Here is a 138,734-nt window from a genome sequence, read left to right as displayed (position 1 = left end):
GCGCCGCAGCCGTCTTCCTGCGCAAGTGTGGGAGGACACGAAGCGGCGCAGGCTGCCTCCGCCCAGCTGCCAGCGAGGGCCCCAAAATAAAGCAGGGCAGGGCCGGGCAGGGAGGGGGCCTCCGGGCAGAGGGCAGAGGTCACAGGGCAGTGGCCTACGGCGTGGGGAGGGAGCACAGAGGATGTGGCGCTCGGGCAGGGAGGTGCCAAGGCCCCGGGGTAGGAAGGGCTGGCCCCGGAAGGCTGGCACGTGGCTGGATCGAGGGCACGCATGGGGGAGGTGAGGCGTTGGCACGTAGGCCAAGGTGTCCTGTGGCAGAGTGGCCCAGGTGTTAGGGAAGTTCCCCCTCTAGACTTGAGGCGCGCCCCTCTCTCCAGGACCTGTGTCCGCCTGTCCCCCGCCCCTTGGCCTTGACACAAGCCATGCTGACGGCTCAGTCCTTGGGTGAGGTTCCTGCTGCCCCCCAAGAACGGGAGGGGTGCCCCAACGCGGTGACTCCACCCCCGCGCCCAGGCGAGGAACCCCGGGTCTGAGGGGCCGTGGCGGGCGGCGGGTCGCCCTGGCCCGCGCCCACGTGGGTCGAGTTTCAGCCACGAGGCCGCTGCGCTGTGCGCGGAGCCCCGGCGGCGTTGAGATTCCTCCCGGGCAGGAGTAACGAGAACAGGATGCGCGAGGAATGCAGCGAGCCCCTTCGAGCGGCCGGATCGCATCCTCGTGTGTCTTTTGATGTGAAACAGATTTTTAAAAGGCAATTGGAGCAGCTAATGACACCCAGAGCCCGAGGAGCCCCGGGTGGAAGTGGGGGGCTGCGCGGGGGGAGGGGCGGCTGACATCGGTCCAAACAGCTAATCAGGCCCAAAGAAAGAGGTGAGCTGATTAGCCTGGAAATTGCCCAAGAATTCTTCAAAGCGGCGGCCAGCCATGCGGGCTCAAGCGGCTCCTCTCTATGCACATAACTTAGCATAATTTTATTAGGCAGCTCATCACCCCCAGAGTTTCAGAATCAGGCAGAATATGGGGGGAGGGCCGGGCCGCACACATGGGGGCACTTTGCTCCCAGACGGCTGGAGGGGGCGGGGGCAGCGCCCTGCCTCTCCCCGGGCCCTGTGGCATTCAGGGACACGGGGTGGGGCAGGACCGCGCTGAGTGGGGGGACCGTCCCCTCGCTTCTCTGGGCGTGGGTTTCTTGTCTGAGTTCCCCCTCGAGGGGGCCAGGCGCGTTATGGGTGCAGAGATGCCTTTTTAATCTTTTAGTTTATTCTTGGTGGTCCTGGGCCTTGAACTCAGGGCCTGGGCGCTGTCCCTGAGCTCTTTTGCTCAAGGCTAGGGCTCTAGTGCTTGAGCTACGGCACCACTGCCGGTTTCCTGGGGATTCACCAGAGAGAAGAGCCTCACACTTAACTGCCCGGGTTGGTTGGGCGCGGGGGTGGAGTCACCGCGTTGGGGCACCCCTCCCGTTCTTGGGGAGCAGCAGGAACCTCACCCAAGGGCTGAGCCGTCAGCATGGCTTGTGTCAAGGCCAAGGGGCGGGGGACAGGCAGACACAGGTCCTGGAGAGAGGGGCGCGCCTCAAGTCTAGAGGGGGAACTTCCCTAACACCAGGTCTGGGGGCGCCGGGCAGCTGGTGGACGCGGGGGCTGGGGCTGGTCCTTGGGGCAAGCACTGCCCATCCCCGTCGCCTGGTGCAGGGTCCCCTCTCCCTGGGCGGCCTCGGGGTGTCCCGAGTGCAGTGGCGCAGCCTGCGGCCTCCCAGATCGGAAGGGCTGCGCTGCTAAGCGTGGCAGTGGGCATTGCCGGTGGGGGTGCGGCGGGCATTGCCGGGGGGGTGCGGCGGGCATTGCTCCGGGGGACATTGCTCCGGGGGTGCGGCGGGCATTGCCGCGGGGGGGTGCGGCGGGCATTGCCGCGGGGGGTGCGGCGGGCATTGCCGCGGGGGGGTGCGGCGGGCATTGCCCCGGGGGGTGCGGCGGGCATTGCCCCTGGGGGTGCGGCGGGCATTGCCCCGGGGGGCGGCGGGCATTGCCCCGGCGGGGGCATTGCCCTGGGGGTGTGTGGCGGGCATTGCCACTGGGGGGGTGCTCAGCTCCCAAGTCTGTCCTTGACATACCTGGCGGCCGGCCCCCAATGGCAAGAAGTGAACGCCCCGATTGCACCCCGTGCAGGAGACCCCAGGCCACGGATTCCCCTGGCCGGGACCCCACGGCATGGCCCCTAGCTCGCCGGGAGGACAAGGCGCTGCTTTTCCCGCGCCCCAGGCTGTGGCTGTGGCAGGTTGGATGCGGGGGGGGGGGGGGGAAGCTTTTGAAGTTCTCAAGGGAATGTCCTGGGACCGGCGAGGCAGCTTCGGGGGGCTCGTGGGCAGCCGGGGTGCTCTGCTGGGCCCCTCCCCCATAGGCACCGCCCTGCTGTCCCCAGACACCCTGGTGGGCCCTCTGGAGGGGGGATTTGGCCGGAGCCTGCGTTGTCCAGTTGAAATCATGTCTGTGCGCATGCGCCCCCCCTCCGTGGCACCCCCCCCCCCGATGAGAGGTGGGGACTCCTCCCCCTGTACTGTGACAGCTGCAGCAGAGTCAGGCCACGCAGGGTGGGCGCCCACAGGCTGCGGCTTGTGCCTGGATCTCGGGTGGGCGCGGTGGCAGCACCCAGGGACTGGGTGGCAGAGGGACCGTCGGCCCGGGAAGGTGCGATTCCTCCCGGAGTGTGCAGGTTTCCTGGATCAAGGGCAAATGGTGCTTTGTGGTGAAAGCAGTACTTCCAAGGGCGTCTCCAGCGAGTCTTCCCTGGGGACGGTCACCTCTGGGGCCGGTGGCTTTCTCTGTGAAGAACGGCCCTGAGTTCCACGTTAGCCCTGCTCCCGAGCCGGGGGTGAGGGGTGGGGGGGCGGCTCTGGGACGACCAGGATGCTCTCTTGGAGGCCAGACCCTGGGCTCAGTGTGCTTTTCTTTCTCCTGCCTGGTGCTGGTCCTGGGGCTTGAACTCAGGGCCTGGGTGCTGTCCTTTAGCTGCTTCACTCCAGGCTGGAGCTCTACCACTTGAGCCACAACTCCACTTCCGGCTTGTGCATTGGAGAGGAAAGTCTCATGGACTTTCCTGGCCTGCCTAGTTTTGAACCTCCATTCTCAGCCTCCTGAGCTGCTCCCAGGCCTGGCTTGTTCAGCTTTGCAAACCTTCCTGGAGGCCCTCTTGCATCTCATTGGTTAGTCCCGGCATCCACGCCCACCGCCTAAGCCAATCACCGGCACGGGGCAACAGCTGAAGGCCAGTCCGCATTGGGCCGGTGCTGGATGGGATGGGAGGGGGGCAGGTCCTTGAGAGCTGCCCGGCGGACAGGACACCCCGACAGGACACCCCGCTCCCACCATCAGAGCTCCCGCGGGCTCAAGGCACCTTGTCCGGCCCGGAAGGCATTCTGGAAAGTCGGTTTCTGTGGCCACAGCGGCGCCATCTGCCGCCCAGCCGGGTGGCCCGGCCCAGGCCGAGCCATGAAACTCGCCACAAAGACGACCTCCGGTGCCACTCGCCATACACAAACCAGGCCGTGGGGGAATTGAGAAAACACGGCCTCGTCCTGCACCAGGGCCCGCGGCGCCGGCCCCGCATCTGAGTGACAGGGCCAGCTTGGCGGGGCGGTGCTGCGTGGGGCTCGGCGCCCCCTTGGCTTGCCGTCGGGGGGAGGGGGGGCTGGCAGTGGCGTGGGGGTGCGGGCGGCGGCCGGCCGCTCCCACTCTCCCGTAACCGGGCCCGGCCCCTCTCCTCCAGAGCTGCTAACTAAAATGGAAGGTGCTGAAAGAAATACTGCCACTGGAATCGCGCTCCCGAGAACGCGGAGGGGCCGTGGAGGGCGTTCGTGTCTCGGGGAGGAACAAAGCTCCTTCTCGAAGCACACACGCGGCCATCCGCGTTCCTGCGCAGGCACTGAGGGCGCTTAGCACAGTGTAAATCACATTTTACAGGCCACAGATTGCAAGTATGGAGTTCATTAAATGTGTGAAATTTGACATTTGCTTCAGGGCGTGGCTCGGGGCCCTCGTAATGAATCACAAATTGTGTGGGGCGTTGCGATCGCGGTCCGGGTGCCAGCTCCGTCCCCGGCGCGGCCGCACGAACAGGCGACGTGTCGCAGGCCCGCTTCTCCCGGCCCCGGCCCGGGGCGGATGGGGCCCCACCAGCGCCTCGCACCACGGGGTCCATTGCTGAGCCGCAAGCCATTAATGCAGTGGCCATTTTCTGGCCACCGTCTGTGCCTGGCTGGACATGGGTCCCCGAGGATTTAGTGGCAGGCCGGTTAATACGTGGCCTATGGGAGCGTGAAGTATGGGAGGAAGACAGGTGTGTGTGTGTGTGTGTGTGTGTGTGTGTCAGCGCTAGGGGCTGGGGGAGGGTGGTAACTCAGGGCCTGGCACGCTCAGCTGTTTTGTTCATGGCTGGTTTTCTACCACACAAGCCATGCCTCCAGCCTGGCTTTTTGCTAACTGGAAAATGAAGTCTCTCAGGCCCAACCAGAGATCATCTGACCTCAGACTCCCGAGTAAGCTAAGATTACAGGCATCACTACCAGAGCCCAGCAGGTCTAGAATTCTTAATTCAGCCAACAGTGCAGGAGGAGGTAGCAGGTAAAATCGCCATGTTCTGAGGCTCAGGTGATAGGAGTGTCAGGGATGGTCTTTCTGGAGAGACAGGAGAGGTGGGTGGATTTCAGATAGGCTAAGAGTTGGGGATGTGTCGCAGAGGGAGAAGAGGTGTAAGGGAAGACTCCCATCCTGTCTTCAGTCAGGTGATACTCAAATATCTAATAACCAGATGCACCGTAAGGATGAGGGACAAGACTTGGAACTTGTACCGTGGCATGAGGTTCATGGTTGCAGGTGACAGAAGCTCAGTCCATTGAGGTTGTGTTGGGTCCTATGCCTAGAAAGTACATAGTAGAGATGGCTTCAGGCATGGCTAGATCCAGGGCACGAATGCGCTCACGTATCCGCCCCACCCTCCTGGCTGTTTTACTTCGTGTTTGCTCCTTTCTCAGGTGGAACCTCTGCCCGGGACCCGCACTCTCATCCCACCAGTTTTCCAGTCGTGCCTTTTTCTAGACAGTTCCAACACGAGATCTGTGTTTGGATCCCATTACCCTTGATCCCACCTCCAGCTGTGGTTTGGAGAGTGTGGTGCCCGCTGGCCACGTCCGGGCCTCAGAGACCGAGGTGGACATGAGCTCTGCCTCCACCTGCAGGGGGGAGCGGACGTGGGGACGGCCTGGGAGGAGGGCCGAGGTGCCCCTGACCCGAGGCTGCGGGACAGACGTGGAGTCTGGGAGCCCGGGCCCAGGGGTGCAGGGGGGCTTCCGCGGACGGTTCCAGAGCCCCGGCCACGCCAAGGGAGAGGGCAGAGCAGGGCCGGGGACCCGGCGGGAGCCTCTGCCCACGTGGCCTTCGTGACAGCTCACCCCACGATCAGACACAGGGGCTCCCCCAAACTCGGTCCCACCTCAAGAAAGGGGGGGAGGGAGCGGCCAGCAGACGGGCTTTAGGCACAGCGGAATCCGGGGACGTAGAGACGATGAGTTAAAAAGCAAGCAGTTCCTTCTCCATCTCCAGCTTGGCTTTCTCTGTGCTGACTCTTCCCCTTCTGGTGGCAAGATGGCCCTGCTTGCCTTCTGACGGCATGGGCCCAGCCGACAGAGACAGAGACACACACACACAGACATAGAGACAGACAGACAGACAGACAGAGGCAGAGAGACAGGCGCTCTGCAGGCCTCCGTGGCAGGCAGTTTGGCACGATGGTGTGGTGGTGATACTCGTTTCGGCAGTGGGTAGGGAGTTCTGGAAGGTTCCAGCGCACGGAAGCAGGGCTGTGGTGGGCGATCCACAGCGGCTGCGCAGGGGGGACTCAGGCCCAGCAGGAGCACAGGGGTGGGGGGGGGTCGGCTGGGCTGGGTGGGAGGCAGGGAGGCCGGGGGCTGGAGGTCAGGCGTCTGCCTGGGGTGGAGGCGTGGGAGGGGGAGCCGGGTCCGGGGGAGGGGGACCCCTCTCCTCCTCCAGGAGCATTTGGGGGTCACTTGTGGACGCGTGGGCCTCGCCCGGCCCGGGAGGGCGGTCCTGGGATCGCCACGCCACTTTCCACAAAGCCTTCCAGATGTCGCCTTTGTGGGCTCCCTTTATTTATTTATTTACTTTAAGTGGCAACAACAAAGGAAACTTAAGAAAACAACAGCGAAGCAGAACAGAAGCCGGGAAGGCGGCGGCTCTGGGGAGAGGCCGGGCCGGGAGCCCTGCGCCCAGGTGACCCCGCTTCCTGGCCGCCGTCGGGGGCTCCCGGCCTCCGCTTCGCCAGGCCAGTGGCTTCTGCTGACGGAAGCGTCCCCGCCGCCCCGCCCCGCCCCGCCGGCGCCCCGAGCCCCTGCCTGGCTGCAGTGTGGCCCTCGTCCCCCCACCCCGGCCTCTGTACCCGCTCTGGGGTGAGGGTTAAGGACTGTCTGCAATGGCAGCCACCATGGAGAGGGATAGGGTGCCCCCCCCCCCCCCAGCTCGAGGGTCTGGGAGGCCTCCTGGGTATAGCACAGGATATTTAGTTCAATTTGAGTTTCAGATAAATAGCCAATGTTGGGGTTGTTGTTTTTTTGCCAGTCCTGGGCTTGAACTCAGGGCCTGAGCGCTGTCCCCGGCTTCTTTTTGCTCAAGGCTAGCTGTCCCTGGCTTCCTTTTGCTCAAGGCTAGCACTCGGCCACTTGAGCCACAGCGCCACTTCTGGCATTTCTGTGTATGTGGTGCTGAGGAATCGAACCCAGGGCTTCGTGCACGCTAGGCAAGCGCTCTACCACTGGGCCACGTTCCCAGCCCCAACCTCTTTTTATTTTTTTTCAGCGTGTGTCTCAGTGCATTGGGGCAGGCTCACACTACAAATAATTGGCAGATTATCCAATCCAGTGCGGCTGAAGTGAGAAAGAAATGTTTCCACGTGGGCAGCTCTGGAGGTCTCGCGGGCTTCAGGTGCAGCGGGATCCAGGGGCTCTGACACTGAGCCGCAGGTACCATCCCCCTCTCCCCCTCCCCCCACGCCCACGTCCACGCGGACGGGCCTCCTCCCACGTGCGCTGGGCAGAGATGGCAAGCGGAGGGACGCCTTCAGGCCTCAGGGAGGAGAGAGAACGCATGCGCGCGGGCTCCTCCCCATCCCGCACGAGATCCCGCGCGCTCTCACGGCTGCCTCCCATTGGCCGGCTGCTCTGGATGCCAATTGGCCAGACGGGGGTCACCCGCCAACCCCAACACGGTACGCAGAGTTCATTTCCCCTCCAGCCCACAGCCGAGGGCCGGGAAGGCCTGAGCCCAAGAGGAAGTTTCCCCCAAGGAGAGGGAAAGGCCGGGACCAGACGAACGCCGTCGAAAGAGGCAGCGGCAGGCATCCCCCACTCAGAGCCAGGATTGGGGTGCAGTGGGAGAGGGACCCCGTTGTCGGTCTCTCCTCAGCGCTGGGGAGCTGGAGGGCGTGCTGCCTCGCTCTGCAGTTTCCATTTCGTGTTGTAATTCACTTTGTCCTGAAAGTTGATTACAGTGCTGCTTGCCTGTGACTGAGTCAGCCCCGCAGAAGAGCCGCCTGGAGAGGCCGAGACAGACAGACAGACAGACAGGGGGAGGGAGGAGCAGGCAGGCAGACAGAGCCACGGCGTGGCGCCCCCGGCCTGGCTGCAGCTCGCAGACACCGAGGCGGCCCGGCTGCGTTAGGGGAAAGGTTTGGGACCTGTGCCCGGCGCTGGAAACCGAGGCACGGGCATTAGAATGGACGTGAGGGGCTTGGTAGGAACCCGGCTTTCCTCCGGCCCTCCACCCTGCACCGCCCGCGTCCCAGGCCCCGCGGCCCCGGCCCTGAGTGGAAATGTCCACCCGCCGCGGACACTGGTGCGCAGCGCGCCTGCGCGCTCCCCAAACCCCCACCACCCAGCTACCAGGACGCCGAGACCTGAGGATCCTGGTTCAAAGCCAGCCCAGGCAGGACACAGGAGGCTTTCCAATGAACCGCGAAAGACGCTGGACGTGGAGCTGTCGCCTGCAGCACAAAAGCTCAGGGCCGGGGCCCCGAGCATACCCCAAAACCCTCCACTTACAACTACGGGCGGCGCCCCTCTGCCGGGCGTCCACTGGGCTGCCGTCCGTCCATCCCGCCGCCACCGCCTTTCCTCACGCCGCCCGCTCCTGCTGCGCCCCACGGGGCCCGAGCGTGGCCCCTGAAGGGCGAGTCCTCCCCCTCCCCCCGACCCTCCCCTCACCCCCCCCCGGCTCCCAGGCCCGCCGGCCGCTCTGTTGACCTTGGAAGGCCCGGCCTCCTTTGTGACACTCTCCCATTGTTGCCGGGCGCCCGAAATACTTTTATTCATGGAAAAACAGGGATGGCTCCACAAAGCAATATTTTGACAAGCGCAGAGGAGCCGGCCGAGCGCCCGGCACATCCGCAGGAAGCGCAGCTCCTTACCCGCGGGGCCACGGGCCTCACGCGAGCCGGCCCCGCGGGGCACCGGCCCGGCCCGGCCTCGGGGGGCTGCTCCCGCGCGCACCCCTCGGTGCGTCGATAAAGGCGCGCCGGGCGCCCAGGGGCCCCCTGGCATCCGCCGGGCACGGGGGAGGCGGGGAGACTGGTGGGCTCTCCGTCACCCTGCGCAGGCTGGGGGGGGGCCGCGCTCCCCCATCCCCAGCGCCAGGCTCTCAGCACGGGCCTGGTGCAACGTTTTTAATCCTCACAGTGGCCGCACACGTGTGTGCATGTATGTGTGCATATGGGGGTATCTGTATATGTGTGTGCATGTGTGTGTATGGGGTATGTGTGTATGTAGGGGTATGTGTGCATATGGGGGTATCTATATGTGTGTGCATGTGTGTGTATGGTGTACGTGTGCGTATGGGGGTATGTGTATATGGGGGTGTGTGTATGGGTGTGTGTGTGTGTACCAGGTGTGAACTCAAGGCTTCACACTCTTCTTGCTTGACGGTTTCACCCAAGCCTAGCGCTCTTCCGCTCCATCGCGCCGCTTCCGGTTTCCTGGCAGTTCATTGGAGAGCAGAGTCCCCCGGCCTTTCCTGCCCCGGCTGGCTTTGAACCGTGGTCCTCAGATCTCAGCCTGTGGGGATGGCAGGCGGGAGGCGGGTGCCGGGCAGCGCGTTTGGTTCTTGGATCAGCAGAGCCGTTCCAGTCGCGGAGATGCGCCGGTGCTTCCCTCCGCCGCCGCGGGCTCGAGGTTTCGGGCGCCGCCGCCGTCTGTTTTCTTCTCGCTGGAGAGAGGGAGCAGCCACGCGGCCGCAGAGCCGCCCGCGGCCGCCGCTCCTCCCCCTCCCCCTCCCCCCTCCACGTCAGCGCCCGTCTAGGAACGGCCGCGGCGGAGGGAAGCTCGCTGTCAGCAGCCCGAGCTGGCAGCCGCGGCCGGCCGGGTCACATTGCAGCCGGGGACCCGGGACGCTGCGCTTCCCGCTGGCAGCCGGGCGGGGAGGGGCGCGCGGGCCGCGGGGCGGGACAAAGCCGGGCCCGGAGCCGGCAGGGGGATGCGGGAGCTCTCTGCCCGGCACCCCGCCAGCGGGGCGGGGGTCCCCGGCACAGGCCCAGCGCTCTCCCCAGGACGTGAAGCTCTGCGGCCGGGGGAGCCCCCCCCATCCCATCCCCGCCCCTGGCCAGCCCCAGCGGGGTCCCCAGCCCCCTTGGCCCCCGTGGAGCGGGCCGTGGCCTGCCAGTCCCTCTCTCAGCAGACAAGGACCCTGCCCTGCCCGCCCGTTCCCACTCGGCCGCTTCCTGTGGGGTGGCCTCGGGCCCGTGCCTCGGTTTCTCCACCTGCACAGTGCAGATGATGGCCGCCTCCATCGCCGGGTTTCTGTGCGGCCCGGGGGAGCCGGTCGGTGGGGGAGACTCGAGGACCCCGCTGCTGATGTCACACGGGCCCCGAGTTAGACAGACGGGGCTTGTTTTCCTCGTCTAGCGGCGAGATGAGTCATGACCAAGCAAACCGAGCCGATGAGACAATCCCCTCCTCGGTTATTCACTCGACAAACATCGCCGGGCCCAGCCGTAGGCCGGGCACCGGTCCAGGCGTGGAGCACACTCCAGGGGTACGGCAGCACCCCATCCTGGGGTGCCGGGATGGCAAGGGGAGGACGAGGGGTCCCGGCACGGTTCCCGGCGTGGTGGTCGGGACTGGAGACGGGGCCACAGGTCAGAGCAGAGGCGCCTGCTGCCCGAGACACGCAGCCAGCCACGGGGCAGGGGGGGGCGGGAGGGGGGCGGGAGGGGGGCCCGGGCGGGAGGCGGCGGGGGGAGCGCTCCGTGGCGTGGCCTCTCCAGTGCGGGCCGTGGCCGGGACCCCAGGACGATGATGGGGTGGAGAGCGTGGCCGAGGCCTGGAAGCCCCCGCGGCCCCCCGCGGCGTTCTTGTCCCGCGTGGGTGTGCCAGGCGGCAGCCCCTGTAGCCACCTTTACGGGCACTTAGTGTGCACCAGGTGCTGCACTTGGGGAGCAAACCAGCCCCATGTGAAAGCGTGAGAAAGCGGCCTCCTGAGGGAGCGCACCCCCACATCATCGCGGAGGCGGCAGGGCGCCCCACACGGGGGGAGGAGGAGGGAAGCCAGGAAGGCACGGCCAATCGGCTTCCACGTGCCTCAAGGTCATTGGAGGTCGCTGCTGCCTACAGCAGTTCACCCCTCACCTGAGTCAGCCAGGCCTTTTGCGTTCGGTTCTTTTTCAGGTCGGGTCTCATGCTTTTGCACGAGCCTCGGACCCTGGTCCTCCTAGATCAGCCTCAACCAGCTGGGACTATAGGCCTGCACCGCCCTGCTCGGCCTAGGTCCGTCCTTTAGGCCTCAATGAGGTGACTGGGGCCAGAGCAGGGGGCGGTGGCCCAGACAGGTGTCCACGGCCCTGCAGGTGAGCATGGCCCTCGGGACAGAGGGCCCTGGGTTGCCATGGAGACGCCCTAGAGGGCGGGTGGGGGCTGTGGTGGGGCGGTCGCTCGGCGTGCGAGGCAGGTGCATTGAAGAGAGAAGACACAACAGCGAGGGCAGGGACCTCGCAGCCGCCACAGGCGCGGCTTCTCTGCTCGCCAAGACGCCACAGGGTCCTTCTCTGCGCCTACCCCGGCCCCCCTGCCCCCCTTCCCGTCCCCCCCATCCCCACCACTCAGTCACAGCCAGGCCTGCAGCCTCCCTCTGTGAGACAGCGCTTGGGAGTGGCCGGAGCAGGTGGGTTCTAGACACCCGCGGCCGGGGTTCGAGTCCCCGCTCTGCCACTTACCGGCTGCGCAGTCTTGGGCACGCTGCCATTTCCTCACGCAGTCATTGAAGCCGTCGCTCGGCAGGGGCTCAGCGCCTGGGGGTGATCAGCCGAGTCTGCTTGCGTGCACCTGAGTCCGTCCTACTCGTTAGGCTTGGGACTGCGCCCCCAACTTGGGTCTGCGTGTGGGCCACACGGATGGGGGACAGACAGGGCCGGCGGGCACGGGGACGCTGTCTGGGGGCAGTGGCTGCGTAAAGCGGGGGGCAGGTAGGTGCTCCGAGCTGCCCTGCTTGTGCAAGGAGCCTGCAGGTGGGTGGAGGGGGCTGGGCACAAACACCTGTTGTCCTGTGTCTCACGATCCCCGAACCACTTAGCCCTCCTAGACACTGCGTGTGCGCGTGCGTGTGTGCATGCGTGCGTGCGTGCATGTGTGCGCGCGCGCTAGTCCTGGGCTTTGAACTCAGGACCTGGGTGCTGTCCCTGAGCTCTTTCGCTCAAGGCTGGCGCTCTACTGCTTGAGCCACAGCTCCACAGCTGGCCTCCTGGGCGGTTCATTGGAGATCAGAGTGTCAGGGACTTTCCTGCCCTGGCTGGCTTTGAACCGCAGCCCCCGGCCCTCGGCCTCCTGGGCAGCTGGGATGAGCGCGCGAGCCGCCAGGCCTGGCTCACCTTGTGTTGACTTGGATTGCACCTCGCGCCCGCCTTTTCCTCACATGCTAGCGAGCTCCCCTCCAGCTGAGAGCGTCTATTTTTGGGAGTTTTCGTGGATAATTTAGTGGGCGGAAGCTCCTCGCCCACCCCCTTCGGAGCAGCCCTTCAATAAGGAGGGAGCTCCCCCGAAGTGGAAAGCAGTGGGTGGTTCGGTTCAAAAGGACAAAATATTTCTTGCCCTGGCAATGGGAAAGGAAAGAAATGGTCTGAGGAACAGCTCAGCGCAGCCCGGCGCTGCGCTCACGAGGGCAGGCGGGGTGACTCAGCGCAGCCCGGCCGGCTACACTCATGGGCTTTAAGAGGGAAAAACACTTCACCGTGACACTGCGCCCCATAAAAATGTGGCTCCGGCCCACGCTGCCGCGATCCAGAAGGCGCCCCGGGCTCCGCAGGCCCCGGGCACCTGTGGCGTGGGGGCCTCGCTGCCCAGCCCTGAGGCCGGGGGGGGGGGGGGGCAAGGACCCGGGCTCTGCTGCGAGGGTTGGGTTCAGTTCAGGGCCAGTTGTGTGAACCTGAGCTCAGTCTGCTCATCCATCACATGGGACGCACACGCACGCACACGCACACGCACACGCACGCCGCCACCGCGCTGCTGGGGAATCGAACCGGGGCCTTGTGCATGCTAGGCAAGTGCCCTACCCCAGTGCTGCTACCCGGCCCGGGCCAGGGCCCCCACGGAAGGGCTGTCTGTGCCCCGGGCCTGGCTCGGGGAGGCCCGTCTGCTCCTGACTCATGCCCGGACCGTGGGAAGGTGGGAGGGTTTCTTTTTTAAAGATATATATTTTTAGCATTTATGCTATGTCTCATTGTTCTTAACACTTTAATTAAATGAGCTCGTTTAATCCTCTCACCTGGGTCCCCGTTTTATGGACGGGGGAAGAGGAGACAGGGCAGAGCCATATGCTGTTGGGCCCGCCCAGGGCGTGAGGTCGGTCCTTCAGGTTGGCCTAGCCAGTGTTGCTCCGGAGAACTTTCCAGAGTGTTTGCTTGTTGTTGGTTTGTTTCTGCTGTTGGTAGCTAGCTGCCACCTGCGGCTTTTTGAGCCCTGGAAATGTGGCTTGGGTAATCGAAGAGCCTGACTGACGTTTTAATTGCTTGTAATTGATTTTCACTTGAACGGCCGTGTGGGAGCAACGGCAGCCGCGTTGTCCAGCTGAGGAGCAGCTCCTCCTCCCAGCTTTGGTGTATGGGTTTGCAAGGGGAGCGATGAGCAGGAATTTAGAGGCGACTGCAGCCCAGGGCCCCTGTGCCTGGAGCTGCTGAGGTCGGAGCTGCTGCTGAGAGCGTGACTGCGTGCGGTAGCCATCTTCCGAAGTCATCCGTTAGTGTCAAAAGGAAGGTGGACCTCCCTCCTCCCTAGGGTGATCAACGGTGCCAACTTGCCCTGGACTTCTTTGGCTTGAAAACTGAACGTCTGACGCTGGGTACAGTGACTCTCACCTCTGAGGCTAGCTGCCTGAGAGGCAGAGGTGGGGAGTCTCACAGTTGGAGGCCAGCTCAAGTTAAGATTCCCATCTCAACCCACAAGTCAGGCATGGTGGTTCTTGTCTATAATCCCAGCTCTGCAGGACATAGAGGTAGCAGGATCATGGTCTGAAGCCCACAATGGGCAAGAAATAAATAAATGAAGCAAAACCAAAAAATGGCTGGAGTTGTGGCTTCTGTGGTAGAACTCCTGCCTTCCAAGGCCCTGAGTTCAAACCCCAGTGCCTGCAAAAAAAAACAAACAAAAACCAACCTCCCCTCCCAAGCCCTGAAAGTCTTGAAGGCAGGGAAGCGCTGAGGCCGGGGCACGGCGGGCCGCTTGTAGTGGGAGAGGAGGTGGGGGGGAGTGGGAGGGCTCCTTGGGGCAGAAGCCCCCTGCAGCCCTCCAGGCGGTACCTGGGACATGCCACGCACCCCAGAGGCAAGCTCCCCGCCCGCCCGGTGTCTCCCCTCCCTCTTGGGAAGCAGGGAGAAGATCTGTGTAGGATTCAGCAGGGCCATTCCTTCACCTGGGGCGGGGGCGGGGGGGGCGTCCTCATCTTGAGCTCCTTGGCGGAGACTAGGCTGCTCTTTGGGGTTCAAGGCCTCTCCCTGAGGTGGGGCGAGTCCTGGGTGGGGGTAGGCGGGGCTTTCTCAGGCCCTGGGCCCTCCCGGGAGCGGCGTGGCGAGGCCATTGCGGGGCGAGGCGTGGGAAAGCAGTCCCACGCGGCGAGCGGCGGCCTCTCGGTGCCTCTTGAAGTTCAAGTCCCGCTGTGGGAGAGCGCGGGGCGGGGGTGACTCACTGGCTTTTGGTTGCTCCCCAAGGTTATTTTATCGGGGTTCACCCTAGCATCTGAGGTGGTCACGTTCAAGGCTGGCTTTTTATCAGTGTGTCCGGGAGCTCGGTGCCCCACGGGGTGAGGACGGGGAGCCCCTGGGGCCCCTGCCAGCTGCAGCCCGTGCCTGCTGGCCGCCGATGGGTACCGCAAGGGGCGCCCCACAGATCGGGGAGGCTGTGGGGTCCGGGGCATCCCTTGCCTTTATTGCCCTGTTTCTGGGGAGCACGCATAAACACAGGGTTGCCTGGTGCCTGCCTCTCTCCGGCCATCTCACTACTGCTGGAACCTCTGAGCGGCTCTGGAAACCTCTGGAAACCTCTGGAAACCTCGGGCTTTCTAAATGAATCTAAAAATAAACCCTGCCGAAAAAAAAAAAAAAAGCTCCGACTTGGAGAGTTGACACAGGGCTCTTATTTACTTCTTCTCCTTCCTCCTCCTCTTCCTCCTCCCCCTCCTCCTCCCCCTCGCTGGACGCGGCATCTGGGCAGCAGCCGGGCCTGGGCAGCGCCCGGTGCCCGCCGACCCCAGCTGGGGTGGGGGGTGGGGGGCGCACCCCGGGCCGCTCTCCCCCAGGGGTGTCTGCTTGAGACATGGGGGGCTCCGGGGCCTGCTGGGCGAGCGCCCGCCGGGCCCCCCTCGGGCCGGCCGCCCCGGGCTCCCTCGCTCGGGCTCCCGCGCTCCCTCTGTGGCTGTGAACAATCGGGGACTTGTGCTGGCGGCGGAGCCCCGGCCTGGCGGCCGCGGAGGTGACGTCATGGGCTCCGGAGCGAGGAGTTTGCAGGAAAGCCCTTGGTTTGGGAGATGGCGGGGATCCAGCGGTTTCCATGGCGCTGGATAAACAGGAGGAAACAGTGAGGGAATCCCGATATTTTACTGCATTGAAAGCCTATAAACACGGCGCGCGGGGAAGGAAGTCGCGCTGCCTCTGGAGTAAGCGGATCGCGGAGCCACCGAGCCGCCGCCGCCGCGCCGGGAGGGAGGGAGGCGCAGCCCGGGCCGCTCCAGCTGCCGCCGCCCGGGGGGCCCGCCCCGCGCCCCGCCAGCCCGCGCCGCCAGATGCAGACCCACGCCGCGCTCCCGCCCGGCCCCTGCCAAGCCCTGCGCGCCATGGGGGCTGCGGACCCAGGTAAGCAGCGCGCGGCGGCGGCGCCCACCCTCCCCGCCCTCCCCGGCCCGCCTCCGCCCCCGCCACGGGGCGGGCCGCGGTGGACGGCTTTGCGCGGGACGCCCCGGGGTTCCCTCCGTGGGATCGGGGACCCCCCACCCCGGGGAGCCTGGCTGCTGATCGCTGGCTGCTTACGCTTCCCTGCGCTCGCTCGCTCGCCGGCTGGCCGGGGCAGCGGGGACCGTGTGGCCGCGCCGTCATCGCCATCACCGTCATCGCCGCCACCACCATCACCACCCTCGCACTAACTCGGTTTTCTTTTAAGAGAACGCGCCGGGCATCTCCCTGTGTGGTTGCCAAAGTAAGGAAAAGGTGGCGTTGGAGTGCAGACCCGCGCACCGGGTCCCCGCGGGGATTTTCTTGCTCTTCTGTTCCATGTGTCTGATGGATCAAAGTCTCCGCCCTCCACCTCCCCGGTGCGCCCCGCTCTGTCCTGGCTTCTCTCCCCCCCGCCCCTGGGGCTGGTTCTAGGATGTCGGCCGAGAGGGAGGGTGGGCTTCGTGCACCAACTCCGTGCGGATGGCCATGGCCCGCACTCGGGCGGCCGGGCTGAACTGGGAAGCCCGGGGGCTTTGAGCGCACAGGCGGCGCGAGTCCGCGAGCCCCGGGGCTGAGCCTGCGGCGGGAAGGGCGCAAGGGTTAAGTGAAATCGGCTCGTGGAGGAGGGCTTAGCCTGCTGTCATAAACTGGGGTTTTGAATGTAGGTTTTGTGCGCTCGCTGCGTGGCTGATTACAGTTCTGGGGGCTGGGAATTGGGGGGGGGGCAGTGACAACTTCAGTAAAGAAAGCCGAGGGGCTCTTGGGGAGCCGGGCTGCGGGGAGGCGAGGCGAGGTGAGCAGGGCGTGTGTTTTGCCCACTGGAAGCTCAGTGGCATATTTTTAGCTGAGTTGCACTTTTTGAAAGCAAGATCCTGCCAACGCTTTTTTCTTTTTCCTGAATGTTTTAAAATTGGTACCAGTTTATCCTGCCCAGTGCCAGAGGTCAGGCCGCAGAGGTGTGACGACATGGTGACAAGGAGCAAAGAATCTTTCTAATATCGTGTCGTCTGCAAAAGCCAGGGCTTCAGACGGGCGACACGCAAATGAAGCAGACGGGCGACACACAAATTAAGGCTGTGGGATCGTTTTTTAGTGTCATAAAAACTGAAACCCAAGCCAGGCGCGATGGCTCATGCCTGTAATCCTAGCTACTCACGAGGCTCAGAGCTGAGGACCAATGTTCAAAGCCAGCCAGAGGAAGGAAAGTCTCCAGTGAAGCACCCCCAGAAAAAGGCTTGAGCTGTGGCTCAAGTGGCTCAAGGCGCTAGCCTTGAGCACAAAAGCTTAGGGGCAGCGCTCAGGCCCTGAGTTCAAGCCTCAAGATGGGCGCAAAAAACCAAAAGAAGCCCGAAACTCCATGATGCTGCGATGGGGAGGAGAGACCAAGCCGAGCTTGCGCTCAGTGGCGCTGGGCGAAGGCAGCTTGCCGCGGACAGGCGAGGGTCTCGTGTGCTCATGCGCTCTAACCCACGCCCCGTGCTTTCCGGACACCAGTGACCAGCTGGTGCAGATTGAGGGCCTGGGACAATGCAGGAGGTTTGGCATACAAGTCCATGGCCGCCTTCTGCAGCCCGTGTTTGGGTATGGGGGGGATCTGGAGCCTATGCACACGAGTGTGGGTTCCACTGTGGGAGACAAGGGCCCCAGATTGTTCCAGCAAACCACACTTAGCATGCCAAGGCAACTGGGCACAGAGAATACAATTCCAGTCATCAGAAACAGCTGCCTTCCAACAGGCCGAGCCAAACACATCAGCTCTGCCCTGGGGAAGGGGTGGGGTCCCAAGAGAGAAAGATCGAGGGTCCTTTAGCTCAGGTGTCACTGGATCTAAGAGCCCCCCAGCCCCCCCGGGCTCCGTGCAGGGTGCAGCGCAGGATAGAAATGTTTGCATGGTGAGAAAATTCCCAACTTGCCGTGCGGCTTTGGAGAAGTGAAATCCTGCACGAGGTGTGCGCGGTGTTATCTAAGTGGAGATGATGGAAAGTATTTCAGGAATAAACAAACCCACGGGCTTTGCTCACACCCAGCCCCAAGTTCCCTAACTTCCGTTTGGATTGGGATTTCTCCTTGGCCACATCCCAACTGTGTGATCTCGGGCCAGTCACTTAACCTCTCGGTGCCTCCATTTCCTCCTCTCCACCACGGAGCCCGGGCTGCCCTCTCAGGTGGCTGTGAGGTTCTGTGAGCCCCTCAGAGGTCTTCTTCCTCCTTGATGCAATTCCTGTGACATTCAGCATGCAAAATAATCCGTGGCTGGGCACTGGTGGCTCACGCCTGTAATCTCAGCTACTTAAGAGGCTGAGATCTGAGGATGGTGGTAGTTCGAAGCCAGCCTGGGCAGACACATTTGAGAGAGAGTCTTATCTCCAATTAACCAACAGAAAGTCAGACGTGGAGGCGTGGCTCAAGTGGTAGAGCACAGCGTTGGGTGGAAAAGCCAAGGGAGAGAGCATGAGGCCCTGAGTTCAAGCCCTAGTACTGGCGCCCAAACCACCCCACCCCCACCCTCATGTTGAATAGACTCTGGGCTCCACGGTGAGACTTTTTTAACGGACACAGTGCTTTCTACAGCCCAAGGTTCTCTTTGACCGGAGCCTCGGAACAACAGATTAGGAGAAGCTCATGCCCCGCGCTGAGATCTCCGTGTGATCTCCTCATCTCAAAACGGGGCTGGGTTGTCGCAAGCGCGCCTGAAATCATGCCCAGAAAACGCTTAGCTCTGGGCTTTGCCTGCGGGCTTTCTGGGCTTTGCGGGCGGGATTGTCTGACAGCGAGGACCACGACTCCAGCCTGGCCCAGAATCACCCGGCAGACGCCAAGCCCACCTCGGGCCCCGGGTCTCCGTCCCGGATGGCAGAGCCAGCGTGCGCCTTGTGCAGATTCAGCCTTCCTCTTCCTGCCCGCTGTTTCCAGTGAGGACTGCCACCAGTACCCCCGTTTGTGGGGGAGGAAAGGGGGTGCGGGGGGGGGGCTGGCCAGTGTTACCTAGTGGTGGAGCCTTCTAGGTGCTTGGCTTCTTTTGATTTCGTTTCCCCATTTCCTGGAGTTTGTGCTGATAAATATTGTTTTATATGATAAGAGGCAGAGAGGCCCGCGCCTTTGCCTTCCTCCCCAGGGCCCTCGTTCGGTGTCACCCGCGTGCGAATGCCTGGAGTCCTGTGTGATTAATGCGTCAGGTCCCCGTGTGTTTTCGATCTGGCTTCCACATGTCTTTTGATTGTTGACTAACACGATTCTAATTTCTAAATGCCACGTGGCAGATGAGGTACCTAAGTGTGTGTGTGGGGGGGGTGGTGGTGGCAGACCCCATGTTGGTTAGAGATGGGGAAACTGAGGCAGGCAGGAAGCCTTGGTGGGACTTGCCTCAGAGAAATGAAAGCACAGTTTCTTCTGGCTTGGGGGGAAGGCCAGTCCTGCGCCAAGGCTGAGATCATCTTCGCTGTTCCCCGCCAACAGCGCCCCCTGCAGGACACCCTTCCTCCGGCCAGAGGGCAGGGGGAGTCAGGCCTAGGGAGAGCGCTCCTTCCCGGGGTGGTGAGCCCTGGAGGGCAGGGGCCAGACCTCCTGTCGGGCGCTGGGGGCCGTTTCTGCTACCCCGGGGCAGGCCGCTGGAGCGCCAAGTCAGAGTCTGCAATTCTGTCCCGGGCTGGTTGGCTGTGTGACCTTGTACGAGTCACTTCACTCCTGGGTGACTCAGTTTCCCCGCAGGTCTAGAGAGGAGCTGTAAGGCGGAGGAGCCCAGCTCCACTGACTGTCCGGAATGCTGGGACAGGACGGGGAGCCGGGCCGTCTCGGCCCACATGGGGCTCGTGCGCCCTCCAGGGGGGCCCCGGCGGGCTAGGGAGGAGCCACGCTGCCTTGGCTGGGTGGAATGCGAGAGGCGCGGCACGGGGGGGGGGGCGTGCAGGGCGTCACGGTGAGCGGGCGTCACGGTGAGCGGCGGCGGCTGCAAGACCACGAGCCGGGCAGAGAGAAGCAGCGGCTCCGCGGGGCGGAAGTGTGAGGCGGAGGCGTGGCAGGGCCGCTCCCCTCCCGCCCGCCCCCCCCTTCCCTCTGCGGGCGCTCACTCCTCATCTCAGCCCCCCCCTCCCCCGCCGATCCCAGCCGGAGAGATCTCATTCCCACCGAGGTCCTGTTTGCAGACGCGCTGGGGGAGGGCTGAGCGTGTCCTTCCTGTGGGGCGGAGGTCACAGTTCACAGCCTGAGGGGGGCGCGGGCAGCCAGGGGGCGGGAGCAGCAGCCGCCCCCCCCCCCCAGCCCAGAGCATGGCTCCTCAAACTGTGTGCCCTGGGGCACTGGGGTCCCCGAGGAGAATCCTCCCTCCCTCCCCCCCACCCCCGCCTTTGAAGCACGTGACTCTGTGGACACAGGACACCCGCACCCCGGCCTTCCGCAGGGCTCCACCTAGATTTTCCATGTCGCTCCCCTTTCACCCTCGGCTTTCCGCGTCCACTGGAAGTCCTTCAGCTGGGGCAGATCGGCCCTCTGCTACGACCCACGGTGTGACTCAGCCACGAGTGTCAGTCGTGTGTGTGTGTGTGCATGTGTGTGTATGTATGTGTGTGTGTGAGAGACACAATACCAGTGGGGTAGCATGGGCCGCTCAAACAACCCAAGCCTGCCTCAGTTTCCTTAACTGAAATGTAGGATAACAAACACCATCATGTATACGTGGGGCACTCGGGGTCTAACTCAGGCTATCAGCAGTGCTTGGAGGAAACCGAGTGGCAGCTCATGAGCTGCCCTCTCCACTGTTATTTGTTATCCCTCCACCCACCCATCCGCTCACCCAAGCAGGCAGCCTTTCACCTGCCCCTCCGCCCTCCCTCCTTCAGTTCCCCCTCCCCCACCGGTCGGCCATTCATCTGCACATCCATTCCCTGGGAGCCGTGGATGAGGGCGGCTCGCGGCCTCCGCTCGCCGGCCTCCCCTCCGCCTGGCCACCTCGCGGGCTCGTGGGTTGCAGGCCTCTGGTTGGCCTGCGTCCCCTCGGTCACTTCTTCGCTCAGCAGTGGGACACTTGTCTCTAGTGTCAAGATCCTGTTAGGATCACGGTCCAAGGCCTGGAGCGGGGGTTCGATGGTCCGCCCTTTGCCCAACATGCATCGGCTCCGAGTTCGGGGGGTGGGGTAGGGAGAGGAAGGTGGAAAGGACAGGACAGGACAGGACAGGACGGGAAAGGTGCTTCTTAAAAGAACACCCAGGTGCTCTGGGCAGAGGAGGAAGGACCCACCGTGAGCCGGCACCGTCCACCCGCGTGTACTGGATTCGAAGCGTTCCGCCGTTAGGGACTGAGAGGGCCGGGATGGGGGTGGGGTGGGCTGTTGTCACTGGCTTCCTCCTGCCTCTCAGAGGAGGGGACGGGGTCCCCTGCTTCTTGCTGGCGTGGACCTTGGCCTTGCTCCTAGTGACCCCGCTGCCAGTGTCCCCGCTGGGGCCTTCAGTTCCCACTGCTCTGGGATTTACCAGCTGCCCCCAAAGTGCTCGTGAATCTGCAGTGGGCCGCATGGAGGAAACAGAGCAGAGCTCGCTTCCCGGGGCGGCCCGGCCTGGCGTGGGGCGCAGGCCCGGGCGCTGCCCTGGAGCCGCGGCTCTCCTGGCTGTCACCCGGGGAGCCCTTGGCAAGCTCTTGGTGGAACATGGATACCTGTCGCACCCCGAAGACTGTTGAGATCCCAAGTCACCGGTTGGTGTGGAGGGGCCCAGGTGGTTGAGCTGTGTGGCCCGGGTACAGAGCTCTGTGCGAATGCAGGGGGGAACCCCACCACAGAGGGGCCCCTCACTCCCACGTCACCCCCAGGTCACCCCGAGTGCTGAGCTGAAGCCCGGCCGCATGCTTGCCAGGCACGCCCATCGAGCCACACCCGCAGCCCCGCCGGAAGCTGTGTCCCCTCCTGACTAGGCAGGCGGGCAGGCGTCACCCCCACCCCTGTCCCGGGGCTGCTGACCCTCAGCACCTGCTGCCCTTTAGAGGGCTCTGCAATCGGAAAAATAACCTTCAGACACCTGCTGGAGGGGGGCCCGGGTGAGCAGGGGGGACCCCAACTTCCATCTCCTGTCTAGTCGTGTTTCCCAACTCCCAAAGCGTGAGGAGACCCGGGCAGGTGTGTTAGGTTGCTCACCGTGGCGTGGGTTTGGATGCCCGCTCACCCCAGAAGCCTGGTTTAGAGGTGCTTTGCTGAGCCCCGAGCCCAATTTGCAGGAGGACGGCGGCCGAGGAGCCCCACATTTCTGCTCTGCCCCCCAACGCCAGAGCTTCTGGCCTCCACCCAGGACGGAGGCCTCCCCAGCCTTTTCCAGCCCCTGGTGGGCTCTGCCCTGGTACCCCCTGCCCACAACCCCGGGAGCACCGTAGCTGGCTGGCGCGGGCTGGGCGCGGGGTCCTCGGTCCCTGGCTGAGGGTGGGTGGCCTGGAAGGTCACCCGGGAGCACTCGGGAGCACGTGGCTCGTTCCCACGCCCGGGAGACGGAGTTGAGGGTCAGGGATGCTAGGCCACAGGTGTGGGCACACAGGAGCGCCCGGAAACTGGGCAGAGGAGGGCACTCCCGAGGAAGGCAGGGCGGGACCCCTGTCTAATCCAGACCCGGGGTGCGCCAGGGGAGGTGGGCGGCTAAGAGCCGGGCCTTGCGCAGGCCTGCGGCCTCCTCCCCCCGCCCGCCCTGCCCGCGCCCGGTGCGCCCCGCCCGCCCGCCCTCCCGCCCGCCTCCGGCCCGGCCGCGGCCCCGCCTCCCCGCCCCCCTCCGCGGGCAGCAACAGGTGGCTGGGGAGCCGGAAGCGCGCGCCGCCGCCGCCGCTCCGCTCCGGGCGCGTCCGGGACCCACTGCGCCCCGCGTGCGCCCCCGCGAAGAACGCGGCCCCCCGCGCGGCGCGGCACGGGGACGCGATCGAGCCCCGGACGCCCCCTCCCGGGCCCCCAGACTCCTCACTCGGCGCCATGGACGCCCCGGGGCTGCAGCCTGACCCCGATGGCGGCGGCGGCGGGGGCGCCTCGGGCCTCGAGCCGGGGGGAGACCCCCAGGGCGAGCTGGACTTCTCCATCCTCTTCGACTACGACTACTTGCCCAGCGAAGGTCGGTGCGGGCGCCCCCGCCTGGCGCCCCAGCCCGGGTGGGGACAGGGCCTGGGGCCCTCGTGGGCGATCGGTTCCTGATGGGTTCCTGGGCACCCCTCCGCGGGGCCTGGAGGGCTAGGCTGGGGGAGGGCGGGGGGCGGGCCTGGGGGAGAGGGAAAGGCAGAGCAGAGGAGCCAGCTTCGGGGCCACTGCCCCCTCCACGGGGTCTGGGGGGGCTCTGCCCAGGGGAGGAGGGGGAAGGGCAGGGAGACACAGGTGCCCCCCCCCAGGACACGGGTCCCATCTCCCCTTCGGGGTGGAGTTTCCAGTCACCTGTGGCCTCCCAGGTTGAGGGGCTGGCAGGTGCCCAGGCTGGGGGCCGGGTGTGCCCAGAGTGGGCTGGCGACGCCATGGGCATGATTTATCTGACTGCGCGGGGAGCAGGCGAGGGCAGGCGGGGAGGGGCGTCAGCTTGGGGGAGCCCGGGCCTCCTGGTCCTGCGGGGAGAGGCCTCTGCCCTCCTGCCGGGGCCTGGGGTGACAGTGACAGGCCCACGGGCCACCGGGCCTGCGGGAGCCAGCCGGCTGGCTAGAGGGGACCCGGTGTTGAAACCGAAGGAGGCGGCCGCTCTCCTGGGCGAGGGTGGTTTGTTTCTGGCGTTGCGAGCCAGTTTCCCCCGTGGGCCGCCGCGTTGAGGACCCACCCAAGGCACCTGTCAGGGCTGCTTTGTAAGTGAGGTGCCCCAGTCACAACGTGGGGGGCGCTGGCTGGCTGGGGAGGGCGTGCACTGCTGACCCAGCTTCTCCAGTCTGCCTCTGGGGTCCCGGGACTTCCCCAGGCGGGGCGGGGCTCAACCCAAGGGGGGGGAGGAGGAGGGAGAGATGGGGGAGGAGGAGGGTCGCAGGAAGTCCTGCACACAGCCCCACTGGATTGTTCTGGTTAGCAGGTTGTCTTGGGGGAAAAAAAACAACAAAAAACAGAAAAGCAAAACAAAAACCCAACCAGACTTCTTGATTTGGACCACCCAGCCCGGGGTTCGGCTCTGGGCAGCCTCCCCGGCTCTGGGCAGCCTCCCCGGCCCTGGCCCCCCCGGTGTTAGGAACCCCGTCTCCGGATGGGTGTCCCGGCTGACGGTTTTCGGGGAGGGGCTGGCTTTGACTTTGGGCATCACCTTCGCTGGCATTCCCGGGAGATGGCAATTAGTAACAATTCTGTGTTTTGGCTGGAGATGGAAATAATTAGCCAACAAAGGAGCCCGGTGTTTGAGAGCTGCAATCTGTAGTTACATCCTCTGCTTTGAAAAGATACAATTAGGAATCTGTAAATCATCCTGCCGGCTAATGTCAGGGCTGTTTCTCTCAGGCAAGATTAAAGTCCTGGTTTGCAGAGGATTAACACACCCTTCCCAATTCACAATCAGCTTTTTTTTTTTTTTTTGAGGGGTGGGGTGGAGGACGAGGATTTGCTTGCGGGGGGGAGGGGATAGTTTCCAAGCCCAATCTGGTGGGAGGTAACTTTTTCTGGTTGTTTTTGGCAAGTGGAGCTCTGTGACCATCAGGTGGTATCTTAATGACCAGTCATGGTGGAAGCCCAGAGCTCTTTCTTTTTTAAATAAACTTTATTTCTGGAACAGTTTCAGATTTATAGAAACATTGTAAAGATAACAGAGTTATCATGCACACAGCCCCTGATTTTTCCTTGTTTGTAATGTCTCACCTTAGTGAGGTACATTTCTTCTCCCCTCCCCCGAATAGTTATTTATTGTCAAAGTGATGTACAGAGGGGTTACAGTTTCATACGCAAGGCAGTGGGTACATTCCTTGTTACCTCCTCCCTCATTTAGTGAGGTCCATTTCTTATCCCTAATGAACCGGTGGTATTTTGTTAGCTGGAGTCCATACCTTTTCAGATTTAGAATGTTCTTGATTTTCTGTGACACTGGCAGTTCTGCTTAGATAGAAAGTGCTCCTCTGTTTTTTGTCGGTTTTCCTCTTTGGGGGAAGCATCTCCCTCTGTAGCTCGGGCTGGCTTTGAGCTACCCGTCCGTCCTTCTGTCTCTGCCATGCCGGGACAGGCGTGCCTCTAGACGTGCACCTGGCCACAATTTGTGCGCGTCGTATTTTCTCACGTTACAGTGGAGCCACGGGTCTACCGCAAAGGTAAAGTGCCCTTGTCCCGTGCTGCTAAGGGCGCATCACGATCAGATGTTTTTAAACACTATTATTACCTGGGAAACTTTGGGTACGTCCTGTGACTGGTCACCGCCGGTCACTAGGGTCCATGCGTGTGTCACGTGTTGGGCTGCTGCGGGTGTTGCCTTTGTCAGGCTTCTTGGTCCTATGTTTCGGAAGGAGGCGATCGTGTGAGCCCCCCCCCCCCCCGTGGGGAATGGAGAACGGTGCTCCCCGGTCTCCTGGCAAAGCGATGCCCCTTGGTGGAGACACTGGTAGCACAGGAGACTTAGGCCCTGGGGATCGCGAGCACAGGGTGGGCTTTGAGAGGCTCCGTGCCACCCTGGGCCCGGCGGTCACCCCTCTCTGCTCCCGTGTGAGCGAGCCCCTGAGGGCCAGCACCCCCCTTTGTTTTGCTTTTGGGCTTGGTACGGGATCACAGCCCTTAGTGACGTGTGTGTGTGGCATTAGCTTTATTCCTGGCATGAGCTTGGCAAAGTCACAGAAAGGAAACGGTGGTCGTGGGACAGATGGCCCGGTCAGAGCAGGCCCAGGGGCTTAGGGGAGTCCGGAGGTTGGCTTTTTTCCTGGTAGTGCCCCCCGATTCTGCCTCCACGGAGGAGGGCATGGGGGTGTTCTCGGGAACGCAGAGCAGGCAGACGGCTCCGATACCCCTCGGGCCCCCATTGGCTGAGGCGGGAGGGACACGGTGGAGAGGAGGGAATCTGGACGAGCTGGCCTCGAGCGAGCCTTTCTACCCTCCGCACCTCTGCTCCGGGAACACTGTCCATCTCACAGCAAGGGACAAGGGCCGTCCTTTGTCACTGGAAGTTTACTGAGCCCTCACTTTTTAAAAAGACAGAGGCAATGAGTTAAGATTCGTCCAACTCTTGTTACCAATCTTCTTAGATCCGGGGGGGGGGAGCGGGGGGTCCCACCGAGGTAAGGCCCAGCTCTGCCTCTCCCCCGCCCCCCAGCAACCTCTGGGCCTGCCTGCGTCTGCTCCTGCACCATGAGACACGAGGGGGCAGGCAGGGGGCCTGAGCGCTGGTTCGGGACCGAGGTGCCTGTCTTCCATTATGTTCAGGATGCGCCCGTCCTCCCCGTGCCCTGGGAACTTTATTAGGAACAGGAGCTGAGCGACATCAAAGGCTTTTCAGCATGGATGCAAGAGAAGACCTCATTATGCTTAGGCCTGTTCCCTACTGGCTGGAGTCGCGGACTTCCGGTGTCAGATCTAATTTTCCTTAGGCCTGTTCCACGTTGGCTGTTGAGATCCGCGGCGTTCAGCCTGTTCCCTGCCGGCTGGGGTCGCAGACCTCCGGTGCAGGCGGCCCTTGCTGCTGTGCCCGGCTGCCCGTGCTGGTGACATTGCCTTGCTAGAGTCCACGAGGGTTTCTAAGCAGGATTCACATGGGAGCGTGGCCTGTCCCGAGTGTGTGTGTGTGTGTGTGCGTGTGTGTGTGTGTGTGTAGTAGGTTTTAGCTCTCTTTCCCTTTCTGTGCAGAGAACAACTTCCTGTCGCCAGGCCACTTTCTGAGGCCGGGGTGCACAGCCCTTGGGCCCCGGTTGTTCTCAGCTGTACCTGGGCCGCTGGATCCTTTATACTTTCCGTTTCTACCACCGTCCGTTTGGGTAAACTGCGTCTCTCTAAAAAGTGGCCCAGTTCATCTCCCTAGGTTTTCCCATTTCCTTCCCTAGAGACGGGCAGGGTGCTGGGGTCCCCTTCGCTCGTCCGGAGGGGGCTGCGGGGTCCTGGTGGCCCTGGGTCCACCCTGGCTGCCATGGGCCAGGCCAGCGGGCCGTTTGGCAATGGGGTGCCCTCGTTGCCTGCTTGCATTGCGTGGATTCTTGCTTCTCCCGCAGTGACCCCTTGGGAGAGGAAGGGGGGTCCTGGGGCTCCCTTGTGCTCCCCCAGCAGGGCCCCCGCGCACTGGGTGGGGGCAGACGTGGACTGTGAGCTCGCGGTCGGGCCGCTCTCCCGCCGTTCCCGCGCCTGGCTCACCCCTGAGGCAGCAGGTGCCTCGTGATTGCCGCCCAAGGCCCCGCCGTGTGTTCCTGTGAGCCACAAGCCGTGGCGGGCACGGCCCCTGGAGGAGCTGGTGAAAGTCACAGGTGATGCGTGTATGCACACACGCGTGCACGCACGTGTACATGCAATGTGCGCATTGTCACATGCACACACACACAATGTATGCGCAGGTACACAAGCACCCATAAGCTCGCCTAAGTCCACACTCAAATGCTCACCGATGCATGCCTGTGTGCACACACACTCACACGTAAGCACACGTGCGTCTGCAATAGGCACGCACTGCAGGGGAGAGCACCTGCCCCCCTCACACCCACGCAGAGGGCACAGGTTCACGCCCGCCCCTCCCTCCCGGCCTTCGGAGAGGAGCTGCAGATCCTTTGGGGGTTCACTTCCCAACGTCACCCGCCCTTCAGCCCGCGGACCCCCGTTCCAGGCCCGCTTGCAGGGGCGGCTCGGCCTCCGTCCCCCCCCCCCCCCAGCGCACGCCCGCTGGCTCCGTGCCCGGCCCCGGGGGTGCAGAGCCCCCCCCCCCCAGCCCCGCCCCACGTGGGCCCAGCCTCGTCAACGAACGGGGCGGATGGGGTGCCCCGCACAGCGGCTGGCTTGCTGGATGCCTACTAAAAATAGGGTGCGGTAGCAGGCAGATAAGAGCAGAGTCACTGTCGCTGGGGTTGACGGAGGGCCAGGCCTTGCTGAGCCCCCAAGGGGGGGTGGCCCGGCCTGCTGTCGGCATCTGGGGGCCACAGCCTGAGGGGGCCCCCGAGCCGCAGGGCCCCTGCCAGCGGCCGCCGCGGGGTCTGCCACGCCGTCTGTGGGAGCCACGTGGCCCCCGCCCCCCGGGCCACCGGCGTGATGATCGCCAGCCGTGGCTCCCCGCAGGATGGAGGAGGGATGGCGGACTTCCTCTTCCTCCTCGGCCCGGGGGCGGGCGGGCACCGTGCCCCGCCAGCCCCTCCTGATCGCCCGGCGCCCCACGAGCGCGGATTTCCTCATCCGGGGAGTGGGCTGGCGGTGCCCCGGCTTCGTGAGGGCCCAGCGACGCCCGCGGTTCTCACACAGCAGCAGGGGCTTTAGGCCCACAGCCCCCCCCCCCGCCCCCCGTTTCCGGGTTCCCCTGAAGCTCTTCTGCTTCGGTCATGGGGCCCATTTGGTGTCTGGAAGGTTCCCCCTCCCCACGGCCTTCCCACAGCTTGGCCCCGGCCAGGAAGAGGCAACCCTCCCCACCCCACAGGAAGTCACCCCCCCCCCCCCCGCTGGTGCAGCCTTAGCACGGGGGTTTTGCTGAGCACTTCTAAATGGAGTCTGGTATGAAGGCAAGACCTTGACCCCAAAGCAAGGGGGGCTGCGGGGGACCGGAACGTTCCTCCTGTCTCCCCGAGAATGTCACAGTGGAGAGAACGGCTTAGGGACCCAGCCTCAGCAGAATGTTCCCGTGAAGCAGTCTCCTTCCACCTCTCCACCCCCAGTGTAGACTCCCCAGCTCAGCCCCCCCCCCGTACTTAAAATTCCATTCCTGATGTCACCATGGTCTATTAGTTATTTAGTAGGCAGCACTCAAAGATTAAGTACCTCATTGAAGACTCTGGAGAGAAATCAAATCAGGGTTGGTTCCACGAGCCCTATCTCAGATGCTCAAACCACTTATGTGTGTGACAGAGACCTCCCTCCCCCAGTGGTCTAGAACCTTCCCCCCTTGGCTGGGATCACAGGTATGTGCAATTGCATCCCGCTATTGATTGAAATGAGGTCTCATCACTGTGTTCTCCTGGCTGGCCTCAAGCCTTGCTCCTCCATCTCTCTGCCTCCCAAGTACCGGGGATTTCGGAGCACTGTCACTTTGCTCCCCCAGATATTATGGTCAAGCTAGTGCTTGAGTCTACAAACGCAGAACGAACTCAAGTCTGCAGAGAACAATCGTTCACTATCAAATGTCCGATGTTTGACTTTTCTCCTAAGTGCCTGTTGACAGTTGATTCGTTTGACCCGACATCTAAACAGGAACCCTTGTAGTCACTGGCCGACGGAACCCCCGCATCCTTCCATGAAAATCCTCTCCTGTCAGTTTCCTGGCTATGCTTCTGTTGAAGCAACACGTTCACCCCTCTTGGCTGGGCGGTCACCCACGCGTGGGCTGGGCCAGGTGCAGCCCTGGGCCTCGGGCCTTTCGTGTTTCTTGTTGCTGTTGTTTATTTCTCCCTTCTGCAAAGGAAATCGGGGCGAGGCCGCCTGCCAGCCAGCGCGTGGGGACAGTCCCTTTCCCTGAGCTGCCACTGCGACCCGCCCTGCTTTCTAATCTGAGGATTTGGGAAAGAGCCTTGTTTTTCCTTCTCCTTTTTTTCCCCCTTCAGCTGGGCCTGTTTTAGTTAATAAAACGCATGTCTCTGAGCCGGGCCCGCCCTCCCGCGTGAATTTTAATGGAGCCATGCCTGGCTGAGCTTTCTGGGGGGCAGGAAGGTGACCCACGAGCCCCTGGATTCGCAAAGGTTCTTATGGGAACAGACCTGCTTGGAAATACCTGTCAGGGGGGCTTAAAGTGTGGGGGGCTGTTCACCACAGTCATCCTCAGAGATGGGCTGCAGCCCCCCCCCCCCCACCAGCCAGGTCGCCTCTGCCTCGTGAGGGGCTCGTGACAGACCGGGCGGGCGGGGCTGCCGCCTCCGGAGACCTCCGAGCCCGCCAGGGAGCAGGGGGTCCATTTCCCACCGGAGTCCCTGGCCCCGGTTACCAGGGCCCCCTGTCTCCGAGGGGAAGTTCCACTTGGGCTGAGGGAAGAAAAAAAAATCAGCATTTCAGGTTTTGCCCTTAGAGTGGGGGGGGGAGGGGCAGTGAGGGGCACAGCTGCTCCGCTGCCCGCACCCCTGCCCACACCCCCACACCCCTTCCGGCCTGCCCGCGGCCACGCCAGCGGAGAGGGCCCCCCGCTTCCAGCCCGGGGCGCACGCGGCAAACGGGATCTGAGCTCTTCTATTTCGGTGACTTCTCCTGACCAGATTGTTCCTTCTCCTTTTGCCGAGGAAGCTCTCTGAGCCCTGCGCTCTGCTTGCCCGTCCAGACAGACAGACAGACAGACAGATGATAGACACACTGACCTTGGAGCCGCACCCTTGACCTCGAGTGGCTGACTCCCTTCTTTTCAAAAGGGAGGAGTCCAGCTAGGCAGCTGGTTAAGGAACTGGGGAGCATCCAGGAAAGGCAGCCCCCTCCCCCTCCCCCCTCCCCTCCCCCCTCCACAGTAGAAAAGGACCTCGGGGAGGGCGGGGCGCCGCAGAGGGGGGCGTGGGCATCCTGTGCGCGGGCGCGGGCGGGATCGGGGCCAGTCAGGCCTGGTGGGACTGAGGTAAACTGAGGCGGTGGGCGCAGGGCTGCCGGGCTGGGGCGGGGCCCTTCCTCATCTGGAGCGCGTGCGCGGGCGAAAGGCGGGGCGCAGCCTGTCGGTGCTCGCGGGTGTCACTGCCCACGGGTGCCCGGCGATGTGAATCCCAGTTCCTATTTCTGTGACATTGGGGGGGGTCATTCTTGCCCCAGCCTCAGTTTCCCCGTCTGTAGCCCAGAGGGATAGACGGCACCTGGCTCTTGGGTTGTTGCGGGCTGGCACCCGTGCTTGAACCTTAGCTTTGTTGTTTGAGGCTGGTGCTCTGTCGCTTGATCCATAGCTCTACTTCTGGGGTGCGCGTGCGTGCGTGTGTGTGCGTGTGTCTGTGTGCGCGCACACGCTGGTGAATTGAAGATCAGGGTCTCACAGACGTTTCTGCCCAGGCTGGCTTTGAACCTCGATCGTCGGGTCCCGGCCTCCTGAGTCGCTAGGCTTGCCCTCGTGAGCCCCAGGCCCCAGGGAGGCAGTGCCCCAGCGGCCCGGGGTGTTCTCCAGGCTGCCGCGGAGGACGCGGCCACCGCCCGCCCCCGTAGTCCCCATCCTGTCCCCCCCCCCCCCCCCCGCAGCCTGACAGGGACCCGCTGCCCAGTGCTCCCCTCGGCTGTGCGGCGGAGGCAGCAGACGGGCTGGCAGGTGTCCCCTCTCTTCTGGTGGCTTTCCGGCCCTGATGGCGGGGGGGGGGGATTTCTGGGTTTGGGGGGGCCGGTCCTCGGGCGCCGGGCCGTGGCTCCCCGCGCGGCCCTGGCGACAGACCCCGGCGTTTGAGCCCCGGGAGGGGATGGCGGGCTCCGTGGCCGCCGTTGGGCTGAGGACATCCTGCGCCCAGCTGGCATCCTGCCCACGCCCCCCCCATCGGTGCCACCTTCCCGCCCCCGGGCCCCACCCCCGGTCCCCAGGCCAGGCGCCCCGCCGGGGCTCCCAGGCCGCCTTTCTATTTTGGTCATTCTATTCTGCTTCCTGAAAATTCTGCCCGCCCGGCCGGGCAGAGGCCGCCGCTCCCGCTCTCGCTGCCCTCAGAAGCACCAGCTGGCGGGTGGGTTGGCATGGCGGGGTCCCCCCCCCCCCGGGCCCGGCCGAGCCTCCATGGGGAGCAGCAGGCCCCCGAGGCAGCGGATGGGAGGCCCTGGCCCAGTGTGACTTCAGTGGCAGCCCTTGATTCAATCTTGGGGCAAGGAGGAAGGCTTGAGAACATTCTAGAAGGAAGGCATGGGCCACCACCTGTGAGTGCAAGTGGGTGGAGTGAGGAGCCGGGCTGCCACGGCAGGGGTGCGGCCGGGGCCCCAGCACCGTCCAGCCCGGCCCAGCCGAGGACCTGGAGCCGCAGCGCCCCCTCCCCCATGCGTCCCCCTGGCCGTCCTCTGGGGTCCCGGGGTCCCCAGGGACGGCTGGCTGGTGGCGTCTTTAACAGCTTGCTGTGCGAGCCTTCATGTTCCCCGTCGGGCACCCGCGCAGGCTGAGGGGCAGGCAGAACATTCCAGAGCGCCGTGGGCCGCGTCGCCTGCGAGCGCCAGTTCCAGTCCATGCCACGGAAGAAGAAACCCGCGCGCGGGCGGGACGGGAGGGAGCCCTGGCCCCGCACCTCGCTCGAGTCTGGTCGTTTTCATCGTCGCTGCGGTTCTCACCCCCACCGTCTGTTTATGGGGTGACGGGGATTTTCCATTCGTGTTGGCAAGCGGGGTAAAGTTTCCTTCAAAAGAAAACAAGGACGAACGTGAGTGGCTTCAACCAGCCATGTGCAGGGCAGGGGACGGGGCGGGGGGGGGGGACGCAGGGGCTTGGGGAATCTTCCTGAGAAAGTTGGGTGGCTCTGGGGCCTGGTGACGTCAGCCTGTGCCGTGGGGGGACCTGGGTGGGCGCCATTGGGGACCCCCTTCCCAGATTCTGCACTAGCAAGGAATCTTTGCTCCTTAAAGAAATGATTTCATAGCTCGCCACGCGCTTGTGCAATTGGTGTCACGAGTGCCGAGGACGGAGAAGGCCCGGGCTCTGACCTTGCCCGCCGGGCTCTGGACCTTGCCCGCCGGGCTCTGGACCTTGCCCGCCGGGCTCTGGACCTTGCCCGCCGGGCTCTCTGGGTCTTCCCCGCCGGGCTCTGGGCCTTGCCCGCCGGGCTCTGGGCCTTGCCCGCCGGGCTCTGGGTCTTCCCCGCCGGGCTCTCTGGGTCTCTCCCAGCCCGCGGGGAGCCCTCCGGAGGGTGATGGTTTCCCAGTGGCGGGGCGCTGTCTGGCCGGCGGGCACGGCCCAGCACAGGCTCAGCTGTGGGTTCGACGTGGATCTTCCCCTGGATTCCACAGCGGCCCTCTGTCCCCTGCCAGGAAGGTATGTGGGGGCGCCCGCGGGTGCCAGCCCCAGGTTCAAGTCCCAGCGCCCTGGCTGCTCGTCACAGGGCTTCCAGAAGTATCTTTTTGTCTTCCAGGAGAGGGTGGCGTAGTCCCCCCCGCCTCCCCAAGTAAAATCCCCATCACACACCATAGTTCCTCTTCCTAGATGAAGCTGCTGTTCTGGAAGGTTCTGGAAAGAACCAGTGCCGGGCCGTGGGAGCTGACTCCTCAGTGCCTCCTCCCTGTGCCCCCGTGCGGCGTCCGGCCTTCCAGTGACAAGGACACCAGGCTCCCCCCCCACCCCCTGCAGCTGCCGGGCGGGGAGGGCGCGGGGCGTGGGATTTCCACGGGCGTCCGTGGGCGCATCGGGAGCTGGCGCCTCTCCGCCGCTGCCGCGGCGGCTGCCATCTCGGAGGGCGCGTGTGGGCGGGCCACGCGGGCCCGCCGTGTGTTCGGAGGGGCTGCGCGGCGTTTGCTTGTGGGCTAGGAGCACGGCGGCCAGAAGCTGCTACCTCCACGATCACATCGTTAAGATGACGGGAACTACAGCGACCAGGGCCCTGAGCCGGGGGGGGGGGGGGGGGGCAGGAAGTCTCTAGAAGCAGGTGGCGGCCGAGCTGGGCTTGTGGGCCTTAGCGGCTTTCGGCTGGGGGGAGATGGGGCGGTGGGCGGAGCTGGGGAGCAGAGGGAGCCGCGGGCACAAAGGTCCTGGGGCAGGAAGGAGCCGGGCGCTCGCTCTACACTGCCGTTTGGGGAGAGATGGAGGGGGCTCTCACTGGAACGGGGGGGGGGATCTAGACACTGGGTTAATGGCCTTGGGCCCCATCTACAGGGTCAGGGCCCCCGTGGCTCACGCCTGTCATCGTAACTCCATAGGAGGCTGAGATCTGAGGATCCGGGTTCAAAGGCAGCCAGGGCAGGACAGTTCACGAGACTCTCATCCCCTGTGAACCCCGAAGGGCTGGGAGTGAACTTGTGGCTCACGGGGCAGAGCACCAGGCCTTGAAGCTCAGGGACCGCGCCCTGGCCCCGAGTTCGAGTTCCAGCACGGGCTTGGGCACGCGCACAGGGACGGAGAGCAGCAAGATGGGGTGTCCGCGGGGGGACTCCGCAGGGGCAACAGAGGCCGGGAGCAGGTTCCCCCGTCACAGGGGGCGTAGGCCCCCCGGCATTGGGCTGGGGTTGCGGTCGTGAGCCTCTGCCCATCTCTGGGTCTTGGTGCTACGGGGGACTCGGCAGCCATGACCTGCTCCGGAAGGGGCACTGGGGGCGCAGCTCGGGGGGCGTGGCACAGAAGGGCTTGTCCTGAGGAGCCAGCACCCCCCCACACACACACTTGGGGTGCGGGGATCTGCCGCATGGGTGGCCCTGGGCATTGGCACGGGGGCTGCGAGCCAGCGGGGGCCGTGGCTTCGGCCGTGGGTGAAACGCATCTGGGCGTGGGGCGAGGGGGTGCGCAGCGGCCCCCCGACTCCCCCTTTTGTCTCGGAGGAATCCGTTTCTCCCTGGCCACGGCCTGGGGTCCAGCTCGGGGTGCACCGTGGCGGGATTAGAAGGAGCCAGGCCCCCCGTGACCCTCGCACCCTGGGGGGGGCCCGTCCCGCGTGGAGCCCTAAAAGCCCCCTCCGCTTGTCGTTCCAGAGGAGCCGAGCGCGCCCACGGCGGCCAGCCCGCTCTCCGGACTCGCCGGCGCCGACCTGGACTATGGCCTCAAGCCATACGCGCCCCCGGCCAGCGTGCCCGGCGGGGAGCCCGAGCGGGGGGGGCCCCCCCGACTTTCTGAGCCCGGCCGAGCCAGCGGGGGCGTCGGGCCGGAGCCCGCGGATCGAGATCACGCCGTCCCACGAGCTGATCCAGGCCGGGGGGGGCCCCGCGGGCCGGCGGGAGAGACGCGGCCCCGGGCCGGCCGCCGGAGCAGACCCCCCCGATCCCGGCCGCCCCCCGCTTCACGCTGCCCGTGCCCGGCTTCGAGGGCTACCGCGAGCCGCTTTGCTTGAGCCCGGCCAGCAGCGGCTCCTCCGCCAGCTTCCTGTCCGACACCTTCTCCCCCTACACCTCGCCCTGCGTGTCGCCCAACAACGGCGGGGGCGGCCGACGAGCTGTGCCCCCCGTTTCAAAGCATCCCCGCTCGTTATTCCTCTAGAACCTCGCCAATAATGTCGCCCAGGACGGGCCTCGCCGACGACAGCTGCCCGGGCCGCCACTCGCCGCTGCCCCGACCCGCCTCGCGCTCCTCGTCCCCGGGCGCCAAGCGCCGGCTCCCCTGCGCCCCGGCCCCGGGGGCCCCGCCCGCCGCCTCGCCCCAGCGCCCGCCCAGCCCCGCGCCCCGGGCCCCCGCCGGCCTCATGGACGCCCTGGGCGGCCTGGCCGCCGACTCGCCGCCCTGCGGCACGCCCTCCAAGATGTGGAAGATCGGCCCCGACCCCGCCAAGGCCGGCCCGCCCCGCCACCTCTACCCCGCGGACTTCCTGGGCCCCTGTGAGCCCGAGGACAGGAGGAGCTCCCCCGAGTCCATCCTGCTCGTGCCCCCCACCTGGCCCAAGCAGCTGGTGCCCGCCATTCCCATCTGCAGGTGAGTCACCCGGCCCGGGGCTGGGCGGGGAGAGGCTTCCCCCCCGGGGGAGCATGGTGGCGCATGCCTGTAATCCCTGCTGCTTGCGCGAGACGATCAAGGTTGGAGGCCAGCCGGGGCGGCAACTTAGTGAGACACCACCTCCCCCCCCCCACCCTGCCCCATCTCAACCACCCAGCCAGGCACGGCAGTGCACACCTGCCATCTGGGCTGTCTGGCTCTTGGATCTGGAGATGAGAGCCTCAAGGACTTTCCTGCCCAGGCTGGTTTTGAACTGCAATCCTCAGATCTCAGCTTCCTGAGTGGCTGGGATGACAGGCGTAGCTCCCGGTGCCCAGCAAGGCTTTCATTCTTCCCGATGGGCTGGGACACGGCCAAGGAGTCACTGGGCTTTAGTTTGCCAGCGTTGAGCTTAGCACGAGCGATAGAACCATTGGCCACACACAGCGGCTTAGAGGATCTCCAGGTGGCCGCCGAGGCGGAGCTCGAGGGTCTCTGGACCCGCGATGGTCGTGAGCGGAGGGCGGCTGGCAAGGCAGTCAGTGGAAGGCAGGCATGCGGTGTTCTTGCAGGGCGAGGTTGTCATTGAAAGCCGGGTTCTGGCACTGATGGAGTGGGGAGCAGCTTCCCACCCCTGCCCCTCCCCTGGGTCCTGTCTCGATTGGAGGAGCAGGACTGGCTTCTTCATAACTGCTCCATCACAGGTGCTTAACCAAGTCTTTGTAAGCACTTAATGACATCTGGCTGAGAACGTCACCCCAAGAAAGATTTGCTTGAGGGCTGGGGATATAGCCTAGTGCAAGAGTGCCTGCCTCGGATACACGAGGCCCTAGGTTTGATTCCCAGCACCACATATACAGAAAATGGCAGAAGCGGCGCTGTGGCTCAAGTGGCAGAGTGCTAGCCTTGAGCAAAAAGAAGCCAGGGACAGTGCTCAGACCCTGAGTCCAAGGCCCAGGACTGGCCAAAAAAAAAAAAAAAAAAAGAAAGATTTGCTTGAGGTACACATGTATGCATAGAATACACACTATATTACAGGAAACGTGGCACTTTCGTTTTCCTCTTATTTGTGTGTGTGTGTGTGAGCGCGCACGCTAGTCCCGGGGCTCGAACCGAGGGCCTCACACCCTTGCTTAGCGTTTTCACTCACGGCTGCGGCTCGGCCCTGTGAGTCCCACCGCCATCGTTTTGTTGGTAGCTAGTTGGAGATGAGAGTGTCGCGGACTTTCCTGCCGCGGTCGTCCTCAGATCTCTAGAGTCGCTGGGACTACAGGCGTGAGCACTGGCACCCGGCTCAGGTTTCCTTGAAAGGGAGGGACGGGGCACAGCTTGTCACCATTCCCAGAGTGTCCACAGAGGCTCGCCACACGCCAGAACTAGCCCGGAGCGGAATCAGCTTCCTGGGCCTGTATTTGTTAGCACGGAAGAGGAAGCAAAGACCCCCCGGGGGGGGGGCGGGGACTGTGACTTGGGGGAGAGTACTTGCCTTGCGTGCATGAGGCCCGGGTTCAATTCCTCGGTGCGGCATAAACAGAAACCAAAAGGGATTTGGAGAAAGAGTGTGCACGAAAGGTAAGTCAAGACAGTACGCGCTGGTTCGACGCATTTCATTGTGGATCCAAAATGAAACCAAATGTGATTCAAAAGCAAAAAGAGGGTCGAGGGGACGGCTCAGCACCCAGCGTTTCCTCCGACACCGCGGGCCACCGCGTCCAGAGAAGGGGCCACTGGGGCTGGATCCGCGCCCGGGGGCTGGATCTGCACCCGCCACTCACCCCCCCGTCTCCCCCCCAGCATCCCGGTGACGGCCTCCCTGCCGCCGCTCGAGTGGCCGCTGGCCAGCCAGGCGGGCTCCTACGAGCTGCGGATCGAGGTGCAGCCCAAGCCCCACCACCGCGCCCACTACGAGACCGAGGGCAGCCGCGGGGCCGTGAAGGCCCCCACCGGGGGCCACCCCGTCGTTCAGGTATGGACTGGGGTCCTCGGGGGGCCCGGCCCCGGGCCCGCCCTCTCCCCCCCCGCCGGGGCACTGGGAGTGTGCTGGGCTTCCTGGAGAGCTCCCGATGGACCCCACGCGCGGCGAAGCCCCCCAAGAACGGCCGTGTGTGCCGCGTGCGCGTGATCCGCTCTCCTCTCCTCTCCGCTCCCCGTGTTTGCGCCACGCGGTGCCCGGCGCGCGGAGCTCAGACTCCGAGTGCTTCTGTCCGTTCCCCCCACCCGTGTCCCTTGTGTCTGTGGATTCTATCTAACTTGAACCCCAACTAAGCAGATGGGGGTACTTAAAAAATAGGGCAGAAACCCTGAGGATCTGGCCTGGGTGACGGGGCGTCGGCCCCCCACCCCCACCCTGCTCAGCCGACTTAAGCCATGTCACCTGTTTCGGTTGTTGGCACGTGGAGTTGTTTCCTAATAGGGGCTTGGTCCCCAGATCACGATGTCCGGCGACACCCCCAGATTCCAGAGCACCTCCAAATGCCTTAACTGGAAACTGAATCACGTGAGCAGAGCCACGTGCACCTGCTCAGCAGCGGCCCGTGCCCGGCGCTGGGTTCCGTCCCCCCGGGACCCGTGGCTGGGGCAGGGCGGGAGGGAGACGGGGTTCTGCCTGGCTGGCGATGTGAGCCGCACCCCTCGGGCGGCCCCAGGTGGGGGGCTCCTTCGCCCCCTGCGAGGGGCCCGGGCCTCGCGGGCAGCGGTTTGTGCAGATCGGGGCTGTGCTGGCCTCCTGGGGACACGCGTTGCACCTTGGGGTGGGGGGGAGGAATGAAGTGGGGGGCTGGTGGACACCAGCGGGGCCTGGCTCGGGTGGCTGGGGGTCGGCGGGTCATTTGTCGCTGGGTTTGAGGTCGTTGCCAAGATGCTGCCTTGTGCCCGGCGCACCCGCCATGGCCGCCCCGGGGTGTCTGGGGGGAGAGAAACCACGCGGCACCCCAGTAATCCAGTAACAGGAAAACGCAGTACTGGGCTGGGGGAAGACCTAGTGGAAAGAGCCGCGGCGGCCTGGGACACGGAGTGGCTGCAGCGTGGGTGGCCTCCCCTCCCGTCCCCCCGGCTCTTGCTTGGGGATTTGAGGGTTCAGAGGAGGCCTGACTCGGCCTCCCATGGGAAGATGGTGGGGAGGAAGGGCTGGGGCATCGGGGTGCCCATGGGAGGAGCCGCCCGCGGCCTCGGACCCCCTCCCCGTCCTCCCCTCCCTCTGCCTCCCTCCCTGCCCCCAGCCTCGACCCCACTTGCCGTCCTCCCCCCCCCCCCCCCGTCAGAACGTCGCAGTCTACGCCAGGCACCAGTGGCTCCGACTGCCGTCCTCGCTCCTCGGAGGCTGAGATCCGAGGGCCATGGTTCGAAGCCAGCCTAGGGAAAGAAAGTCCCTAAGACGCTGATCTCCCATGAACAAACCCAGAGCCGCTGCTCGGGCGGTAGAATGTTAGCTTTAAGCAAAAGAAGCCTCAGTCGGGAGCAGGGCTCAGGCCCGGAGTTCAAACCCCAGGCCCAGCAGCACAAGGGAAGAAAACGGCCGCAGCTTAATTCAACCCCAGACGGAATCCAGCCTGAGCCTAAGCGCCCAAGCGCTGCGCACGCGCGGGCCGCGGGTGGCCTGGGGGGCTGCGGGGTCCCCGGCGTCTGCCGCACCCAGGGCGGGGCTGGGGGAGACACGGAGCACCCAGGGCGGGGCTGGGGGGGGGCACGGGGCTGCGCTGGCGGGAGCCGCATGTGTGCTGGGCCGGGGGTGGTAGGGCACGCCTGTAATCCCAGCGGTCTGGAGGCTGAGGCGGGAGGATGCCGGGTCCCAGGCCCGGGATACGGGGTGCAGAATGAGACCCGGTCTCCAACCAAAGAGGAGAGACGAGCCTCAGGGCCATGCTCCCTGCAGACGGCATCCGAGCCCGGGAAGCTTCCAGAATGTTGGAGAAAGGGCTCCTGAGTCCCCTCTCTGTCTTGCGGCTGGTGGGTCAGATGGCCTTGGAGGGCCCAGGCTGTGCCCTTAAGTCTGTGAAGAGGGTGGCGGGGCTCCTGGGGCCCCCCGTGTGCGGCGCCCTCCGGCCCGGGGGTGCGGGGCGGATGCCGTCGGTGCTGAGCCGCGGCTCTGGAGGGAAGTGACGCCGCGGGGTTATTCAGCTGTGGTCGCAGGCCACTTCTGTGGCTCCCCGAGTTCGTCATGAAACCAGAGGGCGGGGAGCCTGGCTCAAGGGCTAGAGCGCCTGCCTGGCAAGCCCCAGGCCCGAGTTCAACCTCCATGCAGCAAACACACCGCTCTTATCGGCCGGTGTGGGTGGGCTCGGGCCTGTAACCCTCCCTCTGAGGATTGGGGTTCAAAGCCAGCCCAGGCAGGAACGTCTGGCTCCTTAGCTCCAGTGAACCAGTCACCACAGGGCTGGAAGTGGCGGCGTGGCCCGAGTGGTGGATAGAGCGCCAGCCTTGAGCGGGAGAAAGCTAAGGGGGCACCCAGGCTCTGCGTTCAAGCCCCAGTACCAGCACCAAGCAAACAGATCACGACAAGCATAAAAACCAACCCCATTGTTAGGAGAAAGCTGCGCGCTCCAGCCTGGCGCATGCGCGCTCCAGCCTGGCGCATGCGCGCTCCAGCCTGGCGCATGCGCTGTTGGGGCGCCCGCCCCACAGTCTCCACCGGTCCCTGTCTGCCCCGGCAGCAGTGACTCCCGTGACATGAGATGTGGGCCCTGGGCAGGCTGGGCACATAGGGCACTGGGGCAGGTGAGCAAGCTGCTGCCCCCCAACTTTCCCACGTGCCAACCGTGGCCTGTGGCGGAGGTGAGACCCTCCCGGGACTCTCCGGGGCCCGGGGCCTAGAGCCTTCTCCATCCTGTCCGCAGATAGACGTGCGGCCAGGCCGGCCTTGCCACCTGCGGTTTTGGAGCTGTCTTCTGCTGGAGGCAGACAGAGAGCAATCAGGCCTGCGTTCTCCTGTGTGGCTAAAAAAAAAATAAAAAAGCAGCTGGAGGGGGTGGAGGCGCCTGCTGGGTGGCCAGGGGCTGTTTGGAGGAGAACTTCCCAGAGGGGTGCTGTCTGGGGAGAGTTTGATCGTGGGGCAGAGAGAAGCAGCAGGTGCAAAGGCCCTGAGGCCGGAGCTTGCTTGAAGGTCTGTTGGTCTCTGGAGCCAACTGGGTTTCCCTGCAGAGTTCAGTGCTGACGGCGAGTGTGGTTTTTAGGTTTCCTGGGGAGCTTTGCCATGACCCTAGACCAGGAAACTGAGATGGAGCCCGGTTTGTCCACACAGCTCTGCTCTGCTCCCTGACAGCCCAGGCCTGAGAGCCCTGGGAGCCCGGGCCTGAAGGGAGCCCGGCCCTGGTTCTGCTGCTCTGGGCTGGCCGGGTCGGGAGCTGGAAGCGGGGCGCATGCGCGGGCCAGAAGCTGGAAGCGGAGCGCATGCGCGGGCCGGGAGCTGGCAGCGGGGCGCATGCGCGGGCCGGGAGCTGGCAGCGGAGCGCATGCGCGCTGCCTCCCAGCCGCGGGGTCTGGTGTCTGATGGTTCAGCCGGGCTGCACCCCGGTGGGAGGATGATGGATGACTGGGCGTCGCCATGGCCGCCACACCCCACGCCATAACGCACGCGCGCACACACATGCGCACGCGCACACACCGCTGCCCTGGGCCTGCAGGAAGCCAGGCTGGGGCACCGCCCCGCCAGTGGGCAGGGGGACGGGAGCCCTGTGATGCACACCTGTTCTGGGGGGTGTGTGTGTGTGTTGGGGTGACCCTGTTGAGGGATACGAGAGTCAGGGACGCAGGCAGAGTCCCGCGCGCACCCCGCCCCGCCGCAGACAGTGGGCGCCGGGGCGCCTGCCGGGCCGGCTCCGTCCACGGCCTTGGCCTTCGGTGCACCGCGTCGCCAAGCCTGGCCCTCAGGTTTCCTTCTAGAAACGTCTGCGAGATCGCCGAGGCCAGCCGAGGCCCAGGACGGGGCTGGGGAGGCGCTGGGCGTTTGTGGGCGTGCCTGGCTGGCCCGGCCGGGGTGGGCAGGGTGGGGCGGGCTGGGTGGGCCGCCCCCCTCCCCCCCGCCCCCTCTCTGTGCCCGTCCTCTGCCCGCCGGGCCCCGCGGGCCCCCGATCGCCGCCCCGGGGAAAGCTGTCACGCCGCCAGGCCTGGCACCTTCAACCAGGAAAAACAACTCGGAAACCAGACAGACGGTAAGCAGCGGTTTTATTTCTAGCAAGTTCCATCGTCACCCCCCAGGAGTCAGACGCCGTCCCGTCCCCCCCCCCCCCCCCAGCGACAGTGGCAGACACCAGGGCTCTGGGAGCCGCAGCTGTTGAAGGCCAGGGCGGAGCTGGGGGCCACGGGCCGTGCGTCTTTCGTGCCGCACTGAGCAGAGAACCCCCAGAGACAGCTGCTCAGATCCCCCGGAACGTCTTCTCCCAGGCTGCCCGGTGCAGAGAGGCCGCTGCAGTGACCTCGGGGCCCCCGATGGCTGCTGGGGCTCCAGCCGGCACACCTGCCTCGCAAGCAGTGGGATTTGAATAAGGAAGGGGAGACGGGGCCCCATTGGGGAAACCTCCCTCAGCCCTGCCGTGGCTCCGGGGCCAAGTGCGGGGCGCTCATCAGCCAGGGAGGTGGAGAGGTCAGGATGGTCGCCCGGGCCCTGGCGCCGGGATCACCGGGGTCCCGTGACTCGGATGGGGAATGGCTGGAGGAGAGAGCGAGGGATCCGTCGCCCACACCCATGGCCTTGGGGGGCGTGGGCCTCCCGCGGCTGGGGTCTGCAGAGGGGAGGGGGCCGGCAGGGGTCCCCTTGGAGGTCCTCTCTAGGCCGCGCACACTCAGAGCAAGCCCCGCCATCCCTGTAGCCACGGGCCGCGTGCCGAGCCACGTCTCGTGGGCCGGTGCTGGTGCTCGGTCTTCCCTCCTAGCCAGTGTCGCGCTGTCACGGTGCCACTCTGGAAGGGCGGTGCAAAGGTCCTGGGGCAGAGGGTGTGGAACCCGCTGCGGGGGTGCGGACTGGGGGGTGAGGGGCGTGAGATGAGCCTGGGGGCAGATCGCGGATGTGGGGGGGACCCCGGTTTCCCCCCAGGCTGCCGTCTGCTGCGGCTGGAATGCGCCCCGCCCTTTGAGGCCAAGAATTGGATCTAAAATCCCAAAATAGAGCGGGGGAGGGGCCCGGCGGAGAGGTTGGGTGGGCCTCTGAGTGTGTGCGCGCGTGTGCGTGTGCAGGGTGCGTGTACGGTGGGGTGGGGCCTGGCCGGCTCAGTCCGGTCTAGGGTTTCAGGGCTGCCCTCTCAGGCGCCCTGCCCCCCCAGGTGCGGGTGGTGTGAAAGGCTTGTCTTTCCTCTCGTCCAGATGTGCCCAGATGTGGCGCCTTCCAAGGGACACTGAGCCCCAGCAGCTACGGTTTCGGGGGTGGCCTCCTCCACTTGCTGGTAGCCCCCCATTGACCCCTGGGGACCGTCCCTCCCCCTCCTCGCGTGATGGTCTGGGGGCACTGGGGTGCCGGGCCGATGCTTTGAGGGGCGCGCGCCCCCCTCCTGTCTGGTCCCCGAGGGCAGTGGAACCGGGTCTGTGTCTCGCTTTCCCTCGTGGCCCCCGTGAGGCTGCCAAGTGGCTGCCCTCTCAGCGCAGACTCCGGGCCATAAAGCTCATTTTTCCAGCCCCGCGCGTCTGCTCTTCGGGTCTCTGGCAGGGGGAGGCACGTTCCTGCCGCTGCCTTGCCTCGCGGGGGGGGGGGGGTTCCACAGACTGCCACCGAGGGGCACGCCCGGGAGCCGCGCTGGCCTCCTTCCTCCGGCTCATGGGGAATGAGTCAGCCGCGGGGGGACCCTGCACTCAGTCTCCCCATTTATTTAGTCAGCAAATATTTATTGAGTGTCTATGACATGCCAGGAACCATTCATGGTGCCGGCTTCCCCGTGCGGAGGGAGCGGGGTCCCCCCGGGGGACAGGAAACAGACCGTAAGAAAATAACACGAGGCTCCCGCTCGGCGCTGTTAGGACGAAAATGGCCGGGAAGCCGCCGGGAGCCGGGCGACTCAGAGCAGGCCCCACACCGAGGCCGAGACCGGGGAGCCGGAGGGAGAATGCTCACCGGCTGTGGGGGCCGCATGTGCAAAGGGCCTGGGGTAGGAAGAGCCCCTGGCCTGGGATTGGAACCAGGACCGGGCTGGACCCGGTGAGGCTGGTAACGCAGGCCCGGCCAGGGCCCCGCCCCTCTGCACGCCGCAGGGAGGGGTTTGCCTTGGGTTCTAAACGTACCCCAGGATCTTCCTCTAGCACGGTTCCTGCCCAGCACCAAGAGCACAGGAAAGGAACCCCGCTGCTCCCCATCGCCCAGCCCCCGGGGCCAGGAGGCGAGTGAGAAGTGGCGTTTAGTGAGCACCTAGGACACACCTAGCACACACATGGCCACACACGGTGCCCAGCGGTCAGGCCCCAGGCTGGGGCTGGGGACAGATCAACTCAGGCCCCCAGGGAGTCCCAGCCGCCCCCCTCGGTGCTGGGGAGCCCAGGAGAGGCCGGACGGGGCTCCAGTGGAGTCTGCAAGCGCCGCCCCCCCCATGCCCCTGTGCCCAGAGGTGGCTTCAGGGGCAGCTGTGGCCTGGGCCCCGCCGGCCGGGGCTCCTCCCTCTACGGGGCGTGGCCTTGGGGGGCCGTGGGAGCCCGGGGGGGCTCTAGTAATTGGAACCAAATCCAGCCTGCTCCAGGACCTGGAGAGCTAGCGTGTGTTTGTGTGTGCCATGCGTGTGCGTGTGTGCACGCGCCCGTGCGTTACCGCCGATGTGAGAGATGAAGGGTGACTCGGTTCCTAATTTAGAATCTCGAGGGAGACGGGTTCGGGTGATTCCCGGCGTCCCCCCTCCCCCCCCCCCCCCCCCCCCCCGTCTGTTCAAGACTGCCCATTGCCTGGAGTTTGCCTCCAGGCTAGGCCCATAGGCATCGCCATAGGCAGCGCGTCGCTGTGTTTCCCCCGGGGAGGATCCTCTGGGGGTCCCGCCGTGTGTGGCACTTCTTGAATCTCCTTAGGCGCCCACCATCTTCCAGAGCTGTTTATCCTGTCGGACCCTTTCTCAGTTGCCAGGACTGTGTGGCCCAACCTTGTTCTCCGGGTGCCCAGTTACCAAGGACATGCCACTTGCGGCTATGTCTCCATCCGTGCAATTCGAATCTCTTTGCTTTTTTTCCTGGCTACCTAATATTCCACATTAGAGAGTTTCCCTGCAGTCTGTCCACAGGCCCCCCTGCCGGTGAGACCTAGCGGCCTTTCCAGTGGCTGTCTCTCCTGTCCCGCGCCGTCTCCTCTTCTCTTCTCTCCTCTGGCCTGGCGCCGGTCAGACCTCAGCCAGGGCCCCGTGTGTCTTAGCGATTCCGTCCTGCCCCGCAGCTGCACGGCTACATGGACTCCAAGCCTCTGGGGCTGCAGATCTTCATCGGGACGGCGGACGAGCGCATCCTGAAGCCGCACGCCTTCTACCAGGTGCACCGGATCACGGGCAAGACCGTCACCACCACCAGCTACGAGAAGATCGTGGGCAACACCAAAGTCCTGGAGATCCCCCTGGAGCCCAAGAGCAACATGAGGGCCACGTAAGGCTGCGGCCCGAGGAGGGGTGGGGACGGCGGGGAAGGAGCCCGTCGCTGGCTCCGACCTGCCACTCACTGGGAGTGGTCACTCCTGACCCGCCCTCCCTCCCCCCCCCCCCCCCCCCCCGCATGCTTCCCTGGGCCTCAGACCTCAGCCTTTGAGCAGCCAGGATTACAGGCGGGCACTACGGGTGCGTGGCCTGTGTGGAGGGTCTCCTGAGAACGGGAGAACTTAGCACCGAGCACTTCCCTAGAGTAGTTCTCGCTGGGGAGTTTCTGAGGCTGCTGCGCAGGTGTGTGTGTTAATGGGCAGCACGGGGGGTGCACGGCCGGTCTCCCCGTGCCTGGCTGGCCACGCGGCAGGGGCAGTTTTGTGGGTGATCTCTGGGCTCAGGACGGGCGGTGGGTTACACGTGGGGCTCTCCCCGCGCCCGCAGCATCGACTGTGCCGGCATCCTGAAGCTGCGCAACGCCGACATCGAGCTGCGGAAGGGCGAGACGGACATCGGCAGGAAGAACACGCGTGTGAGGCTGGTGTTCCGCGTGCACATCCCCGAGGCCAGCGGCCGGATCGTCTCCCTGCAGACGGCGTCCAACCCCATCGAGTGCTGTGAGTGGGGCTAGGGGCGGGGCCTGGGGGCGGGGCTCTTCCCCATCGGTGCTGTGGGCGGGGCTCGCTCAGGGGCGGGGCCTGGGGGCCGGGGGCGGGGCCCTTCCCATCAGTGCTGTGGGCGGGGCTCGCTCGGGGGCGGGGGCCCTTCCCATCAGTGCTGGGGGCGGGGCTCGCTCAGGGGCGGGGCCCAGGGATCGGAGGCGGGGCCCAGGGATCAGGGGCGGGGCCCTTCCCCATCAGTGCTGGGGGCGGGGCTCGCTCAGGGGCGAGGCCGAGGGACCGGGCGCGCGGGGGCCCAGGGATCGGGGGCGGGGCCCTTCCCATCAGTGCTGTGGGCGGGGCTCGCTCGGGGGCGGGGCTCTTCCTCATCAGTGCTGGGGGCGGGGCTCGCTTGGGGGCGGGGCCCTTCCTCATCAGTGCTGGGGTAGGGGCTCGCTCGGGGGCGGGGCCCCGGGCACCCACAGGCCCGGGCTGGCTGTGAGCAGAGGGCCCCCGGGGTGTATCCTGGGTCTGGTTACTCGTGGGACGGTCCCATGGCCTTACAGGAAATCTTTAAACAGCATAGTAGGGCGAGCGGGAGCCCAGGGCTTTGTTTAGGAGAGTCGAAGAGCGTAAATATTCTAGGAAGGGTGGGCACGGGGGGGGGGGTGAGTTTGAGGTACACCCTGCCCCCTTTCTTTGTCCCTCCTTTCTCCTTGTCCTCGGAGGCACGGTGAGGTCACGGTGACGTTGAGGACGGGGCTCACCGGCAATGTAGAAATGGTTGTTAGCTGCGGAAGATGTTCGGTGGTTGTTGCTCTTGTCTTCAGTACCAGGGTTTGAACTCGGGGCCTCACACTTGCTCGTGTTGCTGGCTAGGCTGGCGCTCTACCACTGGAGCCATGCCTCCAACCTACTTTTTTGCTGGTTAATTTCAAGATGACATTTTAGACACTGGGCTGGCTTTGAACCACAGTTCTCCAGATCTCGGCCTCTTGAGTTGCTGGGGTCATAGGCAGGAGCCGTCAGCACCCTGGAGACCCTGGCCCTCCTGACCACAGCTGCCATTTGAAAAGACCTCACCCCGCCACCCCAAGTTTGGCCAGGTTTCAGGAGACAGTGCCCAGCTTCCTCGTGGCTCTTTCCAGGAGAATTTTGCTGTGGGGGTCTTTGCCTGCTTGTTCGTTGAGCTCTGTTTTGCTGTGAGCTTCGCTGTTGCACTGAGACACAACAGCCCTTCCTCTCGGTTGGGTTTTGGCGGCGTTCTTCTCTTCTTATTATACATTTTAGCCTGCCCAGCTGTCACAGAATGGGTTTCCTGCAGAGGCCGGGGAGGTGGTGGGAAGGAGAAGAGTAGGTGACTGGGAACAGGGGGGCAGTGGAGACGGGAGGGGGGACCGGGATGGGGGACTCTGCACCCACAGGGGCTGCGGCCTGTGCGCCCCCATGGGAATCAGGACTCGGGTCATTTTTAAAAAATGAGCCACAGTTTTGTTTGGTGGCACTGGAGTTTGAACTCAGGGCCTGTCACTGGTGCTGTTCCGCTCGGGCCACGCCCCCAGCCCTGTATGCATTGTTCTCCAGAGAGGAGCCACCGTTTTTGCCTCGGCTGGACTGGATGGCAGTCCACCTGTCCCCGCCTCCTGCTTAGCTGACAGGGACACCGTGACCAGGTTGATGGGTTGAGATGGGGTCTCACTCACTTCTTGCTCAGGCAGGCCCTGAACCGTGATCCTCCCACTATCTGTGGGGATTATAGGCATTTAATTTTTTCTTTAAGATGGCAGCTGGTCGGAAGCGTAGCCTAGTGGTAGAATATATACTCAGCCTGGGTTCATGCGTTAGCACGTGCATGTGTACACACACACGTGTAATCACACACTTGATGGTAATGGGGTAAAAATACGCTGTGGGTTAGACAGGACCTTCCGCGGCCTTCATTGATCAGAGGTGGTGTCCAGCAGGGAGGGGCGAGCTGTCTTTGGAGGGAAAGGCAGGCTGTTCCTGGTGATGGAGGGTGGGGAGCCCATAAGGCCTCCCCTTCTGGAAAAGGAGCCCCGTGGCCGCACGGGGCCGGGTGAGGGGCGGCGGACGCCCGATTCTCCCCTCCCCTGCCCTCTGCCTTCGTCAACGTGTCTGTTGTCAAGCTGAGGCTTCCTAGATCGCCCTGGCCACCTGCCCGCCCTCCAGCAGGGCTGCCAGGGCCCTAGAAAGCTTGAAGCAACCTCTTTTCCTTCTTTGTAAAAAAAAAAACCACCTAGCTGACTCACCTAATCTCGTTCTAACAGAGGAGGAAGCTGAGCTTTTCTTGGTAAAGAGCCCCGTTTCCCTTGTAGGAAGCAGTCTCCAACTTGCAAGTTTCTTCTAGGTCTGTGGTTTCCATGGCAACCCCATCTTTGCTGCCCCCCCCTCCCCACCCCATCTTCTGTTACTTTTTATTCCCTTGTTTGCTCCATTTCCCTAGACTAGTGCCTGGCAGTCCCATAAATATTTATTGACTAATCGACTTACTCTATAATCTGTAGGGAGCTATGCAATAAATATTTATTGACAATTTGAGAGTAACCCGTCTTGACCCGGTTTGTGTAAGCTAAACATTTGTCGATTGACTGCCTTCATGGCCGCTGTTGGGGAGGCGGTGCGGGCGGGCGGGAAGAGGGCGGAGGGGGACTCGCGGCCCACGGAGCTCCTTCGGGGGACTCAGCCGTTCACGTGTCGGTGCACAGAATGAGTTCTCACGACCCAGCCACAGAGGCTCGGAGCTCTGTGTCCCCCCAATCTGTTCCCCGGGCTGTCATGAGACGTCCAAGACTGGCCCTGCGTTCCGTGCCAGCCAGCTCGGACTGCACCTCCGAGTCACCCGTGCACACGCCCCCATGCCCACGCACACACGTGCACGCGTGTGTACTGATGTCCAGACACGCCGGCCCCGTTTGTCCGGGGTGCAGCCTGGGGGGTGGGGGCGCGGAGCCTGTTCTGGAGTTGCTGGTGAGTCTGGTGTGGGCCGGAGTTTGAGAACCGCTTGGCCTGGTGCCTCCCTCGCCATCCCTCAGCCCCGGGGCTTGAACTCAGGGCCTGGCTGCTGAGCTTTCCCCCTCCTCCTGCCTGGCACCCTATCACGCGAGCCGTGGCTCTCACGGAAGTGGAGATCCGAGTCTCGGGGACTTTCCTGCCTGGGCTGGCTTTGAACTGCCATCCTCAGTTCTCAGCCTCCTGAGTAGCTGGGATGGTAGGTGTGAGCCCCTCGGTGGTTGGCAGTAAGAAGATTCTGGTGCCTCCTGGAGGGGGTGAGGGACCAAAGGCAGCTGGGAGACAGAAAGGAGAGGTCCACAGGGAAGGGGGGGGTGCCCTGTCCTGAGAACCTTCCAGAACACATAACATTCCGTCCTTCCAGCGGGTCCCCTTGGGGTCTGCCCCGTAGGCCACCGCCCCTCCCCCGCCGTCCTGTGTTCGGGGTTCGGGGCTCTGCACCTCCCTAGCAGAGACTGGCTGTACGCTGTGCACATGCCGCCGGTGGCAGCGCGGCTCGCTTCCCGGGCCCGGGCCGCGGCGGTGCCTCAGCGGTTCCTTCCTGCGTGCGGCTGAGCTGTCCCCGGCTCCGGGCTGTGGAGGGGGCGGCCCTGAGCAGGTGGGTGGACACCTGCTCCCCTGGGGAGGAGGGGCAGGGCCTAGGCATGGGGGTGCTCTCCTGAGCCCAGCCACCCCAGGAAGGGAAAGGGGGCCCCTTGGGGGCCACGCGCGCAGGGCGGATGGCCCAGCCTCCGAGGCCTGTGTTTCGGGGCTCGTGGGCTCCGTTTTCCTTCTGTGGTGGGGTGTCTGTTCACATAACTTGCTCATTGTGTTGATTTGGGCCGCTGGTATTTTTTTTTACTGTTAATGTATAGCCCTGTGTGCACACACACGCACACACACACGCGCGTGTGCTGTGGCTTGAGCTCTTGCTTGGTTTTGTTTCTTGTCTTCACTTGAGGCTGGTGTTCTACCCCTTGAGGCACCGCTCCACCTGCTGCTTTTTTGCTGGTTAATTGGAGGCGGGAGTCTCTTGGTTTTCAGTGCTGGCTTTGCACGCCGGCCCTCAGCTCTCAGCCTCCTGAGTCACTAGGATGATGGGCGTGAGCGCGGGCGCCTGGCTCCTCTCCCTTTTTCTGTCTGAAGGCACCAGGAATATTCTGTCGGGTTTTCTTCTGAGAGCTTCTGGCTTTGGCTTGTGGAATGTGATTCCCCCCCCCCCCCCCGCCCCAGCTGGGGAGTCTCACTGGAGTTCTGCAAGCTAAGCCAGTAGCGCCCTGCACTTTCAAAGCAGAGAAAATACGATCACCCCTCCCCCAGCAGCTTTCCCATGTGCGGGGGGGGGGAGGGGGGCACACTGCCAGGGCCGCCACAGAGCTTAGGCAGGAGCTGGGCTGCACACATCTGCACACGTCCCAGCCAGGCTGCCAAGCCCCAGGCTGAGTTGGGAAACTTCCGGAATCCCATCACGCTTGCAGAGCTGGGCAGGACTGGGGGGGGCGGGAGTGGACCTGGCCCTCCCCCTGAATCAGCAGCCATAGGTGGTAGAAGTTACTTCAGACAGAGATTCTAGGCCCAGGAGGCCCTCCTGCGGCTGCACCCCCTCCCTGTTCCTCTGGGGGGGCGGGGCTTTGCCCCTGGGCTCTCGGGGATGACCTGCCCTGGGGCACTTCCCCAAGTCCTCAGGTCGCCTCCTCCGTGGGAACTCAGGAATGTGTGTGACAGGTCACCGGCAAAGACTGTGAAAAGGCCAGTGTCCGGCCTCTGTCTGGGTGACCTGGCCCCAGGGGGCGGGGCCTGGCCTTCTGCACGGATGTGGCATAGCTGTCGCTAGCAGGCCCTGCTGCTGTCAGCTAGGATGCCTGGGTTTGTGTCCCTCCTCCGCCTCCGGGACATCCGGGCATGTTTGGGGTGGGTGCTATTGGAGGTAGAGACCAGGCACACACCTCAAGAGCCCCGCTCCCCGGTGAAGAGCCGGTCCAGCCTCGGGTGGAGGGCCACAGCGGGGAGCCTGGCTGGAGAAGCAGAGGGGCGTGCGCAGGGCTTGTCAGCTCCCCTCCGGTTCTCCTGAGCAGAAGGGCGAGCAGGGGGCGAGCTCCCTGCAAGTCTGCAGGTGCTGGGGTGTGGGAAGGGGCCCGAGGTTCTGCATTTCCCCCCCACTTGATGCCTCTGCCCACACTCAGAGTGCAAACGTGGAGGAGGCTTAGAGGAAACCGGCCTGGACTTGTGGTTCTCTTTTCTATCCCTTTAAGTTTGCATTAAAACAACAACAGCAGCAAAGCCCAAACTCCATTTCCGTTCGGGGGAGCAGGGTGAGATGCAGACGCGCAGCAGCTGTCTGAGACGGTGAGGCTTTGCTCTTGCTGGGGGAGGCGAGGGGATGCCGCAGGATCTAGACACTGCCCAGTGATTCACCGCCAGGCCTCCACTCGGCCAGGCCCCGGCCCTGCCCAGCTGGCTGCGAGCCCTTGGCCGGCTGCTCCAGTAGCTGTGACTCAGGTTTTCCACCTGTAAAATGGGAAGGGAGGTGGCCAGCGCCTCCCATCCCCAGAGCCAGGGGCCCCAACTCCATCAAAGGCAGATCTTAGAAGCTGCCCCCCCCCCCACCTGCGCTTTCACTGCTACTAAATCCCTGCTAGTGGCAGCTCAATTAGGAAGTCATCACGGAGCTCCGGCGCTGAACTTGAAAGAAGGGATTAATAAGGCAGCCCATGTGGGAGGAATTACCAGCTTCTGCAGAGAGGCCGCTCCAGGTCCCGGAGCCCGGCAGCTCCTGGAAGCGGCCGGTGGGCCGGGCTCCGGGAGCAGAGCCCGAGCGGGGGGAAGCCTGGGGTGGGGTGGGTGGGGTGCGTGTGCATGCATCCTCCGGCTCTGCCAGGTGCAGCGTCCGGAAGCTCGCCGGCGCGGTCCCCGGGGTGCTCAGCAGACCCGAGCCCGCCCAGCAGGGAAGGGTTAAGTTTGGGTCTCGGGGGCCTCTCGCGGCTGCTGCCGGGCTCCCGGATGGGGCGGTCCGCAGGCCCTGGCACGGACGGGACTGGCGCCGGCCCAGCTCTCAGAGCTCCGGAGGAGCGCCAACTCGCAGAGCGGAGCGGGCCGGCTCGCCGCGTGCCGGCGGGCGGGGCGGGGCCGGAGAGGGGCGGGGCCGGAGAGGGGGCGGGGCTGAGCCGAGGGGGCGGGGCCTGGGGAGGGCATGGCCGGAACCATGGCCTGCATAAGCGGGGCTGAGAGGGGGTGTGGCTCGGGAGGGGGCGGGGCCCGGAGAGGCGGGGTTGAGCAGAGGAGGCGGGGCTTGGGGAGGGCATGGCCGGAACGGGCGTGGCCTGCACAGGCGGGGCCGAGAGGGGGTGTGGCTCGGGAGGGGGCGGGGCCCAGGAGAGTTGGGTGGTCCGCGGGGCGGGGCGGGCGCTGGTCGCGCACCTGCTGCTCACCGTCCAGGGAGGCCGCCGCCGTCAGTGTCTTCCTGAAGGGCCGGAGCGCCGGCCCTTGGGAGGGAGGCTGAGCCTGGCCACAGACCCGGCTCGTTGCGCTTCAGTTTTTCCTCCCAAAGTGCCAGCGACTTTACGGCTTCCTTCTGCATATTCCGCCTGGTGCTTACTTAGCAAAGGCCTCAGCCAGGCTTCCATCTTTCACTCATTGCAGGCGTGGGTGTATAGTCCTGGGGGGACGTAGCTGAACCACACGCACACGCACACGCGCACGCACTCCCCTCCCAGCCCGACCTAGGCTCTCCCACACAGACCCGCACAGAGGCCAGACTCCTGCTCCTGGGGCTGGCGGCCTAGCGGAGGGAGAGAAGCTAAAGCAGAGCACGCTCTGGGCAGTGAACCCAAAGGGGAAGAAGCAGCCAGGGAGGACAGATGCTCAAGACAGGGCCTGATCTGCGTGTGTGTGTAACAGTGAGAACCTTCTGGAATTCTGGTGGGTCATGGTGCAGAGCCCGTGGCTTCCAGACGGCCTTGAGGGCTACATGGATGGCGGGGCGAAGGCAGGGATCTTGCACCCCCGCCTTGGGATGACGGGGCCTGGAGGAGAGCGGAGCAGGCCGTGGCTCGGTGGGTGAGCTCAGGCCGCCCCGGTGGGCAGGGGGGTGACTCCTTTCTCTCTTGCCCTCAGCCCAGCGCTCTGCCCACGAGCTGCCCATGGTGGAGAGACAGGACATGGACAGCTGCCTGGTCTACGGGGGGCAGCAGATGATCCTCACGGGGCAGAACTTCACGGCCGAGTCCAAAGTCGTGTTCACGGAGAAGACCGCAGGTCAGTGCCGTCCGCCGTGTCCAGCTCGTTTGTCAACCGGGCTTCTGGAGTTACACATGGGCGCCTTCTCTTTCTCCAGCCCAGGGACAGAGCTGGGGTGCATTCTTGTCCCCACTCCTCTTCCTTACTCAGCAGCAACCCACCCACCGCCTGGCAGGTTCAGCGCCGGTGGGCGCGCTGTGCCGGGCTGGCGGAGGATTCCGGTCGTTTGCCTGGACGCTGAGCTGTCCTCAGCCCTAACTCCGCATGTTGTGGTTGTTATTCCTCCACACAGGCAAACTTCTAAAACTTTCCTGTGATCAAAAGAGAAGTTAGCCAGGCGTCGGCGGCTCACGCCTGTAATCCCGGCTATTCACGACATTCAGATCTGAGGAGGGCGGTTTGAAGCCAGCCAGAGCAGCAAAGTCTGGGAGACTCTTGTCTCCAGTGAACCACCAGAAAACCCCAAGTGGCGCTTGCAGGTCAAAGGGGTAGAGTGCTAGTCTTGAGCCCAAAAGCTCAGGGACAGCGCCCAGGTCCTGAGTTCAAGCCCCATAACTGACTGACCAAAAAGAAAAAAAAAAGAGGAGTCAAACAGCCTAATGATTAAGCACGCTCTGGTTCCGAATGCCCTGGGTTCAGATCCTGGCTGTGCGGTGTGTTTGACCTTTCTGTGTCTGCACTTCCTCACTATGGCGATCTCAGTGAGTTCACGTGTGGAGTGATTGTAAGAGCACAAAGAGCCTCGTGCACCCCGCTCTCTCATGCACTTCTGTTGGTTTGATTGTGGGACTGGCGATGGAGCCCCGCCCTCCTGGATGGAGCCCCGTCCCCGGAAGCGAGGCCAGTGCTCTGTGGCTTGCGCCACGCCCCCTGGCCCTTTCCCTTATCATTTTGGTTGCTTGGTTGGGCAGTTGTGTTTCGTGGATTTTTTTTTCCCCCCCAATGTCGGAGCTTGAATTCAGGACCTCACACTTTCGCTCAGCTTTTCTGCTCATGGCACTCTTCCACTTGAGCCACACCTCCATTTCTAGCTTTTTGCTTGTTCGTTGGAACAAAGAGTTTTGGAGACTTTCCTGCTTGGGCTGGCTTTGAACCCAGGTCCTCAGATTTCAGCCTTTTGAGTAGCTGGGCTTACAGGTGTGAGCCACTGGCTCCCTGCTGTATAGTTTGTCTTTGAGATGGCATTTGCTAACTTTCATTGGCCTGGCCTTGAACCTGTGATCCTCTTGTCTGTGCCTCCTGTTCAGCTGGGATCACAAGCCATACACACCTGGTGCCACTTGTGTTTTTATTACACGAGTGCTGAAATCAATCTTCTTATGCCTTTGGGATTTATTAGTCTTGTGAAGCCTAAGTCTCTATTTATACCTTTTTTGTTTACTTGGGTTTGCTCCTAGCAGTAGAATTCTAGTCATTTGGAGGACATTAAGAACGTTGGACCAAATTCTTTTCCAGAATCTGCAGCTGAAACTTCCACTATGGCTCATCCCATTCCAGAAAAGCCACGTTTGTGTTTTTGTCTGCGTTTCCCCCCTTAAGACAATGCTTGTGAAGTGCAGTATTTATCAGCACTTCACATTCCCCTGCCATGGAAAAGCGTTCCCAGGCCTTGGCTAGGGGCCAGGCAGTGAGGGCAGGCGCTGCTGCAACTTTCTGGAGCTTCGAGGCGGGAGCTGAGTGTCTAGGTCCGCCCTGGTCGTTCACGTTGCCCACTGAGATTTGCTGTGCAGGAGAAACTGTACGGGCGCCCAGGAGCTGGGCAGGCTGGGGGGCCACTTGCCAGATACCGAGGTGCGCCTGGGGCAGGGCTCTCTGAGCCCAGCGTCCTGGGGTTCAGGGCCGATGGTTCCTGCCCGGGGGAGGTGCAGAGACAGGCCGGCTTTTCACACGGGCAGGGCTTAGCGCATGAAAATGCCCACAGGTGTTCGTGCTGTTGCTGTGGAAGGGCAGAGTGAACCCCACGGAGCGGGGAGGAATAATAGCCGGCCCTGGGCCAGGGGGCGAGGGGTCTCGGTGCAGGGACCACGCGTGGAGGAGGGGCTTGAACGTGGTATCCACTAGGGCGAGGGGGGGAGGCGCACCCAGGGACCGGGGCCACCCTGTCCAGCTCCTCTGCTGCCTCCCCTCCCCCCTGCTCCCGTTGGGGGGAGGGTACGCTCGTTTTGCTCCGTTTTCTTTCTGAGCAAATAAACCTTTGCTAAAAACTTAAAAGGAAAAATAAGATAACCACAAGGCCGTCACCAAAAAGAAACCGCGGGCCGAGCCCTCTTCCTCGGAGCATTTGGCACCCCGGAACTGATCTGACCCCCCGGTAGCCGGCACAGAGCGGGTGAGGAGCTCGGGGAAGGTCACACAGCGTGAAGGTCACACGGGGCGCCCGTGAGTGGGCGGCAGAGGGTCACCCCACGCCCCCAAAGAAGCAGGGGCTCCCCTGCAGCGTGGGGCTGCCCGGAGCCCTCACCCCGGGGGGCCCCCCTTGGGTTTGTGGGGGGCTCGGCCTGCTCTTTTGACCCTGGGGGCTCCCTCCCGCCTTCCAGGGAACCCCCAGAGCTCGGCTTCGTTTTTTTCCAAAACGCGGCCGGGGCCCACGGAGTCGCCATGGAGACTTGGCGGCGGCCGGGGCTGCAGGCGGCCGGCACTGCCCGTTTTCCCAGCGAGCGAGCGGGGGAATCCCAGCTGCTCTTCCCATTAGCGGGGCGACACCCGCCCCGACAGCTAATCTTAGCCTCGGGGTTTGATCATCACCACCAGCTCGGCTACTCTTTTTATAGCAGCTGCTAAAACGGGCTTGGCACCCCTGCCCCGCAGCACCGCGACAGGCCTGGGAAGGTGGAAAAACCAGGAGGAGAGGGCAGCCCAAGTTAGAAAGGCGCCGTGTTTTGGAAAGTGGTGTCTTATTTATAGCAGCAGTAATAATCCTGATTCTGTTATTTTTATTCCTATTTTAAATTCCTGTGTTTTGGTTTTTTTTTTTTTCACTGCTCACAAGAACCTGGGTGATCCCGCCCTGGCCCAGCCTGACCGCTGCCTTTCCACCTCCTCCTGCTTGCTCGGCTGCAGTGGACATGCTTCGTTCTGTCCTCAAATATCCCAAGCTCCTCTCTGCCTCAGGATCTTTGCACTTGCTCTCCACTCTTGGGACATTTTCCCACCCCTTTCTTCACGGTGGCTACTGTCTTTGCTTCCTTCGGGTCTCTGCTTAGAGGTCTCTGTCCCTTAGGTCTCCTCACTCCGGGGGATTGCAGGTGTGCCCTTACCAGGGTTGTACGCAGGGACTCATGTTTGCTCAGCTTTCTTGCTCCCAGCTGACCCTCTACCGCTTGAGCCATGCCTCCAGTCCAGCCTTTTGCTGATTGATTGGAGATGGAGTCTCACAGACTTTTCTGATTGGGATGGTTTTGAACCGTGCTCCTCCAGGTCTCAGCCTCCTGCGTCACTAGGATTGCGCCTGCGGTGGATGGTACTTAGCACTCTTGCAGTCTTCTTGCCTGTCCGGTGACTCGCGCTGACTCGTCTCAGTGCAGAACACGCTTAGATCCTGGAGGGCACAGCTCAGGGTTTCCCAAGTCTCAGCTCCAAGCCTCTGACTCTAGTCTCGGCTTCTAGAACAGTCCCTGCACAGGGAGGGTGCTCGTGCATCCTGCTGGATGAAGGCAGCAGCCCTTTCTGCTGCCCCCCCAGCCTTAAGAGGTGGCACCGTGCTGCCCATTTCACAGACGGGGCCCCCGAGGTTCCGAGATGGAGCTGGGGCTCCCCAGCACCCCACCTCAGAGGCCCGAGCTAGACCCCCAAGGTGGCATGTGTCCTCCCCTGGGGCTCCTGTCTCTGATCGTGTCCCCAGGAAGCCCCGCAGGGCGACCCCGGCTTCCCTCGCGTGTCACTCGCCGTGAGGGCTACGAGGCCCTTGGTGTGTGGGGCAATGTGAGAAATGGCTGAGCGCGCCCGCAGGGCAGGGTTCGGGCTGGGAGGCCAGGCCGGGCCTCCCTCCGCCTGGCCGCCGGCCCCTGGCCCCCGGCAGAGTCCGGGGGTCCCAGCAACACAGTGCAAAACAGGAAAAATCTAAGGACACAGAAGAAAAGGGATGGGATGGGAGACACAGGGTTGCCACGGCGACGGGCGACTCCGCGCTCCCAGCCTGGGGGGGCAGTGATCCCGCGCATGACGGAGGCCTGTGGAATGTTTCAGCTGGTAAATCCTTCTTAATTCAGCCCCTCCGCCCTCCCTCCGCCCTCCCTCCGGCCCCCCTCCCGGCCCCCCCTCCCGGCGGCCGCGCATGACTCAGCCTTGACACCGAGCTTGTTTGAAGGGAAGCTGTGTTGTGTTGGACCCGGACTCGCTTGGCGGCGCCCCGATGGCAGAAGCGCCCATCACCTGTCACAGGGCAGATGGACGTTTTTTTTGTTTTGTTTTTTCCAAGAGGCCACGTGGGCGGCGGAATTCCCTTTCCCACTGACTCAGCCTGTCCTGCCGTGACTCACTCGCCTCTCTCCCCGAGGGCTGCCCGCGCAGCTCGGCCGGCTAAACAGAGAGCCAGGCCGGGCCTTGAAATGCTTCCGACAAACCTTGCTGCTGCCGCTTCTCCCCCTCCCCCCTCCCCTCCCCCTCTGCATGCCTTTGCATGGGGAGTATCCTTGGGGTGACCTCTCCTCCCCCCTCTCCCCTGAGTCCGGCTGCTGGGGCGGGCGGGCTGTGGGTTGGGGTCTCTGTGTGGGATTGTCAGATCCAGGCTGGCGGGGCCGTGACTAAGCACGAGCGACCTTTGACCTCCGTGACTCACACCTGCCACCCTGTCTTCTGCCCCTTGGCTCCCACCAGCTGAGGCCGGAAGGCAGTTCTGGAGCGCTAAGGGGGATGGACGCGCTGTGGTCAGCTGGCTGGCGTTTGGAGCTGCACCCCCAGACTCAATCTCCCCCCCCACTGAAATGGGGTCAATCCAAAGGTCAAGGCACTGGAAGTAGTAGGTGGTCAGGAAAGCAGCAGCCGCAGGGGCCTTTGTCCCCACCCAGGTGGCCTCCCGTCCGGCACGCGTCCCCCCTCCCAGCTGGGCACATTCCCCTCCATCCCTGCACCCCGGCACTGGTACCCCAATCCTGGTGTCCTGGCCCTCGGGGGGACTGGCTGTGGCTCCTCCCCCTCCATGCCACGTCCACATGGGGCCACTGAGGCACGCGGGTGGTGGACAGAGGTCCCGCAGCGACAGGGCTGCAAGATGGGTCCCCACACCCCTAGTTTTCTGGTGCCCAGAGCACGCGGTGGTCTGCAGTGTGGGGGTCACCCGTAAGTGAGGATGGGCGCAGAGGGGATTCCTGCGGGGCAGGGCAGGTTCGCAGCCGCAGTGGCCTCTACATAACGTGGCCGAGCAAAGAAGAGCCCATGGGGGGAGCTGCTGCCCTCGTTGTGGGGACCCCCCCACCCCCAGCTTGGTGCTGAGACCCCCAGCGCCTCCTCCCCAGCTCCCAGCCCATCTGGGCGGCACCACCAGTGCCAGCAGGCGAGGCCTGGGGCTGAGGGGGGTTTGCTGCACCTCCCCCCCCATGTCTGCTGGGCTTTTCCAGCCCCTGCTTCTGGGCGTGGGGACTTTTCCCTGCTAACTAGCAGCCACACAAAGCCAGCCCAGCTGAGTCTCCGAAGTGGAGCCAGGACGGAGCGGCGGGGCGGGGCGGGGCTGGGCTTCCTCAGGCAGCTGACACTTCCATTCCCTGGCTGCCTGACGCTCACTGGCGGCTCAGCCCCAATTCTCCCCAGTGCTGACGCCCGCTGGGGGCTCCTCCAAGCATGCAGCCCTACCTACGCCACCTGTGTGCTGGGTCCCTGCCTGGGGGTGGGGGTGGGGGGACTGTGATCTGAGTCACAGGGCCATCCACCCACCCACCCACCCACCCTCCATCCCCTACCTGCCCATTCATTCACCTCCTCACCCATCCATCCATCCACCAACCACCCATCCATCCATCCATCCACCAACCACCCACCCATCCACCCACCCATCCATCCATCCATCCATCCACCCACCAACCACCCATCCATCCACCCACCCACCCACCCTCCATCCCCTACCTGCCCATTCATTCACCTCCTCACCCACCCATCCACCCACCCATCCATCCATCCATCCATCCACCAACCACCCATCCATCCACCCACCACCCACCCTCCATCCCCTACCTGCCCATTCATTCACCTCCTCACCCATCCATCCACCCACCAACCACCCATCCACCCATCCATCCATCCATCCACCAACCACCCACCCATCCACCCACCCATCCATCCACCCACCCATCCACCCACCCATCCATCCATCCACCAACCACCCATCCATCCACCCACCCACCCACCCTCCATCCCTTACCTGCCCATTCATTCACCTCCTCACCCATCCATCCATCCACCAACCACCCATCCACCCATCCATCCATCCACCAACCACCATCCACCCATCCACCCCATCCATCCATCCATCCATCCACCCACCACCCACCCATCCACCAACCACCCATCCACCCACCCATCCATCCTCTCACTTCACCCATTCGTCCATCCCCTACTGCCCATTCATTCACCTCTTCACCCACCCATCCACCCATCCATCTATCCATCCTCCAACCACTTGTTTAGCCCCTCGTCCCTCCATTCTTCCACCCACCCCCCAGCTGTCTTCCCATCATAAAACCTGTCACATTGGTAGGGCGTACCCCTACCCCATTTTTTTTCCTTGCAGAATGTTACTAAGTCTCCTCTAGGCCCTGACCCTGGGCCCAAAGCTGTTGGCTCCTTTCTCTTCCCCTGTGACTAAGCCTTGGACGGGCCTTTGCATGCTGGCTTCCCGTGGCTGCTAATGTAGGCCGGGGCCGCTTGCCCACACATCTGCTGGAGGCCGTGCTGTGTGCAGTGGCACACGTGGCCCCCTCTGCAGCGGCCCCTGGGGAGCGCACCCTGCAGGCTGAGTCTCCCCATCCTCCTTCCTCCGTGGGGTCCCTGAAGGGCCTCTGGCCTGGGCTCCCAGGCCTCCTCGTGGGGCCTGTTGGAGGGGCGGGAGGTCAGGCAGGGGCTGAGCTCTGATGGTAGGGTTCACCTGGGCCAGTATGGAGCCCACGGGGGTGGCGTGCCGGCCCCGGCCCCCACGGTGCGGGGGATGGGCCCAGCTCTTGGGGGCTCTTGGCTCTTGGCTGGGAGAGCGCAGATGGCGGCGTGACACCGCGGACAGGAGGGCCAGATACTGATTCGCTTCCCCAGAGTGGACCACCAGGAGACCCCAAATCCCCACACACAGTGGTCGCAAAATTGCAGCGGCCCGCGAGGGAGAGCGGCGGAGGGGGTGACGGCTGCATTGTGTACACGAGCGGGCACGCGGAACCGAAGCCCCTTTAGACCAGTCATTGATGCTCACTGAAGTAATTGTGCGTATGCACGTGTATATGCACACCTATGTGTGTGTGTCCACGTGTGCTCTGAAGTACAGGGAGGTGGAGCTACCAACCCTGGCTGCACACGGAGTAAATGGCAACCCAGGACTTGAACCCGGACAGAGGGCACCTGCCAGCGTTTCTCTGGCAGTCCACCGCCCTGAGAAAGGGAGATGACTCAGAGGTGGGGAGGGCTGTGTCGCCCCTCCCGGGACGGGTGCAGTGGTGGGCTCAGGGTGTCGAGGGAGGAGAAAAGCCCAGGAAAAGGACCTTGAGTCACTTTCAGACCACACACTTCCTCAGAGACCGTCCCCGGCACGGTGGGCTGGTGAGCTGGCTCCCACGTGGTGGGGGAAATCGATATTGACGAGCCTGCTGGCAGCTTTCACTTCCTGCTGGGGACTTGTTAGCTAGGAGCTGGTGCTCCCTCCCCCCCTCCCTCCCGCTCCTTTCCCCCCTTCCCCTCCCTCCCTCCCTTCTTCATCTCCCCTCTTTTCCTTCTTTTTTGTTTTAAAGTTCAAATAACAGATTCTTGAGGATCCTCCTGTCTCAGCCTCCCAAGTGCTGGGACTACAGGTGTGTGTCACCACGCTCAGCTTGAGAAGACCCATTGTTGCAAGGGAAGACATTCAACTACTCCCTTACCTCCCTACCCAGCAGGCATTGCCTCTTTGTAAAGTCCCTCCAGCCTAGTCTTCAGGTTGATATGTTAATCATTGCAATCAGAAAATGGTTTAGTGCCTTGTTTAAAAAAAAAAACACGCTTCCTTCTTTCAATATGAACTACATGTTGGAATGTGCACAGAGTAACCATAAAGAATACAATGTTTAGGGGGTGGGGGAGCCTGGGCTCACGAGCTCCCTCCCTGGTCACTTCAGGAATTGCACCCCATAGAACTTAGAAGCCCAGCGTGGACTCTGGCCGAGTGCTCCCAGCCCAGTGCTCCAGCCGAGGCTCAAGGTGGGCAAGTCTGACCTGTCAGAGAAGGGGCAGGGCGCTCAGGTGGAGTGTTGGGGTGCCCTTGCAGGTGAGCACAGGGAAGCCCACGGGAGTCCTGGGGCCCAGAACCCTGTGTGACTTTAAATTCTGACTCGGCACTTCCCAGGGTGCTCATAAAACCACTTCCTGCTCCTCCAGACCGCGGCACCCCGCCCCCGCCCTGAAACGCCCGGGCGAAAGGTTTGTTTCAGCTGCAAGCGGCCCCCATGGCGGCGGTCAGCAAGAGAAAGCTGGGCCCCGGCCTGACAGCAAGCGAGCTCTGGCCCCGCAGGGTCCCGCTCCTGGGGTCCAGGCTGAGGAGGCTGGGCGGGACAGGGGGCCTCTGGCTGCCCCCCGCCCCCGGTCACGGGCCTCAGGAATACCTCCCCCACCTGTGCGCTCTGACAGGACACAGGGACCTGCAGGGAAGTCCCCTTCAGAACGGCCTCGGGTTGAACAAAGCCTGTAACCAAGTGTGTGTGTCACAATACTTTGTATTTTATTTTTTCCAAAAAGAAGAAATGGGCATTCAGATACAGAGGAAGAAGAGAATGATGGTAGAATTCTGAGCATTTTTTTTCCTCTTCCTCCTCCTCCTTCTTTTGGAAATACTTGGTTAGAACTCAGGACCTTGTTGTTTGCTAGGCAAGCACTCTACCCACTTGAGGCATTTTTCAGATAGGGTCGCATACGTAACCGGGATTACAAGTGTGCACCACCATGCCTGGCTTGTTTTAGGGATGAGCGTGGCTAACTCTCGAACTCTGATCCTCCTGGAGTGGGTTGTACAGTTTTCCTATCTTCAACATCTTTCCTTTGGGTAAAAGAAACATTTGAATATACATACATGTACACATAGCACACACACACACACACACATCTTACTGAAGTAATATAGCAGATCACGTTTGTAAGAGTCCTTTGTATTTGTTTGTTTTCCAGATGGGCAGCAAATCTGGGAGATGGAGGCCACCGTGGATAAAGACAAGAGCCAGCCTGTAAGCCCAGATGAAGACAGCCGAGTGTATCCACAAGTGTCCTCTAGCCAGCCAGCCTGCCTGCCCTCCCTCCCTCCCTCCCTCCCTCCTTCCTTCCTTCCTTCCTTCCTTCCTTCCTTCCTTCTCTTCCTCTCCCCCTGCTCCTCCCTCTTCTCCCATTCTTCCCCCCACCTCCATCCGCCCTCCCTTCAGAGTGTCCCTTGGTACGTGTATCATGCACAGGAAACACTGCTACAGCAGCAGAGTTAAACCCCCTTTCACCAGAATTCTGCCTCTAAGTATAGGGTACACCCCTGCCCTCCTGTGGGCTGGCTGGTGTGTTTAGGGTCTAGGTAGGAGTTGAGACATCACTGTAGTCAAGCTCACTGTTAACTGCTCCATTCCAGAACATGCTTTTTGTGGAGATCCCCGAGTACCGGAGCAAGCACATCCGCGTCCCTGTCAAGGTCAACTTCTATGTCATCAACGGGAAAAGAAAACGGAGCCAGCCCCAGCACTTCACCTACCACCCAGGTGAGGCCTGCCCTCCGGCGTGGACCGCTTCCCAGGCCGCCGACGCAACCTCTCGGAGCCTCAGTTTCCTGCCTGTCAGCGGCACCTTCTAAGAGCAACCCATGAGATGCATACACAGCCCTCCTCCCAGAGCACAGTCAGCCAGTGTCAGGCTGCTCTTGTAGCCATTGCTGGTAGACAGGAGAAGGCTGGTAATGGCTCAGGCCACCATGAGATTGGATCATACTCGGGGTCAAGGGTGAGCGTGCCCTTCAACCTGCAGGATCCAGGTTCACCTAGGAAGCGGGGTGTGGTTGCTGGCTGCCCAGTCCTGTGTCTGGACTATACTTAAGGGCTCCTTAACTTTCGCCTCCTACTATTTGGGGACAGAGGACCTGGCCCTGCAGGTGGCACTGTCCCCAGGGGAGGTGCTGATAGGGACAGTGTTGGAGGAAGAAGAGTCAAGCAGGGACGGGGACTGGAAACAGGCCCTCAGGTGCCAGAAGTGGGTCAGACTAAGCAGTGGTACTGATCACAACTGCTCAGGAAGCCTGCAGCCAAGGCTAGGGAGTGGCAGAGCCTCTGGGACCCCAGAAGCCAGGGATCCTCCACGCACGTGGGCAGCAGCTGTGAATGAAGAAGCCCGGCACGCTTCTCTCCACGCGCACGCGCAGCTTCTGTGCGATTAGGGCAGCCTTGTGCTTTTCTCTCCTGGCGCATATATGGCGTCTTTGGTGAGGCTGGTGCAGCTTACGTGCCCGCTTCTCCCGGTGCACACGCAACTTCTGTGAGTTTGGGGCAGCCACGTGTGTGCGCCTCTTTCTGCCTATGCTCAGCTTCAGGGAACGTGGGGCAGTCACGTGTGCTTCTCTCAGTGCGCCATGCGCAGCTTCCACTGTGGCACGCGCGCAGCCACGCGTGCTTCTCTCCCTGCGTATGCGCAGCTTCCGTGAACCTGGGGCAGCCACGTGTGCGCTTCTCTCCCTGCGCATGCGCAGCTTCGGACGAACGCGGGGCAGCCACGCGCGCTTCTCTCCCCGCGCATGCGCAGCTTCAGAGGCATGGGTGCAGCCACGTGTGCGTCTCTCCCTGCGCATGCGCAGCTTCAGAGGCATGTGCGCAGCCACGCGTGCTGCTCTCCCTGCGCATGCGCAGCTTCGCCGGACGAACTCGGGGCAGCCACGTGCTCTTCTCTCCCCGCAGTCCCTGCCATCAAGACGGAGCCCACGGACGAGTACGACCCCGCCCTGATGTGCAGCCCCGCGCACGGCGGCCTGGGGAGCCAGCCCTATTACCCACAGCACCCGATGCTGGCCGAGTCCCCGTCCTGCCTGGTGGCCACCATGGCTCCCTGCCAGCAATTCCGCTCCGGGCTGTCGTCCCCCGACGCCCGCTACCAGCAGCAGAACCCCGCGGCCGTGCTCTACCAGAGGAGCAAGAGCCTGAGCCCCGGCCTGCTGGGCTACCAGCAGCCGGCCCTGATGGCGGCGCCCCTGGCCCTGGCCGACGCCCACCGCTCCGTGCTGGTGCACGCGGGCGTCCAGGGCCAGGGCTCGGCCCTGCCGCCCCCGGGCCCGGCCGGCCAGCAGGCCTCGCCCGTCATCCACTATTCGCCCACCAACCAGCAGCTGCGCTGCGGGGCCCACCAGGAGTTCCAGCACATCATGTACTGCGAGAACTTCGCCTCCTCCGGGCCCGCCCGGCCCGGCCCGCCCCCCGGTGGCCAGGGCCCCAGGCTGAGCCCCGGCGCCTTCCCCACCGTCATCCAGCAGCAGAGTGCCCCCCCCAGCCAGAGGGCCGCCAAAAACGGACCCCCGGCCGGTGACCAAAAGGAAGTGTTACCCGCCGGAGTGACCATCAAACAGGAGCAGAACTTGGACCAAACCTACTTGGATGACGGTAAGAGGTCCCCGGCCTTCCCCGGAAGGCCACCCCTTTTCAGCCTCCTTAGTCTGAGGGCCCTGGGCAGGGCGGCCTGGCAACTGTGCAGGGGAGCGTCAACCCCCGGCAGGAGTTGGGGGAGTAGGGCAAGGGGTCAGGGTTTTAGGTGTACCCTCTCCTTTCGCTCACACCGGGGCAGTTCTGGTCACCGGGGGGTGTCCCTCAAGGTCACGAACTGAGTCTATTTAATTGCTCCCACTCTCTTTCCAGTGGCCAAATTTAGATCGAGGGCAGGAAAGCAGAAAGGAAGGAAAGCTAACCTCCTTGTTGCTGTAGAGAAACTTTCCCACTGTGTAGCTGTCCCTTGTACGTGAGGTAGGGGGAGAAGGAGAGCGGCGGCCATTGAAAAGGGAGTCTATGAGAGCAGCATGAATGGGGGCTTGGGGACCGGCTGTGGGTGCCCGTGTGCTGGCAAAACACAGGACACATTGATAGCAGGCAGCCCAGGGCTTCCGCTGTGGGGGGGCCAGCTGATGGGGTGGCCGGGCCAAGGAGAAGATGGAAGAAGGCTTTGTGTGCATCAGGACTGCCCCAGCTTGCTGGCAGAGGCCCTAGGTGGAGACACCTCTTGTCAGAGCAGCTGTCCATCTGGCATGGACTCAGATCTTAGGAGGGGCAGAATACGTGGCTGAGCTCACCTGAGCCATTGCAGCAAGGTTGCGTAGCTTAGGAATGTTAAAAACGAAAAAAAAAAAGCAAGCCCCGAATGGCTGACTTCCGCTCCATCTTGGGCCCTATAGGCACTGAGTAGCATCTAACACACAGGTAGGAAGGGCATTCCTTGTTTTTTTAAAAAAATGTCTGAGACCAGAGTGGTTTAGGGTTTGGAATTTGCACATAAGACTTTTCCATTGAGTATGTTTCATCCCCAAATAGGAAATCCAAAGTCTGAAACTTTCAAAAAAGATTGGGGCATTACTGGGGTTTGAACTGGGCTTCATGCTTGCTAGGCAGGTGCTCTACCACTGAACCACATCTCCATCCCTTTTCTGTGGTTAGTATCTTTGAGCTAAGGCCTCCCTTCCGGTGTGGGTTTTACACCTGTACCACTGGCCACCTCTTTACACTCCCTACCATAGCCGAGGGGACAGGCAAGTCACTACACCCAGCTTCTTTAAGGAGGGGGTCTCGAATCTCTCTGAGATTGGGTCTCTCAAACTTTTGCTCAAGCTGGCCTCAAAGCACTATCCTGTAGGAGTTCAGCCTGCTATGAGCTAGGATAACAGGCATGTGTCACGGTGTTCAGCTGTTGTTTGAGAAGGGGTCGTGTGAATTCTTCTGCCCAAGCTGGCCTTGAACCATGATCTGATCTTCCCAAACTCCACTTCCCGCCTAGCTGGGGTTACAGGTGTGAGGTATTCTCACCTAGCCGACATCTTGAAACGTTTGGAACATCTGAAAGGCTTAGAATTTGGGAATCTTTTCAAGTTTCTGGTTAGGGAATGCTTCATCTGACAAGCCCATTCTTTAGGAAAATGAACTCTCAGAACCCAGCCGAGAAGCAGGAAGTAAGCTGGAAGCTTCAGGACAGTTAGGTACTTATTTTTGGTTTTTTAATTTTAATGTTTGCTGGTCCTGGGGCTTAAACTGAGGGCCTGGATACTGCCCCTGAGCCTCTCGGTGCTCAAGGCTAGCACTCTACCCCTTGAGCCACAGCGCCACTTCCATCTTTCTCTGTGTGTGTAGTACTGAAGAATCGAACCCAGGGCTTCATGCATGCTAGGCAAGCACTCTACCACCAAGCTACATTTCCAGCCATTTGGATGCTTCTTAAGACTTACAGGTGCTACGCACTGCGTATTTCAGTGGCAGGAAAAATCCTCAGTGCTGTTGGCTTGTATTTTATGTGAAGTCTTGATGAGACAGGTTCTCTTAGGATGCTGTGACTTCTAGTACTTTCTGTGCCCTTTCTCTGTAAAACTCAACCATGAACATTCTTCGCGTTCATCCAGCAAAGGCCTCGGGGCCCCTCTCTACGGGTTCCTGCTGCCGCATGCCGGGCAGGCGAAGCTGAGGGGGCTTCTGGATTGGTACTTGTTGGGCTGAGCGAGTTCTCCCGCTCGCGTGGCCTGGGGGCCCACGCGTGGCTGTCCATCCTTGCGTGATTGATGGACATCAGAGCGGCTAAGTCTTGGTGCTTTGAGTCTTGGTGCTTCTGTTCAAAGGGTTTCTCAGCTTTGAGTAGTTACCTAGCGCAGGACGCCGGGCGGGCGTGGGTCCCGGGGCGAGGGCGGTAAAACGGGGCTCTCCCTGTGAGCTGGGGGTACTTAGGAATAGTGAGGAGCGAGCCAGGCAGGAGCTGGTGAGAAATGCGAGTCCCCCCGACCCCCTCCCCAGCCCTCCTTCCACGGAATGAGGAGGAGCAGGCGCTGCCTCGGGCAGGAGTGGCCGCAGCCCGGGTCTGTAGCCAGGCTGTCTGGTGCCCGAGAGGAAGCAGCCCCGTGGGGCTTCGTGAGGCGTCTTTTGGGGGCGCAGTGAGAGTCAGCTCTGAGGACGTCTGGAGAACAGGACTCGGTAAAGCTGCTCCCTCCGAGGGAGCGCGGCAGTGAGGTAGCCGTAACACCCAGCACCCCGCTTTGACCAAGGTCTCCGCACTTCTCAGAGCCCTTAGGGCGCGAGCGCACCCCAATAACCTCTCGCACCAGGGGGGATTGCGACTGGCTTCCTCAAGAGTGCATGCGGGGCACACTCCTCAGGGAGCTGCTCCCCAGCTGTTCATGGCCCCCTCCGGGCCCGGAGCCCCCAGCACGGGGCGGTAGCGACCGATCAGGGTTCGAAACCCAGCACTGCCCCAGCCTGCCTGGCGTGTTTGGCTTTGCCTGCCTGGGCCCGAGCGTGACGGGATCATTTCCACCTCCGGGGGCCCCCAGCAGGCCACCGCTGGCCGGGTGGAATTCAGGGCCACCGGGGGACCCCCCCCACGCCCCCCCATGGCGGCCACAGGAGAGGGCGTGGCCTCCCCGCGGCTCTGCGCCAGCTTCACGCTCCCTGCGCTGTCGGGACGAGCTGCTCTCCTGGCCCGGCTCACTCTCGGAGCCTCAGACCGCGGCGGCTGCTGGGGACACTGGCAAAGCAGCGTGGTGGCTTTCCAGGGTGTCCTGCACCCCTTCACTCCCCCGCCCCAGCCCGGTGCCTTTGCACACAGCTCAGAGACAGGGCAGAAGCCGAGCACCGTGGGCCTTTCTCCCCCTCCCATCCCCCCACCCATTCTGTGACTCCCCTCCCTTCTGTATCTTCTCCCTGCTCCCATCCCCCCCATTCTGTGACTCCCCTTCCCCTTCTGTACCTTCTCCCCCTCCCATCCCCCCCATTCTGTGACTCCCCTTCCCCTTCTGTACCTTCTCCCCTCCCATCCCCCCATTCTGTGACTCCCCCCTCCCTTCTGTACCTTCCCCCCCCACTCCCATCCCCCCACCCATTCTGTGACTCCCCCCTCCCTTCTGTACTTCTCCCCCTCCCATCCCCCCACCCATTCTGTGACTCCCCCCTCCCTTCTGTACCTTCTCCCCCTCCCATCCCCCCACCCATTCTGTGACTCCCCCCTCCTTCTGTACCTTCTCCCCCTCCCATCCCCCCCATTCTGTGACTCCCCTTCCCCTTCTGTACCTTCTCCCCTCCCATCCCCCCATTCTGTGACCCCCCCCTCCCTTCTGTACCTTCCCCCCCGCTCCCATCCCCCCACCCATTCTGTGACTCCCTTCCCTTCTGTACCTTCTCCCCCTCCCATCCCCCCCACCCATTCTGTGACTCCCCCCTCCCTTCTGTACCTTCTCCCCCTCCCATCCCCCCACCCATTCTGTGACTCCCCCCTCCCTTCTGTACCTTCTCCCCCTCCCATCCCCCCACCCATTCTGTGACTCCCCCTCCCTTCTCTACCTTCTCCCTGCTCCCATCCCCCCATTCTGTGACTCCCCCCTCCCTTCTGTACCTTCTCCCTCTCCCATCCCCCCACCCATTCTGTGACTCCCTCCCTTCTGTACCTTCTCCTTGCTCCCATCCCCCCCATTCTGTGACTCCCCTCCCCCTTCTGTACCTTCTCCCCGCTCCCATCCCCCCCATTCTGTGACTCCCCCCTCCCTTCTGTACCTTCTCCCTGCTCCCATCCCCCCCATTCTGTGACTCCCCTTCCCCTTCTGTACCTTCTCCCCTCCCATTCCCCCACCCATTCTGTGACTCTCCCCTCCCTTCTGTACCTTCTCCTTGCTCCCATTCCCCCCATTCTGTGACTCCCCTCCCCCTTCTGCCCCTTCTGTACCTTCTCCCTGCTCCCATCCCCCCATTCTGTGACTCCCCCCTCCTGTACCTTCTCCCCCTCCCATCCCCCCCATTCTGTGACTCCCCCCTCCCTTCTGTACCTTCTCCCCCTCCCATCCCCCCATTCTGTGACTCCCCCCTCCCTTCTGTACCTTCTCCCCCTCCCATCCCCCCCATTCTGTGACTCCCCCCTCCCTTCTGTACCTTCTCCCCGCTCCCATCCCCCCCATTCTGTGACTCCCCTCCCTCTGTACCTTCTCCCTGCTCCCATCCCCCCCATTCTGTGACTCCCCTCCCTTCTGTACCTTCTCCCTGCTCCCATCCCCCCCATTCTGTGACTCCCCTCCCCCTTCTGTACCTTCTCCCGTCCCAATGCCCCACATGGGGCCCAGGCAGAAGCTTCAAGCAGTAGCAGACCCCTCTCCTCCCGTGCCTAGTCCTCCCTCTCCCTCTGTCCGTGTTTCCCCTCAACTCCTCCCCCTCCCCCAGCCCCGTGAGCGGTGTGGCCTGGGACTTGGGGCTGCTTGGTGAGCCAGTGGACGAGGCCCTCGCGCTTCACATGTGATAATTTCACACGTGATCTCATGGCCAGTGTGTGTGTGTGTGTGTCACCTTTGCACACACGAGAAATGGAAGGAGCCAGGCTCCAGAGGCCTGAGGGAATGGGAGGTGGCGGAGGCCATGAGGTCTGGGGCTTGGGCAGTAGTGGGGTGCTCTCAGGTTGACTGTGTGAGAAGATGGCGCCGTGGGTCTGACTGACAGACGTAGGACAGACAGCAGGGAGGCCGACTGGAAGGAGATGGAAGTTAATCTGGCATCTTTAGAGCAGCAGAGATTCGTTGTACCCTTCCCTCACCTGTGGGATTTTATCTTTTTTGTTTCAATGTCAGTCCGTCATTGAATGGAAATTTCCAGAAGCCAACATTCCTAGTTTTCCCCCGACTTTCATTGCCGTGTGTTGTTAGAACGACTGGTCCTGTTTCATCACCAGTTGTTGCAGTTTCCCCCCAGCCCTAATTTCTGAGTTGGGCTTTATGATGGCTCGCGGGTGTTCAGGAGCATCCGGGTCGGCACCCCGGCGGGCTTGGGAGTCGGGCCCGGGTCAGGGGGACGCGCCGCCCTTCCGGGGACACACAGCGGGCGGCGCAGGAGGCGACGGAGCCAAGTGCACCCGGGATTTGCCCAGACTGACCGCTTCCTCCCCGCGAGCTGAAGCGGCGGCCGCCCCGTCAGCGCGCAGGCCCGAGGGACAGCCGGGGAGGGGCCCAGGCCACGACCCGGCCCGAGGCCCTGGGGTCCGTGAGCACCGTGGCACAGAGGGTCTTCGGGAATGTTAGCTGTGGCTGGCCTGCATTTCTGTGACGCTCCCTGCCTTGAGTTCCTGGAGGACAGGATCCACGCTTTGGGATTCTATTTGTGCGGGGGGAAGCCATGGGCTGGGTGGTCTTTGGAGGTGGGCTCCGTCCACAGGTTCGATCCCTGCCTCATGGGCAGACAGCTGCAGGGCTGAGGGTGTGCCTGGGGCTCTGGCCTCCTGAAGACGTTTGCCTGCGGGGGGGGGGGGGGAGAGAGAGAGAGAGGATGCCCACCACCCCGGAGCTGCTGAGAGCCCTGCGGTGGGGAGCTCTGGGGATTGGGGCCAGGGCTGGGGCCTGACAGTAGAGCCCCTGAGAAGGGGCTGAGGGTGTTAACTGAGGAAGCTCTGTCCCCAGCGGCTGGCCGCGCCTGAGCGTGTGTGTGTGTGTGTGTGTGTGTGCGTGCGTGCGTGCGAGTGGACAGTGGACAGGGGCGTGCCCTGCACGGGAGGAAGCGGGAGGGAAGTAGGGGTGCCGACGCGGCCCGTGACTGGCCGTGCTTTGTTTAGCAGCGCTGCGCTCTTCCGCCGGGCCGTGCAGCGCCCGCGGCCAGCCCGTGACAAAGCGGCTGCTGTGTGGTGAGCGTGCGGAGTCCGCAGGGGCCTGGCCCCGCGGCCCATGGAGGCCGGGCCTCGCGGGCTGGCGAGGGGGCAGGGCAAGGGGGTCTCGAGAAGCGGGCCAGGTGGGCCCTGGCCAAGCCCCGGGGGGCGTGCGCATGAGGAGGACCACGCCCGGCGTCAGGTCTGCAGGCTGGCCAGAGGTCCCGGAGCACCGCACCGGCAGCAGCGCGCCCTGTGTTCCTTTACCTCGCACCCGAGGGGCCCGTGCATGTGGCCGAGAGACACAGCACAGCACAGAAAGCCAGAGAGAGGTTGCCTCCCAGTCCTGCTCCGCCCTGAGATCCTGGCTCTGACTTTCTAGAACATTGTTTCCTAATCCTTTATTATCATTATTGACACGCTCCCCCACCCCCAAGGAGATGCCAGCACCATGAACGCCCCGTGTACCTGGCCTTGTGCAACGCAGAGTCTTATGTGATGTGTATCCCCAGGTAGTGTGTGTTAATAGGCAGTAAGCAGTGCTTCCCATTGCTCTGTCTGCCCCTTCCTGGAGCCAGATTTGCCCCATCCACTTGGGAATGGGCGTTCCGGGGTGTCTCTGTGTCTTTGTGTCCTCAAGAGCAGATGCAAGTACGGGTCCCTTATCTATAAAAGAAGAGAGGAAAACCCCACTCGGCAAAGCAAAAAGCCTCCCTTCCTCATGAAGAGTCATTCCCGCAGAACTGTGATGTGAGTGCATTTGGAGCGTGCTTGCTTCAAGTATAGTTGTGGACTCGCTTCTCCAACTGCTTTTTTAACACCAGTTTGTGTTGGCTTTTTACCCCTGCAGAAACAAAAAAAGAGGCGCCCTAGGCTGGAGAAATGATGAAACCATGCATTGGGCCCTTCCCCGCTGCTTTTCTGACACCTCTTTAAGTTTTTACTGACATGGGGTCTGGTCAAGGGGCGACTGTAAAGAAAGGGCCGGGCCTGTTTTGCCCATTGGGCCGGGGCCGCAGTCGGCCCGGACGGCCAGGGGCGGTGGTGTTGGGGGTGGGGGTGTCCCCCTCAGCCGCGAGGCCTGCCACTTCCCACGTTTCGGAATGGTATCTGTGTTCTCTTTAAACGTCCATGAGACCGCATTTCTGCCAGGCCGTCAGGGCCCCGGGCGCCCCGGTTCTTCTACCGTGAGCCGCGAGCCCCAGTGCGGTTCCATGGTGGTCGGCTGCGTGCCGTTTGGCCTGCAGTCCCGGGCGCTGTGCAGACCGGCGAAGCCTGTTCATCACGGGGAGCCGAGGGACGCGCGTGCCCAGGAGGTCCCCGAACCCCGCACGGAGCGGAGCGAGGCCCTGCCGCCTCAGCTGAGCCAGGGCTGCAGAGGACCGGGCCGTTCTTGCGCGTTTCTGGAAACTCACGGCGTCTTTTGAGTTTTCGGCTTTGGTGGATGCCTGGAAAAGAGTCCCGGATTCATTAAAGCCCCGCGGCCGCTCCCTTCCAGATGGGCGGCGGGGGGGGGGGGGGGGGGGGGAAGGTGGCTGGCTAGTGTTGGGGGGCTGCCTGGCCCGCCCACATGGGTCTTCATATTATTATGATTATTATTATGTTCCGATGCCAGTGTTTTCAGCCTGACCAGGGGCTTGCCCATCAACACAGATTGCTCGCTCTCCTTAGAAAGTCCGGGCACCTGCCGCCTCGGGCCCCATGTTCTGCTGCCATCTGGAGTCAAAGCCAAGGTGGGCCCGTAGTCAAGACCCCCCTCCAGACAGAGCGCGCGGGTCTGCCCCCCCCTCCAGACAGAGCACGCGGGTCTGCCCCCCCTCCAGACAGAGCACGAAGGTCTGCCCCCCCAGACAGAGCACGCGGGTCTGCCCCCCCCAGACAGAGCACGCGGGTCTGCCCCCCCTCCAGACAGAGCACGCGGGTCTGCCCCCCCTCCAGACAGAGCACGCGGGTCTGCCCCCCCTCCAGACAGAGCACGTGGTCTGCCCGGTGCCCCCCAGCCCTTTTGCCCTGTCATGGTAGATGGGCAGCCGCTTTGTCTTGTGTGCCCGTACTAGGGCTTGAACTCCCTGCTCAAGGCTGGCGCTCTACTACTTGAGCTACAGCTCTGCTTCTGGCTTTTTGGTGGTTGATTGGAGAGGACATTGGAGTCACACAGGCTTTTCTGCCCGGACTGGCTTTGAACCGTGCCCTTAGATCTCAGCCTCCGAGCGGCTGGGATTGTAGGCGTGAGCCTCTGGGTGTGTTCTCACTTAGCTGTCCTGTTTCCCTTTTGCTTGGCTGGCCTTGTCCTGGTAGGGAGGTGGGGCTGCCCGCGTCGGGGATTTGAAAATGCTTGCTCGTCCTCCCTGCCTTCCTCTTCTCCTCGTGGCTGCGGAGGGTTTTCTCACTGGGAACGATTTTAAACTTTAGCAAAAACATTACACCTGCGAAAGAAGATGGCAAAATGAACCGCCCTGCAAGTTGTTGAATAATGGGGAAGGGGGAAGGGAGACGGAGAGTAAGTGGCGGGGGCCAGTGTGAGGAAGGTGCTGCAGACCTGTGCGTGAAACACCACAGGGAAACCCGGTGAGCAGCGAGCGGGCGACAGGAACGGAACTCAGCTCCTGTCCGCAGGGGGGAGGCGAGCGGGCGGACCCGGCAGATGCGCCCCAGTACTTGCGTGCACACATGAAAGTGGAACAGCTCAGTGTGCTGGGGAGGGGGAGGGGTGGGGGAGGGGCTGAGCAAGGCACATTGTGTGCTCGGATGGACACGTCAAGTGAAACTCCTTGAGGCTAAAAATGTAAAGAGTGGGTGGGGACGGAAGGCGGAATCTCTGGAAACCTAGAGGGGCAGAGTGTTGCGCCCCCCCCCCCACCTCTTAACATTACCTGGGACGGGCTGGTGGCAGTCTAGTTCATCTCCACCACCACCCCCCCACCACGGGGCCAGCAAATCCTGCACATTGTGTCCATTCATGCCTCTCGGTCTGGGAAAGAAAGCACTCCGAAGCCCCCCCCCCGTGTCCCCCCCAAGTCCCGAGATCTCCTACAGCCACGCTTCCACCGGGCTCGCTGAATAGCAGGGAAGTTTTCCTGCTCTGCTTTTGTGATGTCGTGCTGCCTGGCTGCTCGGGTTCTCAGTCTGTTCAGGTTCCCCTTCTGGGTTAACTAGTCAAAGTACGACTCATTTTTCTAGTAGTACGGGGGTTTACCTCAGAGCCTCACCCTTGCCAGGCAGGCGCTCTGCTGTTTGAGCTAGGCCTCAGTTTCCACTCCTGCCCTGTCCCAGTGGGGTGTCTCATGATGATGGTGTGCTGGTGCCATCCTGGACTCGGTCCTCCTATCTGTGCTTCCCAAAGACTGCTGGGAGGAAAGCTTCACACTCCACACCCGGCTCTTACTCGCTGAGATGAAGCCTCCTCATCAACTTTTTGCCTGGGTTGGCCTCGAACTGTGATCCTCCAGTTTTCTACCTCCCAAATAGCTAGTATTACAGGCATGAGCCACCCACCCCACAGCAAGACTGTTAAATACGTGGAAATTACCCGAGAAGCCACACAGTGAAGGAAGGGATCTTGGAGTCTTTATTAGAGCAGGAGCGGTCTGCAGGCGGTCGCTTGTTACAAAGGCCTACAGCCCACAAGTACACTTCACACTGTCAGGAGACAGGCCGGAGAGGAAGAAAGAACAAAAACCATGCCACCCAGCCAGTCCAGCTCCAATGGAGAGCTGAAGTGGCGCACCATGGTGACTAGAGATCAGCCAGGAGACCGGACACAGGACGCGAACATGGAGACACGTGGCATGGCGTAACGGCGCCTGAGCTGGCCTGACCCTAAGTAGGGTCAGGTCAGGGGGCCGAGTCACAGGAAGCTCCCAGACCCCGGCCCTTGACTGACAGGTACAGTAACCTATAGGCCATGTGCCCACCCCTGTCTCTTGGGATTCATGAGCACCTATCACCTGGGGATGGGACTTCCCTTCCTCTAGGAATCCAGGCACGCCCATCAAGACAAGATGCCAGAGAGTACAACTCGCCTTGTGGCCAATGATGGCGCTGGCCAGCTCTGACCTCCATATTACAAAACTTGTTGTCACCGGCAGTGCCTCATCACGCACAGTCGGTCCCGTGAGGTTTCCCTGCGCCCGGCTTTTGCTGCTTGCCCCCAGGATGAGCTCGCACCCGCTCCGCTCTCCTCTGGGGTCCTGTATGGTGGGGGCCGCTTGGAAAGGTGTCATTGATTGTGGCGCAGCTGATGGCTTCGCAGGTGGCCATGTCCCTTGTTAGGAGTCAGGAGGCTGCCCGTGGTTTCTCTTTGGTGACATTAATGGCCGTTGGTGGGGAAATCCTGGCCCCATTGATTTACGGGTGCACTGACTGCAAACTGACAGGCCGCTCCTCCGGTGTCGTCGTCCGTTAGCTGGAAAACTTCAGTAAAGGGAGCCCTGCCCGCCCCCACAATGGCAGGATTCATATAGGGAACACAGGATGAATGCCCAATTCTTCCCTTTCATTTTCCATTTTTAAAAATAATGAGTTGGTTCATTGACATCCCCTGTGGTGATCAGTTTGGTTGTTTGTGAGGTTTAGATTTTTTTTTTGATACCATTATGCATTTAAGGATAAGTGATGCTTTAAGAATCAAATGCGCTTTTTTGAGCAGTGCCTTTGTCCTTATCGCTTGATGACTGTGAGTAATGACTTCCTCTCCTTTCTCCCTCTGGCTCAGCGTGGGCTGGCACGGGGCAGGAAGGACACACGGACCGGGGGCACCCCACCCTCCTCTCGTGTGTGAAGGGAGACGTCGCGTGCTAGCTGGCGGAGCCGTTCCAGCGCCTGTGGCCTGGTGGCCCCTGATAGGTGGGACCTCCTAACGGCTTCAGTCGGCAGCCGGGGAAGGCTGTGTGCCGACGCGGGTGCCAGGCCTCGGGAGCCGACACCCACAGAGGACGAGACACATGCTTCTCCCCTCACGGAACAGGGCAGGCACTCGCCGTTGCTGGGGCCAGGGAACCTCGCCTCATCTGTCTTACCACAGTGCCATCCTTAGGGTGGCACCTCTGGCTACACTGTCCAGAAGAGAGTGGGAGGGAGAGTTGTACTCCCGCCTTTAACTCATTTAACTGGCATAACCTGTAATTCCCTTGGCTATAGCTCATTGGCCAGAGCCTTGTCATCTGACCACCCTGAGTCGCAGAGGGTGCTGGGAAATGTAGTTTTTGGAGTCGCACCACCCCGTCCTATGCTCAGTTACCTCCAGTCAACCCTGGAGTCAGGACAGACAGCTTTCATATATTCAGGGATTGCTTCATTGATCCTTCAGGTGTTGATGGAATACTTCCTGTGCACTAAGAACCGTTTTTTTGGCCTGAGGAGTGGCAGGAGACGAAACCCACCATGCCTCTACGCAGCCACCCTCTAGCCGGGAGAGCGAACGCTAGATGAACCCATCTCGCCATGTCAACGGCAATAAGTACTAAGAAAACCAAGGCAGAACAGGGAAAATGACTGGTGTCCCTAACCCAGGCGACCCTGCTCCTTGAGCTCAGTGCTGGAATCCTGCATGCTTTCCTCCTATCCGTTGGCCTGAGACAGGTTCTGTGGCGTGGCGTTTGACGCGGGGGGTTGGATGGCTCGGGGCTGGGGGGCCTCCCCTGTGCTGCGGGGAATTGGGGTGCAGCTCGGGCAGCTCCCCACCCCTCCCTAACCGGCCAGGGCCACCTAAGGTGTCTCGAGCGATGACCGTTTGTCCCCAGGGACAGAATGACCCTGGTTGGGGCGACTCCAGGAGCTGCGGGAGGGGTGTCCAGTTCTGGTGGTAGCGGCTTTCTGGTGTCAAGGGCCTGTGGGGCCACGGAGCCGGGCAGAGGCCGCCTCTCGGCCACGCACGGCGGCCAGGAGGCTGGGGTCCCCCCGGCGCCCCTCTGCTCCTTTATGCGGTGGCTTCTGGGGACCGTGTCCCCAAGCGGCTCCTGTTAGAGGAAGCCTGGCTGGAGGCCTTGGGCTCGTCCTTGCTCTTGGTACTGGGGGAGGCGTATGTGAAAAGCCTCGTGCGGATTGTCACACGCACAGACACCGGGACTGCTGCCCTGGACGGCACTGCCCAACACTTGCCTTCCAGGGCAGCAGGACCCTTCCCCTTCCCCTCCCCCTTCTCCTTCCCCTCCCCCTTCCCTCTCCCCCCGCTTCCCTTCCACCATGCTCCCCGTGTGCAGAACAGAGTATGGACCCTGGGATGGATTTTGTGCCGTCACTGGGACGTAGCAGGGCCCCCCCCCGCCCCCCCCCCCACAGCTACACACCGCTCTGCAAGTGTGGGGAGCTATGCCTGGACAAGGTCCACCCCTGTCCCGGGTGTGGGCTGTGGGTTCGGCTCCACCCAGACCTGCTGGAGTAGACTCGCTCGTGTGAGGCTCTGGGCAGGAGGCCTTTGTTCCCGACCCCACCGGGCTTGGCCAGCTGGGCTTCTTCCCGGCCTGTCTGCAGGTCAGCCTGCACCCACGTCTGCCAGGGCTTATGTCTTCTTGTCCATCCGTCCCTACAGCCCGCGCCCGCCATGATGTCAGGCTCTCACCCCAGCGTGGCCTGTTCCTGGCCCTTGTCGGGCGCCTCGGCCTTAGACGGCCGCTTTTCTAGCCACAGGGCCAGTGGATGTCCCCGGGTTGCGTTCTCTGCAGGATTCTCTCCAAAACCTGCTCGCTCACCACCTGCTCTTTGTGACGGGTGGCAAGAGTCCCCTCTTGTGGGCACCCAGGCCCTCCAGCTGTGCCCCCCCACCTTGGGAACCCCCCGATCGATCGATGCCTGCAGGCCTGAGGTTCCCCAGTGGGGGTGGGCCTTGTGGGAAGGGAGCTCCCCAGCTCCCGCTCTACCCCAGGTGCTGGCAGGGAGGGCGATGTGGTGCCGGCTCTGCGTCTGCCCGGCAGGCCCGTGGCCCCACGCGTGGGGGCCGCGTCCCCAGCCTCCTGACGGCGCAGCCCGCATGGCTGTCCCCCGGCGCCGCCTCTGCAGGCCCACGGCCGCGCGACGCCCTCGCTCCCGGCACCGGCACCACGCACGGCTCCCGCCCGCTCCGTCCAGCCTTCCGTCGCCATCCACCTGCCGGTGCTCCTGGTGCCCCGCTGGGTCGGGCAGTGCATGAGAAGTCTGGAAGCCCCTCGGCCCCTCACCGACAGCAGCCCAGGCCCGGCTGCCCCCCCTCGGGGGTCGGCACCTGGGGACCCTTAGAAGCCGGGCTCTACTGGGGGAATTCTGGTTCCATCCAGCCAGTCAGGAGGCGGTTTCACTTCCTGTCTCTCACGTTGTCATTCTCTCTCGATGAGCTTGCTGAGCACCTGCTGTGTGCCCGGTGGTGCCCTAGGCGCTGGGGATGCGGCAGAGGGGAGGGGGAGGCCCCTGCCTCTGTCAGCCTTTCGCAGCCACGAGGGGCTGGTGTCCAGACGCCCCCTGCTTCAAGGTACAGGGTCCTCCCAAAGGTCAGGACCTGTCCATGCCCGCGGGGCTCACTCTGCTCCACCAGCCGGTGCTCACTGGACAGCCCGAGCCCGCTTGGGTCGATCCTGCACTCTGCACTCAACTTGGCGGCCTGCGGACGCAGCCCTTGGCCAGGCCCCGGCCCGCAGCTCCGTGCTGGGCGGCGCTGGGGTTCTGCGGTCTACACGCGCCAGGCGGGCTGGCAGGAAGCCGAGGCAGAGAGGATGCTGGGATTCGGCCCCGGAGGGCGGGCTGAGCCGCCACGGCGCCACGTCACCGTGCCACCAAGCACAGCCCGCTCTGGGGGCGGCTCCACCACCTGGCTGCCGACAGATCTGCCCTCCCCACCTGCTAGCAGCCGAGCTCCCGCAAGTTAGCACCTTGGCCTCTTGCTCGAAACTAGAGTCACAGAAGCGTTAAGTCTACTCATCCCGAGAACCGGCGAGGGTTCGGGACGCGGCTCGGTGAAGTGTTTTTCCAGTAAGCCCCGAGTCTTTGCTCAGAAAGCGCCGCCCGGGGGCTTCTGGGACCTCGGGCTCGTGGGGCGGGTGACTCAGCCCAGGGCCGCCGGGGCACCGGGTGGGGAGGGCAGGGCGGGGCTGCTAAGAGCAGGCTGACCCCAGACGCCCTGCGCACGCACACGCAGCCCCCCGAGGTGAAAGTGGCGTGCAGGAAGAAGGTGGACGGGCGTGAAATCAGTTCATTGTGTTAACCCACGTCCTCCGTGCCCCAGGCCAGGACCCACGACTGGCGGGCAGCAATGGCCGCTGGCGCTTGCGGCTTGCTTTTCCTGTTAGCTCTGCATCTGTCCCATCACACGGATGGGAAACACGGAGGCCCGGGGACGTGGCGGTTGTCATCTGTGCGCAGAACGCCGGCCCGCAGCCCGGGCCCTGTTGGCCCGGTGTGTCCGCTTGGCCCGGCGTGAAGCAGACCGCGGCTCAGCGCCGTCGCCCTTCCCAGGGGCACGGCGACGGTGGAAGGGGCCCCGAGGCACCAGAGTCCAGTGAGGGGCAGAAGAAGACGGGGGCGAAGCGACAGGAAGTGTCTGCGCCACGGAGCCAGACCACGGGAGGGTGCAGCGGGTGGCGACGCGCGCTGTGGAGGGCTGGCCGGGTGACCCTGGGCAGGTCACCTCGCCTAACCACACCGATGGCTGACCCCCGCCACGTGACCGCGGCCCGCGGCACCCAGAGAAAAGTGCTTTGGAGGGTCGTAGAAGCCAGCTCAGGCTGTGGAACAGAATGCCCCGAGCTAGACCTTGGGGTGTAGAAGCCAAAGTTGCCTCCCACATTTTGGCGGCTGGTCGCCCAGGACCAAGGTGCTGGCCGGGACCGGGTCTGCGGAGGACGTGCTGCTTGTCTCCCAGACGGCTGCCTCCTCACTGTGTCTGCACGTGGGACAGGCCGGCCGGCCGCAGCCGGGGTCTCCTCTGAGGGCACCCCGCCCGCGCGCACACCTGACCCCGTGTCACCCGCAAGCCGCCACCTTGGGCTCAGGGCTCGGGAGGGACGCGGTTCATTCTCCAGAGCGCGAGTCATGGCTCCGTCCCGGGGCACTGTCACACCCTGAGCCTCCAGGGTGGGGCTGGCGGCTCTCAGGGGAGCTTGGAGCCCTGCCTGGACCATCCTGCCGGGCTGCGGTGGCTCCTGCCGGGGTCTGGAAGGTGCGCGGGAGGTGGCGGGGCTCAAGTACCCGCTGGGGATTTACGTCTAGCGCCCTGGACAGGCAGCCGGTGGCGGGGTGGGAGGGGGGTGAGGGCACTGCCCCAGCCTGGGGCCCGCGTCCCTTGGCTCCGAAGTGTTGTGAGTGTGTCTCTGGGTGTCCTGTGTGGTGGGGGGCCCTGCTGGGAGCAGGCCGTGGCGCACGAGAGAGAGAACAGAATGACCTAGAAGGTGGATTTAGGGCAGGATGAGGCTGGGCCAGAAGAGGCCGAAGCTACCAGAGAGCTGCTCTCCCGAGGCCAGGCCTGGTCTGAGGTTAGGGACAGCCACCTGTCTGCTGCCGCGGGAGTCCCCCCGCTTCTCCTCCCGGAGGTCCGCTTCCCGCCGGCCTCCGCTCCCCCCCCTCCGCCCCCCCAGCCCAGCCCTCTCTCAGGGTACCCAAGGACTTAAGCCCTGGTAAGCCCCCAGCCCCGCCCCCCAGCAGAGGAGGGGCTCCCCTGACCCCTGGGCTTTAGTTCAGCCCCCCCTTCGTGGTCTAGGCGCTTTGTGGTTTGCACGGCGGCCGAGGGCTTTTCCGCCACCTCTGTGTTTAAGGTGACCTCTGGGGAGCTGCCGCGTGGGTTCAGAGGTCGGGTCAGCTCCGAGGAGCTGATGAGGGACCAGGGGGCAAAGCAGATGCCTGCGGCGGCCGCCACTGCCTGGAAGAGGCGGGCCTGGGGAGAGACGGGGAGCTGATGCAGATGGGGCCGGCGAGGCGCACCGGGCCAGGCCGACAGTCGATGGACACGTGTCAGGAGGCGGGGAGCGCCACGACCCCCCCAGGCCCGGCCTCCCCCACCTGCGGGCCTGGGAGCCACGGCGCCGCGTCACGTCACGCAGGGCAGGCGGCCTGCATCCGGTGCTCTCCTAGCTACCGGCAGAGGGGCCGGGCCGAGCCTCGCCCGCAGCCTGGGGAGGGAGGGCCGAGCCTCGCCCGCAGCCTGGGGAGGGAGGGCTGAGCCTGGCCCGCAGCCTGGGAGGGAGGGCTGAGCCTGGCCCGCAGCCTGGGGAGGGAGGGCCGAGCCTCGCCCGCAGCCTGGGGAGGGAGGGCTGAGCCTGGCCCGCAGCCTGGGGAGGGAGGGCCGCCGGGGCGGGGACTCGGGCGCTGGGGGAGGTGTAGGCCAGTACAGCGACCGGAGCTGCGCCCTCTCTGTCTTTGGAAGAATTTGCAGATGGCCCCGGGGCTGTGCAGTGGTGCTGAGGCTTTGTCTGTCTGTCTGTCCATCTCCGCTACTTAGCAACTGCCTGTGACACACTGGCCAGTGGAACTTGTGTGTGTGTGTGTGTGTGTGTGTGTGCGCACGCGCACATACTGAGGCTAGAACTCAGAGCCTCAGTGCTGCCCCTTAGCTTTTTTAGCTCTGCCATGCACGCCGTGGCTCCACTTGTAGCTTCCGGGTAGTTCACTGGAGAGAATGAGACTCGTTGACTTTTCTGCTCTGGCTGGCTTTGAACCTCAGTCCTCAGATCTTGGCCCCCGGAGTAGCTAGGATTACAGGCCTGAGCCGCCAGCACGCAGCCTTCGTGTGTGTGTGTGTGTGTGTGTGTGTGTGTGTGTGTGTGTGCTGGTGTGTGTTCTGCGTGGGAGGCTCGACGTGGGACGCTCGGCCTCCTAGGCCAGGCTCTCCCTGGGGAGCCGCGCCCCGGCCCCTCGGCTCTGAGTCCGTCTGTCAGCCCGGGCCTCCCTAGCTTTGTCAGCGCCCCCCCTTCCTCTGCCTCCCGGGTAGCTGGGGTTCAGAAGTGCAGCTCTGCGCCCCAGCCCTACTTCCTGTGTAAACACAGGGGAGAGCTGTGCAGACTGCCACCCCCGTAGCTCCAGAAACTTCTGAAGTGAGTCTGCACTGTCTCGGAGCTCCCGGGCCTCTTGAAGATCGTCCACACTTGAGGGTCCCACCCCGTAGAGTTGGGGCTGCCTCTTGCTTCTGGGCGGGGCTGAGGGGCCGTTCCCGCCCCCCTGCTCCCCTCCCCGACCGGTGACCCCGTGAGAGTGAGCATCTCTGGAGCGCGGGGCGGGGGCCAGGTGCGGGGGGGGGGGGTGGTGCTGGCCAGGCGCTGAGCTGGATCGGGAGAAGCTCCTGCCGGGCCCCTCTCCTCTAGCAGCAGGGGTGCAGCTCTGCACCCCAGCAGGAAGCCGTGCCCTCACTGTGGCAGTCTGCCTGCCATCTGCACGCGGCTCTGCGGCGTTGAGAAGGGGCGCCGACGCTGGGCGTAGAGAGGGCACCCCGAGGTTCAGCGTGAGGAAGGGGAGGCCTTGCTCCGGCCACACGCACAGAGGTCACAGACCCACAGAACCCCCCCCCCCCCACGCAGCACCCTGGAGCCGGCTCTTGGGGTGACAGGTGACCAAGAATGGGAGCCCTGTGCCGTGGCCGAGGCCCCGCCGGCCCCCTGGCGGTCAGGCTGGCGGTGGATCGGGGAGCAGTTGGGTGGAGACAGGACCTGGCGGGCGGGCGGGCCCCCTCCTCCCTACCGCGGAACGAGCAGGGCGGCGGGCGCACCGGGGGGAGGCTGCTGTGGGCCCGGAGCCGGCCTGGGCGGCGTTACATCCGGGCCCCCATGGCCCCTGGCCGGAGTCTGGAGTTGGGGGGTGGCCACGGTTGGGGGTGACCTCTGAAGGCCGAGGGGGGGGAAGCATCTCACAGCCCCCGCGTGTGGAACACGCCGTTCTGTAGCACAGAGCGGCGAGGGAGGGCCGTCGGGGCCAGGTGGGGCCGTGTGTGGGGGCCGAGCGGTTGGGCCCCCCGGCAGAGGAGGGGGTGGGTGGGCCCCGCAGAGCTGCTAGAAAGATCTCAGGATGGCACGCTCCCCCCTCACAGGTGAGGTTTGGGACCTTCCCGTGCCTTGGCTTCTGTGGTGCTGATGCTGTTCTAGAATCTTCTCCACATCCTAACCAGACGTGCTAGCCTCCCAGTGTCCAGCACCGCGGGCGCCCCGCCAGCCAGCGTTGGTGGGGGGTCTGTGCCTGAAAGACGCCCTGGTTCACCGGAGGCGGGCATGGCGGGCCGCGCCCTCGCGGGAGAGACAGACGCAGCGCCTTTCTCTCTCTGGCCGCACTGGCCTTTGACCTCGGGGCGCCCCACGTCCAGGGCAGGCACTCTCCGCGGTTGGCCTCCACGTCCCGCTGCAGCTGGGGGGGGACAGGCACTCGCCACCCACGCTGGGCCCTTCCGGATAGCGTGGGGTCTCAGGAACAGGTTTGCCCAGGCCGCCCTCTAACCGCAGCCCTCTCCATCTCAGCCCCCCACGGGGCCCCCGTGCCCGGCGCTCGGAGTGCATTGCTAAGCAAGAAGCTCAAACTGGACCCTGGCCTTAGCGCACAGCCGTTCAGAGGAGGAGGGGGTGGAGAAACGGGCCTAATACGGGGGAGACTGATCTGCCGCCGTTCACACTGGAGAGGGGATGGCGGGAGGCTTCTAGAACAGCGCCTCGCGCCGCTTTTCTCCCGGGGATTCCTTGCTCAGACTGGTCAGAAGCTACGGAAGAAGCAATATTTCTGTTACCAAGAAAATGCAAAAAGTGCTCGCAGCCTTAGGAGCGCACCTGCCACCCAGGGGCCACCGTTAGTAAGAAGGGTCAGAGTGCACCCCCGCCCCCCCACAGGGCACCTGTCACCCTAGCTCAGGAGGCCACCATCTCGGGATTGCGGTTCAGAGCCAGCCAGGGCAGGAAAGCTCATGAGACTCGTCATCTCCTATGGACCACCAGGAAGCTGGAGAGGAGCTGTGGCTCGAGCAGGAGAGCACTGGCCCTGAGTTAAAAATGTCTCAGGGAGGGCTGGGAATATGGCCTAGTGGCAAGAGTGCTCGCCTCGTTCGTATACATGAAGCCCTGGGTTCGATTCCCCAACACCACATATATAGAAAAACGGCCGGAAGTGGTGCTGTGGCTCAAGTGGCAGAGTGCTAGCCTTGAGCAAAAAGAAGCCAGGGACAGTGCTCAGGGCCTTGAGTCCAAGGCCCAGGCCTGGCAAACATAAATAAATAAATAAACAAAATCTAAAAAATAAAATCTCAGGGACAGCGCCCAGTCCCGGAGTGCAAGACCCAGGACCAGTACAGGATGTGGAGGCTTGCCCTGTGGCTCCAGCCGCCCCCAGTGCCCGGCCCCACTGCACAGCCCCCGTCTCGGGGGTGAAGGAGTCTGGCGGCCATGTTGAGGTGGCCCAGGACGTGGGGCTCGGTGGCAGCAGGCAGCGTGTGTGCTGCGTGCTCGAGCCAGAGATGCCGGGAGGCCGGCCGAGGAGTTGGGAGAACGGCAGGACAGCTCAACCGTGATTTTCTTCTCAAAACTGGTTTTGCACGTCTCTTTCAGAGCTGATAGACACACACCTTAGCTGGATACAAAACATATTATGAAACAGAAAGACTGTGATCTTTGATCCATGCAATCAAAGTGAAAGGTAATCGATATCTTCTTCTCCTTTTGTCTGCTGGTTGTGAGATTGCTTGCCCCTCAGCTTCCTTCCGGTAACAGGAAGTGGGCCAGCCTGCCGGCCGGCCTCCTTTCTATGGGGCTGAGCGCCAGGTTCGGGGTTGGGGGGCAGAAGAGGGTTGAGGCTGGGGATCTGCATGCTGACCTAGGGGTCCCACCACCCCACTCCAGCTCTGGCCTGCAGAGCCAGTGCAGCCGTGTCCCCTCGACCCAGCCCACAGAGCTTTGGTTTTGGACTAGTGCTCCTGAATGGCTGGCACGAGGCAGCGGTCTGCCAGGGGTGGGAGGCTGCCCCCTGCCCAGCAGGAAGCGCCCAGGCACAGGCCCTGGACTCGGGGTCTCTTGCATTGTGCTCCCAACACTGTTAATTTGCTCCTTGGTTTCTGGATTTGACATGAGGCTGACTTTCCCATAATGCTTAGCTGCCTTGATGGACATGAGCTGCTGGGCGGGTGCAGAAGTCAGCGGCTGAAGCAGACTGGCCATGGGAGCTCCAGGTGGGACCTTCCTGTGCCTTAGCTTCTTAGATGCTGATACTGTTCTAGAATCTTCTCCACATCCCAATCAGAACATGCTAGCCTTGCAGCGTCCAGCATGGGGAAGCCCTGGCCAGCCGGCGTTAGTGTGGGGTCTGTGCCTCTGCCTCCCTGGGCCCCCAGGTCAGTAAAGGGGGCTTTGCCCCAGAGGCCAGGCCCAGAGGCGCTTGGCCGATTGACACTGAAGCCCAGGAATAGTAGTAGCCCTCGGTGGCTGGGCTGGCAGGCGGAAGCGTGCCCCCCACTCCCCAGAGTGAGAGTGACCGTTCTGGGGCTCAGTCCCACAGCGGAGAACCAGGAGTCGTCAAGGGCCCTGAAATGCCCAGGCTGGGCCGGAGCCCTCGGGAAGCAGCCGGGACCGGGGCTGACCCAGCCTGTCAGGTCCAGGGCCCCGGCCTGTCACAGGGTGGCCGACCTTTCTGCAGAATCCGTGAGGTGGGGCCAGCTGGCTCTTCTGGAAAGCTCTTTCCCAGTGGTCCCATGTGCCCAGAAGCCAGAAGTTACTTACCAAGAGAAAGCAGAGCCTGAGCGCTCAGATGGTGTTTGGTGAGATGCGAGCACAAGTCCCAGGGAGCCCCGCCCAGCAGCCTCCTGTGTGGGGCAGGGGAACGGTGTGGGGCAGGGGAACGGCGGCGTGGGGCCCGCCCCGGCCTCCAGAGGAAATCCCCCACCAGCAGGGAGAGCAGGAGCACCACTGCGGGGTGTCACCAGGTGTCACTCGGTCCTGGCCCAACCGTGGGGGTCTTGGGAGTGACTTTGGCAGGACAGCGGGTCCCCAAGCCGCTACTTTGACTTGGCCTAGAGTGCAGCCCCTCCCCCGCCCCCACCCCGGCGGGAAGGCTTTCTTTCGGCGGGCCCTGGGCTCTGGTGGGCACTTGCCAGGCCATAGAAAGCAGGTGAGATTTGGGAAGGAAGGCCCGCCCTTGCAGACTGGCCTGCCCAATGTCAGCACAGAGGCTGCCTGGCCGTCCCCCAGCCGTGTACAAGAGGTAGCAAGGGCCCGGGAGCCCCAGAAACAAGGTGGTAACTGGGGATCAGCCCAGGCCACAGAACTGAGGCCCAGCGCAGTGAGCACCGGCTTCAAATTCCCATCTCCCTTGGCCTCAGCGGCAAGAGACCGCGTGTCTCCACTTCCTCCCAGCTGTCCAAGGAGATGGTCCTCGTGCCGATGTCCCGGGGCAGCCGTCCCGTGTGTCCCTCAAACGACAGGAAACCCGGCTGCGGGCGCAGGGCTCCGGCGGCGGGCACCGCGGGCCTCCTCGGAGCTGCTGTGCTGGCTTCTGGGGTGGAGGCGGGCAGGGCGAGGAGGCAGCTGCGGGGAAAGGTGGTGTTGGAGGGGTGGCGGCCGGAAGGGAATCGAGATGGGGCGTGAGGGTCCCCGCGGGCACCCGGGTGCGGGTGCAGCGGCAGGAAGGCCCGGCGGCTGGTGGAGGGCCGCCGCTGGCTCAGGTGTGCGCGGGGTTAGTGGTCACTCAGCCCTCCGAGTCACCCTTGGCGGCCACACCCGCCCCCGCAGTGGGCCTTTCTAAGCGGGGCCAGGGCCTCCGCACACTTACCACGTCCGGGGCACAGCAGGGCACGGAGCCTTCACGGGGGGGGGGGGGGGGGGGGGGGCGTGGCCACAGGGCGGAGCCAGGGAAGCGTGCCCCACGGGAGGGGAGGGGGGCTCACAGGTCCTGAGGGGCCCTGGGGAGCAAGGGGGGACCGGCCACCGCAGGACCCAGGGGAGAAGAGGAAGGGGGAGGTGACCCATGGCCGGCACCCTGGGGCCTCGTGAGCTGTGGAGCTGGCTGGGCCGCCCCCACCCCCCAGTGCCCTGCGTGGGTGCCCTGCGTGGGGACGCCCCGCAGACAGGACATGCGCCTGAAGGCGTGGCAGACAGAGAGCCCAGGACTTTAGCCTGCAGGGCTCAAATGTCTTGCTGTTCTAGAACATTCTCCTCAGCCATAGGCGGGGGAACACACTGAGGTTTCCGTGGGGTCTGTGGGGAGCCTCAGGGCCACCTGAGCCACCTCGGGCAGCGTGCAGGCCAGCCATTCCCTGACCGGCCCGGAGGCTTCCCCCGGGGGCGGGGGAAAGGAAAGGCGGCACACACACACACACACACACACACACACACACACACACACACACACACACACACGCACACACACGCCTGTGAGCAGGCGAGGCCTCACCCAGTGCCCACAGCTCCGCCCAGCGGAGGCCGAGCCCTTTCCACTGAGGACGCCGCCTCCCCCGGGGTGGGAGGACAGGAGGCCGCCAGCATCCAAAGCTGCTCCCAGGCCCCTTCTCCTCCCAGCTGCCCGGGCGGGGCTGGGGGCGGGGCCGGGGCGGGGCCTCGCCGGGAGGGGCGGGGCCTGGGCGGGGTCAGGACGGGTGGGCGGGGCGCAGGCCGCTTTCTCCCCTCCTGCTCGGGCTCCGGGTAGCCTGCCTGCCGCGCCCAGCGTGCCGGCCCGCGAGTGGCGGGGTCCGCCTGCGGGGGTCCCGCGCAGAGCCCCATCCGCCCGGGAAGGGCCCCGCGGTGCTGCTTCCGCGCCGCCGTGCTGACATCCCGGCCCCACCTACCGCCCACTTCCATCATGCAAACAGCATCAGGGCTCTGCTGGCACAATCCCAGCCGAAAACGGTGTGCAGACGGGAAACCGAGGCGGGGTGCCCAGCAAGGGACCCTGCCTCTCCGTCCCCCTCCCTGGAGCAAGCGCTCGGCATGCACCTGTAATGGTGAGCCACGCCCGAGCGGGTGTGCAACGCATCAGGGCTGCCGCGGCCTGCTAGTTCCTCACCGCTGTGCACGAGTCCCAGGCCACGTCCTGTGAGCCTCCTTCACACCCGGCGTCCGCCTGGAGGCCTGGAAGGAGACCCAGGCGTGGAGCGGTCAGGGCGCACGGCCACCGGCAGGAGCTGAGAGATCTGCGGAGCCTGCTCCCCCCCACCCCCCTCCCCGTCATGAAGGTCCAGCTTGAGCAGGGGGGAGGCCTGGCGGCCGGTCAGCCCTCACAGGCGGCGTCCCGCCCCCAGGACTCCAGGATGGCTCAGAGAAAAGGCGAGGGAGCCCGTGGGAAGAACTGCGCAACAGAACCAGGAAAGGCAGCAGGGGCTGCCGCGAGGGGCCCCAGAGGGGTCCTGCTCCGCCCGGCCCAGGCCTTCCCAGCCTCCGCGTGGCTGGAGCTGAGGGCGTCGGGGCAGCCTGGGGGCAGCGCAGGCTCAGCCCGGGACCAGCCCGGGACCTCCCAGCCCCCCTGGCGAGCCCTTGCAGGCTCCAGAGGGCGGAGGGCGGAGGGCGGAGGGCGGGCGGGAGGGCGGGCAATGATCGTGTTGATGTGGGTGGCCAGTTGACGCTGGAGCTCGCCCTCTGTCTTTCCGGGGTCCCCGTATTTTCGCAGGCCTGATGGGTGCCGGGTATTTGGGGGCTGTAGTAATCACTGAAGTAGTTTGGTCAACACAGAAACTAAAAGACAAGGCAGAGAGCTGCCAGGCCCGCCGGGGGCTCCCGCCCGGCTCCGCCGCCGAGAGCAGGAGGCCGTGGGTTTTCGTGAGCGGACGGCAGCACCGTGTGGGGTCTGGAAGAAAGGACTTCAGCTATTTCTGGTGTTCCAAGTTCTCAGACGTGAAGGCGCACTCGAGGTTCTAGAAGCTAACCTGACACGGGGTTCAGGTCCACTCACCCCTCCACCTCTCTCCCTCTCTCCATTTCAGTTAATGAAATTATCAGGAAAGAGTTTTCAAGACCTCCCACCAGAAGCCAGACGTAGAGCTACAGCCACCGTGCAAGACATCTCGGCCCGCCCCTCCGCTGTCGCCACGCCCGGATGGGGGGCGTGGCCCTCTGTGGGGGGCCCTTGCCCGCTAAGCACCGCTGTGCCTCTCCTTCTCCACGCGTCTGAATCCCAAAGAGCATCCGGCGGGTCGTCATGGCGACCGTCCATGCAGCGCGGACCAAAGCGATCCCGAGAACCACGGGACACGCCGGCCGCACCTGACGCCTGAGGGCGGTGACGAAGCCCTCGGCCTCGCGGCGTCTGTCCAGGTCACAGAGGCGGCTCCTGTGCCTCGTGGAGGGTGAGGGCCCACGAGGCCTGCCTGCAGGCGGAGCCCACCCCCACCCCTGGGACGTGAGGCAGCGCAGGGACCTCCCCCTCCTCCTCCTGCTGCTCCTCCTCCTCCTCCTGCTCCTCCTCCTCCTCCTGCTCCTCTCCTCCTCCTGCTCCTCCTCCTCCTCCTCCTCCTCCTGCTCCTCCTCCTGCTCCTGCTCCTGCTCCTCCTCCTCCTCCTCCTGCTCCTCCTCTCCTCCTCCTCCTCCTCCTCCTCCCCCTCCTCCTGCTCTTCCTGTTCCTCCTCCTCCCCCTCCTCCTCCTCCTGCTCTTCCTGTTCCTCCTCCTCCTCCTCCTCCTGCTGCTCTTCCTCCTCCTTCTCCTCCTCCTCTTCCTCCTCCTCCTCCTCCCCCATCCTCCTCCCCCCTCCTCCTCCTCCTCCTCCTCCCCCCTCCTCCTCCTCCCCTCCTCCACCTGCTCCTCCTCCCCTCCCCCCCCACAGCCTGCCTCACCCACAACTGGCCGCAGTGAACACGTTTCCGAATGCTCGCCTTCCAACAAGAAGTGCCTCACCCGACACCACGCCTTCTGGGCGGCACTGAGTCGGGACGGCGGGCGCGGGGATGCTGGAGACGGAGGCCTGGCGGCCAGCTTCCCTGTGACCCCACGGCCCGCGGCCCCCGCTCGCCGCCCCCCCCAGCCGAGGCCGAAGGACGGCAGGAGGTCGCAAGCCTGGGCACCGGAGGCCGAGACCCGCGGCCAAAGGGCTCAAGCCACCCAGGTGCGAGCGAGAGGCGCCATCGCCGTCCCCGGGGCTCCTGGGCGCAGCGCCCGCCCGACCGCAGCGCCGCCCCCGCCTCTGGACACGCTTCCGCGCCCGCGGCCTTCGCTTCTGGGGTGGAACCCCGGCTCCCCCCCCCCCCCCCCCCGCCTCCACAGCCCCGCTGCTGGCGCCCTGGGCTCTGCACACCCAGCCCTCCATGCTGGCAGGAGGGCTTGACACGCGAAGGGCTCTGTGCGCGTCGATGCGGACAGGGCGGGCTGGGGTGCGTTCTGAGCCCTCGGCGTGCCTGTCCCTCGTCGCCACTAGTTGTATTTGCTGAATTCTCGGCCAGCAGCCTGGGCAGAAAGCCACGGCCGCCACGTTCCCGGCTCCCGGGGGCCTTCCTGCGCCAGCCTCGCCTGCGGAACAAGCAGCAGGTCAGCCGGAAGCCGGGGGCTGCTGCCGAGTGCTCGGTGCTGAGTACTTCCTCGTCACGAGCCTCCACCCACAGAGCAGCTTCTCTCCGGGGAGGAGCGGGGGGACGCGCGGCAGGACTTCCCTCGCGGGCTCTCCTCGCCTCTCCCAATGCGTTACCCCAGTGCCTTCCGACGCCCTCGCCAAGCGCCCAGCCCCCTGGCCCACGGCGCCACGGGCTCAGGCGCCCGCCCTCTGCCTCCTAACTGCACACACGTGTGTGCAACGCACACGCGGCCTCTCTCCGTCTCTCTCTCCTACACTGTGGTAGCCGGATCGCGTCGGAAGCCCCTTCATCGCACAGCAATAGCAAACGGCACGGGAAAGCGCGAGCATCCGCGAGACGGGGGGCAGGCGGAAGCGCTTCCGGAGCACACCGCGCCCCAGGAAGTGTGCTCAGCTGGGAGTGGCAGGAGGAAGTTTTGCCCAGAGTCACCCCGTGCGGGGCGTGTCCAGTGTGGGCACGGGCGGTGAGGGCCGTCGGGGAGGAAGGAGGCAGGGGTGCGGGGCGGGGGGAGGCGGGAGAGTTGCACACGCGTGGGGCTGCGCGGGAGGAGTTCCTCAGTGAAGGGCTGCACGTGCTTTGTCCGTGGTCACGGAAATCCGGAGCGGACTGATCCGCTGTGTTGCTGAACATAGTATACTTAACGGAGTTTGCGAGTCTTCCTGCAATGTATGCAAGTGCTGCTGCTTAATAACATACATATATACATATGTATACATACAGCAACCCAAATTAGTTACTACCTTGTTAAATTTTATTTTCTTACCTGTATTTTTATGCTTTTTATCTGCCCTCCGCCTATGGCATCCTGTTGTTGGAATTAGAAAATATTTATAAATGATCAGAAATCTTTTTAAGTGTCTATTTTTACATACATGCTTTTCCCTTAAGAGAAACGATATATTCTTGAAGGTGTCGTTGTTGTTGTTGTTTTTGGTTATTCGATCATTCCAGGAAACCCCAAAAAAGCCCCACCGCCAAGGCTGTTGGGCACCTTGCTAATGGAAATTACTTCAGGCCAAGAAGGGGCCCTGGGGCTTTGTGCAAAGGAACCTGCCTTCCTCTGCAGCCCCAAGCCGGGGTTTTGTCACTGAGGAGAGCAGTTGGACATAAAGGACCTGGCAGGTGGTTTTGATTTAAACGGGGGAAGCATGGAAGCCTGCTCCTGAGTGGTCCGCCTGGGCCCCTGAAGGCAGGCCCGCAGCCGAGCCTCGGCAGGTGGCTCTCGGGCCTCACAGGACGAGTTGGCTCTTTCCCTGCTGTGACCGGCGTGTGTACAGCCAGCGCCGGGCCCCAGCGAGTGTCACCCATCCTCGGTGGGGTCTCACTGTCACTTTGGACTTAATTTTCACACCACCAGCACTTCCCACGAGCTCGCCACTGTTCGGAATGGACCGCTTCACCACCACGGGCTCCTGTCTCATTCCCAAGAGGCTCTGGGCTGTGACAGGCCGGGGGACCCTTGGGAGCCGGGTTGGAGGGGACGGCCCCGTGGAGACCCTGCCGGTCTGGGGACGGCATCGAGGCCCGCGTGCCCTCAGCCGCCGGCGGAACCAGCGATTTTCCTTCAGCCACGTGCTGGAGAAAGGGAATACTGCACGCACCAGCTAGAGTTACAGCCTGCAGTGCCGTCTTAATGCAGCTTGTTCCAGAACAATCTCTGGCAACTGCTGTGGAGGTGCTTCCCTGCGCCAGCCCCTGCAAAGCCACAGAGGGGCCCGGGGAGTCGCGACAGGGTCTTCACGTGGCTGTGGGTGGACCGGAACACACTCCCCCGGATGAGGTGGGTGCAGGGATGCTGTTTCCATGACAACAGGTACGCCCCGCAACCTGATTGGCCTGCGCAGATGTGGCTGTAGGCCCACAAGTCCAGCGTTGCCCTCCCTGCCGCCCTCCCTCCGAGGGGGGGAGACCGACGCCCAGGCTGACCACCGCCCGACACGCCGGGGGCTCCGACCGTGGGACATGACGACTGTTGAAGGACCTCGGGATCCGCCCCATTCCTGTGCAAGCCATTGCTCCTCTCCCGTTTCCGGTAGTTTATTTTTGCTAAGTGTAAAGTATTTTTATACAGCTTGTATTCCGATACTTCAGCAATAAACCTTGCAACGCAGCCGCCCCCGGTGTCTCCCTTTGCTCCTCGACGCTGGGTGCTGGCGTGGCCTGCCGATGGTTGGGGTTCACCCAGCAGGGACATGCTCCGGGTGTGTCCTGTGCCCTTTGCTCCTTCGCCTGGGAGCCAGGCTCCCCCCCCCCCACCCGTCACCGGGGACCTGGGCTCAGCGAGGGGCTGACTGCGCCTCATTCCACACGGAGGCCCTGCGCGGCGCTGCTCAGGAACCGTCTGGTGCCACGGGGCGCGGCTGGAGGACAGTGTTCTCAGCCTGCGTGGACCGGGGACACCTGAGACCTGGCACCTGTCGCTCCATCGCCCCCCCCTTACCCTCCCTTCCCTGTTCCCAGGAACCTCCCTCCCCCCTCCCGCCCCCTCCCTCCCCCCCTCCCGCCCCTCCCTCCTCCCACCCCCTCCCCCACCCCCGTGGAACCGGAAGCCTCCTGCCAGCCTGCGCCCTCACGGTCTGGATGGCGGGGTACCCCCCCCCCCCCCGCCTTGTCCACGCTAGCTGGGCTTGAGGGCAATGCAGGGTGCGGAGCTGCGGGGTGCGGAGCTGCGCCCTCCCCTGGCGGCCGCTGGCGTTGCGCAGGCGCTGGCCGCCCTCTCCTTCCCAGAGCCCCCCCCCCCGCCCCCCCTCCAGCCGCCCGGAGCTCTTCCCGGTCCCTGAACTGTTCCAGCCGGCCTTCTAGAAAGCACCAGCACCCGTCCAGCGCACACAGCACAGCCGGCCACCCCCTCGCCAGCCGCGGCCGGGACGCCCCCACCTGGCGTCCAGTGGTGACCTGCCTGCCCGCCCCCCCGCCCCGGGGTGCCGCCCAGGGCTCTGGGGGGGAGGGGCGGGGGGGCAGGTGCCCACTGCTGCTTGTGGGGTCACTGGGACGCTCCGATCCCGGGGAGCGCATTTGAGGTTCAGGGGCAGGTGAGGGGCAGGATGGACAGGGACACTGGGGGCCCCCGTCCCCCCCCCCCCGCCACTGCTCACGCTCAGCACGGTACAAGGGATGGTGGGGCCCCAGCCGGGCCTCCTGCCTGCAGCCACGCCCCGACGACACCACGGGGCCCCGCCCCCCACGCCCCGACGACACCACGGGGCCCCGCCCCCCACGCCCCGACACCACGGGCCCCGCCCCCCACGCCCCACGACACCACGGGGCCCCCGCCCCCCCACGCCCCGACGACACCACGGGGCCCCGCCCCCCCACGCCCCCCGACGCCCCGACGACACCACAGGGCCCCCGCCCCCCACGCCCCGACGACACCACGGGGCCCCGCCCCCCCCACGCCCCCCCCACGCCACCACGGGGCCCCGCCCCCCACGCCCCGACGACACCACGGGCCCCGCCCCCCATGCCCCGACGACACCACGGGGCCCTGCCCCCCACGCCCCGACGACACCACGGGGCCCTGCCCCCCACGCCCCCCCCACCACGCCACCACGGGCCCCGCCCCCACACGCCCCCGACGGACACCACGGGCCCCGCCCCCCACGCCCCGACGACACCACGGGGCCCCGCCCCCCCACGCCCCCCGACGCCCCGACGACACCACAGGGCCCCGCCCCCCCACGCCCGACGACACCACGGGGCCCCCGCCCCCCCACGCCCCCCGACGCCCCGACGACACCACGGGGCCCTGCCCCCCACGCCCCCCCCCCGACGCCACCACGGGGCCCCGCCCCCCCACGCCCCGACGACACCACAGGGCCCCGCCCCCCCACGCCCCGACGCCACCACGGGGCCCCGCCCCCCCACGCCCACGAGCCCACCACAAGGCCCCGCCCCTCTCCCCCCCCCACGCCGGCTCTGCGTGGACCTCGAGCCCCCTCCCCCTCCCCCCTCCAGTCCCTCAGGAGGTTCGGGAGCCCCCTTTCCGCACCTTTCCCCTCCCAAGGTGGTGTGGGCCCCGCCTGTCACAGCCATCAGAAACAAGACCCTCCCCCTCCCCCTCCCCCTCCCCCCGCAGAGCCCGGGGCCTCCGCCCCGCCCCCTCCCGGGTACCGCGCGCGGGCACGCACGCACACGTGCACACGCGCACCCCCTCCCCCCCAAGTGCGCGCGCAGAGCCTCCTGGGCACAAGTTGGGGCCCCCCAGGAGGCCACGGCAGAGAGGAGCCGGCAGCCCAGGGCAGCGATGGCGCCCACGGGCGGGAAAGGCACGGAGGGGGTTCTCCTGAGCATCCAGGGGGGCACGGCCCTCGGTCCCCTCCACTCGGGGCTCCAGAAGTGAAGGTGCGGCCTCTGTGCTGCGAGGACCGCGGGGGGGGGGGGGGGCAGGCGCCCGCCTTGCCCTGGCCATGGGCAGGAGCTGGGCGCCCGGCCAGGCGGGGGGCCTCCCGCCGCACCCCTTCTCCCCACCGCCACCCAGATTTGATGAGGGGGGGGCGCTCTGGGTCAGAGCCGCCCCGGCCGCTTATCCGCTCTGGGGTGAGGCTGAGGGGGTTGGGGGGCTGGGGGCGCGTGGCTCTGCTGACCCACCGCGCCCGCCCGCATCCGGAGCGCAGCCTGTCCCGGGGGCGGGGCCGCACCCCCCTCACCCTGAGGGGAAACTGAGGCTGGGAGGTGCGGCGTCCCCCTCTCCCACGGGACAGTGAGCCCTTGCTGTTGTCACCGTGGGGGGTCCTGGCACCCCAGCGGCCGCGGGGGGGCTGCACGCAGCGATGGGGCCCGCGTCCCGGTCCCTCCTGCCTGGCACCCGGGGGCGGGGGGGGGGCCCCCATCTCCCCCGGCGAGTGTGCAGAGGGGGCCTGGGGCGGGCACGGCCATCAGGCCAGCTTTTGAGGAAACGGCCATGAGACCCCAGGACCTGCCCTGGCGAGAGCTGCCAAGAGCTGCCAAGCACTGCCGGGCACCGGCCCGCCCGGCCAAGGTGGCACCCCGAACCTGGGCCCCCGCAGAACACCGGGCTTCCACCCCAAGGACGGGGCGAGGCGTCTGGGGAGGACTCCGGTGGAGCCACACTGCCCCCTACAGGAGACGCAGAGAGAGAGGGAGGGAGGGAGGGAGGGCGAGCAAGAGAGAGAGGGAGAGGGAGGGAGAGTCTGCCTGTCTGTCTGTGTTCCAGTCCCGGGGCTTGAACTCAGGGCCCGTGCGCTGCCCTGGGCTTTCTGTGCTCCAGGTTTGCGTTCTTGCACTGGAGCCGGGGCTCCGCTCGTGACTCCGCTTGTGGTTCATCGGGGTGAGAGTCACGCGTGGTCCACGCTTCGTCCTCACCTCAGGCTCCGGGGTTGCGGCCGGGGCTCCAGGCCCTGCGATCGCTTGTTTTCTAAACCAAGTCCTCTCAAGTCAGACTTTCGGGGCGTCTGCCCTGCTCCCCTGCCCCGGGCCTGGCTCTGGGACCGCCGGTTTCTCACCCTGCAGCAGGTTCAAAACCACTCACGGGAACCGCGCCACCGCCGCGTGAGGGCTCTCCCCGCTTCCCTTCCACACCGGGACCTGAGGCCCGGGGAGACGCGCGTCTGCCCCCATCATGGGGGGGGCGGTGCTCAGATCCGAGGAGAGGGGGGCCCCGGTCCAAAACCGCGCACGGGCCGCACCTCTCCCCACAGCGCTTGTTGTTGTATGGGGTTTTGTTTTTGCTGGATGTAGGACTTGAACTCAGGCCCCGGGGGCAGGCAGGACATCGGGCCACACCGCCCGCTCCGACACCGGCCTGACGGCAGCAGGGCCTTGGGGCGCTCAGTCCACCACGGGGGTCCCCCGCCAACACAAGGCCCGGGGCAGAGGCCCCGCTCCCGTGGCCACAGCCAAGGGAGGCCGGGAGCGGCTGTTAGAAGCTTCCGGAAGGAACTGAGCAGCTCCAGAGCTAGCCCGGGACATCACCGGACGCTCCCGGGCGTCTGACACGCGTGGTCCGGGCGTGCATTTGGATTTAGATTGGCTCGCGCTGACGTGGTGGGGGAGGGGAGCTCCACGCGTGTTCAGTGTATTGATTATCGATTCCAATCCGTTTCCCCCCCTCCCCGCCCCCCTCCCCGCCCCCCCCCCGCCCCTTCCCCCGCGCCAGTGCCGACCGGTTTCCTTGTTCTCTGCCCGTTGTTTCCAGTCATGTGCTTCCGCCGACGGTATTCTGCCTCCCGCACCCCCTGACAGAGGGGGCCCCCCACCCCACCCCACCCCACCCCACCGCCGCGGAGATTCCCGAAGGATCCTTTGGTGAGGGAGACAGTGTTTCACGGCGTGGCATTTTCCACGCGTGAGCTTTGTGGGGGGCTCACAGTCTTTGCAGTTCACAAGCACGTGCGTGTGAGCTTTCAGATGGGGGGGGCTCCGTCGCGCTCTGGGGACCCGTGTGGGGGGGGGGGGGATACACACCCCGTCACCCCCAGGGGCGGGGCCGGGGTGAGGCCTGGGGGCTGGGTGTCGGGTCTCAGCTCTCCGGTTCTCTCCGGCTCCCCCTCCTCCGCTCTCTGCCGGGCCCCTCGACGCCCCTTCCAGGCGTGCTGACCTCCGACCTCCCCCCACGGGGTGCGCACGCGTGGCGGCGGCTGGGCGGCCCCGCGGGGCGCCTTGGCCCCGAGGACCCCGGTGGGGAGGACGCGGCAGAGCAGCAGCGTGGACGGGGGCGACGCCGGTGGGCCGGGCGGGCGGGCTGGGGGTGTGACCCGGGGGTTCCGGCCGCGGCCCCCGCCGCGTGTCCCCGTCGCAGGGGATTCCTGCGGCGCTGGGGATGTCTGCACGGTGACGCGAGTGTTTCTGAGCCCCGAGTCGTGGGGCAGCGCGCCATGGGGCGGCCTGGTTTGGAGAGCGGGGGGGGGGGGGGGGAATGGGGGAGATGGGGGGGGAGGCGGCCGTGAGTCAGCGGCCAGAGCATTTGAATGAAACAAAGACACCACAAGCCGCGCTGCGGGGACGAGGGTGAGCTCGCTGCGGCCCAGCGCCGTGACTCACCGCCGGGACCGCCAGACCCTGCGGGGGGAACCCCAGACGGCAGCCGAGGCCCCGGCCCGAGGGACTGCCCCCCCCCCCGGGGTTCTGGGGGCGGGGGGGGAGGGGAAACGATGATGCAGTTTGCCCGTCTCCAGTGCTTCCAGTCTTCCCCTGTCCCCCCGGGCTCCGGACCCCGCATCCTGGCCCCCGGGGGGGGGGAGGGCACTGGGGCTCCCCTTGGAAACGCTCTGCCTGCTGAGGGGCTGAGCCCGCAGGCCTGTGTACCCTAGGGGCAGGTGGACGTGACCCACAGACCCCAAGGGTTCTGCTGTGACCCCCCCAAGGCGGCCAGGCCGCAGCCACGACTCCCACCCAGGGCTGTCAAGAGGCCTGGCATTTATGGAAGGAATTGGGGGGGCTCAGGCCTGTACCCCTAGCTACTCAGGATGCTGGGAACCACAGAACTGGGGTTCAAACGCAGCCTGGGCAGGAAAGTCCTTGAGGCTCCCTGGGTAGTTACAACGCCTGCCCCAGCCGTGAGCCAAGGGGGAGGAGGCCTGGCCGGCGAGCACAAAGCTGCGCGTTCAAACCCCCACCGCGGCCACTTCCCCCAGAGGCGAAAGCTGGAGCCGAGCATCGGGTGACCGCCGCCTGGCCCACGACGCAGCGGGGCAGGGTCGAGCCGTGAAGAAGAGGGAATTACGTTTCTGCCAGGAAGATGGACGGGAGATGGAGGGTGTGTGAATGTTCTAGAAGCCATTAGAGAGAGAGATGATGGATAGGTAGATGATAGATAGATAGATGATGGATGGATGGATGATGGATGGATGGATGGATGGATGATGGATGGATGGATGGATGGATGATGGATGGATGATGGATGGATGGATGATGGATGGATGATGGATGGATGATGGATGATGGATGGATGGATGGATGGATGATGGATGGATGGATGATGGATGGATGATGGATGGATGGATGATGGATGGATGGATGGATGATGGATGGATGATGATGGATGATGGATGGATGGATGGATGATGGATGGATGGATGATGGATGGATGATGGATGATGGATGGATGGATGATGGATGGATGATGATGGATGGATGATGGATGGATGATGGATGGATGGATGATGGATGGATGATGGATGATGGATGGATGATGGATGGATGGATGATGGATGGATGATGGATGATGGATGGATGGATGATGGATGGATGATGGATGGATGGATGATGGATGGATGGATGGATGGATGATGGATGGATGATGGATGGATGGATGGATGATGGATGGATGGATGGATGATGGATGGATGGATGGATGGATGGATGATGGATGGATGATGGATGGATGGATGATGGATGGATGGATGATGGATGGATGATGGATGGATGATGGATGGATGGATGATGGATGGATGATGGATGGATGGATGATGGATGGATGATGGATGATGGATGGATGATGGATGGATGGATGATGGATGGATGATGGATGATGGATGGATGGATGATGATGGATGATGGATGGATGGATGATGGATGGATGGATGGATGGATGGATGATGGATGGATGGATGATGGATGGATGATGGATGATGGATGGATGGATGATGGATGGATGATGGATGGATGGATGGATGATGGATGGATGGATGGACACGGCTGGTAGGTAGATGATGCAGATGGATGGACGGACGGACGCCGGGTGCATTTACACAAGCACCACCCTGTGATAGCGAGATTGCTCGATCCCGGCACACGGAGCCGTCCTCTGAACGCTCCGCCATGCCGAGCGGGAGAAGCCCCCGCCCCGCCCCGTCCCCCGCTTTCTGTGATCAGCGCCCCTCCCACCTCCCATCCTCTCTGTCCCGACCTCCCTTCTCCGCGGGTGAGTGCTCCTCCGGCCCCTCCTCCCGGCAGAGTCCTCCCACCCCTGCTCCGAGGACTCGCCCCGCCCACCGGCGCTGCCCACGGCCACGCCCACCCCTCCCCCTCGGCCTCGCGTGTCCGTGTCACGTGGAAGGCGGAGGTCTGAGGGTCACAGTTCAGAGCCAGCCCAGGCAAGAAAGTCCAAGAGGCTCAGAGCGCGCGAACCGCTGGAGTGTCGGGGTGCGCGGCGGCTCGCGCGGTAGAGCAGAAAGAACGAAGCTGAGGGACGGCACCGGGCCCCGAGTTCGAGCTCCCGCCCACCAGAAACATGAACCAATAAGAACGAGACAGGTGTTTGTGCTGGGTTTTCTCTTTATTTTCGGATGGCCCGCGGGCAGCAGGATGAAGGACCCCCCTCCATCTCCACCCCCCTGGCCTGGGCTATGACACCCCCGCCTGTCACCCCCGCACTGGGGACGGTCCGCGGGCCCCTCCCTGCCCCCCACCGGCAGGCTGTGTCCCCCGGATGGGAGGACACCCCTGAGCTGGCTCCCCTACGCCCCACTGTGGGCCAACTGGGGAGACCCCGAATTGCAGGAGCCTGGGGGTTCAATGAGCCCGGGCCTGTTTCTCCCAGGGAAGCCTTACCTGGAGGTAGGGGACCCCCACCCCCCGCACTGACCCCTTTGCAAGATTCACCCGTGGAAGCCGAAGCGGGGAACATTCTGGAACCAAAGCTGTTCTGGCCGCCTCGGGCAGACCTTGGCTGGGGTCCCAGGGTCCCCGGAGGGCTGGGGGTGAAGCCCAGGGGTCACGACCCCCAGCAAACCAGACATGCCCTGGGGCAGAGGCGGTGACAGACCCCGGCCCTGAGGTCACATGACCCCTGCGGCCAGGCATGACCCCTGAGGACAGCGGGGAGGACATGACCCGCAGGGTCAGCCACGAGAGAGACGGACGGACGGACGGACGGACAGACAGAGGCCAGGGAAGGCAGACAGACTCCGGAAGCTGGAAGCACCACGGAGCCTCGGGCTGCGCCTCCCAATGAAGTGGCCATTTATGGGGTGTCCTGTGCCTCCAGGCTGGTTCACTGACGCGCCCCCCCCCTCAGCTGGGGTCACGCCCCTCACCTCCATCTCAAGCCGGAGGAAACTGAGGCTCAGCGAGGCTTCGTGAGTCACCGCCGCACCGCGGCGCCATGGCGTTCCTTCAGGACCTTTCCCAGGCGGGGGGCGGGGGGGGCACCGTCCCGGGGAAGCTGGGGGGGGGTCCCGCCGCACGGCGCCCCGCTCGCTCCCATCTGACCCGCGCCCCCGGGTAAAAATAGCCCGGCGCTGGCGCTTGGCACCGCGGCCGCGTTGTGGCCGCCGCGGAAGCCGCCGCCGTCTGGGACAAAGTCTCCCTGCGACCACAGCGCCTGAGTCAGGGGGTGGAGGGGGCCCCGGGGGCCCCCGGAACGGCTGAGCTCCCGACTCGAGGGGGCAGGCCCCGCCCCATCGCCAGAGCCCCCCACACCCCCGCCGCCCCGCCCATCCTGGACTCCACCGGACACCAGGGGCAAGGGCCCCCCACGAGCCTCACCCTGCTGGGAATCAGGGTCCCCGCACCCCCGCAGGCCCATGACTCGGGGAGCCCCACGCCCTGAGGCCATCCACAGCCCAGGGCACCCGCGCCCCTCCCCCTTCCAGGACTGGGGACCCCGGCTCCTCCGCCTGTCCTCCTTTCTGCTCTCTACTGCAGGGGGGGAGGGAGAGGGGGGACGCCGAGACCCCACCTGGCCAGGGGCAGGGCCGCGACCCCCCTCCACCCCCTCCACCCCAACCCCTCCACCCCCTCCACCCCCCTCCACCCCAACCCCTCCACCCCCCACCCCCCTCTACCCCCCCACCCCCTCCACCCCCTCCACCCCCCACCCCCTCCACCCCCTCCACCCCAACCCCTCCACCCCCTCCACCCCCTCCACCCCAACCCCTCCACCCCCCACCCCCTCTACCCCCCACCCCCTCCACCCCCCACCCCCTCCACCCCCTCCACCCCCCACCCCCTCCACCCCCCACCCCCCTCCACCCCCTCCACCCCTCCACCCCCCACACCCCACCACCCCCACACCCTGCCACACACCCCACACCCCATTACTACCACCCCCCCACACCCCGACGAGCGGGAGCACCCCCCCGACGAGTGGGAGCACCCCCAATGAAAGGGAGCACCCCCGATGAGAGGGAGCACCCCGACGAGCAGGAGCACCCCCGACAAGCAGGAGCGGGAGCACTTCCGACGAGCAGGAGCGGGAGCACTTCCGACGAGCAGGAGCGGGAGCACTTCCGACGAGCAGGAGCACCCCCCGACCAGCGGGAGCACCCCAATGAAAGGGAGCACCCCCGACGAGCGGGAGCACCCCCGGCAAGCAGGAGCAACCCAATGAGAGCACCCCGATGAGCGAGAGCACCCCCAATGAGAGCACCCCGACGAGCGAGAGCACCCCCAATGAGAGCACCCCGATGAGCGAGAGCACCCCCGATGAGAGGGAGCACCCCGACGAGCAGGAGCATCCCCAACGAGAGGGAGCACCCCGACGAGCAGGAGCACCCCGACGAGCGGGAGCACCCCCGATGAGAGCACCCCCAACGAGCAGGAGCACCCCGACGAGCGGGAGCACCCCCAATGAGAGCACCCCGATGAGCGAGAGCACCCCCGATGAGAGGGAGCACCCCGACGAGCAGGAGCATCCCCAACAAGAGGGAGCACCCCGACGAGCAGGAGCACCCCGACGAGCGGGAGCACCCCCGATGAGAGCACCCCCCCAACGAGCAGGAGCACCCCGACGAGCGGGAGCATCCCAACGAGCGGAGCACCGCCGACGAGCGGGAGCACCCCGATGAGCGGGAGCACCCCCGACGAGCGGGAGCATCCCCAACGAGAGGGAGCACCCCCGACGAGCAGGAGCACCCCGACGAGCGGGAGCACCCCCGATGAGAGCACCCCCAACGAGCAGGAGCCACCCCGACGAGCGGGAGCACCCCCAATGAGAGCACCCCGATGAGCGAGAGCACCCCCGATGAGAGGGAGCACCCCGACGAGCAGGAGCATCCCCAACAAGAGGGAGCACCCCGACGAGCGGGAGCACCCGATGAGCGGGAGCACCCCGACGAGCGGGAGCACCCCGACGAGCAGGAGCACCCCATGAGTGGGGTTGGAGCTCTGCGCGGTCCGGCCTGGAGTCTGGGGGTTCCGTGTGTGATTCTTACGGCCCCGCTGGGTCTCACAGGGATCGGGAGCCGGGTGCCGGGGGCGGGGGGCCCCGTCTGTGTTTGTGTTTCCCACCAGCTCCTCCCATGGGGGGGGCTGCTATGGGGAGCCGGTACAGGGGTGCACGGGGGTGCTGTGCTGCTCCCGCCCCCTCAGGATTCTCCACAAGTCCTGGCTGCGGCGGAGAACTGTGTGGGCTCTGCCCCCGACACCGGCCTTGAACTGCCCCCTCCCCCCCCCCCCCCCGCGCCGGGCCGGGCCCGCCTCCTGGAGGACTTAGCTCACAACACCCAGGGAAGAGGGCGGGGACTGTGAAGGTGGGGGGCTGGCCTTGGTCCTGTGCCCATCTTCTGACTGAAATCGCAGCCCGGGGTCCCCCGTGAGCCCCCCCACCCCCCCCCCCCCGCGGTCTCACCCTCGGCCCCGCCTCGGCCTCCTGCGCGCTCTCTCCTGGAGCAAGCCTTTCCTGATTCCAGCGCTCGTCTTTGCCGTTCCCGCGTCGGGGCTGGTCCAGAGCCCTCCCGGGGAGTCCCCCCCCTCTTCAGGGCCGGGCCCCCGGCTCGCGGGCCACCCGCACGGCGTCTCTAGTGAACATCACAAAGCCAGGAGGGGGCGCGGCGGCGACAGCACGCGCCCTGAGCGAAGAACAGGCTCAGGGACGGCGCCCAGGCCACGAGTTCGAGTCCCGCCACCTGAGCAACAGCAACAAAAAGAAACCTCGGCTGGCACGTGTCAAAAGCAGCTCACACACGGGCCGGGGTCCCGGGGGCTGGAGGGCCCTCCGCCCTCCCCCCAGACGCCTCGGGGTGCCCCCCCCCACGGCCGCGGCTCGAGACCGTGGGGACTGAGAGGAGTCTCGTGGGCTTTCCAGCCCGCGTGGGCTGTGAACCGTGGTCCTCAGACCTCAGCCCCCAGAGTAGCCGGGGGTGACGGATGGAAGCCAAGGGCGCCAGTGCCGCGCTGCCCCATCGGCTCGCTGGCGCCCCCTCCTGGCCCTGCAGGCGTCTCCCCCTCCCCCCCCCTGCCCTGCCTCTGCGGGGGTGGGGGGTGGCGGGGGAGGGCAGAGCTGGCCTCGACCTCACCGCCCTGGGCCGCAGCTGCCGTTTCTGGGGCGCACCGGGGAGACTGAAGTTCAGAAATGAGCAACACAGTGAGCGCCCTCCCAGCAGCCCAGGAAACGCCCCAAGTGTCCCCACGCCTGCGAGCACGCACGTGGCCACGCGGGACCACACGCGCACATGCGCGCCCACACGCGCACACACGCGCCACACGCACACACAGGGCCGGTTCTTCACCCCCCCCCCCCATGTTCCAGCGTTTCCATTGCCTGCCTGCCTTCGTGCCAGTCCTGGGGCTCGAACTCAGGACCGGGCGCTGAGCCCGAGCGTTCTCCCTCACGGCTGGCGTCTGCCCTGCAGCCGCAGCGCCACGGCTGGCCGTTTGCTGGATTCTCCTCTCTGGGCTGGCTTTGAACCGCGATCCTCAGCTCTCCGCCCTCCTGCGTAGCCAGGCTGGCAGGATCTGCAGGCCTCAGCACGGGGGGGGGGGGGGGAGGCACTGAGTGACAGGGGCTACCCCAGAGCCCACCGGAGAACCCCTCCCCCCTCCCCCCGCCTGCCGGGACGGGAACCCCGAAAACCCCGCCTGTCCGGACAGGAACCCCGAACCCCCCCCCCCCCCCCCCCGTCTGCAGGGCGGAAAAGGACCCTGTGCTCGCGCCGACAAATCGTTTCCGATCCACACGCCTGCTGTGCGTCAACCCAGGCGGGGGCGCGGGGAGGCCACGGGGGACCACGGGGGGCCACGGGGGGGCACGGGGGGACGCGCGGGAGGGAGGGCGCGTGTGCTGGGTGGCCCCCCGTGGGCAGAGGCTCCCGGCGCGCCGGCTCCTGTGCCGTCATCTCCTGGCTGAGGAGTGGAGCTGCGTTCCCGGGGTTTCGGGGTGTCTGGGGGGGCGCCCCTCCCTCCCCCTCCCTCCCCCCGAGGCAGGCAGCCAGGGCTCCGGGAGGAAAACCACAGTGACGCTCGCTGCGGCGCGGAGCGGCCCGGGATGCCACGAGCCAGCCCTGCGGACGGGGGGGCGGGGGACGGGGGGTGGGGGGACTGGGGAGGGGGACGGGGGGGGGGCGGGGGGCGGGGGGGGACGGGGGGGGGGCTCCCCGGGAGGGCACGCGGCCCCCCAGCAGCGCCCGCAGCGCCTTACGTAATGTGGGGCGCTGAGACCTGCGCGTGCGCACGGATATCGGAAACCATTACCAACGACTGGGGGGATCCCCACCTCCGGGGGCGGGGCCGCGTGGGCGCCCGGCCTCGCGTGGGGTGGGGAGGGGCGGGGCCGCGTGGGCGCCCGGCCTCGCGTGGGGTGGGGAGGGGCGGGGCCGCGTGGGCGCCCGGCCTCGCGTGGGGTGGGGAGGGGGCGGGGCCGCGTGGGCGCCCGGGCCTCGCGGGGGGTGTGGCCGCCCCCCGCCGCCCCCCCCCTCCCCCAGCCGCCGCGGCCTCCTAATGGGGGGCGGGGGGCGGACACCCGCCCCGCCAGCCGTCGGCGCGGCCCCGGGGGGCGGACCTCGAGGACCCCGTGCGGAGCCCAGCGCGGCGGGAAGGCCCGTGGCGGCCGCTCCAACCGCCCGGGGAGAGGAGAGCGAGGCCGGCCGGCAGCAGCGCGGCCCCGGGTTCGAGCCCCGGCGCGGGCCCCCCGCCCTGCAGCAGGCGCGCGGCCCCCGGCGAGCGGCGGGCAGACGGGGACCCGGGCGGCGGGGACTTTGCGGACCGCCGCCCACGGCCGCCGCGGTGCCCCCCCCCCACGCCACCCGCGCGAAACACGCGCCCCACGCCGCACCCACGGTGCCGAGCGCCGTCCCGGGCCGCGGCCCCGCCGCACCTGCCGCGCCGCCTTTCCCCGGGCGGCCACCAGAGGGCGCGCGCGCCCCGCCCGCCGCCCCGACGCCTCCGGGGGCCCCGGCCAGGCCCCGCCCTCCAGGGAGAGCCGCCGCCTCGCGTGGGGAGGGAGGGTCCCCTCCCCCCTCCCCTCCCCTCCCCTCCCCCCCAAGAACCAGCCCTCCGCGGGCCCAGGGCTCATTGTGGACGTGGAGGCCTCTTCTAGAGAGGACGGCCACTCCACAGCGCGCTTCCCGCCCCTGCCCCTGCCCCCTGCCCCTGCCCCTGCCCCTGCCCCTGCCCCTGCCCTGCCCCTGCCGCCCCTGCCCCTGCCCCTGCCCTGCCCCTGCCCCTGCCCTGCCCCTGCCCCTGCCCCTGCCCCTGCCCCTGCCCCTGCCCCTGCCCCTGCCCTGCCCCTGCCCCTGCCCCTGCCCCTCCGGCTCCCGCTCCGGCCGGCGGCTCTCAACTGCAGCCATCAGAGACGCCAGGGCACGTCGGTTGTCACACGCCTGGGCTGGGTTGGGGGGGGGAAGCTGGGGGGGCGGGGGGGGGGAGAAGCAGCCGCCGTCCACTGCCCCCAGAGAGGCCCCGCGGGAGGCCTCGGGGAGCACAGCCCGCCGCCGCCAGCACCCCGCAGCCCCCCGGGTGCGCCGTGCGGAGGGGAAGGGGGACAGGCCCGAAGCGAAGGCCGGAGCTGCGGCAGCCCCCGCGTCGAGGCCCTGGGGCCGAGTCCAGGGGCCCCCGACGTGCCGGTGCCGCGGTGGGCTGGAAGCGCACACGCCAGACCCGCCGAGGGCCGCAGCCACACCCCCGTGGCTCCGAGCGTGTCGCTGCACGCGGGCTCCCGCGGCCGGGGTCGTCGGCTCACGCACGCGCGGACGGGCGTGCAGTGGGAGAGACGCAGACGCACCCAGTGCGGAGGGGCGTCCCGTGAGGCCACGCGCAGTCACCGGGCACGGGCTTCGGGGAACAGGCACCGCGGCCGCGCGCTCCTCCCCGGCCTGCCTTCCCCTCGCTCCTTCCGGCAGCCGGCCCCTCAGAACCCCTGGAAATCGACTCGACGCCGTGCACACGGCCTTGGGCTCTGCCCGTGAGAGGAAATGCGTGCTCTTTCCCCTTTCCCCCCCCGGGATGTCGACGCGGTGGCAGGAGCCGCAGCAGCAGCCCCGGGCCACGAGGCAGCCGCCGCCCGCGGGTGGAAGATGGCGGGCCCGCGAGCGCCGAAGCTCCCGGGCCCTCCGGCCTCCCCGTGCGGGCAGAGCCCGGCTCCCGAGAAGAGCGGACCGCGCGGGCAGCACGGATGCAGGGCGGCCCAGCGGCGGGGCTGGCTCGGGCACGGACGCCGAGCCCCGGGCGTGTGGAAGGTCCCGCCAGGGGCAGAGCGAGCAGCCGTCCGCTCACCAGAGATGGGGCGCCGGGCCTTCCCGTGGGGCCTCGGGGCCGCTGCCTCTGCGTGACTGCCAGCCCGACGGGGGCGGGGCGGGACGAGAAGGGGCGGGGGGACGAGAAGGGGGGGCGGGACGAGAAGGCGGGATGAGAAGGGGACGGGACGAGAAGGGGCGGGGCAGGATCAAGAAGGCGGGATGAGAAGGGGACGGGACGAGAAGGGGCGGGGCAGGACGAGAAGGGGCGGGGCGGGAAGGGGCGGGGCAGGATCAAGAATGGACGGGGCGTCCTCGCTGTCAGCCCTGGCGGGCGCAGGGCGTGTGAGGGACGGACACACAGGCTGCGGCTCCCGGGGCCGGGGCTGCACCTGCCGGCAAGGGACACCCCAGGGCCTGCGTTGGAAGGGCGGTGTGCACATCGCGGTGTTGATGGTGGTGTCAGCGTTGGTGTGGCGGTGTGCGCACACGCGGTGGTGGTGGTGTCAGCGTTGGCGTGGCCATGTGCACGCGTCGTGGTGGTGGTGTCAGCATTGGACACCGGGTGGTGGCAGCAGAAGCTGAGAACCAATGCTCCTCCCAGAGCCCGGGCACAGCGGCCACCAGGACTCGGAGGGTCGCTAATGAGCTCCGTCGACTGTGCCAGGCCCAGCCTGCTCGGCCTTCCGGGCCCCCATTCCGCCTCGATGCTCCGCCCCTGCTCCCATGCCCCGCCCCATGCCCCGCCCCCGATCGGCCGCCCCGCCCTTGCATTGATGCCCCGCCCCCTGTCTGAAGCCCGGCCCCCACCCCTTGCCTCGGATCCCCTCGGCCGCCCCGCCCCTGCCCTGGGGCTTTTCAGCCCTCCCTAGAGAAGTCCCGCAGGGCTGGGCGCCTTGCTGTCCAGCCTCAGGGCTGAGCGGGAGTCCCTGTGGGCACTGGCCGTCCACGCGTGGCCACCCTCGCGGCCCCTGCCTGTAACCACAGCCTGGGCGCCACGTGGGGGAGGCCCTGAGGGGAAGTCCCTGGGCTGGGAGCCCCGCGGGCGGGGCTGGGGGGGGCGGCTTTCTGTGGCTCCCGTCCCCGCACCTCTGCTGCCCTGCGCCCGGGCCTTCGGGAAAGGATGCAAGCGTGGTTTGTGGCGGCTCCTCTGACCTGGGGTCAAGACCGCGCCCGTATAGAAGGCAAATCCGCCCACCTCCCACTGTGGGGACGCTAGCTGCCTGCTGTGGGGTGGCCGCGCCCCGGGAGCGCCCGTCACCGAGGTGGGGAGCCAGCCCCCCATGGGAGGACAAACGCGCAAAAGCCCTGTGGCTTCGAGGGGGCGTGGCTCTGCGGGTGTGGGCGTGGCTCTGCGGGTGTGGGCGTGGCTCGGGAGGTGTGGGCGCGGCTCAGCGGGTGTGGGCGTGGCTCGGGGGTGTGGGCGTGGCTCTGCGGGTGTGGGCGTGGCTCGGGAGCTGTGGGCGTGGCTCGGGAGCTGTGGGCGTGGCGTTGGGGAAGGGGGCGTGGCCTCCCCACTGGCTGGGACCACACGCTGGCCATGCAGCCCAGAGCAGGTGCCCGGCTCGGTGGCCCCCGGGTCACTCAAGGCAGCCCTGCGCCGGCCGCATCTGAAATGCAGAGATGGGGGGAGAGGGGGGAAGCACGTGGACGCGCGTGACCGCTGCTCTGAGGCCCCGGGACAGAAGGACACCCCCCCCCCACGCAGCCCCCGTGAGAAGGGTCGCGAGGCGCAGGAGCTCAGCGCAGAGGGCACTGGGCTGCACGCGGAGTGGGCGTCAGGGAAGACATGGGGCCTGGCAGCCGGGCGAGGGCTGCGGGCGTTTCCAGCGGGGGCAGGCGCCACCCGCAGACCCGGAGCAGCCAGGCCTCCGGGCCCTGTCCAAGGAGCAGCACACCGCACCCGTGCCGGGCCGCTGGGCGGGGTACAGGTGACAGCCACAGGTAGGTGCGGGCGGGGTATCCGGGGAGCCCCAAACGGGCCCAGCGCAGGAGCCGCCACTCTTTCTGGCCTGAGCCCTGTCTTGCATGGAAATGGGGTGCCCTGGACTGAGGTCTGAGGAGCAAGCGGCCCCGGAGGCCTCTGCCCCTTGCATTCCACCTGGGCCAGACTCCATCGTCCTTCTGCGGCTTTCCTGAGAGGCCGCCTGCAGGCTCTGCGGTCCCCGGCCATCTTCCCGTCGGTGGCACTCGCGTCTCCTCTCCGTCCAGATGCACTGTAGTCAGACTCCCGCCATCCAGTCAGCCCTCCCACGCATGCACAGGCCCCCAGCTAGCCACGCCGGCTGTGCTCAGGCGACGCCATTCTTCTACCTGCAATCTCCAGGAAGAGTCCTCACGATTTCAGAGTGCAAGAACAAAGACGCTCGGCCCCCTAAAAAACAACCAAAATGGCCCAGGGAGGTGTCATGTTGGGGTCCTATCGGGGAATGTGTCCTCTCAAAATGTGCTTTTCAGCGTGCGCTCAGGGGGAGGGTTGGCCCGGTTCCTGAAACTCTGCTCTAATTGTATATAATTTTTATAAGTACAGTAATTAGGACTTGCTATGCCTTGTAGCTTCAATGCAATAAAACGCTCATGAGCGGAGGAGGAGGCAAGGGAGGAGGAGGAGGAGGAGGAGGAGGAGGAGGAGGAGGAGGAGGAGGAGGAGGAGGACCTTGACGTTTTTGTACTTGTTGACCACCATCTTCACATGAACTCTGCAAGGACCACAGAGATGAATCTGGAAATCCCTGTCCCCCAGGGGTTGTGAAGGCTGGGGGGACCGCAGGCCTGTCCCCCCTTCTCCCAGCCTCATGACTCTAGACTCAGAGAATCGGGTTGAGATGGTCACCCTGCAGCCACCCACTTCCCACCTGGGGCTGGACTGTTGTTAGTTCAATATGTGGGGGTTAAAAATGGTCTCTAAGAACCAGCGTTCCCATCTCTCTCTCTCGACATCTCAGAGACTGGGTCTCCACCAGCTGGGTTCTCCTTGGACAGCAAGGGGCTCACCCCCACCGCCCCTCTTCCTCCTTGCCTCTCCAGAGTCCAGCGAGACTGCCGCTCACCCAGAGGGCAGCTGCTGCTGCCCCTGGGCCCTCTGAGCGCACTCTAGAATGGCAGCCACAGGCCTGGTGGTAGCAGGGGCAGGACCAGCTCCCAGCTGCCTGGACAGGTGCTGGAGGAAACGCTTGTTTGGCCCTGTGGCTTCCGTCCATAGCCACCCGGTCCTGTCACCTTCGGGCCTGCGGCAAGGGAGTGCCTCATGTTGGAAACCCATTCCCCCTCATGGCAGCCAGGAGGCCAACAGGGAGAAGAGGCCAGGGTCCCACAGTGCCCCACAGGGCACCCCTCCCCAGTGACCTCATTTCCTCCCACTAGCCCCGCCCCAGGCTAACAGCCGCACCTTCAACCCACAGGCCTGAGGGGAGGGGCCCTCTAGACCCAAACCGCGGTAAAGGCTGTGGGGAGTCACGAGGCCCCCCTCACTCTACCCAATAAAGTAAATGACGACACCCAGACACGCCCCTTCTCTCCAGATCTCAGAGTTCCACGGAGGCTCCGCGGAGGGTGCTGCCCTGTGTTTGGCTGTCGGGGTGCCTTCGCACATCACCACACTGGGTGCGTCTGGAGTGTGTGCCTGCCACCCTGGCTGTGCAGGAAGTATAAAATATGAGGATCACAGTCCAGGCGGGTCTGGGCAAAAAAAAAGTGCAAGGCGCCATGCAAAAACAAACTAAAGCAATAGTGGCTGAGGGTGTCGCTTAAGTGGTAGTGTGTCTGTGTGTGGCAAGTACAAGGCTATGAGTTCAAACCCCAGTGCTGCCAAACCCAAATAAAACAGGAAAGAGAAGGGAATGCAATATGAGAGAGAGAGAGAGAGAGAGAGAGAGAGAGAGAGAGAGAGAGGCGCCTTCTGTGAGGCAGCATCATCTAGAAGCAGACATAGGAGAGCATGCATGGTGCCAGAACATTCCAAGTCTGGATCTACACATCTACAGGCCCACGGCGATGCGTGAACATTATCATCAAGCCATACATGGAGGCTCACGTGGTTCAAAAGTACCTAAAGCTGGGCACAGGTGCTCCCGCCTGTCATCTCGATACTCAGGAGGCCGATATCTGAGGATCGAGGTTCAAAGGCAGCCTATGCAGGAAAGTCTTCTCTCTAGTTAAGCACCCAAAAGCCAGGAGAGTATCTGTGGCTCAAATGGTAGCTTGCCAGCTTTGAGCAAAGAAGCTCAGCGACAGGATCCAGGCCCCGAGTTCAAGCCCCAGTATGCCCTCACACAGGGGGAAAAAGTATATAAAGAAAACTTCCACAAGTGGTTCTGTCTCCCACTGAGATAGGGAAAGAGGCCTTTTTTTTAATCCTGAATATTACTAGTTAAGAACTGAAGCTTCCAACCGCTCAACCAGCTTTGCTCTGAAAGCTTACCCGGTAAGGCTTGAGCTTTTTAAAATGGATGAATTAGCTTACAATTATTTGCTTTGCAGAATTACTCCTGGTGGGGCTTCTTTCTATGGTGGCTCCCTTAGGTGCACTTGAGAGAGAGAGAGAGAGGAAAAAAAAGAGCTGAATTGCCAAGGCTCTTTATTCACAACTGTTAAGAAATGTTAGCAGATGCACAAGTGATTGTTGCTGTTCCTCCTGTGGGTGGGAAAGGGGTGGATGGAAGGCGGATCGCAGCCTTAATCCATATTGAGACAGAAGTCAGCTCCTCCAAGAGGCCCTGCCAGGAAACCTTGGCCTTCCCCACTGCTCCGGGCTTTGCTCATTCTATGCTGGAGGAGGGAGAACTTCAGTGGGTTTCAGGGCACCTGGGAACTCGCAGGTGCTGGGCAGGGCCCCTGTAGGCGTGGCCTCCGGTGGGCGTGGCATCATGTGGGCGTGGCCCCCGGCGGGCGTGGCCCCAGGAAGGCATACTCCAGCTCCCAGGTGAGATCCTCAGCCCCCTGTCATTGACAAGGATGTCCCCATGAGACAGCCGGCCTCCAGGAAGTGTCGCGTGTTCCTGCACCATGGCTCAGGCCCGCAATGCGAACTCCCGGGGGGCTGAGGTCAGGAGGATGGTCGCTTGAGCTGCACCGGGGCACACAGCGCACGAGACCGCATCTCAACCAGGAAGCAGCCAGGCCCTGGGGGTGCCCGCCATGCGTGCCGGCCACACGGGGGGTGCAAGCGGGAAGCTCGTGGTCTAGGCTGGTGTAGCCACAGGGTGAGACGCTATGCAAAACCTACAGCCCAAAGGGCTCGGATGGTTGAATGGCTGCCTAACAAGCCCAAGGCCTTGTTCAAACCCTAGGACCACACACGTGCGTGGAAGGGCCGCACGGGGCCCGTGGGGCGAGGGGTCGGGGGGTCAGGTGAGCTGGACGCAGCGGGACGGGGGGACAGGGGGGTGCATTCTGTCCCACGGCACCGCAGGAGAGCCATGGCTGACAATGTGTGCGTCAGAACAGCAGGCATGGCCGTACCCCGACCGGGCCCTGTCACCCTGCACCCCGAGAAGCCCCTGCGCTGAGGCCCCAGGCAGGCCGGGGGGCCTCCCCTGCCGCGCTGGGGTCCATGCAGGGCGGGGCCTGGGAGCCGCACGCGCAGCCCTTGCAGAGGTCTCTGACCTCGGGCTCTGAGTACAAACCCCAGGATGGGCCTCGGGTGTGCACAGAATACCAACACACACCGCAGCCTGATCCACAAACACGCCAGACCCCACGAGCACAGCCAGCGAATCGACCAAGACCCTGCGTCCCGGCAGAATTCCCCGAGAGACCAGGAAGACAACGATGCGTGGGGAGCCCGGGATTGTGTGTGAAACTCAAGAGGAAGGAAAGGCAACAGGAAGGGCTTCTGCCTTCACAGCCCGGAGGAAGGAAGAGAAGTGAACCCAGGAGCAAGGGGAGGCGGAGAGACCCAGGACGAGTGCGGAAATCAACGGGACTGAGAAGAGAATGGAGACAAATGATGAAAAGGAAGCTACTTCTCTGAAAAGACTGATAGCCTTGAGCAACCTCTAGCAAGACCAGCTAGAGGAAGAGGCATAAAAATCAAATCAGCCATCGCTGAAACGAGGGGACACGGCAGCTGCGGCCCCCAGTACACAGCCGCCAGAGAGCCAAGTGCCCGTCCAGGAGAGGAATCCACAGCGGCTGCACCTGCAGCTTAGAGCCCTCTTGGTGGCTCACGCCTGCAATCCGGCTCCGAGGACGGCAGCTTGAGGCCACGCCGGACGGAAAAGTCCCTGAGACTCTTCCTTCCAATCTGCCACCAAGAAAGCTGGAAGTGGCGCTGTGGCTCCAGTGATGGAATGGCAGCCTTGAGTGGAAAAGCCAAGCAACAGGTACAAGGCCCTGCGTTCAAGTCCTCGCACCGGCACCAAAAAAATCTGTGTCTTCTGAGGACAGTGTGCAGCAAAGTGGGACGGACCCTGCCGCACTGTCTGCGCGTGCCCGGCACACCCCAACGCCCACACTCGTGGCTGCTGTCAGGCCAGAGCCCAGACACTAGGCAGGAGCAGTGCTTACGGCAGGCCGGCCTATCTGTTTACACTACGGTCTTGAGTTAGGGTTTTAAAATTCAGCAGGTGAAAGCAAGTCCCCCGGCGTGAACAGCAGCTGCTTTGGGCGGTGGCGGCACAACCGATGGATCCCCCCCCCCATTAGTGCCTTTCTGCATTTTACCATTTTCCTCCCTCTAAGCAGAAAAAAAGAAAACGTTCACATGACAGAAAGCGCGGTGTTCCCAGAGCAAAGACCCTCAGGCATGTCCCTGGAGAGCCCGAGGGGCCACCGTCCCCAGAGCTCTGTCGCCGCCTCTGGGCTGACCCCCCCCTTTCCATCCCCAGCACCCCTTTCCCTCCTGACATTCCATTTCATCCAGAAAAAGAATGAGCCCCGGGTTCTAAATTGGATGGGACGCATGACATGCCTATCCATTATTTAACCTGTCCTCGGAGGGAATGAACACTTCCCGCGGGTGACGACCACGCGGCGCCGGCCTGCGCGGAAGGGAAGGGCGGAGTTCAATATTTATGAGGGAACGCTTCCCAAGGCCGCCTGGCGACGGCGGCGTCGGGGCGGGAGACGGCGCCGGGGCCGGGGATGACATTTGCTTGCTTTTCTCCCCTAGTGCCTCAGCGGTGAAAAGAACCCAGCTAGCTGGGCAGGGGGGTCCCCCCCCCCCAACCTCAGCCCTGTGGAGGCTGAGGCAGGAGGATCATGAGTTTGAGGCTAGCCTGGACTATGTAGCAAAATTCTATTTTTAAAAAACAACAACAACAACAAACCAATTTTCTCCCAACCCAGAGACATTAACCCGCCTGACTCTTGGTTCCGGATGTGTTAAGGTATCCAGGCAGGGGGGAAGGGGGGCTGCCTCCCCAAAGGGATCCCCAACTACCATGGCCGCCCCCCCCCCCGGTCTTGCCCTCAGGGCTCCGCACAGAGGGAGTCGCCGTATCTATCCCCTACCCTGCAGGTGCAGAACGGGTTGTCAAGGTGACACGAAGAGGCGGAGCTGTGGCTCCAGTAGTAGAGCCCCAGCCTTGAGTGCAAAAGCTCAGGGACAGCATCGAGGCCCTGAGTTCAAGTCCCAGAACAGACCCGCCCAAAACACAGAAAGCGTCTCCGTTTCTCAACAAAGATCTGTGCCTCCATCCACGTCAGCCGTCTGCCGCCGCGGGGCCTCCAAGCCCGTGCTCTGCACCTTGGCCTCTCTCGCTGTGACTCGCAGGAAAGCAGCCGGACACCGCCACACAAACGAGGGGGTCCAAGTCAGGTGGCAGGCCACGGCGTGGAAATCCCTGGTCTGGGCCGTGTCTTTTGTCTGTTCTGCGGGACTGAAATCTCCCTGGGGATCCAGGTTTATCCTAATAAGTTCGAAGCAGTTGATCCGATCGTGAGCGGAGCAGACAGGCCCGGCAGGCGCTCGGCAGAGATGGGGATTTCTCTCTAACGCGGGACGGCGCTCACCCCGGCCTGAGACTGCAGGGGGAGCACCGGGCAGTGACCAGCTCTATGAAGATGGACCCTGGGGGGGGAAGGAAAGTGGGGGTGCTAGGGTGGGGCTCAGTCCCTGTGAACCCTGTTCCTGTAGAAACACTTGACACAGGCCACAGAACCATTGTCCTACACATTGAAAAGACATTCATACGAGCACCACGCCACCGAGCGGTGCACCTGTCTCCCAATGGCTCCGCTCCGCTGCTGCCCCTCCCCCGCAAGCAGAGCCGCTCCCAGCATGCCGCGGGGCCGCCACGGACAGAGACACCGGCGTCCGCGGATCGCACCGCTGGTTCGCTGGGGACAGGAGTCTGTCGATTCGTCTGCCCGGGCTGCTCGTGCATGGCCGTGCTCCGATCCCCGCCTCCCCAGCTGCTGGAACCACAGGTGTGCACAGCGCTAACTCGAAGCCTCGCTTCCTCCAGCGCCGCTCTTATTCACGGTGGTCTGGCCCATGGACACGTCGTGGATCGCAGTAGAACTACGCCAACATCGACGCTCTCGCCTTCCCGGGGAACTGGACGTTTCGTCGTCTCCGGGCTGTGCTGGGATCTGTCCCGCAGCGCGGAGCCAGCACTTGTTCAGGGCCTGGCGGGTGGGAAGAGGCGTGGGCAGAGGGGAATCACACCAGGAGGCTCGGCACCTGCTCAGGCCAGGCCCCCCCCCTGAGAACTGCAGGGGGAGGCCGTGGGGTGGGGGGTGAGCGGCCGGGCTGAACAGCCTCGGATTTCTAGAAGCATTCTCTTCTCTCAGCTGTGTGGCGTCGGCTCTGCTGGGGCGCATGCTGCCTCTTCCTAGCCGCCCCCTTTTCCTCACCCAGGGCTTTGCATTTTATGATCACCAAACGGACACAGGCTTGCAAACTCCACGCGATTTCACCGTGGAAAGCTGGAAAGGCAACCGCACTCCTTGAGTTCCAAGTTCCCTTGAGTTCCAAGTTCCCGGCATGGCATGAGAAATAGAACTGTGAACAGGAAAATTCATGCTAATTTAAAATCTTTAAATTTAATTTGTCTTTATTTAGCACAGCATTAAATATCAAGTGCAAACTGAAAGAGAAAGACCATAGGAGGGGAAAAGACAGGAAAAAGAAAGAAGAAAGAAAAGCTTTTACGTTTTCCTGCATTTCATGGTGCATTTCATGGCGGGGGGGTTGGTGCTGGTACTGGGGTTTGAACTGAGAGCCTCATGTTCTATGCTTGACTTTTTCACTCAAGGCTGGTGTGCTACCACTTGAGCCACCGCTCCACTCCAGCTTTTTGCTGGTTCATTGCAGGGAGAGTCTCACCAACTTGCTGCTTGGGCTGGCTTGGAACCGCAGTCCTCAGGTCTCAGGCTCCTGAGTAGCTGGGATTACAGGCGTGAGCCCCGGTGCCCGGCTTCTTCCTGGTTTTGAACCACAGGGCTCCATCTTCATTTCACACCAGACATCACACACTGTAGGTGGCCCTGGGTCAGATCACAGCAGGAACTTCCTAAGGGTCCGACCTCAACAGCGAAGGCTCCCTCCACACCAGCCCGATGACCCCGGGCCAGTCAGGACGCGGGGTGATGGACCACGTTCCCCCACCATCTCTGTTCCCAAGATGGAAACCTCTGCCAGTCGCTGCCCCACCATGTCCTAACGGACACGGGTCGCTGAGGGGGAGACCGCCGAGGACTCCACCTCCCCACTGTGCTGCGGTGAGCCAGCACCGAGCCCACCCCCGCATCCTGGGGAGTGGGAGGCCGCTCGGGGCGGGGGGCGCGTGGCACAGCCCTGCCTGAACCCAGCTTCACATCACCTGCCGCCCCGGGGCCATCTGGCCACGTGACAGCCACGGGGCCTGTCCTGTAAGCCCGCCTCGCCCCAGGAACAAAACAACAACTAAAGCAGCCTGCCGAGAGCACCAGGCCCCGCCCAGTGCACCAGGCCCCTCCCAGAGTGCCAGGCCCCGCCCAGTGCACCAGGCCCCGCCCAGAGCGCCAGGCCCCGCCCACTGCTCCAGGCCCCGCCCAGAGCACCAGGCCCCGCCCAGAGGACCAGGCCCCGGCCAGTGCTCCAGGCCCCGCCCAGAGCGCCAGGCCCCGTCCAGAGCGCCAGGCCCCGTCCAGAGCGCCAGGCCCCGCCCAATGCACCGGGCCCCGCCCAGAGCGCCAGGCCACGCCCAGTGCTCCAGGCCCCGCCCAGAGCGCTAGGCCCCGCCCAGTGCGCCAGGCCCCGCCCAGAGTGCCAGGCCCCGCCCAGAGCACCGGGCCCTGCCCAGTGTGCCAGGCCCCGCCCAGTGCGCCAGGCCCCGCCCAGTGTGCCAGGCCGGCCCTGGCAGATGTGAGCGCTGAGCCGTCCAGACTGGTGGCAGCGGGCGACAGTTGTGTCGGGCACCTACTATCTTGTCAGCGATAGCAGAGATGCCACAGGCAAGCCGGGAAGCAGCACAGGATGGAAGCCAGAAGCTGACATTTCCAGAAGCCTCTCCCCTGTTAGCTGGCTCCCGAGGGGCCCGCCCTGGTCAGCCCTGGCCTTGGGCTGCAGCCTCTTCTCACAGGGACCGGGGCTCCGGGGCCCCCAACGACGGCTGCAGGAGGAACCCGCACGCACCCCGCAGCTCCCGGGCCGCAGGGCCTAACTGGCCGCTGTCCATGGTGCTGCCGGCGGCTGCCGTCCCACTCCGTGTGTCTGTGTGTGGCAGGGCGGGGGGGGTGGGGGGGAGTGGATCCGGCGCTGCTTCCTGCCTGCCACCCCCCAATTTCCTATCTCACAGTCCCGGAAAATGGGAGGGAGGGGCGGGGGCCGCCACAAACTGGAAACCTTGATCTTCCCAGAGGGGCGACGGGGGCTGAGGCCGCGCTCAGGTCAGATCCCACCGGTTCTCCCCCCACGGGAACATGGCTCCCAGACGAGATTTCTTCGCGTGTGAAATCGTTGAGCTTTTTTTTTGGTGCGGCCACTACATTCCCCGTTGTTGATGTTTCTGCTAAATGCTACAGAAACGAGAGGCTGGATGAACAACCCACCCACACATCATTAGACAAGCCGCAGACATATTTTAAATAACAGCTTACTTGAAGCTTCTGGAAGCCACCAGGAAAAAAAAAAGGTAAAAATGAGAGGAAACTCCATGCTAAAAAGACAAGAATCTCCTATGTGTGGGATTTGCACATTTTTTAGCTTTTATAATATTCTGATTTTTTAATTAGCATCAATTAGCTGTCCAAGGGGGTTTGTTTTACCATATCCACTAAGTACCCAAAGCATGTTAATCAGAGCCGCCCCCTCCATCGCCCTCCCTCCCTCCCTCCCCCCCCAGCCTCAGGAAGCTTTGTGATTTTATTCTCACGCATGCACATGAAGTGTTCTGACCATGTACACACACACACACACACACACACACACACACACACACACACACACACACCAGCCAGGCACTTGTTTTCTTTAGGTGCCAGTACTGGGGCTCGAACTTAGGGCCTGGGCTTTTTTGCTCAGGACTAGCAATCTACCACTTGAGCCACAGCTCCACTTCCAGATTTGGGGGTGATTACTTGAAGATAAGAGTCTTCTAGACTTGCCCGCACAGGCCGGCTTCCAACCTGGGTCCTCATATCTCAGCCTGCTGAGCAGCGGGGGTGACCGGCCTGGGCAGCTTCTCCCAGCCCGGGGAAAGGAGGGGGTCACACTTACCCTCCTTTAGCTTGCTGCCTGAAGGCTCTCCCCCGTCCAGAAGTGGCCTAGGATGACAAAAGCGCGCTGGCTTGCGGAGTGGAAGGACAGAGCCAGGGCTGGAAACGCTGCGAGAGGCCGAGGTCAACCCTGGCCTCGCGGGGGGCTGCGGCTGGTGAGGGGCCGGGCCTCCCAAACCTGAGCCTACCCTGAGGGCACCAAGCTCTGCCCAAGCCGACCGCAGCCAGAACCCGAACGAGCAGGGCTGTGTTCTCAGTTCTGGACCTGTAGACAGGAGGAAGGCCACCCGAAATGGAGCGCCTGCGGGGGACAGAAAATCACTCTTCAGAGAAACAACAGATCCAGAACATCACACAGCACCTCACCAGCAACCGCTCCTGGTGGACTGGATCCCACGTCACTACATACACCCAGGAGAAGGACAACGTGTTTTGTCATGGAAAACGAAAAGAGTTGGCTGGGAGTGGTGGCGCATGCCTGCAGTCCCAGCATTTAGGAGGCTGAGGCAGGAAGATCGTGAGTTCCAGGCCAGCTGGGTCTACACAGCAAGACCTAATCTCAGAAACAAACAGGAAAAGCAGTTCATCGAAAATGACCCCAGGTGTTAGAATGGTTTCAGGCAAGAAAGGCTCTACTATAGATGCTTCTGGAAACAAAAGAAAGCATGATCACCATCAACAGTAGACAGAGACAAGTAGGGTTTTTTGAAAGTGAAAAGAGCCCCCGAAACCTGTGGCCTGCTGCATGTGTGCTTGCAGTTCTAGAGAAGAAGACAACACAGGGAGAAAAATCATCAGAGAAACAATAGCCAGAAATGCCACCAAATTTAGTTTGGAACATCAACTTGCAAGCTCAAAAAAACACACACACACAAAAAAAAAACGCAAATAAAAAACTCAGTGAAACCTCCACGTAGGTACATTGCTATGCAGCGCCTAAAATCCAAATCCACAGAGAAGAGAAATCGTAAAAGGAGCCAGAAAGAAAGCAGCATGTTCTGTCCCAGATCATAAAAACGAATGGCAGCCAACTTCTCATCAGTGCCAGGGGAGAAGGGGGGGTATCGCGAGGGTGCTCCGAGAAAAAGAGAAAAACACAGTCAGCTCATCCATCACTCCTGGTCAAGCGGAGCCATCCTTCCATCGTGAAAGCAAAACGGTCATGTCAAATAAGCCAAGACAGAGAGAACACCGGGTCTTAACTTGAGGGAGGTGGGGAGGAGAGGAGAGAGGGCTGGAGGGGGGAAGAGGGAGGGGAGGGGGCCCTTGAGACCAGCCTGGGCTGCCTAACAAATCACTGTCTCAAAACAACTATAATGAAAAAGAGTGCCTCAGGCCACAGTCCCCGCTAGCCTGCAACGCGCAAAGCTGTTTTCCTGGTATTTCTCGTCATCAGTGAAGCTTATTTATGGAATACACTAGCTCCCTACCTACAAGAGTGATGTAAGTTTCCCTTTCAAGTAATATTTGTGTCTGCTATGAACTTGAGCAAACACAAATACTAAGTCCTGGTGCTGAGCTGCATAGACATGCAGACTTCGGCCCTGGCCGGTGCCATTGCACGCGCAGACACAGTGAGGGGAAGATGCCGAGCACGCGCAGACACACCAAGCAGAGCCAAGGGCCCTGGGCCCCGCTTCCTTCCTCCCAACTGGGGAGGAGACGCGCGCATCCACCAATTCACCAAATCAGCCATTTGTTCACTCCTTTGATGAGAAGGAGGAAGACCCAGCCAGGGACACACACACACACACACACCTCTGCAGACCAGCCTGATCCCTGCCACCCCGGGGACTGAGGAGAATGAGCGGTAGGGAGCAGGTGGGGTACGAAGGACTCGCACAGAGAATGTAAGAGATGAGGAGAAAGAAGAAAGGAAGTGAGGGAAGGAGGGAGGGAGGGAGGGAAGCAGAGGCCCTCTGGATGGCAGGCTCGGCCATGTCTGTGGAGACTGCTGATTAAAGGCGACCCCCCTCGCCGTGACAAGCGCGACCCCTGTATGGAGAACCTCCCCGAAGGGAGAACGGGATGGCATGTTGACTCAGCAGCTGACAGACGGGCTCTGCGGCCCCCGCGCTCAGGACTTGATCATCGTGGCCAGGACGAGGCCCTGAGCTTCAGACTGGGCTGTGCAATCCACTTTGGAACGATCCTGGTCCCCGCGACTTCTGTGGAGTGGGGCAGAGCCGCGTTAGTTGCATCAGCATTGATCTCAGGCCTGAATTAAATTCCCCTGTGCTGGCTGCGGCTCGGGGCTGTGGGACCGCAGACAATTCTCAGCGCATGCGCAGTCCCCCCCTTCCCCCCCTTCCTACCTGGAGGTCAAGTAGCTGATCACACACACACACACACACACACACACACACACACACACACGCAAGGCAGGGGGCGAGGCCTCCTTTCTGGTAATGACTGACCGAAGACCGGGACTAACACAACCTCAGAATCCACGCGTGTCCTGCAGCCTCCGAGAGGGGCACAGCCCATGCTCTCTGAGTAACATGGGGTCTCTCAGCAATGACTCCCCCAGGCCGTCTGCCCGCGTCTCTGGTGTCTCTGAGCACAGGCTTGACCAGGCCGTGGCCGCCCGCCAGGCTCAGCAGCGAAGCCGGGGACTGGCCGAGCCGGGGTCTGTGGCGTGGCCAGCAGAGCCTAAACTATCGGCTCTCGGGTCCTTGCAAAGAAGTTTGCCAAGCGCAGTGTACAAGCCTGGGGTCTCAGCAACGGGGACGCGAAAGTGAGAGAACTGTGAGCTGGAGGCCAGCCTAGGCTACAAAGTGAGACCTTGCTCAAGCAGAGAAGGAAAGAAGGAGAGAAAGACAGAGATAGAGACAAAGGGAGACACACACACTAGGTGCAGTGGCAAAAGGAGGAGGAGGAGGAGGAGGAGGAGGAGGAGGAGGAGGAGGAGGAGGAGGAGGAGGAGGGAACCCATCTCAACAGAAAAGGCTGGGCCATGACAGTTCATCCACGTCATGGGGTGAATAGAAATAGAAGGTTCGTGGTCTGACCAGCCTAGGCAAAACGCAAATATATATATATAAATGGTGAAAGCAAAGAGGGCTGGGCCTGGCTTGAGTAGGGGAACAGCCGCCCGGGAAGCAGCAAGGTCTCAAGTTCAGGCCCCAATATCCCCACAAAGGAAAAGGAAGTTCACCCACCCCTGCAGATGTGATGTAAGGAGACACACCGTCTTTGGTACTGGAGTCAGAGCTTAGATGCTCACCTGGTGAGCAGGGCGCTTAACGTTGAGCCACGCCTCCAGCCTTGATTTTACCTTATTTTCTATTGAGATATGCTCTCACACAAGCCCACACGTGTTAGGTTTCCTGTCATGACTGGGGTAACAGGCACCTCTCGTGCCATGCACCTCTCCTTGGCAGAAGGGGTCTCAGACACTTTTCTTCCCAGGCTGGCCTTGAACTTCAGTCCTCCCAATCTCAGCCTCCCAAGTAGCTAGGATGACAGGCATGAGCCACCAGCACCTGGCTGAGAAGTTGTTAAGGACATGGATGGCCATTGAAGGGGGGGGGGAGCAGCCTGGCCCCGAGACAGGAATGGCAGAGACTGCCCCCTCCCCGGCCTGAAGCCGCGTCCTGTCCTGAGCCCAAGCAACCCACCCCACCTCCCTCCAGCTTCCCCCCTGGTCATGGGGGGAATCAGGGCCAGAGGCCCTGGGACTTGGGGTGAATTTCGGCTTCTCAGATGGGAGGCCTCCGCAAGCTGTGGCTTCTGTGTGTTTGGAACGCAGGGCCGGCCGCTCTGGGCTCTGGGGGTCGTGAGGAGAGCCAGGCCCCGCGGAGCCCTGAACCCGGTTCTCATCTTTCCTGGGCGCTTGAGTCCTTCCCGCTCCCCCGTGGAAGGGCGACCGGAGGCCGCGTGCGGTGCCCCGTTCCTGCGCGCCAACCCACCGGCGCGGCCCCCGGGGCTGCGGGAGTTCAGGAGGGAGACCCACTGTGCTTCCACGGCAGCAAACCGCACTTGAACTTCGGCAAATTGAATTCTGGGTCCCAGTGCAATATTTCTAGTGGTGATGTTGAAAACTGAAATTCGATTTTCAGTAATGAAGATGTAGGTTCGGCCTCAGCAGCAGAGCGGGGGAGCCTTACAGGGGTGAATGGATCAGTCCACAAACCAGTGCTGGGGTTCTAGCTGCCCACTGCCTTCAGAGGAAAAGCAACAGGCGTTCCAACTCCTGCCGAGTCTCCTGCCGAGACCCAGGGAAGACACGCTGCCCCCCAGACACCCCCCGCGACCAGTCAGGGCTGGGGCCAGGAAGCCCTGACTCTGAGCCTCTTCTCCAGGGTTCCAGAACCTTCCATCTGGACAGTGAAGGCCAGGTCAGCCCCATCATCCGGCTCTGTCTCCCACAGCTCTGAGATCGTTCACCAAGAACCCGCTACTGAGGATGAGGGACTCCCAATTCCTCCCTCCAGAAAGTTCTCCACGAGGCACTCCCCTGGTCCCTGTGAGCTGGCTGCGGCTCCATCCTTCAGGGCGTGATCTTGTAGGACACGTGCATGTGTGGAATCGGCACGTGACGCTGCAGCGATCTTCGGAGCACTTTCCACGGAGCCGGGTCCCAGGCTGTCCATTGACTCGGCCCCTCCATTGCCACCGCGAAGCGGCGCCCGGCAGAGGAGGCTCTGTGTGTGCGTGTATGTGCCCTGCCCCTGTCTGTGCAGGGGACCGCTCCCCAGGTCCCCAACGTCCTGTCACCCAGAGAAAGCTGCTTTGAGCACGTCCATGCATTTTCCATACGCCGCTCTGGACGGCCTTGTTTGTTGCTTCTTCACACGAGCTCAGGCTTCCTGTGTTATCTGGTGACGTAGGGTCTCCCCGTGATGGATCTGGAACATCTTTCCATGGCAACCCACAGGAGCTGGCTGCCATGGTTCAGGACCGTCGAAAATCCCATCCTGCATAAGCGGAGACGCAGCTCCCTGGCCAGCCACTCCTGGAGACGGACTGAGCTTAGAGGGCTGCCCTCGACGGCCCTGCACATCCAGGCTGCTGCCCGAGGCGGGGGGGGGGGGGGGTCAAAGCCACACCCTCCCCCACCCACTCCAGACCTTCCCACAGAACCAGACAGGCGTCCCTTCCACCCCTAACCCACGGGGAGCACTGTGCACGCCAGGAAAAAAAAATAATCAAAGCCAGGCTCATTCTAGCTACTCAGGAGACTGAGATCTGAGGATCACAGTTCAAAGCCAGCCCAGGCAAGGAAGTCTATGAGGCTTTTACCTCCAATGAACCACCAGGAAACCGGAAGCACAGCTGTAGCTCAACGTGGTAGAGCCCTAGCCTTAAACCAAAGGGTTCAGGGACAATGCTCGTGCCCTGACCGACAAAAACAACAGCAAAAAAACCCCCACCATATATGTGGTACTTCATTTTTATTCTCAGGAAGGCTGAATTTCTTCTACTACAGGCAATTCCTGTCTGTGCGACCTATCCTTGCATGAATACAGCAGCCCTAAGGGTACAAAGTACCCCGGGGGTGGGTTCTGGCCGGTGTAGATTTCAGGGGCATCTACACAGTGCGTCTCTGCCAGGTGGGGCCCCTTCTTGGAGGGGCACTGCCCCCATGCCAGGCTGTCGAGGCTGTGCCCGCCCAGCTGGAAGCTTGTGCGTGCGGCTGGGTCACGGGTGTCTCCTTCCCGCTGGTTCTTTCATTGACTTATCTTTATGCCAGTTACTTATGTTTGTGCTTGACCTCCGGACCTGCAGGCTTGTCCCTGGGCTTTATGGCATCTACCCCTTGAGCCACAGCTCCATTTCCAGTTCTGTTCTGCTCTGGTTAACCGGACTGTCTCATCTCACTGACTTTCCTGCCCAGGCTGGCTTTGAACCATGATCCTTCGGTCTCAGCCTCTCGAGGAAGCCAGGGTGGCCGGCCCGAGTCCCTGGCACTCGGCCTCATGAGTGCATTTTAACAATTCAACTCATGTTGGAAAATCAAGGCCAGGGCACGTGGGAAGACCCGCGTGGTTCCTGAAGGGCCCGGGGACCAGGGCGCAAATTGCCGTCTGGAATCCGCCCTGGGAATCCCAGTTCACCCGCTTCCGGGCGACTGGGTGCGGGGAGGGACTTGCGCGGCAGCCCTCCAGCCACCGAGGCCCGTGGGGACGATTTTATGCCGCCTGCCCTTTGCAGTAAAGCTCGTTTATAAAAACCACGCTGTGTTCTTTGAGCTGAAAATGTCAAAATATTAAAAAGTGAAATAAAAATCCATAAACCTGGGCTGGATTGCTTCAGCGTGCTCCCGCCTGCCCAGGCACATGCGTCTCTCGGGGACTTGGACTTGGATTCCTCATCGTTTCCTTCTTTTCTTTTTGGTGGAACCAGGACTTGAACTCAGGTCTCACCCTTGCTAGGCACGTGCTCTACCACCGAGCCACACCCCGCCGCTCTTCCCTGTGCTGGTTGTTTTGGAGATAGAGTCTTGCTTTCCTGCTTGGGCACGTACCTGGACCTTGACGTCTTGTTTTAGGCTTCCCGCGGTAGCTAGGATGCCAGGCATACGTCGCCATGCCCAGCTGCCTCTGTGAGAATCGGGTGTCAAGGACTTTTCTGTGGGGCACTGGTTTACAGCGTTAGGAGGTGGTCCTAGCCGGCCCGCCTCTTCTCCAGCCCTGGGGCCGCGTCGCTGCTAGTCCTGCCCAGCCCGCCCTCTCCAGGCCCGGAACTGGAAAGGCGGCTATAACCAGCCCCGCCTCCCGCCTCAGCCCGCGTGTGCGTCAAGATGGCGGCGGGTGATGAACCCACGAGGCGGTCCTGTGGGCCGCGGCGACCGCCCCCTGGGGGAAGTCCCATGACGTCACCCCTGATGGACAGCTGAGGCATCAAATCACAGCCCCTACGTCGATGCACGTGCCCCTCCCCTTCCGCCGCCCTCCAACCTGTGTAAAAGAACCGATCATTTCCTGAATGAACGGGTTGGCTCCACCTGCTCCCAGGCTGCCTGTCTGTCCTCTGTGGAGAGGGGGGGCTGGGTGGCGGTCTGTCAGCCCCCTATTTCCTCTTCCTGCGTGGGGCGTGCTTTCCCGTCCCTCCTGCAGGACAGGGGAGCACGGGAGGCTAAAAACCCCCGCACTTTTCTACCTGGGATGAGCTGGCCATCTCAGCCTCCCAAGTAGCTGGGAAAGCTCCCCCGGGGCCATTGTGGGAGGCGTCACCTTGCCAAGGGAGCCCAGTCTTGGTCGCATCCTCTCCTTCCCAAGAACAAGAATCCCCTGGGCAGTGATGCAGATGGCTCCCGGCCGGCGGAGGGAGGCCAGGCAGCCTGAGGAGCTCCGTGGTGCGAGGTGCGGGGCAGGGCTTCCGGGCACTGCCTGCAGAATGGGAGGCGCCATGAGGCAGAGCAAGGCTAGAAGTCAGCTCAGTGGTGGGACTTGGGGTTTCTGAAGGGCTTTTAAGGGTGTAAAGACTTTAGGGCCTTGGAAGATCTGATTTTACCCACCCCATGCAATGGGACTTGAGAGAGACAAAGGATAAGAATAAGAATCAATCAATAAATAAGAATATCACACATGCTGGGCACCGGTGGCTCACGCCTGTCATCCTAGCTACTCAGGAGGCTCAGATCTGAGGATTGCAATCCGAAGCCAGCCTGGGCAGGAACTCTTATCTCCAATAAGATACTCAGAAAAAGCCAGAAGTGGTGCTGTGGCTCAAGTGGTAGAGTGCTAGCCTTGTGCACAAAGAGGCTCAGGGACAGTGCCCAGGCCCCGAGTCCAAGCCCTAGGACTGGCAAAAAGAAAAAAAAAAGGAATATCACACACACACATGTGCTAGGGACAGAAAGGACTCCATCCAGCCCCCCCCACACACACACCCTTTGATCAGAAGGACCAAAGGGACTGTGTGCTTGAACATTTCAGCTGAGTGCAGTCTTCACTTCCAAGAGGGACAGAGGGCCCAATTATATCCTTGGGTGGCCCTGTCCACCTGTCCCAGAAGTCCACTCAGCTTTTCAAAGCTGTGCTGGCACCAGCAGGAGCCAACAGACCGCAGACGGGGTCAGGAGAGAGTCCTCTGGGACAGGCCAGAGACGTGTGCCAAGCTCAAATGCAATCCTCAATGAAAGATGGAGAGCCAAGAGTGTGCATGGCTGTGCCACAGCGCTCGGAAAGCAGAGCCTGGAGAATCCGCAGTGCTGGGCCAGCCTGGGAAACGTTAGCTAGAACGTGTCTCAGAAACAAAATGCAGGCCAGGTGTGGTGACGCATAACTGTAATCTCAGCTGCTCCAGGAGGAAGAGGTAAGAAGTAGGAGGACTACAGACTCAGGCCGGCCTGGGGCAGAAGCACAAGGATCTCCCTAAACAACCACAATGGGAACCAAGGGCTCAGATGTGGAGCACCTGCCTAGCAAGCTGGAGGCCCTGAGTCCAAACCCCAGGTCCCCCAAAGAGAAAGAGAGGAAAGGAGGGAGGGAGGGGGGAGGGAGGGAGGAAGGAAGGAAGGAAGGAAGGAAGGAAGGAAGGAAGGAATTACAGTCCTACTTATAAAATAAGCTAAACCCTAACCAATCCGCAGGAGGTTGGCTGAACACATTTGTACACATCCATGCAGTGAATATTAGGTTTTCAAGGACTGAATAAATTATGATAGAATGTTCACTGGAGAGACGCAGGGCCACAGCATGAAGCTGATTTTTCTGTACACTTGCTTTTTTTTTAAGAAGCAAAAGGCTGCAAGAATAATTAATCATCAAAAAGTAAACAAAATACGCCTCCCCAAAGTTGAAAGTCCTGATCTTTGAAGGATGGAAATGTGGAGGTTTATTTCCTCTCCCACATCTGTCTGCACTGTCTAATTTTCCATAAGGCACATGCATCCTTATAATTGCTAGAAAGGAATTTGTAATTCTTACAGTTATGAATGACGTATTGGTGTTGTTTCCTAACATAATAAACATTCTACACGAAGCTGCCATTTGTTAAGAGTCTAGGAGGTGCTTTAGATGGTTTTATTTTATAGTGACACCATTCCTAAGGGACAGGTACCATGAGTATCTATGTTTGCTGATGGGAAATGGAAGCTTCTAGAAATGAGTGTCCTGTCTGCAGCTCCGTGAGGAACCTGGGCACGGGGCGGTGTCCCAGCGAGGCTGGGAAAGCGGGGCCCGAGCAGGGCCGTCAGATCAACTCCATACGCCGTCACGCTCCACGCCCCGTGCAATGACGCCGCGCGCCTCTCAACCGCACACCGGGGGCCGTTCGGATGCTGGTGGTTTGTCGTTGGCCGAGAAATGCCCTCCCCTTGCCCACGGCTGTAGGAGAGGCCGGGGGCAGGGTGGGTGGCACCCCTGGGCTCCAGGGAAGTCCTGGGTTTGGGCGCCATCAGCCCCGCCCAGGCCTGGCGAAAATCCCAGCCGCGTGGCCTGGCGTGAAAGATGGTGGCACTGTGCCACCTGCCAGAGGTGGCCGCCTGGCACGGCAGACGCCTGCGACTCACAGGCCCCGCCGAGCGTGGAGAAGCCACGCGGGGGCGGGGGGGGGCGGGGGGTGGGGGGGCGGGGGGGTGGGGGGGCCGGGCCCTCCGGGGCTGCCGCACACAGCCCACATGGGGCATCGCCGTCGGGGTAAGGAACGACGCGTGGGGCCCACGCCGGCCGCCCACGCTCCCGGAACCCGCGCCCGGGAATCAGCAGCAGCTCCCACGCCAGGCCAGGTCCACACCAGAAAGCCCGGGGGGGGGGGGGGGGGCGCTGCCGCAAGCTCCTCGTGCCTCATTCCGTCCTCACAACAGACGGCAGGCACCGCCCCGTCCCCACGTCCAGGCTGAGGCTCAGATGCGGCCCCAGGGGACTCTGGGTCACCAGCCAGAAGCAGCCGAGGTGGGGGGCAGGCCCAGTGTGCCCACTCCAGAGCGGGGCGCCCCGTCTCTCCCCAGAGCCAGCTTGCTGGCGAAAGACACCCCCCGCCCCCCGTCGGGGCCCAGAATGCCTCCGCCTGCCTCGGGGCCTCCGTGCTGGCTGTTTTGGTGCCTGGAATACCGGTCAGCTGGCCAGGGAGGAACGACACGTCTGGGTGAGCGTGCATGGCACACACATTTGCTCTTCCAAGGTCAGAGCAAACACTGAGCACCTACTGTGTGCTTCACGCCGAATGTAAGCACTGCGAGTCTGGGCAGAGCGTGCAACTCCAGCAGGGGAGACCCAAAATAAGCACGCGTGCGCACACACACACACACACACACACACACCTGTGAATTCACAGCCATTGCTCGGATGGAAGGAAGCAATCACCTTTCACCCAGCCCCATGCGGCTCACAAGAAGCTACAAGAAGCCAGGGATTGATGGCTGACGCCGCTAATCCTTAGCAACTCGCTGAGATCTGGGGATGGTGGTTCAAAGCCAGCCTGGGCAGGGAAGTCCATAAGACTCTTACTTCCAATTAGAAAGCAAAACGCCAGAAAGGGAGCTGCGGTTCAAGCGGTAGAGCACTATCCTTGAGTGAAAAAGCTCAGGGACAGCACCCAGGCCCCGAGTTCAAGCCTTTAGTACCAGGAGAGACAGACAGACAGACAGACAGACAGACAGACAGACAGAGGTAAGAGATTGGTTCTCTGGCTGCTGGCTGAGGGTGGAGGCCGAGAGGCCAGGGAGGAGGCGATGGGAGGAGTGGGTGAGGCGGGAGGGACCTGGCCCAGGAGGGGTGGCCTGAGGTTGGGGGCGGACGCCTTCCGGAGCAGAGCTGGCTGCCCGTGGGATGAGGTCTTTGCCCTGGCCTTGGCCGTGGGTCCCGCTCTGCCATGTTCTGTGCAGTCACTGATTTCACGTTCATTGTTCCCAGGGTGCAGCAAGGAGAGACAGCGTGGAGCAGCGCCCCCTGCTGGGCGGAGGCCGAGGGCCCAGGAACAGCAGGGCGGCGGGGGGCAGCGGCCTTGGCCAGCCACACCTGCACAAGTACCAAACCGGAGGGCACCGGCCAGCCAGGCCAGGCAAGCTGCTTGCCAGGCGTTCCCTTCTAGAAAGCAAGGCGCAACTTAATAAAGGTCACTGCGCCAGCAGCGAGTCGAGCGGGGGCCTCGTGCGGAGCACAAGCCTCCTGGGAACAAGGCTCCGGGGGCAGCGCCCGGGCCGGTCTTTCCGTCTCGCTCTGGAGAGAGGAAGGGAAGCGGCCTCTGGCGTGGGCCCCTGGCGTGGGCTCCTGGGCCCGCGGGCGGCCTGTTCTGGGCTCAGGAAGGGAACTTGCTGTTTTCTGAGAAGCTGCCAGCACGTCCCGGCGGGGAGAGATTGTTCTGTGCCTGGGATGCTGCCTCGTGGAGCCCGGCAGGGAAGATGAAAGGGGCCCTCCCTGCTCACCCCCCTCCTGCCCCGGCTCCCCTCCCCTCCTCTCCCCCCTCCCCCCTCCTCCCCTTCCTGTTCTGTACTGTGTCAGCTGCAATCCTGACATTTATATGGAGGGGGGGGGGGTGGTTTAAGAAGGACGAGCTAAGGTCAGACGCAGTGGCTCATACCTGTAGTCCTAGTAACTCAGGAGGCAGAGATTAGGAGGATCGTGATTCCAGGCCAGTCCAGTTCCCCGACCCAAGTTCATGAGACCCCATTTCAACAGAAGAAGCTGGGCGTCATGGCGCGGGTTCGGCACCCCAGCTGGGGGGGAAGGGTACATAGGAGGATGACAGGCCAAGCCAGCATGGGTAGAGAAGAACAGAGACCCCACCTGACAAGCAACCAGAGCAAAAGCGACTGGAGGCCTGGTATAAGGGGCAGAGCGATCCAAACGGAGCTCAAACTCCAGTGAAACTAAAAGAACACAGAGATAAACGGGAGCAGTGGTGCCCCCCCCCCCACCAGTCCCAGACACTGAAAAGGCCGAGGCAGGAGGGTTCAGGGTCAGCCTGGGCAACCAAGGGCGATCCTGGAGAGCAGGAGACAAAGAGGAAGCGGGGGGGGGGGGAGAGAGGGGGGGAGGGAGGGAGGGGAGAGAGGAGGGGAAAGGAGAGAGGAGGAGAGAGGAGTAGGGAGGAGGGGAAGGGAGATGGAGGGGGGACCAGGGGTGGAGTTACACTGTGGCCCGCCTCCTCCGCTCCCTCTTCCCCTCCCTGGCTCCCCTCCTCCCCCAGCTGGGCCGCTGCCTCTGAGTAGCTGGACGCTGGGCCCCGTCCTGGGAGAGGAGGGTGGGCAGCCGTGGTCTCTGGCGGCGGTGAGGCCGTTCTGGACCCGGACGCCAGGCTTTCCGCCTCCCCCACGCAAGGCCTCCGTGTGGCTGGAGACCCCGGCCCCGGCCCTGCCGCGGGGGAGGCCGCTTCACCTAGGAAGATGCCGGGTCATCGTCAGCCAAGGGGAACCTAAGCTGCCCAGGGGCGGAGCACGGAGGTCAGGCACCATCGCTGGACTCTGAGTCCCCCTCGCCCCCCCCCCTCCGGTGCTGTGCAGCCCAGGGCCAGCGGTGTGGCTCAAGCGGTAGAGCAGCAGCTGAGCAGGCTTGAGGCCTCGCACCCAAACCCCAGTACTGGCCAAAGAAAGAAAGAAGATGCTCCTGGCTACCTCACGTGCTTCCTGTCCCAATAAACACGTGGCTCTGCCTTCATCCGGGGACCAGCCCTGGGCTGGGGCCGGCCTGCCCATCCGCCGTGCCAGCTGGGCCCGAGACAGCGGCTTCATCTCCGCACCCCCGGCTTGGTTCAACGTCGGCGGGGGGTGCTGGACTCCCCACGCTAGCCCTGGCTGCCGTCCCTGGCTCTAAACATCTCATCGCAGGCCGCCTTCCGAAGTGTATAAACACACTTAGCTTCCCTCACGGTCCCCACGCCGTGGATATAAACCACGCGCTGTCCGGTGGGACGAGGGGCCGGGCCGGGCGCACCCCGTGCCGGGAGGGCTGGCTCGGGCTCGGTCCCGCCGCCTCCCCCCCGGGGGCCCCTCCTGGGCTGACCCGGGCTCCCGGGCCTCACGGCCGGCTGGGCCTCTGTGTGCCACGGGGACCCACGTCCTGTCGCTCCGCAGGGGACGCAGTCGCTAAAGCCATGGAGCCACGGACTCGCTCAGCCAGCGCCCAGCCCCGGGCCTGCCCTGCGCCTGGCTTTGGGAGGGGGGGGGGGCAGTGGTGAGAAAGACAGAGGTCATTTCAAGGTCATGCAGTGACACCCACATAGTCAGCCCTCCTCCCGCTGTGTGGCCCCTCCCCTCCCTCTCTGAGCTGGTGGCTCCCCAGGAAAGTCAGGAGGCTGAGTTACCAGGGGCGAGAAGTCCCTTTCGGGGCAGTTTCCACCAGCTCCACGTTCACCCGTGCTCCCCATCCTGTAACAATCTACGGGTTCAGAGCTGGGACAGAAAGCCAGATGCCACCGGCTCACGCCCGTCATCCTAGCTACCCAGGAGGCAGAGACCTGAGCATCATGGTTCAAACCCAGCCCGGGCAGGAGAGTCTGTGAGACCTTTATCTCCAAAAAGCTGGAAGTGGCGCCGTCACTCAAGTCCTGGAGTGCTAACCTCGAGGGAAAAGCCAAGGAGCAGCGCCTAGGCCCTGAGTTCAAACCCAGGACCCTCTCTCTCACACACTGACACACACACACACACACACACACACACACACACACACACACACAGGGCCCACCCTTCCTGTCATTCAGGTAAGAACGCGTCCTGAGGCAGAGCCCCCCGGTCCTGCGTCTCGGGCTTCGGGGCTGCACACGGAAGGCGCCCCAGCTCTGGAGTTGGCTCCGTGTGACCCCTCAGCAGGGTGGCTGACCCGCTCCGCCCCCACCCCCCCCCCCCGCGGCCACCTCCCCCCCCCCCCGCGGCCCCCTCCCCCCTCCGCGGCCACCTCCCCCCCCCCGCGGCCACCTCCCCCCCCCCGCGGCCCCCTCCCCCCTCCGCAGCCCCTAGCTGTCTGGGGACCGTGGAGTCTCGACTTCTTTACTAGTGAAGGGCCCCGAGCTAGCGGCTTCTGCCGGGATGATTTAGCACTGCCGTGCACCGCCATGCCGGGCCACGCCGAGGGCTCCCTCGGGGAAGGGTGACTCAGTCCCCAGAGGGCCGCACCGTCCTCGAGTCAGGGACGCCTCGGCGTCGCTAGGCACCCGCGGTGGCCAGGGTGTGGCAGAGGCGGAACACCCCCAGGCGAGGCCAGGTGGCTGTGTGGGTTGGGGTCTCCTCCAGGTGACGTGTTGGCCCCTCCCACCTCTGGCACAGGTGCCCTACCCCCACCTGACAGGCACCCAGTGGGCGGGGCTGGAGGCACAAGGGCAGATGGGCGGGAGGGGAGAAGGGGGCTGAGCCTTGGAGGAGAAGGAGACGGAGCCCCGCGGCTCTCCTCCTCTCTCCCTCCCCACAGGCCCCAGGGCCGCTGCTGTCCTGAGCCCTCCCTAGCCCGCCCAGGGCAGGAGGATGGACTGAAGGAGCCAGGACGGGGCCATGGGAGAAAGGCTGGGTCCACGCCCCCGTGCCCAGGGTCAGGACAGGGTGCGGTCCTCCTTCCCGGGCAGCTTCCAGAAAAGGCAGGCCAGCCGCGGCAGAGCCGGCCGTGGGAAAGAGAGCGGGCAAGGGGAACCGCAAGGCAGGAGAGGAGGTGGGCTTGGGGGGACGTGGGGATCAAGAGGAGCCCCAAGACGCAGGCGGTTCTAAGCGGAGTTAAGCGCGGTCACCTGCGCCGGGCACGTGAGTACCGGGCACCGGGCACTGGGCACGTGAGCTCGGCTAATGATGGGCTCCGGTCAGGGTAGGAACGGCCAGGTCCCCGCCAGGCCCTCGGGCTGCCGCTGCAGTCCTGGCTGTCCACGGTCACTTTGAGAGGCGGTGATAAAGGTTTTAATTAAACATCTGCTAGCGACGAGAGACGGCCTTCATGAAAAAGTCATCTGTCCCTTCCTCTTGAAAAATGGCCAGCTTTAAAAACGGCTCTGGAGGAGAGACGGGAGGACGGAGGCGATGGAGCGGGAGGAGGGCTCTGTCCCGGCCCGCCGGGACCGCTGCCCCCTGTGCCACCTGTCCTGGGTGAACGCTGCGGGCTTCCGGTGAGCCCCGTGTCCTGGCGAGGGGCAGCCATGCACCCACATGGCCGGAAGGGAGAAGGAGCCATCTTAATCCAATTACCAACCCCGTCCACAAGCGCAGAGCACAACTGGTTCTCAAGTCTTCTTTAATAGTCTCTTAATGAGGGGTAAAAATAGGTTCTGCCTCCCAGGCCTTGGCCCTTCCATAGCCAATGAGGCTCCCTCATTTGTAAATGTGTTGATACGCTGGTAATTAAGAGCTTGAAGGTTCTGCTTCATGACTGCAGTGGGTTGAAGGGGAGAACTGCCATGGTGAGGTGGAGGAGGGGCCGTGGGACACAAAGGCCCCTCCCCTCCGCGGCCAGCCACGCCTCCTCTGGGCCTGGAGAAGGCCCCGCCCTCCGTGCCAGCCACGCCTCCTCTGGGCCTGGAGAAGGCCCCGCCCTCGCGGCCAGCCACGCCTCCCCCGGGCCTGGAGAAGGTCCCCTCCCTCCGTGCCAGCCACGCCTCCTCCAAGCCTGGAGAAGGCCCCGCCCTCCGTGCCAGCCACGCCTCCTCCAGGCCTGGAGAAGGCCCCTCCCCTCCGTGCCAGCCACGCCTCCTCTGGGCCTGGAGAAGGCCCCGCCCTCCGTGCCAGCCACTCCTCCTCCAAGCCTGGAGAAGGCCCCGCCCTCCGTGCCAGCCACGCCTCCTCCGGGCCTGGAGAAGGCCCCTCCCCTCCGTGCCGGCCACGCCTCCTCCGGGCCTGGAGAAGGCCCCTCCCTCCGTGCCAGCCACGCCTCCCCTGGGCTGGGAGGGGTGCCAGCTCCTGCCAAGCTCCGCCCCTTCCCATGGGGCGTGTCCCTTTGCTCCAGCCCCGGTGGCCATCTCGGGACACTTCCCCCTCCCTCAGACCCCCACCCTCGCGCAGGCCTCTGGGGCTCTGCTGGTCACTGCCGGCCACCCACGGAAGGGCACAGATGAGGGCGGAGTGGGGTCCCTGCCCGGAGAACAGCCTCGTCCATTCAGAGACCGCATCAAACTGCCAGAGACCGGGGGCTGACCACGACAGAAGCATCGCTTTCCTGAAGCTGCCAAGGCTCTGGCCTCCGCTCTCTTTTTTCCCCAGTCCCCGAGAGGCAGAGGGGGCCGGTGGGGGTCCCTCAAGCTGCCCCCACCCCACTCAGGAGACCTCGGGACTTAACCGCCTCCTCCTGGCGTGGTGAGGAGTTCAGCCTGAGGTAGACAGGCAGACACGGGGTCAGGAGCGTGGGCCTGGCGGGAGACACCCCGGCCGTGTCTGGACGCTCTCGTGTCTGTTTTTACTGGACGGCTTCTTCACAGAGCAAATACACCGTTGACACGAAGCGCACACTGTCTGGCTTGGCGCGGCCTCTGCATGTTCTTCTCCCCTCTCCTCCTGAGAGCGCCTCAGACAGACGAGGGTTCTTCCCGAGTCACCTTCCGTCTCCTTGGACGTAATCAGCCTTCCACATCTGGAGAGCCCAGACCCGGGCGCAGGGAGGGCGCAGCCCTGGGCTCTGCAGATACACAAACTGGGGTCTGAGGCTGGAAAAGGTCAGAGCCCCGATTCTGAGGTGATCCTTAAGCCGCCGGTGACATTTCAGAGCCAGGGCTGGGGCAACGCTAGACACTGAAGTCCTAAATCCAGTGATAACACCGCGAAGAGATTTCACTCTTGCTTTGTAGACCGAGTTCTGGTGGAAGGCCTTCAGAGAATGAGTGCCCTCGGCGGGGTCAATGCAGGACCTGCCTGGGGAAAAGCGCGTGCGCTCTTCAGTCCTTTGTACAGCGTTGGTGCAATGCTATGCCATGAAAGCCCACCTCCTACTCAGATCACACGAAGGGAATGGCTGTGCGTGGTCGACTCCAAACAGCACTAACCTTTCTGTATCTGTCTCCTCATCTGCCAGTGGCTGAAGGTATCAGCTGGCTCGGAATTTTCCAGCTCTGCAGAAAGCCAGAGGCCTGCGATGCAATAGATGAAATTCTGGTGCTAAAAATAAGTTTGGAGAGCCCTGACTTCAAGATGCTCTGCTGCAGGACTCCTCAGAGCCTTCCTGCAAGGGGACAGGATTTTCCTTCTGGAAGAACTGAACTGTGCAAGGTTGTCTCCTTGCACTTTCTGGGTGTGGCTTGTGGAAGGCACAGGAGTGCCAGGTTCTTGAGGGAGCTCCCCAAGTGTGGAAGACAGAGCAGCTAGGAACCCAAGTGTGCCTGCAGATAGGACGGCAAGAGGCCAGGGGGGTGCGGCGGGTCCTCCAGCGGCAGAGACAGTAGGTGGGTTCTAGAAACCTGGGGAAGGAGGGAGGAACTGGGAGAACCAGACAGAGGGGTGCTGGCGGGGGGAGACTTGATGTCCTGCCAGCCCAACCATCCCCACCACCCCAAAAGGTAGAATGTGGTGTGCCTACGGTTTGCAGGCTGGAAGGCAGGTCTCTGCTGGCAAGGAAGAATGAATGCAGGAATGAAAGAACCTTCCAGACCGGGCGAAGGACTGGCGATGGCGGCCAGCCGTCCGCGTCTGATGTGGATGCAACAGCGCCACGAGTTAACGGTGGAGCCGGGGACGAGCGGAATCATTACCTGCCGAGAGGGCACAGTAGGTGCGCAGCCCGCCGGACCCCAGGACCGAGGAGAAGATGCTAGAAGAGGGAGCCACGCTGCCCAGGGCATGGGCGGTAATGGGGTACACCCAGTCAAAGTGAGCCCAGCGAATTCTGGGCGTAGTGATTCCTCTCCCAGGAGCTGGAGAAGGATTTAGTTCACGTGAAAACTGTTCCGAATTAGAAGAGGAGCTGGGAGTCTGAGAACCAGCAGTGACAGCGCCTCCCCCATGAGATATGAGTTGGCCACGTAAAGGAAGCTTAAGAAAATACTCCAAGCGGGGTGCCCCTCTCTCCCCCCGTCATGGCTGTGTGGACACAGCCCCGCGTGGCCAAGGAAGGCAGCCACGACAGTCAGGACTGAGCTCCTGGATCCCACAGCGACCAGAGCCTCAACAACCCTGTGGCCTTCCCAGTCTCCTGCTCCACCGTGGGCCCGGCTTTCACCCCGGCCCGAGTGAGCCTCCCGGGGCTGGTTCACGGGACAGGAGGGGCAGCGGCCTCCTGGGGAGCCGTACCAGAGGCAGGCGCCGTCGGACCCTGTGTAGGAAAGAGCCAGGGAGAGAAAGCATGGATCACCCGGTCCCTGGGCCTGAGCCAACGCAGGGAAGCCAGAGAGGCCGGACGCCCCCGCAACCCAGCACACCTGCCAGTCAGAAGACACACAGAAGATCCGTGGCGTGACCAAAGCCACGGAAAGGCCAGGCAGGCACACACCGCCCAGAGTGGGCCAAAGCTTGACCTAGTCACTGAAAACAAGAAACGTACCACCCGCGCCAGGGCTCACGCTTGTAATCCTAGCCACTCAGGAGACTGAGGTCTGAGGATTGCAGTTCAAAGCCGGCCCAGGAGCAAGTGGCTCTGTGGCTCAAGTGGTAGAGCACTAGCCTTGAACAAAAAAGCTCAGGGACAGCGCCCAGGTCCTGAGTTCAAGCCCCTTACACAAACATACTCTCCCCCTCTTCCATTTCCCCCTCATCAAAGGGAGGCAGTAATAGTCCCGCCCGGGTCCCTGGGGGCAGGACGGGGTGGCTGGTCTGTCCGGTACAATCGCCACACTGGGCCACGCCAGCCACACAGGCCGCTTGCTGCGCAGCCAGCTTACCACGAAGCCCGGTGACAGCAACAGGTGGCGGACGCCAGGATGGCCCAGCCCCACCGAGCGCTTGTCAAAGCACCCACAAACCCGCATCCTTTCGGGGCGAAGCTGCCCCGGGCGCTCGGCAGCGAGTCACTGTGGGGACTGCACACACAGCCAGGTGGACTGCCTCCCATCCGTCCTTCTTTCCTGCCTTCCTCCATCCCCTCTTCCCTTCCCTCTGTCCTTCCTTTCTTCCTCCTGTCCTTCCCTCCATCCTTTCCTGTATTCTTCTTTTTTTGGGGGGGGGAGGGGGGAGATAAATCAATCCTGAAGGAAACCTAGCCTTCCTGCAGGTGAGACAGAATTGCCCACAACTCAAAGGTTATAATTACGAAGCATGTTAATCTCTGGGTGATTCCCCCCTCCCCACACCCAAAAATATACCAACATTTGCAAAAAAGAGAATTTATCTTTACCTAAAACTATAATTAAGCGGCTGCCGGCGGTTACCTTGGTGACATTTTTTAAAAGTCCTCCACTACAGCTCCCCACTCTGGATAATACAAACTTGGCAGCCAAGTGAGTCAACAAGTTGCCGGGGAAACTGTTGCCATGACAACCACGAAGATGGAGGGGGCCGGTGCAAGGAGGAAATGTCAGGGCAGCAGGCTGCATTGGAGGGGATCGGGCCCTGGGCGTGACCCAGCGACTTCCCGGCTGTGTTGGGTCACCAGCCTGGGGACAAGAGTGACCCTGGACATGAATGATGAAGGTCATGGTGGGGGAGAGGGGGGGCTGTCCACAACCAGGCTTCTTCCCACGCCTGTGCACGGGGTGGATTTCCGTCGAGAGGGTCCAGCTGGGGAAACTGAGTCTGCAGACCGGTTCCTACCGAGCGCCGGGCGGCCCAGAGCCCCGGCTCAGGGCTCAGTCGCTTCTCTGTGGTTTGGAACCTTGGCCAAAGGGGCCGGAAGCCCGGCATGATGAACAGCGCACACAGCGTCTGTGACTTCCGAGCCGGCTTCCGTCTGCCCTGGTTCCTGCCTGGGCAGAGGAGCCTGGCGTGGCCCCCGCCTTTCTACCCCACAGGGGCAACGCGGGGGGCTCCCGAGAACAAAGGTCAGCTTGACATGGGTCTGAGACGAGTAAAGACGTGTCCGGCTCCCCAAGAAGGCCCCAGGAAGGAGGCAGGCCTTCCACCCCGTGGACTCTCAACCCAGATGTTCAAATCCATCTTCCCGCCTACAAAACTTGCAGCCAACTGTCCTGGGTTCTACCACCGTCCGAGCGTGCTTTCCATCAAGTCCTTCTCTGACTGGAAATGAGGGGTGCGGTGCCCCAGACCCGTCGTCTTAGCGCCTCGCGAGGCTGGGATGGGAAAACCACAGTTCGTGGAGAAGGCAGGCGGCTAGTCCAGCCCCAGCCGCCCGCCAAGAGCCAGGCCCAGCCTCGGGGTTCCGCCCGCCGCGCCCCCTCGGCTCTGGGCCGGGCTTTGCTGTGTCTGTCTCCCTCCTGAGTTCCTTCTAGATCTTTTCTTTCTCCTCCTCACTCGCTCACTGGGTTTGCCACTGGGAGCCATGGGCGCCCCCCTGGCCCCACAGGGGCGCCACACGGTTCCAGCCACCTGCCCCCCCGTACCCCAATATGCCAGAGACATGGTGAAGGGCAGAGAAAGGGGGGGGTCCTTGCCTGGCAGCCCCGGGGAGACAGCTCCGCGGCCCCTCTGCGGATATAGACAGGAGCATAGTGTTAAACAGACCAAGAACTAGGGCCACGACGGGGCGAGAGCCACAGGTGTGTTCCGGGGGACAGTGCCTCAGGCCCGGCTTTGGGAAGGGTGTGGCCATTTCCTCTCGGAGAGGAGCAAGCAGCCTGGGTGGGATGACCAAGTCCATCACCAGCAGGAGATGACCAAGTTCCCATCACTGACAGGGGATGACCAAGTCCCCATCACTGGCGTATCTTCCTGTCCTTCCTAGGTTGTGTTGCTCGGGGCCAAAGGACACAGATCAGAACGAAGGCTGGGGGGCTGGGGATATGGCCTAGTGGCAAGAGTGCCTGCCTCGGATACACGAGGCCCTAGGTTCGATTCCCCAGCACCACATATACAGAAAATGGCCAGAAGCGGCGCTGTGACTCAAGTGGCAGAGTGCTAGCCTTGAGCGGGAAGAAGCCAGGGACAGTGCTCAGGCCCTGAGTCCAAGGCCCAGGACTGGCAAAAAAAAAAAAAAAAGAACGGAGGCTGGGAGGCCAAGATGTCCTCCTGCGGGTCCAAGTAGGGAGCGGGTGCTTCCAAGCCAAAGCAGCTTCTCCTCCAGGTGGCAAGCATGGCCGCGGGCGCCTGGAGCAGAGCGTGCAGGGTGGGATCGCCGGAGAAGTCCGAGC

General features: G+C 63.7%; 1 protein-coding gene across 1 annotated transcript; it reads left to right on the top strand.

Moving 5' to 3' along the window:
- Nucleotides 1-22,279: 22,279 nt before the first annotated feature.
- Nucleotides 22,280-88,420, top strand: Nfatc2 (nuclear factor of activated T cells 2). Its single transcript, XM_048349627.1, is given in 13 exon segments — nucleotides 22,280-22,533; nucleotides 34,056-34,185; nucleotides 34,187-34,289; nucleotides 34,291-34,503; nucleotides 34,505-34,986; nucleotides 36,781-36,952; nucleotides 44,315-44,517; nucleotides 44,952-45,124; nucleotides 52,229-52,369; nucleotides 61,679-61,734; nucleotides 62,121-62,247; nucleotides 63,430-64,125; nucleotides 88,143-88,420. Coding segments are annotated over 13 exon segments (2,688 nt in total). The 5' UTR covers nucleotides 22,280-22,397; the 3' UTR covers nucleotides 88,199-88,420.
- Nucleotides 88,421-138,734: the final 50,314 nt, after the last annotated feature.

Source organism: Perognathus longimembris, chromosome 6 (genome assembly GCF_023159225.1).
Source record: "Perognathus longimembris pacificus isolate PPM17 chromosome 6, ASM2315922v1, whole genome shotgun sequence".
NCBI lineage: Eukaryota > Metazoa > Chordata > Mammalia > Rodentia > Heteromyidae > Perognathus > Perognathus longimembris.
Note: the sequence above shows the minus strand (reverse complement) of the source record. Positions and strands in the feature narration are given on the sequence as shown.